This window comes from Natrix helvetica, assembly GCF_964273705.1.
Source record: "Natrix helvetica genome assembly, chromosome: 5".
NCBI classification, from domain to species: Eukaryota; Metazoa; Chordata; class Lepidosauria; order Squamata; family Natricidae; genus Natrix; species Natrix helvetica.
In genome coordinates this window covers 55,730,727-55,874,905 of record NC_138551.1, presented here as the reverse complement: position 1 = coordinate 55,874,905, position 144,179 = coordinate 55,730,727, and the positions used below count along the sequence as shown (strand labels likewise).

General features: G+C 39.1%; 1 protein-coding gene across 6 annotated transcripts; it reads right to left on the bottom strand.

Annotated features, from left to right (window-relative positions):
- Positions 1 to 36,507: 36,507 nt before the first annotated feature.
- On the bottom strand, positions 36,508 to 129,658 carry ADD3 (adducin 3). Of its 6 annotated transcripts, none has more exons than XM_081955810.1 (16): positions 129,524 to 129,658; positions 92,959 to 93,049; positions 58,408 to 58,616; positions 54,338 to 54,476; positions 52,206 to 52,357; positions 51,990 to 52,070; positions 51,611 to 51,760; positions 50,313 to 50,456; positions 50,128 to 50,226; positions 49,579 to 49,752; positions 47,503 to 47,760; positions 46,217 to 46,336; positions 44,249 to 44,335; positions 41,858 to 41,981; positions 39,804 to 39,899; positions 36,508 to 39,082 (listed from the first exon to the last, which is right to left on the bottom strand). In XM_081955810.1, the coding sequence occupies exons 3-16, from the start codon at positions 58,600 to 58,602 to the stop codon at positions 38,790 to 38,792; spliced, it is 2,112 nt and encodes a 703-aa protein (XP_081811936.1). In that variant the 5' UTR covers positions 58,603 to 58,616; positions 92,959 to 93,049; positions 129,524 to 129,658; the 3' UTR covers positions 36,508 to 38,789. The 6 variants fall into 6 exon arrangements, with proteins under 6 accessions (XP_081811936.1, XP_081811934.1, XP_081811937.1 ...); XM_081955808.1 differs by lacking the exon at positions 129,524 to 129,658 and adding an exon at positions 127,202 to 127,803; XM_081955811.1 differs by lacking the exon at positions 92,959 to 93,049 and having other exon boundaries at positions 129,524 to 129,648.
- Positions 129,659 to 144,179: the final 14,521 nt, after the last annotated feature.

Genomic DNA, 144,179 nt, shown 5'->3' with positions numbered 1-144,179 from the left:
AACTCACTTAACAAATGTCTCACTTACCAAGATACATTTTGGGCTCAGTTGTGGTCGGAGGTTGAGGACTTCCCGTACATTGGCACAGAAACAATTACCTAGAAAGAGGAAAATCTCAAGTTGAATGAAACATTTGCTATAACCCATTTTTCCCTACGTATTGGGTCGATTTCCTCCTAGCTCCAAGAATTCTTAGGCTCCCCAAATTCAGACTTAATAGCAAATCTCAGTCTTCCAATTTCACACAGGTTAACTCAATTGTTAGGCTTGAATGCATGTCATGATGTGGCTACACAAGAATCTTTATTGTGACTCAAAAGAAGCTGAATTGAACAATTGATTGCCCTCTGTTAGTATGCGGGTGTAATTCATCTCTTATCCATGGGAAGTGAATCTCATTGCTGCTGCTGCTTGTCTGTCCAGTGCTTCAGCAGAGTTTTTGATCTGTCTTGACAGCAAATGGCCATTGGTTATCGATACAGCTAATATTACTGCCTTAAGAACTGCTGGTTCTTAACTTATCTCTGACAAAGGCATCTGGAATTCACAGAAGTTTAGTCCCATGGAAGAACTGGTGAAATTGGCTTCCAGTTTCTAAATAAGATTTACTAAGAAACCTTTGACCTTATTGGTAATCTGATCTGTTATCCTTGTGTCTTGCTTTTAAGAAGCAAACTTGCCTTTAGAGCAGTGATGGCTAACCTTTGTCTCCTCGCATGCTGAAATTGCGTGCGTGCGCAACAACCATAATGCGATGAGATCCACCTTCATGCACAGGCAACCCCCCCATTCTCCCCCCACCCCACGCATGCATGCTTCCCCTGTGCATGAGCACGAACCACCCACATACCGTTTTCTGCCTAGCAGGCCTCCCTCAAGCCTCCTGAAACAAAAGGGGCACGGAGAGGGCGTGCTGTACCCCAAGTGCTCCCCCCACCCCCACACATGTGACCTGATCAACCCCCGTGCATACGCACGTGACCCCAGGGCCCCCTGCGCATGCGTGCACGTTTCCCAAAAACCAGCTGGCTGGCAGGAGGCATGCATGCATGCGTGGCGGAGCTGAGCTGGGCGACGGCTCACATGACCACAGAAAGTGCTCCATAGGCTTGCCATCACGGCTTTAGAGAGTCTGGCTGTCAGAGAGTGTATTGTATTTGGGAGAGTATGTATCCAGGAACCAGTATTGGGAAATGAGGAGGGGATGGCACAGAAAGCCCGCAGAAAACCTCAATATCTTCTCCACCTTTTGTTGGACTAACTGAATACTTTCAGTTTGATAACTCGGGAATAGAGACAGGATTCTTGGAATCAGAGTGCCGGTATCATGTGCATGGGATTCTTGTCTTTGTGGCTAATTAAACAATAGAATTTGCTTGGGCATAAGGGTATGCATAAGGGTCAAATAGAAATAATTCCTTCCTGGTGACCAGCAGGTTACCTTGAGCAAAACTTATGCATGATGACCAGTTAGACAGAAAAAAAGTGGTTTGTCTTTCATTTGAAATAGCAATATGACTTTCCACTTTACCCACAATTGCAACTGTTCCTGCAGTTGTTAAACTGTGGTTTATGGCATGTGACCTTACACTCTAACCAAAAGTGATAAAGTATGCCAAAGTATTCAGATTTTACTAGCATCACGTCTATTAGGTGATATATATGTCACTTCATGAAGTTTTAAACATGATGGAAAAAGTATAGCATTGTGATTCATTATCATGAGCCACAAACTGTATTTGTGTTTGGAGAAAAAATATCAATACAGAAATAACACAGAAGTTACAAATCCTACCCAGTTTCTGTTTCTGATCTAAGCAAGCCAGATGCCTCTCAGAAACTTACATAAAGGAGAGCTCCTTTATACAAACAAAAATCAAGAGGCGTAAAGAGGATAGTTTGATGTGTTTAAGGAATGGGCGACCTATATCTGTTGACATTTGATTGTAATATACTGTTTTGCTCAACAGACACTTTTTTCCAGCCTTAATATATCCATTTCTTGGAACACCTCCACGTCTGCTCAACAAAAAGAAGAAAGCACAAACATTTTGAACTTGCTAATGTGTTTTGTTATTTTCAATGGGGTTTTTTTAAGAGCGAGAGAAACCCCAATTCTAGATACCCTCTATTGTAAGTTTTGCGTGACACATACGCCAAAGCTAACTCAACTTTAATAATTGAAGTAAACCATGGGATTACTCGGCAGAATACTAGATGAATCACACTGGATTATTTTATTTTATTTATCAATCCATGTGACTTGGGTTGCATAAAATAAAACAAATAATTATTAAAAACAAATTAAATATTAAAACATAAACAAGATTGTGGAAAAATGTGTCACAGTCTCACACATAGTAAACTAATCCATGGGCTCTCTGTTACCAAGAGATCTCCAGGCCTGCTGTCCTCAAATATACTGTAGATCAGAGCTATGCAATATGAGTATTTTTAAAATTAGTAATTTCACTTATTTATTCTGTTTTCCATGGAATCTGATATTCTCTAGGCTGCCATATTTGGTGGAGAAAGGAACTGACATGAGACTGAATATAGACATCAAGAGATATAGTCACTGGATCTTCAAAGAAGTATAGAATATGAGTTTTTAACTTCAGGATCAGGTATGGAAAACTGTGATTATCTTCTTCTGGCTGTTAGAAGTAATTGCAGAATAGGGGAGGAAGAAGAAGAAATGCTTAAATTGTATCTCAATCTTTTGATATGAAATGGGTTGGACTCAAATTTCTTTGAACATTATTGAGGTTAGCTTGGTGGCCTTTTGATTGGACAAGATCAGACAGCTGTCTCAGTTGTGGACTCTGTGAAGGTAGCAATGAAGCATCAAGGAATCAAGCTGTGAGTGAATTTCCTTCCTGCTTTCAACCCCTAAAGTGCTTTGCTAGAGATTTAGTGATCACTCTGTAAGTGGAAAGCAGTGTTTGTAAATTTATTATTTCATGACATTCCAGATAAGCAGTCTTTTTTGAGCTGGGACTTTTTTTGGAATTTGTAGTCTTTGAAAGGTGTATTCCCAAGTTGGCTCCAGTGGAGTCAGTGAAGTAGTCGCCATGATGGACATGACCCAAAATATTAATTTATGGGAAAGCAAATTAGTTCCTCAGGGTTTTAATCAAGGGACTCAAAGGCAACACTGAAAATGACTATGATAACATAGACCAGCGATGGCGAACCTTTTTTGGCTCGCGTGCCACAAGTGGGGGAAGTGCAGGGGGGTCGTCTGTGGGCGTGCCGCATCCATAATACAATGCGCGACCCCCCAGTGCGCATGCGCGCACAACGGGCGACCCCCCCCATTTTTACATGCTTTTTTCGCCCTCCCCAGGCTCCAGAGGCTTTATAGGAGCCTGGGGATGGCGAAAAGAGCCTCCCCCGCCCCCCCCAGAGGCCCTCCAGCGCCTTGCGTCCCCTGACAAATGGCTCTGCATGCCACTTGTGGCACGCGTGCCATAGGTTCGCCATCACTGATATAGGCTAATACTTTGCTTTGTAACACGGTGTCTCCCTATTTTTCTTTAGTTACATTTTTTTTTACAAAAGTTCTTAAAAAGCCAAGTTTGGTACAAAGAACAATATGCAACAAGGAAGATGATAAAAATAAACCTTGTTTATGTTGTGCTAGCTAGTTTATAAAAAAATCAGCTTAGAGAGATTCAGAAGACTATTTATTTTTTTAAGCATTGGGGATTGTTTGCTAAGTGTTTCCCAAACCCTTACTTACCAGAGAATATTTATAAAAATGGAATATTTATACAGATCAAAGGCAGGGGTGAAATCTACTTAACTTTGCTACCGGTTCGCAAATGTGAGTACACGTGTACAGGACTTTCTGCGCATGCACAGAGTGTAAAAAACAGACGTGATGACGTCCGGGTGGGTGGGCGGAGCCTGCTATTGAACACCCCTGAAAAGTAAGTAGAACGGCAAGGGTGGGGGCAGAATCTGCTGTGCCACACTATTTATATTAAATATAATTCTTGTGTCACAGCTGATCGTCAGAAATACCGGTTCGCTCAAACCGGTAGCATTTTTTTTTACTATCGGTTAGGGCAAACCGGTAGCTTTTTTTTTTTTTTTTTTTTACTACCGGTAGCATTTCACTGATCAAAGGGAATATAGATCCTAGTCATTTCAAATACAGTTGCTTCTGCACTGGTTTTGTCCCTTCATCCATGCTTGATTATGATTATCCCAATTACATATAAAATATCTGAGCTTTTTAAGCAAGCTGGATCTTCTACTTAGATATTGAACTACAATTCTCAGCAGTGTCAGCCAATATTGCCAACCAGGAGAGGGATCGGGAGTTGCAATTCTGCAATATCTAGAAGGCCATTAGTTTATATAGTTTCCTGAGTTGCTTTACTTTTTCAGTTGATTACCTTGAACAGACATGAATGCTGCATGAGTTGTAGCTGGTAACAAAGTCTCAGTTAAAAGGAGGAGGAAAACCCATCAAATAAACTGTGGCAAAGGAGAGGTAGTACTTTTGCTGTCAGCATTTTAATCCAGTATTTCCTGTATTACAGAGGCTTACCAAGAAAGACAGATATAAAACCCAAAGCTCTCCTAAACTTTACTTTCAATTTTAGAGGATTTTCCCCAGGCAGCTGGTCAGTTTGTGCAAGTGACTTGCAGCTGCAGAAGAGAGAAACTAGATGGGGCATAGGTGTTGTGGAAACACCTTATCATCTACTTCTTCTGACTGTCAGTCCAAGGGGCAAAGGGTAAAAAATGCTGTCAGTGTACACGCCTCAGCTGGGCAGATCCTTGTCAGAAAGCCACAAGTTTCAGTCTCCAAGGAGGAAATGAAACCTTTGCTCAATTACAGTCTGTGGAATGTGGCACCAGTACGTTCAGCCAAAGGCTACTTTTAGCTGGAAAATGATTTCTAACCTGGTCAAAACAATGCTAAATATGACCTGTGACTGTGAGACATTAGATGACGAAGCCTAAAAGAAAAGGGAGTTGTGGAGTTCTGTTTTCTTTTATTTTTGATGCATGTGTGGAATAGACATGACAATTTTAGGCTTTAACTGATTATTTCAGGGTTGGGTATGTGTTAGAATAGCATGCTGGGGAAACAGTCATTCTACAGTAGTGTAAAAAATAGTTGGACAGAACAAAGCAATTGTGACTTAAGTTACATCTAATTAAAACTCAATTGACTAAATGTAGTTAATTTGATTACTCCCCATGTACTATATTTAATATTTTCCCTTTTGACAAAGTATAAGTTCCCATTCACTGTGGGTGGGGTTCTAGTACCCCATTTACTTGGAACTAAAGCCCCCTAAATTCGGTGGGCTTGGCTACTGTGGCTGAGCAGTAAAAACCACACAACAAAAACTGGTGGAATTAATTTGTTGGGGAATGCCCACTTTCCTCCATTCCTGAGGTGGCAGACCACGCTTTATTGTCTTTCAGGAAGAATGGGCCACAAAATGGATTGGGCTAGCTCTAGGGTTGTTTGGAACAGAATCTTGATTTTTAAAAAAACTTGTGATATGCCCTTCAGGGATCATATTATTGTATTTATTGTATTTTATTTTATTTTATTTTTATATCACTTTATTATTTTTAATTCAAGGTGACAAACATAAATGGCAGTACTTCTCCTTCTCTTTTCCCCCCCCAAAACAACAACAACACCGTAAGGTGGGTTTGGCTGAGGGAGTGTGGTTGGCCTAGTCACCCAACCAGCTTTTATGCCTAAAACAGAGCTAGAACTCACAGTCTCCTGGTGCATTTTCCATCTCAGAACTGCAGATAAATGTGCTATCAGTTTTTAGAACCCATAGTGTGCAGAAATAATCATAGGGCCACAAAAAGGATCTTTGGCAGTGCCAGGTCCAATTGCTAACTCCTGACTTATCTAGCTTGACTTTGTTCTAGAGCACTGTTTCTCAACCTTGGGAACTTTAAGACATGTGGACTTTGACTCTCAGAATTCCCCAGAAAACCGTTCTGGGGAACTTCCCCATGCTGATGGGGAATTCTGGGAGTTGAAGTCCACATGTCTTAAAGTTCCCAAGGTTGAGAAATACTGTTATAGAGAGTGATATCGGATCCTGCCCCATACATCCCTTCAGCCGATCCGCTCACACAGAGAGGGACTTCTCCGGGTGCCGTCCACTAGGCTGTGCCAGCGGGCGACGCCCAGGGGAAGGGCCTTCTCTGTGATGGGCCCAACCCTCTGGAATGACCTTCCCCCTGATATCAGAACAACTACAGACCTCCGCTCCTTCCGTAAGAAGCTTAAAACCCACCTGTTCAATTTAGGCGGCCTGGCCTAATCCCAGCTTACCCACCTCAAGTCTGTATTTTTAAAGTCTATGGGTTGGTTTTAGGCCGTGTTTTGATTTTTATCAATTTGTACAGGGTTTAAGGTTTAATTTGATTTTAAGGGTATTTATTATGTATATGGTTTTTTAATGTGGTACCTGTACACCGCCCCGAGTCCCTTCGGGGAGAGGGGGCGGTCTAGAAATCAAATAAAATTGAAATTTTTTTTGAAATTGATAGATGATGATGGGTATTACAGAAAGTACTTTAGACTATGCAGAAGCAGATATTTCCCACCTCTCTGCAATTCTTAAAGCAGCCACATTATTTGAGTGCTTTCAAGAATTGCATGCAGATGCTATGTTTACACCCTGTAGGCTCCAATGCATATTTCTGACACTGAATGTGAAACAAGGACTTCTAATAATTTTACAGGGAGTCCTTGACTTAGGACCACAATTGAGCCTAAATGTTATGCTGCTAAGTGAGAATGTTAACTGAGTTTTGTCCCATTTTATATTTCTTGCCACATTTGTTAAGTGAATCTTGTTAAGTTAGTAACATATGGCAGTTGTTAAGTGAATCTGGCTTTCCCACTGACTTTTCCTGTCCGAAGGTCGCAAAAAGGGATCACACGACCCTGGGACCCTGCAACTGTCATAAATATGAGTCAGTTATTAAGCATCCATATTTTGATCCTAGGACCATGGGGAAGTTTTGATGGTTGTAAATGTGAAAAACAGTTGTAAGACACTTTTTTCAATGCTGTTATAACTTTGAACAGTCACTAAATGAACTGTTGTAAGTCAAGACCTTACATCCAATGATCATCCAATACAAAATTGGAACATGTATACCTTTTTATACATATGTGTATTCATGTTAATCTTTTACTTCTCTTACTAGCCTTTACATCATTAAATAAAGAAAATTCATGGTTTATTGCACTTCATAGAAATATTTAAGACTTCTATCTGAAAGACATCCATATGGCAATGTGATAATAAGAGGAGACTTTAAAAAGTATAGACAAGAGACTTGTAGAGTGGATTCACAATTATGTAAGCATGCATATGAAAACCAGCCTAGTGAATGGTTGCAGTATCTGATTGGAACTGGACAACCCCAGGCTCAACCCCAGAATTCACTGGAGGATTCTAGACCAATCACTCTCAGAACACCTTGACTCATTGTTGTTATGGATGGAAACGGTGAGTTGTAATCTTACTTTAGGCACAAAAGCAGGTTGGGTGACTTTGGGCCAGTCATTCAGGGTCAGCCCAAATCACTTCACAGGGTTGCTGTAATGGGGAAAATAGGAGGAGAAAGGAGTATTAGATATATTTGATGCCTTGAGTTATTTACAAAAATAATTAAAGAGAGATAAAGAAAAATATAAATATAAACACCATCTTTAGCTTCCAGAGATATGACAACATATAGACAAAATGATAAATTAAAAATGGATGCATTCTAAAAATTAAGTTAGACTGTTGTGAGGCACACTTTAAAACAAAGAAAAGTGTAGTAAAGTAAGAGACCCTTAAGTGCTGGCTCACTTCCTTGCCACAGCCACTCCCTGTGTCATATTACAGATCATTAGTAAGAGCTGTGGTGGTGCAGTGGTTAGAATGCAGTATTACAGGGCTAACTCACTGCTCAGTCCAGGAGTTCGATTCTGAGTGGCCCAAGGTTGACTCCATCTTCTATCCTTCAGAGCGGGTAAAATGAGGACCCAGCAATAAGCTGATTCTGTAAATCGCTTTCCCGGGGATAGCCTTCTTGCCTATCAAGACGCTTCCTTAATGACGGATCTTGGGATCCCGAGGAGTGGCATGCGAAGAAGAGACTTCTTAGGGGTTTCTTACAGGAGGTTTTAAATCAAATTTTAAGGGGGGGGCAGGGGGGGTTGATTCAGATGTCTCAGACAGGCTTGGGGGGGAGTCTGCCAGGGCACAGGCCAGAGCTAACTAATGGGCACGGGTCGGGAGTGCTGGGAAGGGTTGGGATTCCGGGGGAGACATTAGCCATTCTATTGAGGGGTTCACGATCTCTACTGTTTGTGGGAGAGGCAGATATGGTGGGGGCTGAGGGGCCAAATTATGTTTGGGGGACGCGGGTTCACTGTTTAAGAGTGATCACGTGTTCCAACCCTCATCGCCCTTCTCGCACCCCCGGTTGCTCGGGATTATAAGACCCTGGTCTCCGGCTGGTGTCGCTTAACGCCAGGTCCGTGGTACATAAGGCTCCCCTCATTTATGACCTCATCAAGAGGGTAGAGCAGACCTGGCGTGCATTACGGAGATCTGGTTGGGCCATGAGGGGTTGTTCCCCTTAGTGAACTATGCCCACCAGGCTTCCAGGCGTTTCAGCAGCCGAGAGCCCAGGGCAGGGGCGAGGGGGTGGCGGTGGTTATTAGGGAAAGTCTCGGACTTCAGGAGGTCACTATGCCTCAGATAGATGGGTGTGAGTCCCTTTTTGTGAAATGGGGCTTTGGAGTTCAGGTGGGCCTTTTTGTTATGTACCTGTCTCCCTGCTACATTTCATCGGCCCTGCCGGAGCTGCTGGATATGTTAGCTGGATTGGTGGTTGATTTCCCCAGGCTTATGATCCTGGGAGATTTCAATCTGCCTTCCATTGCAAGACATCCGAGTCAGCTCAGGAGTTCATGGCTTCCATGACAGCTATGGACCTAACTCAGTAAATTCAAGACCCCACCCATAATAGGGGACACACGCTCGACCTGATTTTTGTCTCTGGGCAGTGGATGAATGATCTAGATTTAGGGGATATTTCTATCCAACCCTTGTCATGGTCTCATCAGGCTTGACTTCCATAGTGCTACCTCTCGCCGCAGGGAGGCGGAACCGACTAGATGGTTCCGCCCCAGGCGCCTGATGGACCATGAAAGGTTCCTGATGGAGCTTGGGACTTTTCCTGAATCCCTTGCTCACAACTCGACTGAAGCCCTAGTGGAAGCCTGGGATAGGGCGGCCACTGGGGCCTTGGATCGCATTGTGCCTTTGCAGCCTCTGACCTGGTGTCGATCTCAGGTAGCTCCCTGGTTTACCGAGGAGCTCCGGGAGATGAAACGCTGGAAAAGACGCCTAGAGAGTGGTTGGAGGGCCAGCCGATCCGAATCTGATCGAACACTAGTAAGAATTCATATTAAATCCTACTTAGTGGCAATAAAAGCGGCAAAATGGCAACATTTTTCTGCTCTTATCGTGTCTGCAGACAACTGCCCAGCCGCCCTGTTTAGGGTGACCCGCTCCTTACTTACCCAAGGAACTGGGAGGACCCCTTTCAGGGTAGGGCTGACGAATATGTTCAATATCTGCAGGATAAAATCACTCAGATCCGGACAGGCTTGGACTCTGACTGGGGAAATTCGGGCAAGTCGACGGGGATGAATCTTGTGGAGATAATCTGGGATGAGTTTGACTCTGTGACCCCAGAGGCATGGACAGGATTATGGGGAGACTCAGTGCTGCCACTTGTGTGCTGGACCCATGTCCCTCTTGTTTAGTTTTGGCTTCCTGGGAGATGACATGTGATTACCAATGATTCATTGAGAGAGGGGTTCTTTTCCACCACCTTGAAGGAGGCGGTGGTAAGGCCCCTCCTTAAGAAGCCCTTCCTGGACCCAGCGTCTTTAGCCAACTATCATTCGGTCTCCAACCTTTGTTTTGTAGCGGTTGTCGAGAGTGTGGTAGCACGTCAGCTTCCCCAGTATCTGGATGAAGCTGTTTACCTGGATCCGTTTCAGTCGGGTTTCTGGCCCAGGTACAGCACGGAGACGGCATTGGTCACGTTGGCTGATGATCTCTGGTGGCCCCCGCACAGGGGCTGCTCCTCTGTCCTGGTCCTATCAGACCTCTCGGCGGCTTTCGATACCATTGACCATGGTATCCTACTGCGACGACTTGGGGGGTTGGGAGTGGGGGACACTGTTTTACAGTGGTTCTCCTCATACCTGTTGGATCGGTCGCAGTTTGTGTTGACTGGAGGGCAGGGATCGACCCCGAGGCGCATCACTTGTGGGGTGCCCCAGGGGTCAGTTCTCTCACCCCTCCTGTTCAACATATATATGAAACCTCTGGGCAAGATCATCCATGGTTTTGGGGTATGGTATCATCAATATGCTGATGATACCCAACTTTTCATCTCTACCCCAAACCACCCAAACGATGCCCTCGGCGTGATGTCCCGATGCCTGGAGGCTGTGCGGATCTGGATGGGGAGGAACAGGCTCAAGCTCAATCCCTCCAAGACTGAGTGGCTGTGGTTTCTGGCACCCCGATTTGTGCATCTTGTTCCATCTTTGATGATGGGGGAGAAATTTTAGCCCCCTCAGAGAGGGCCCACAATCTGGGAGTCCTCCTGGATACGTGGCTTAGTTTAGAAGAACACCTGACGGCCGTGACCAGGGAGGCCTTTTACCAGGTTCATCTAGTATGTCAGTTGCGCCCCTTCCTGGATCGGGATGCTCTGTGCACAGTCACTCATGCCCTCGTCCTTTCTCGCCTGGACTACTGCAACACTCTCTACATGGAGCTGCCCTTGAAGAGCACCCGGAGGTTTCAGCTGGTCCAGAATGCGGCCGCGTGGGTTATCATGGGGGTACCTAGGTGCTCCCATGTTACACCCCTTTTAGGTGGCCTGCACTGGTTGCCGGTTGTTTTCCGGGTGCGATTCAAGGTACTAATTATGACCTTTAAAGTGCTCCATGGCTTAGGCCCAGGGTACCTGCGAGACCACCTACTGCCACCAGTAGCCTTCCACCGTCCAGTGAGATCCCACAGAGTTGGCCTTCTCAGGGTGCCGTCGGCCAGACAGTGTCGGCTAGCGACCCCCAAGGGGAGAGCCTTCTCTGTGGGAGCACCTTCCCTCTGGAATGAGCTGCTCCTGGAGCTTCGCATAATCCCCGACCTCTGGTCCTTCCGATGCGCCCTAAAAAGTTGGCTTTTCCAGCAAGCCAGCCTGGTCTGAACAAAATAAAATAAATGATTGATTTAATTGTTAATTTTAATCTAATTTTTAAAATGTTATTGTTAATATTAATTGGGTTTGTTTTTGGATACTCTAATTTCCTTTTTAACTTTTGTAATTTTTTTTTAATGTTGTACGCCTCCCTGAGTCCTTTGGGAGAAGGGCGGCATATAAATCCAATAAACAAACAAACAAACAAACAAACAAACAAACAATAAGGACTGTAAAGCACTGTGAAGTGGTATAGACGTCTAAGTGCTATTGCTATTAGAGAAAGTCTCCCAGTGTGTGCTGTGGTATGTATGTATGTATGTATGTATGTATGTATGTATGTATGTATGTATGTATGAAATTTGTTTGCTGTATTTATGGATTCTCCCCATAAATATTGATAGAAAAAATTGAAATTTTCTCTATGATCTTTTGAAGCAGCAACAGCATTCCAATTCAACCTTTCTTTCAGACAAGTTAGAAGAGATACAATTCCTTTCAACAACATACTTTTCCAGCCTACTGATCAGGAATGGTACACTTTGTAGTCCGATATTTCTGGATAGCACCAAATTGGGAAAATGATAGGATACTATAACCTAACTATACATCTCTAAGTAATTATAACTAAAATATTGCTGGTTTCTATTCTTATCTAACCATATTGTTCTTCAATTATCAAAATGGATGAACAAGGAAACAAACAAACAAAAAAGTAAACCAATGGAAGTTTGTCCTCTTCGTGAATACAGTGGAGGTTGCCATTTCCTCTTTTCCTACTGGTAACAGATTATTTGATAAAAAGTTCAGGAGAACTTAAAACCTTCATGCATTTTTATGCCAGGTAAATGTACAAATAATGCAATGGTCACAGAGAAACATTTAGGGAGTGCATGCTCTCAGTGGTGAAATTTTTTTTACTACCAGTTTTGTGAGCGTGGCTTGGTGGTCATGGCAGGGGAAGCATACTGCAAAATCTCTATTCTCACCCCACTCCATGGGAAGGTTACTGCAAAATCCCAATTCCCTCCCCACTCCTGGGGGAAGGATATTGCAAAATCTCCATTCCCACCCTACTCTGGGGCCAGCCAGAGATGGTATTTGCAGGTTCTCTGAACTCAAAATTTCTGCTACCGGTTCTCCAGAACTTGCTGAATTTCACCCCTGCATATTCTTTTGGCTCTGTTTCTACTCTGACATTCTCTTGAATAGAAAACTTGACATCTATCACACCATTACATTTCCTAGCAATATATTGTATAACCACTGTAAATTTTAGAAATTGAACCCACAAGAATTTTGATCTTTGTAAGTACTTATAAATTCCTTCTAGTATGTACACACCTCACATGAATGGTAAGATGCTATGCCATCAAAATCTCCAAGCATTTCAGTAACCCTGATCCATTGTGAACATAACCTATATAACAACTTGCTATATTATGAATCTGTTTTTTTAAAAGCAGACTTCTGGTGATTATGGTACTTTTTAACTTTTCTTTTAAAACTAGTATTGAAGCCAAAATCCAAGGGGAAGTAGATGTCAACTGAATATAATGAAAGGGTTAGCTGTATGATTATATACTTACCAATGAAAAGTAAGTGATATGCAGCTAAATAATTGGGAGAGAAGGCAACATTGAAACTGACAATTATTTTGTTGTGATGCATTGGAGCCCAAGAGGAGAGATCATAAGAGGTCTGGTCACATGGCAGCATCGGCAGTCTTTGAGGAACTGAGGTGAAGTCACACATACAGGGATGTTACAGAGATCTCACAATTTATAATTCAGAAAATTTCAGCCACTTCCATTAAAATTGTATTATTTTAAGACACTTTTAGTTGGCTGTATTTTCACACTTTATATGTAGTCTTCTAAAGCTTCTGTCATCAGGGGATGACAATTATTCTTTTACATAAGATTTGGAATTAGGAAAGAAGCAAGTAATCACTGATATTTTGAGTGAGAGAGAAAGAAGCCTATATTCCCAAAAATTTAGGAAATAAACTTTACACTAGTTAAAAGCCTAAAATGCGTAAAATTAAAACAAACAGCAATGTATTTTCTCATGTGAAAATATGCTCCAGTTTCAAATTACTCCTCTAAGGAATAATTTGCAGTTTATTTTCAGGGAAATTTAGAATATGCTAAGGAGGAGGAGGAGAAAGAGGAAAGAAGTAGTGCATAGCATTATTCCAATATCTCAGAGGTTGCCACAAAGAAGAGGGAGTCAAACTATTCTCCAAAGCACCTGAGGGTAGAACAAGAAGCAATGGGTGGAAACTAATCAAGGAGAGAAGCAACTTAGAACTGAGGAGAAATTTCCTGACAGTGAGAACAATTAATCAGTGGAACAGCTTGCCTCCAGAAGTTGTGAATGCCCCAACACTGGAAGTCTTTAAGAAGATGTTGGATAGCTATTTGTCTGAAACGGTATAGGGTTTCCTGCCTAGGCAGGGGGTTGGACTAGAAGACCTCCAAGGTCCCTTCCAACTCTACTATTGTATTGTATTGTATTGTATACTTCTTTGAACCCTCTACTTTATTTAACATTCTGGACACCATTCTACATGTTTAATGTAAGCATTTGAAGTGGGGTGACACATGAAAAGATCAAAAGGGAAAATAAGAGATGGAAAAAAACCTTATGCTATCATAATATTTCCTGACAAACTGTGATGATTATATATTGGAGCTGTCATTCAGAGAATAAGTTTAAATTCTGCAGGATAGTGATGAAGAAAAAGAGAGAGATGTTGGGCATATCGTTAAAGAATGGGTCTATTTGAAAGATATTTGAGTGCTAGCCCAAGGAAATAGTCAAATGGCAATGGCAGCAGTTATTTTCAGGGAAGGGAAGGCATGTCTACTGAGATTTTATGCAATGTCAGTTTTTAGGAGTTACCTTGCTATGTATCTTGCTATGATAGCTGGGAAAGTATTCTAAAGAAATCAACCTAAATGATAATTTTAAGGGATCCTGTTCACACCATTTTTAATACTGCTCAATATTAAACAAGTCCATAAAGTTTTCCTGGCAAGGTTTCTAACCATTACAGCAAATTGGCACTTTAAAGTTACATAAAACAAATTAATTTCATGTTTTATTTAAAAAAATATTGACTCTGTTATTGCATATCTTCCTCTCATTCCCCAACTCCCATTGTCATGTACTATATATTGGGCTGCCCCTTTTTAATTACATTACCTCATCCCATTAGGTACATCAAAAGAGGCATTCCTTGGGACTCATTTATTAGGGAATTATGAAGGAAGAGAACCTTTTCAGTTATGGCACCCACCCTTTGGAATATCATTCCCTTGGAAACTAGATTGATTCTGGCCGTAATGGCTTTTCTTAAATCCTTAAAAATGTGATTTTGTCTGTGAGTTTTTGAAATCCAGACGTGTGGAAGAGTCTGTTCAGTGGTTGTGTTAATTTGGCAGTCATGCTGGTTCTTTTTAATTAGTTAAAACATAAAATTGCATTGTATTGTATTGATTGTATTTGTCTGTTTTTATACTGCTCTGTGTTTTTGTACGGTTTTAATTATTGTTACCTGCCCACAGCTGTCCAGAATCATGAATTTGAGATAGGTGGCCATATACATGGAAATAATAAAACCAATAAATAAAAATAGATATGAATAACAAAACAATTGCCGCCTTAGGATATGATTTGTTGGGGCAGCAAAACGAATGGCCTCCTTAAATATCCTGTTGTCAAAATCAGCCCTTCAGAAATCGATTGGCAAGTGAGAAGGCTGCTCAGAAAAGCAAAGAATCTCTCTCAGTTTACCAGGCTGGTCCATTGATCAATTATTGGACAAATTGGCAGCTGATCACTGGTGCTGTGCAGTGGTACGTTTCCATTTTTTAAAACTACCGGTTTGCTCATGTCCGGTGCGTGTTTGTGTTCCCGTGCAAAGCTTCTGCGCATGCGCAGAAGTGTCCAGGAGGGTGTCAAGAGTCTCCCGTTGCCACCACTATCAGTTCGCCCGATCCAGGCCGAACTGGGAGCAACCCATCTGGTGCTGTTCTGTAAAGCAGGAGAGCCTGTCTTGAATTGGGCATTAAATGGTGGATGAGCAATTGCACTGTGTATTAGAAAACACTTCTGTCAAAAACCCAGGTAAATAAATTTGACAAAGCTGTACTATAGAGAGCATCTGATTGAATAAAAAGAATGCTGTGGCTAGTGTCTTATTTTTATTTATTTATTTAGTCAATTCATCTCACCAACTATCTGCAACAAGTGACTAAAAATACATTAAAATCAATTTTAAAAAACCCCAGTGACAGCACAAGCATAAAACAATCTACAGATCTACAATAGTTGCAGAGAACAAACCAACTAAAGACTCTGCATTAACAATAACATCTCACAGGCCATCTAACCTCTTCACTCATGTGCGATGTAGCACATTCAGATCTTCAGAGCTTTCCAAAGGACTGCACAGAAAGAGTCAAGCCAAACTAATCTCAGAAAGGGGCAGGTGGGTATTGTGTTCCAGACGGCAGACTCATTTCCTAATTCCTGTTACATGACATTTTTCAATTCAAGGCGCCCCATCTCCCTCTGTTAGAGATGGATGAAGTATGACTATTGTCATTTCAGTCCCCATACCCAAGTCTCTTTTCCAGCTGAAAAGAGTCCATATAATTTTTTCTCCAGGATTCTCTCTCAACCAGAAGTGGTTCAGACAGTTACTCCTCATAAAGAGACCTCAAGGCATTGGTCCCCAGTCTATTTAAAGCTCTGGAAGATGACAGAATAGCCGTCTCAATCAAACCACCATCAGAGCCTTTAAAAGGACACTTATGTTTGAATACTTCCTTTTCTAATCACTTTAGAAAATTTAAAGGGATATACAAACCACAAACCAAAAGAATGACCTGAAAAATCTTCTTATATTGGATTGACAAAAGAGATTCATTAAAGTTTCAAAGAATTTTGTGAGAAAAAAAGAAAAAATGAAAAGAAACCAAGATTTTAAGACATTATTTGAACGGGCTAAAGATAAAGATTGTTAAAAGTAAGATGAAGGAATATAAAGTTGGCTTATTTGATCAAGGATAAAATGGATATATTGTTGTATCTGCTAATCCTTAATGGACTTTTGCTGAAAGTAACGTGAGGATTTTTTTATAGATAAGACATGAGACATGGGAACAAGAGATCCTTTGTTGCATATTAAAAGAAGATGATAAATTACTAAAATTGCTTATACTTGTGATGAAGAGGGAAATAATTCATTTATATCATTTCTTTTTCTTTACTATTTTCTTATTTTTTCCTTTGCTTATTTTGTCTATTTTCTATTTCTTTTCTGCATCTTCTGTTTTTTGTTTTCATTATTTAATTTTTAAAGTGTGTATTATTGTAAAAAAAATTGCATTTTTTTATTCTTGTAATTATAATTTTTGATAAAATCACTATAAATAAATTTATTTTGACAAAAGATGATTTTGCAGTCAGATTAAGTTGTGCAAATGTGAATAGTCTCTTCACGAGCAAAATTTAAACATTGAGATTTTATTTTTGTACCGTTGGTTATCCTTTGTTTTAGAACCGAGTGTTACTACATGAAGCAATTCCACTGAATAAAGAAATGTTTTAAAAATCCAGCTGGAGTTGAGCAAAGCTCTTTGCTCATTAGAGTACAAATGTATTCATGTGCCAAAACATACACTGCCATAGGAATCCAAGATGTAGGTCAGAGATTCAGGCTTCAAAACACGTTTCCAAAATGAGAAGATATATGTGGAAAATTTGGCAAAACAAGGACAATATTGTAGGAGCCTCCACCACTCCATTTTCTTACAGCAATTAATTAAATGAAATGGAGGACCAGAATCATCTGATATCACCCCCTTCTGCCTGAAACTGCTTAAGCCATGGAAGATAGTAACTCATCCCCACCCATTTAAAAAAGTATAGGGGGGAGGGATAAAGATGAGGCATTCCCAAGAAATAGACATATATGCTACTCAGAGGAATTGCTAGCCAAGGAACAATTTGAGCACAAAGCTTTTGTGCACAACTTCTAACTGCCTTGATCATTTTTCCATTGTGGAGAGTTATATCTACATATTTTAAAGGGAAAGATCTCTCTCTCCCTCTCTCCCATCCCCTCTTTCTCTCATCTAAAAAAGAGGGAACACCACAATAAAAAATAATAGCACAGAAGATCTATTCTGGGAGAGAAGGCTTTTTGTTCAAGAAACTTTGCATAGGCATGCATATATTTGGCACATATTTTCAGTGCTTTAAATGAAAGCCATGTCTTCAGAACCGGCACATGATCCAGGAAGCAAAGAGTCATGTAAACATAGTTGTCTTGACGGGATGCTGCAGATCACTCAGGGGAGTTGTGTTGCTTTGAAATATTGTCTCTTGAGTATTCAGACTGAGTGGTCTTTGAAAGTAGTCTAGAATCACCCCAGGTTTTGTTGTTATTTTCTAAATATAGGTTACTTGGGAACAAAGTTTTATATCTGTGGGACCGTGAAGGGACAGCTACTCTGTTTGAATTTATATGACACCTGTAAAAAATGTCCTATTAAGACTTGATAACCTTAGGTCCCAAGCCCACAATAAATAACTGCATTTTCCATCAGGCATTGTCCAGATATAATAAGCATGCTATGCTCAAAATATTGTTTGGAAGGGAGATGACTTCCAGTTCCTGACGGCGACGGACGTGTTGTCTGCCGCTCATCTCCCCGGCTGGCTCCATAAGGAGCACAGGGGGCCCTGGAGGGGTTCTCTTCTGAAGGGCGGCTTGCTGAAGCCCCCCCGGAATTGGTGGCAGATGGCGGGGGTGCTTTTCAGCTTCGCTTAGGAGCCGGGGAGCAGAGAGGGTGCAAGGGACAGTGTTGCGCTGTCCGCCCTTTTGCCGAATGGATCCGGAGGAGAGAGTGTACCTGGAGAAGTGCGGTTGGATCCTGGTGGTAGGGGACCCATCCTGAACTCTCTGATCATTTAAAAGAAAAGCAGCAGACTTTTGTAAGTTCTGTGTTCAACCTATTTGAATGGAGATTAGAGGGGGGTGTTTCTTTCTTCTATCCACCCCTCGGATTAAGCAGCGTTTGAACGATCTCTCTTAGAAGAGAGAGAAAAAGGCTGACCCATCACTTGAGCTAGCCAATGGAGAAAGGTCTTTATCAAAACTGCTAGAAATGACTGTGGAGCTGTTTTTCCTTTAAAAGCTTTGATAAGAGATTTCCATTTTCTTTCTCCCTGTGGAAAGAGGAGCCAAGATGGCGCCCGCCCTTCTCTGTTTGTTTACTTATAAATGAAGTCTGCCCTTTGAAACTACCTTCAGCCTGATTACGCTCTCTGAGGGAAACTGAGACCGCTGCCTGAATGTGGCTCTTCTGAACTTTGACTATTTGATACGCTTCATTTGGTTTACCTCGGTGCCTTGGAACTGTGAACTGTCGCTTTCGGCTTTGTTTTGCATTTTGGGATCAGCACAGCTGTGCAATCCTCAGATGCCATCTTCCTGGGAAAAGACTTACATCTCTGAATTTTAAACAAATGGGGTCTAAGAAGCCACCGACGGGCAAGTCACTCTCGGCCCCCCTCATCTGCCTCCTCCAGTCTTAGTATGCAACAAACAAAAATCACCTCACTGTTGACTTCCGGTTCCGGCGGCTACGGCGACAGGCAAGCCTTTGCCTGCTCCCGCTCTCCCGGTGGGCTTCCCCCGCTTCTGGGGGGGCACAGGACGCCCCGGAGAGGTGTCCTGCCGAGGGAACGGCTCGCGGAGGGTCCTGGCGTCGGCGGCGGCTGGCGGGGGCTCCTCCGCTTCGTTCTAGGCACCGGGGAGCAGTATCGGAGGGCGCCCGTGTGCGCGCGCCTCGCCCCATGCCGATCGGAGAACGCGCTACTGAACGAAGCAGCGGCAATGTGGTGAGAGGCTGCCCTTCTCCATTCCCTCTATCTTAAATTTATGGACCCTTCAGCACCTTTTTAAGAAAAAAAAGTTAAACTTTCGGACTTTTGCCAGAGGTGCGGCTAGAGGGAGGGGGATTTCCCCCCCTCCCTTGGACAAGCGGCTTGAGAAAATTTTGCTTTCGCCCTCAGGGGAAGGAGGAGGGGGGAGAGCCAACTAATGATGCCTCACCCTTATAAAAGTGACTTTCATCGGACTTAGCTCCAGAATCTATGGGTGAACTGAGAACTTTTTGAATTTTTAAAACTTTATTATGCCTCTGAGCCCAAAGCTGGCAGGGCAAGATGGCACACTTCCGTTGTCTTCATGAACTATGAAACCTGACTCCACCTCTAAAATTCAGGCTTCCGGTCTTTGTCTCCGAGCCACCCAGAGGAATCTTTTGTGGATTGTTCTTCTTTGAACTCTTTGGGGAAAAAACTTTCATCTACTGCTAGATTGACTAAAGAAATCCCCATCTGTCTGGATCCTCTGCCTTCTGGATTCGCCTGCCTGCTCTACTTCTCCAGCTGCCCAGTCTCTATTTTGACAGACTTCCTTGCTTTAAAAACCATGCCTCCAAAAAGACCACCTCCTGGAAAGCCTGGATTTGCTACCTCTGCCCCAACGTCTGCAACGTCTAGCCCAGCTACACAGTCAAAGATAACAGAACTGATGCAACCCAAGACTACAGAGATAGACTTTCAACAAATGCTTCAACAAATTCTACAGGGCCAGGAGGAAATTAAGGAACAGTTAAGGGAAATGAAAGATGAAATTAGACAGAACCAAGCCCAAATCTTTAAGAACTCACAGAGACTGGACCTTGTGGAGGGTGGGGTGGCGGAGGCGAGGGGGGGGGTAGAGGCTTTACAGAAGGGGAACAAAGAACTTGACATCCAACAAATGAAAATAGAGTTTGAGAGAATGTCCTTTTATCTTAGATTTCAAAATGTAATAGAAGCAGATGGGGAAAACATAAGGGACATTATGACTAATATTCTAGCTGAATACATACACAAAGATAAACAACAGATGGATTGGGAGATAGACCTAGCTTATAGAGTGAATTCAGCATATGCCAGAACACATAATGTACCCAGAGAGGTTCACATTAAATTTCTTAGGAAAACCACAAGAGATGAAATACTGGGTGTGCAAAGGGGGCAAACATTGACATACTGTGATAGGGAGATAACCATTCTAAAGCAGATTCCCAAAAAAATTAGGGAAAAAAGGAAAAATTATTCGCAATTGGTGAATAAATTATACCAGAAGGGGGTGTGGTTTAGATGGTTGATGCCTGAAGGTATGCTAATATTCTGGGAGGAGACAAGAATCAGAATTAATACACCCATAGAGGCACAGGCCTTTATGGAAAAAAACAAAGCCAACCTAGAAAAAACAGAAGATACTACAACGGTCATACAGGACACGGGAGGGGCCGGAGCTCTGCCAGCGGGGGGTGAAGGGGCAACACCAAGAAAACTCAGATCACAAAAATAAATAAGGAAATCACAATGTTATAAACAGACCGAAAGTAAATATGAATTTATAACTAGACTATATATTATAATTATATAAATTGATTGAAAATTATTTTTTCTAGAATTAAGATGCTGACTTTTTATGATTATGTATTAAGATTTGATATTTTGATGTAACCTAGGAGTTTGGAGGGAGGGGGCGTCTGCCACATTTGCAACTGCCAAAATTTGTAATTCCACCTACCCCTTTTCCACATAAATGTTTTTAAAAAAACCAATAAAACTTTTTGAAAAAAAAAAAAATCACCTCACTGTTACAGCAAGAGGGGACTGAAGAGGGACCAAAAGAACTATCTATCTCTCAAATGTTTCAAGAACATATGAGGGGTCAAAATGATTTGAAAAAAGAAATGACAGAGCTTAAAGAAGAACTCAGAGATGTTAAACATCATATTGCAGAAAATAAACAAAGGATTGTGGTGTTGGAGGAGGGAGTGGCTGGGTTGGGGGAAGAAATTAAAACAATCCGTAAGGGAAATGTAGACTTGGAAAACTTTTTGGCAAAAATAGAATTTGAAAGAATGTCCTTTTTTCTTAGATTCCAGAACCTACCAGAGACAGAAAATGAAGACCTTAAGGATATCATGAGTACAATCTTAGCAGATTATATTAAGAGAGATAAAAATCAGCTGTGGTGGGATATGGACTTAGTTTATAGAATAAATTCAGCATATGCTAGAAGTCATAATGTTCCAAGGGAGGTACATGTTAAGTTTCTCAGGAGGACCACAAGGGATGAGGTGCTTGGGACCCAAAGGGAGAGACCATTGAAATATAAAGATGAAGAAGTCACCATTCTTAAGCAGATTCCAAAAAAGATAAGAGAGAGAAGGAGGAAGTATTCCTCCTTATCAAAGAGATTATACAAGAAAGGAATTTGGTTTAGATGGTTATTGCCAGAAGGAATGTTGATCTTTTGGGAGGGAAACAGGATTAGAATTAATACAGTGCAGGAGGCGGAAGCCTTCATTAAAAAGAATTCTCTCCTCCTAGAGGACGAACATAGCGAAGGTAGTGGAAGGGACAGTATGGTGCAAGATAAGAAGGGGGGGCTGAGGCCTCCTCTGGGGACAGGGAGGAAGGAGCAATATTGAAAAGGCTCAGATCACAAAAATAAAAGCATTTGAAATAAATAGCAATTGGTGATATTCTAGAAAGTGACAAAGGAAAATGAATGAACACATGGTTGACAATATAGAATAAGACCTTGTTTTCTGCTTATCTTTTATATTTTGTTTTTAAGATTGTAAAAATTGTGAGTGTTGGATGGGTTTCTATCACTAGTGTGGGAGCTGCCAAAAATTTTTGTATATCCCTTTATGTTTCCCCATATATGTGTAAAAACCAATACAATTTTTTGGAAAAAAAAAATTGTTTGGAATGATTTGTTATATAATGACAAAAAATAAAAAGCTAGTTTGTCAATTGTTTGGCACTATTTTGGTCACTATTGATTCATTACAAACAAATGTCAAATTATAAAATTGTACAGTTGGAAGGAACAAGAATCACCTCCTCCGACTTTCTACAAGTATAGGAAAACTAAACCATTCCTGAAAGATAGCTATCCTCTCTCTTCTTAAATTCTTCAGGGATAAGGATTTATAGCCTCCATGTGGTCTTAATAGTCTTACCATTTTGAAATTTTCTTTATATTTAAATTAATCTAAATAGCTGTTCATTATGCCTCTTAATTCTGGTTCCTTTTGTAGTAATTGAAAACAAATCTCAAACTTCTTCCCTATGGCATCTTTTTATATACTGAACACTGATAATATGCTGAAATTTTAAAGTTTCTTCCAGCTGTTCTCAAATTCTTGTAGCTTCTTTGTCATCCTTCTCTGTTCTTATCTATAAATATTCTTTTGGAAATATATATCCAGAATTGTGCATAATATTCCATTGTGATCTCACCAGTGCATATTGTATGTATATCCTAAATGTAATACTTTACGCTGATCTCGGTTGAAGGACATCAATTTTCAGTCTAATCTTCCATCTAGTCTAGATTAGATTGCAGTTATATTCTGCATGATTCCCAGTCATCAGACAGACTTTTCAATTTTTTGTCATTTTCAGGTTTGGCAAGCAGCCCATCAATCCCATTATCTCGGTTATTAATAGAAATGTGAAATAATATTTGCTCCAACAGACCCCAATGGCACCTCAATGGTTACTGCTGTCCTAGAGGCTAAGAGCTATTAATACTGATTAACTTAATGCAATTAGCAAGCTGACTGCAGGCCCACTTTATGGCAATATCCAAGCCAACAATTTGTCAATGAGAATTTATGTAAAACCTTGTCATTTATCATTAATTTTCACTAATGGAGGGGCCCACAAATGATTATCGTCTTTTAATGACAAAGTGACCTGTTTGGTAGATCATAGAAACGCTGTAGAAGTAGTGGAACATGGTCTTAGTGAATGTGTGACAAAATCTCTCAAAATGTTCTATGGACAAGAGAGATAAATATGGTGTGGATAAAACTGTGGCAGTGGCAGATTTTCAAATGGTTGAACAGCCAAGATAATTGTCATGAGGTTCTTTCAAGAGAGGTGCTCCAAGGTTTTATCTTTAGTTCAATCTCATTTAATATATCTACAAATTATAGCAAATTGATTGGGTTTACAGATGATACCTTAGATGGCAAATTAGGAAATTGATATCAACAAGCTTGAATGATGGGTCAAAATCAGTAGAATAATATTCATTTGTTATAAATGTAAAATCATTCCTGTGACGAGAAAAACAAATGAACAGAACAGACAAACAAGATGTATAAGACTAGCGAAAGTGCACGCAAGAAAGACCTAAGTGTGACAGTAGTTCAAGATGAGAATGCATTGTTTAATTTATGCTGGGTAAATTTGCTGAATTCCATATATATTTATGCTGGGTAAATTGGGCTGGCAAAACAGAAGAGTAAGAGAAAATACAGTAACAGTTTTCAAATACCTAAAAGACTGTAAACACTGTTAAGTAGTCCAATAATCTGCCAAGGACAGTGGTGGACTTCCATTATCTGGATATTTTCAAATGAGGTCTGAACAGCACTTATCAGAGATAGTTGGTATATTGACCAAAGAGTTGGACTTCATGACTATTATGCTCACTTCCACCTCATTTATTCTGTGAGTCTGTGACACTTTCGTCTGGCAAAGATCATGCTGAATAGAGTTGAGAGAAGGAATTATCAAACTATAATCCTACGTAAAGCTGAAATGAAGTATAGCCAGAGTTTTACCATTTGCAGACTAAAACCTGGAGTTTTAGAACAGTCAGAAGAGAACATGCAAGAAAGATCAGCTTGGTTGAGTTGAAATTCCTAAATAAAGCTTCAAGGTAAATATATTTTTTAATGTTATGTTACTGCTTCCGTTCACCCACAGCCATTTGACTTCCTTTTAAAATGTGCACTTGGCATGCTTAGCATTCCCCATGTGTTTAGTATATAACTTCCATTGCCTTTTAATTAATTTTCAGATTTGACGTTAAGTGGTCATGGAGGCAGGGTTTTTTCCCTGCATTTTATCACCCGAAGCATAGGTTTTTAGAAACGTCTTACAGGTCCAATTACTTTTTGTAATCTTCTTTAAGCCACAGCTTTATAAAACAGCCGTGGTTTCTGGGTTTTAGTATTTTGGAATAAGTTATTTATTTTGTTATTTATTTTTAAAATTAATTTTGAAATGTGTTATTTCTACTTTTTTTTTTGGTCTAGAAGTCAATTCAGGAAAGTTTTTTTAAAGTTAATCTTTGGTATTTAACAAAACGTTGTGGAATTTGTGCTGGACTTAAGATGGGAAACAATATCTGGTTTACTTCTGGCACTCCATAGAAAATATAAAATAAAGAATGCCTAAGGACCCTTTGGGATAAGAAAACATACTCTATACTGTGTAGAGATTTGGTAGCTTCAACAGTGGTCAGCTTTCTCTGATCTTTGTCTTCACACCACCAAGCCACAAATTTAGGAAAATTTGGAAAAAAAGAACCATTGCTTTGAGGATGGGATAGGCAGGATAGGCAGGATCTTGGCAATACGTGTGTGGATTTGTGGTAATGGTGGAGGAGAGACATGCATATTTGAAATGGCAACTAAATGGAATATATTTTTCTGTGGCATTGTCTTACCAAGGCAGACACATTGCAATTATGGTAAGTCAGATAGTTGAGTATCAAGGTAAACAAGCACCTTATCTGTTTGGTGCCTGTCTCTGCTGATTTCAGCAATCATTCACTAACCCTGAATAAGATGTATGTATGCCAGCTGTTATTGTGACCTCTTTTACCTAACCATATTACACTTGGAGAGTTCTAAGTTAAATGAAACTGGGGCTTCTGCCAACATCATGCACTAGAAGAGAAGAGTGTAAAGCCAAAGTTTGTGTTGGCCTCAAGAGGATTTAATTTAAAGCGTTTGCATATAACATAGAGGCAATCAACTTTTACATAGGTAAGCATAAAGTTCTAGGGAGAGAAAAACATGGACATACTGACTGATACATCTACTTACATTGCATTACTTTCTTACCCAGAACTTAGTTCCCTCATAGTAAAACTAAGTGGAAACAAGAGAAGTTGTTGCTTTCCATCTAGGGAGATTTTATGCCTCCTTGTATATAGAAATATATCTGAATAACCCATCCTGGAAGTAAAGGACTGGAGAAGCCATCTTGCAAGTAGAAGGCTAAATTATGTGGATTATGTTCTGATCTGGAAAAGTACTTACATTTCTATGTTAATAGACTTAATATTTTTGGAAAAGAGGTTCTGGATCTTTCAACAAATTAACAGCCAGCACAACTCTGGATTATATAAATCCAGATGATTAGCACTTGGCCTCAAAGAAATATTGAAAATACTGTTGTCTAGTAGTTCCAGATTTTAACAATCCATTTAGAATCTCTACTTGAGGGCTTACTGTACACTGCCAAAAGCTTCTCGATCTTCTTGGTGATCGTCTTGCCTTTATTCCAGCTGTTTCAGTGACAGAAAGCAATGAGGGTGAGAATAGCAGCTACTACTTCTTCATTTGGGGAATAATGTTGAGTTATGTGACAGATTCTCTGACAGTGACATGAGCATCCAGCCAATGCGATTTATGGCCTCACTAAAGTCTCCTGTCAGAGCTCTTTTGGGTTGGCATGGATGGCATTACTTTGGGCTTCATTCGCTTTTTAAAAACTCTCTGCTTCTTTCATGTAGCCAACATCAGCCTTGATTTCTTTCTTGTACTAATGGGAATTACAGATTGCTGATGGTCCTGTCATCACAATTGGAATCTTACGTCAGCAATCAGCATTCTTAATATGGGCTCAAGGCCAACATTACTTTTAAAGTCTACATGCTTGGGGCTAGGTTTAAATCTCTTAATAAAAAGAGAATGCATGCTAGTTTAAACATCTCAAAAGGGAATGAGAATTTCTCTGTGGCAGTATCTTTCTGTGTGCCATCGCATCTCCTTGTCTCATGTATTTCTGCTGCTTCTCTTAACTCAGGGATGTCAAACTCGATTTCATTGAGGGCTGCATCAGTGTTGACCTTGTGGAGCTGAGGTGGGCATGGCCGGCTCAATGTTACTCGTGTCAGGGGCACTTGTGGTGGCGGTCCTCGCAAGTTGCATTTTTTCTGACAGAGAGTTGCAGGAAGCAATGCCGCAGCCAAAAACGGAGCTTGGGAGCCTGTTGTCACTAGCAGAGGCACTGCAGACCAGTCCTTTACTGTTTCCAGGATAGCCTTGCGGGCCACATATAATTACCCCATCCAGCTCCCTGGCCTTGAGTTTGACACCCCTGTCTTAACTCATAATATTATCAGCAAGGCAAAACCCAGGAATATCTATCGGCGGAGGAGAAATGGCATAAAAAAAGGCAAGGAGGTGACTTGTGAGCACAGTCTTATATGTGCTCAATTTGTATGAGACGTATTAAATAGAGGTAGGACCACCTTGACTTTTTTGATTGCCTTTGGGGGCATCTTTGGCTTACTCTTTCATGGCTGATTTCCAAAATGGATTAAGCTTGCTACTTATCAAAGAAAGCAATTGCACAATCTTACAAGGCAAAATCAATGTGCGTTCTCCTAAGTACTGGCCAAAAGAGGCCAAACTTTGCTACCATATCCTATACAACCTACCATGGCGCCAAGGCCTATAATGAATGGCTCCTTCCTAAGAAGAAAGCTTGCTTAACTACCCTTACCAACCCACCAGGAAGCCATATGAACACAGGAAGCAAAACACAAACCAGCTATGCCACCTGAATTTTATTTTTTGATTATATTTGACAACTGTCCCAATCTATAAAGTCAAGAAGCAATAAAAACCAAGCTAATAAGAGATACAGAAGAAATACATCTAATAGAACCATGATGGCAAGCCTATGGCATGTGTGCCACAGGTAGCACCCGGAGCCATATTTGCTGGCACACCACATGTCAGTTCCAGTACACATGTGCGTGCCAGCCAGCTGATTTTCAGCCTTCCAGTTGTCTAGGGGAGGCTGTTTTCGCCCTCCCCAGGCTTCAGGAAAGCCTCTGGAGGCTGGGGAGGGCAAAAAAACAGGGCCAATGGGCCAACAAGAAGTTCATTCCTGATTTTTCTGGTTTGCTTGTTTGGGCTGTTGTTTACGCTCCCCAGGCTTCAGGAAAGCCTCCGGAGGGCAAAAACAGCCCCCCCCCCTCCGAGGCCCTTTGGAAGCTGGAAACAGATCATTCCTGAACCTCCAGTTGGCCCATTGTGGCCATTTTTCGCCCCCTCCAGGCTTCAGAAAACCTTCTGGTTGGCCGCACAATTTTACCCCCATAAAAAAAGGTTCACCCTCACTGTAATAGAATCATAGGAAATAACCATACTCAATCATTGATTAATTGTACTCACTATCAGAAAATTTCTTCTTATTTCTAGGTTGGATTTCTCTTGCTTCCACCCATAACTTCTTGTCTTGCTTTCTGGTACCTCAGAGAATAAGCCAATTGCCTCTTCTTTGCCACAGCCCCTTAATACTGGAAGACAATTATCATGTGTCTTCCCCACATCTTTTCTTCAATAGCCTAGGCAAGGGATGTCAAACTGGTAGCCCACCGGCCAGATGTGTCACGCTCAGGCCACGTCCAACCAAGCTCCACAAAGGGGAAAAAACCATTGAGAGCAAATTTTCTTTCCCTTAATTTCTATGGAAATATCCAGCGATTCTTTGAATACATTACAAAGAATGCTGACCATTCTGATGTTCTACAAAGCAGGGGACGTCTACATTTCACATTAACTGTTTTCTTTACTAAGCAGTTCAGAAATATAACTAATAAAAAAACCTATTCTCAGTACATAGCTATCCTTGACCTGTTTTAATATCCTTGACATTTCAGACAATAAGAGTTTTACTTCCTTTCTTTTTACTTTCTTAACGGGTCCCCCATGGGGCAGCTTTTCAGCAGAATATACTTATCGGGGAGCAGGAAGAAAATCCATAGCTGATTACTGGACAATATCATATGACCTCCTGAAGTTCTTACAGAAGATGGTGGTAGACTTGCGACTGGAAAGCGATCATAATACAATACTCCTTACTCTCACATTGCACCAGAAATCTCTAAGGGCAGGCACAGCCTACCTATCCAGGTTAGAGACTCAAAATACCCAGGTAAAAATTAAATGGAATGAGAAAAACGCTAAGGAAGTTACCAAATGGATGTTAGCCCCTGAAACCATAGAGCAACTTACATCTCTACTAAGAAACAAGTGTGGAGGATCTTACCTAAAGGGGGTTTGAATCCTTAATTTTAAATTTGAATTCGGTTCTCAGTAACAGATCACTAGCTCACTCCAAAAGGCCGGTTTCAAATAACAAAAAATGGTTCATTAGAGATTGCGTGCAACTAAAAAGGATATATAATATGGAGTACAAGAAAAGTAAAAGTGCCCCCTTTGAGGATCACACTTACTACTCAAAGCAGCTGAAAGCACAATATAAGAACCTTCTAAAAGAAAAGAAAAGTGCGGCTCTGAAGGAGTCTTGGCATAGACTAATTACTAAATACCTCCCTGTTTTGGTACATCACCAGGGGATTGGGGAAACCTCCCCTATCCCCAACAAATCAGGTTCCGATTCATGCCTGGGAAGAGTATTTTAGGGAGCTTTATACAGATCCTGACTATGTAACCAAGGAGAGCCAAGCTAGTTTGGACCAAACTCTTTACTGGCCCCCTGTTACACCAGAAGAGATATCCCGGATGATTGGAGCCCTAAAGGCTAATAAGGAACCCGGGGCTGATAATGTCCTGCCAGAAATAATCAAAAAGAACGCCTGTTGGTGGGCTCCACTTTTAGCATTACTATTTACATTTATAGATAAAACAGGCCATATGCCTAGAGATTGGGGAGTAGCAATTATCATACCAATTTATAAAAAAGGTAATAGAAATGACCCAGGCAATTATAGACCCATTAATCTTCTGAGTGTTATTAGTAAACTGTATGCTAAACACCTAAATTATAAACTTCAAGATTGGCTAATTTCAGGGGGGATAATCAAAGACGAACAAGCCAGTTTTAGAGAAGGAAGATCTACGGTGGATCATATCTTGGTACAAAAATACATATATATAATGCCAATTCCACCTTGAAAGTGAGGTGCAATCCCCAAGGGAGTTTAACCGGCTCAGTAAGGGTACAAAAAGGGGTACGGCAGGGTTGCATCCTGTCCCCCTCCCTCTTTAACTTCTATATTAATCCCCTGATTGATCTCTTACAGAACCCTGATTTCCATCCTCCTAACCTAGCAAAACGCAAAGTGCCAATTCTCTTATATGCTGCTGCTATTATTTCACAGACCCCTGTAGGACTGAAGAAAGCAATTAGGGCAACACTCGGCTATTGCAGGCAAAACGAGCTGGTTCTTAACTTTGATAAATCAAAAATTTTAGTTTTTGCTGAAAGACCAAGCCAATACTCCTGGAAAATAGAAGGACATAGTTTGGAACATTTAGATACATATTTAGATACCTTGGGGTGGTTTTCCACTATCAAGGGACATGGAAGGCACACCTGGATCACACATTGCAAGTAGCCAATAGGTCCTCAAATGCAATTAAACATTTCTTTTATACAGGTGGAGGTCAGTTAGTACCTGCTGCTTTAAAATGTTTTGAAGCCAAAACATTGGCACAAATTCTATAGGGGGCACAAACAGGAATCCTTGCAAAGAAAGACTTGCTAGAAACCATACAAACCAAATTCCTGCGAGCCATCTTAGCTGCACCCAGTGGAACTCCAAATGCCCAGTTAAGAATTGAGACAAGCATGCCTCAAATTCAGGTAAGAGCCTGAAAGATGATGATCATTCATTGGCTTAAAATGCATTTCTTTCCAGAGGGACTGTCCCCACTAGTGTTGACTGACAATTTCCCCTCCCCCTGGAAACAGGCAATTGATCACAAGCTGGCCTCTTATGGGCTCTCACCGGTATTCTTAATGTCCCTAGGCTTTGATCAAGCAAAGCAAGTAGTAATTAATAAAATGAAGGACATGGAGTTCCAAGAAGAACTAAATAGGTTGCCTCTCCACAGTAGGGACAGAATCAAACAGGGTGTGTGGGAATCGGCAAGATATCTAAATGACCTGATCTTCCCAAAACAAAGAATAGCTTTCTTCAGAGCCAGATTTAACATTCTTCCTTCAGCACTCCTCCAGCGCAGATATAAGAGAACACCTATAGCAGAACGGGTTTGTATATGTGGTAAAGGAGAAGTGGAGGATAATTCACATGTTCTATTACACTGCGAGCTATACAGAGCTTGTAGGTCTGCACATATTCTCCCCTTATTAGAGAGATTGCCAGGGAGGGCAGACAATTTTTATCTAGGCTTTCTCCTCCAGGACACTAACCCGGTTACCATATATGCAGTGGCAAAGTTCTGTGCTGCAGCAATGTCCATAAGAAAAAAATTGGCTACAGAAGTATAGTTGTCATCTTGTACCAATTATCTGGACATATCTCTAACAATCTTTGGACCATTGTGTTTACTCCTATACTTAACAGCGTTGCACCCAGGTAAACCAGGGAGTGACACGAACAATCTGAGAACATGTATGTTATTTTACACTTTTAATGTCAATACTTTTTAATTATATCTTAATGACAGTACTTTTTAACGTATTGTAAAAACTAATGTGTGTTGCTGGTCTTTGACCGTAATAAAGATTTACTTACTTACATAATAAAAAGCAAATCACATTGATTATCTTACGTGGAGAAGGTCTTTGACAATTTGAACTGGGGTTTCCTGTTCAAAGTTTTGAAAAATATGAACTTTGGAGTCAATTTTATTAAATGGGTAAGATTAATTTATACTTTACAGAAAGCACAAGTAATTGTCAATGGAGATCTAACAAAGTCTTATGAAATATGAAAAGAAACGACAAGAATTTCCACTGTTTCCTTCCTTGCTTATATTGATTCCTAAAGTACAAACAGAGATATGAGAGGAGTGTAGGGGTAAAGATTAAAAAGAAAATTAAAAGTTAAGGGTTTTGATTTGGTATTTGTTTTAGAAGATAATTTAAAGGAAATTTGAGCATTGATGGGAAAAGAACAGAGAATTAATAAATAAAACAAATTTTAAGATAAAGTAAAATTTGACACCAGGTCAAACAAAAATTGTAAGTTATCTCAAAATAATTATGTTGAGACATGAAATGAAGTTAAATAAACATATGTTAAGAAGCTACAATTGTCATTGGAAAAATTTGTGTAATAAGAATACCTTGCCTAGAATGAAGTTTTTGTTTCAGACAATACCTATTTTGATAACTGATGCATCACTTAAACAGTGGCAAAAGGATATATTTACATTTGTGTGGTCGAGGAAAAATCAAGAGTTAAAAATGTAGTCATCTACAACATACAGGGTAAGGACTGTAACAATCAGTGTAGGATAGACAGGCAGGAGACTAGCAGAGTGCATTCGTGAATACCAACCAGCAGTTAGAAGACATGATGATAATCTCATAATACTTGGACAGTCTTAACAGTTTTGGGAAACCGTGTGCATTCTAGATCAAACCTAACTCCAAATGCCAGGGAATTCCTAGAAGTTTGGCATTCAGACAAATCAATCATCAGTAAACACATAGAAATAAACCATATTTTACACCTTTCAAAAGAAACAATAAAAAGCTAAGAAAAGAAGAGAAAAAAAGACCAGAACACATCATTTTCAGCAACCAACAGCCCAATAAACAGAGATTAACAGCAATCAAGCAGTAAAAATATCCTAATCAAGAAACTATGAAGGTGAAAATCACACTGCCACTAACACTGGCAGGCCAATCTACTGTATATAAACAAACAGCAAACCTCATACTCACACACTGATAGTGTTATCTTGTTGGGTGATGAAATGTCTGCTTGTATGGTTATATTAGCTTTTTAAAATGTTTAATAAAATTTACAGAGCAGTTCCCTTTTAGGTTCTTGGTAAGGATAATGCTAAATAAGTTTTAGCTTAAATCCTATTTCAAGTATCATAATCTAAAAAGATCCTATGCTCTGCACATTATGGCAAAACAACAGACGTTTTGTAATGCTCCAAATATTCCTGAACTATAGCTCCTAGCCAACATGCTTAATGGTCAGGGATACCAGGAACTGCAATTCAACATGTTTAATATCCAGAGAAAGTCACAGACAACTAAATTAAGGCTTTTTCGAGAAAGAAATATACTCAATGCTATTTTTTGTTAATGACCTAAAATATGAATCATCCAAAAACTAAGGGAATTTTCAAATTATGTAATAATGTATGAAATGTACCACTTAAAAGGAGCAAAAGGCAGCCTGAACATTCCAATTATCTCCTCTAAATTGAAAAAAAAAGAATATTTGAATCAATGTTGACTCTTGGCAACAACTTAGATAAGTCCCTTGCAGTTTTCTTGGCAATATTTCAGTAGTGATTTGCCATTGCTCCTTCCTAGGGCTGAGAGGAATGACTGGTCAATGGTTACCCAGCTAGTTTTGTGGCAGAAGTAGAATTCACAGTCTTCCAGTTTGTAGCCTGATGCCTTAACCATTATACCAAATTCACTCTAAACTTGGCATTATAATAGTGTGGTTTGAATGGTCATCTATTTCTTTCTATTATTTGGATATCCATAAATGTTTTTTTTAAGCTCATCTTTTCTCTACAATCTGGGCTTTATCGAAGTACCAACATGATGAAGTCTTACTTCTTACAGATCTCTTTAGGGTTTTCTTTTCAGAAAGAAATGCTTGCTCAAAAAATATATTGTGTTTATTTTGGTATAAAATCTATATTAAATCTTAATCAGTGCTTGCCCCAATTTATCTATGAACTTGATTTCAAAGCTGTTTTTAATTGTATGTGTCAAACCACACATAAAAATGCGTTTACAAAATATGCATAGCGACTTCCGGTTCCGGCGGCTACGGCGACAGGCAAGCCTTTGCCTGCTCCCGCTCTCCCGGTGGGCTTCCCCCGCTTCTGGGGGGGCACAGGACGCCCCGGAGAGGTGTCCTGCCGAGGGAACGGCTCGCGGAGGGTCCTGGCGTCGGCGGCGGCTGGCGGGGGCTCCTCCGCTTCGTTCTAGGCACCGGGGAGCAGTATCGGAGGGCGCCCGTGTGCGCGCGCCTCGCCCCATGCCGATCGGAGAACGCGCTATTGAACGAAGCAGCGGCAATGTGGTGAGAGGCTGCCCTTCTCCATTCCCTCTATCTTAAATTTATGGACCCTTCAGCATCTTTTTAAGAAAAAAAAGTTAAACTTTCGGACTTTTGCCAGAGGTGCGGCTAGAGGGAGGGGGATTTCCCCCCCTCCCTTGGACAAGCGGCTTGAGAAAATTTTGCTTTCGCCCTCAGGGGAAGGAGGAGGGGGGAGAGCCAACTAATGATGCCTCACCCTTATAAAAGTGACTTTCATCGGACTTAGCTCCAGAATCTATGGGTGAACTGAGAACTTTTTGAATTTTTAAAACTTTATTATGCCTCTGAGCCCAAAGCTGGCAGGGCAAGATGGCACACTTCCGTTGTCTTCATGAACTGTGAAACCTGACTCCACCTCTAAAATTCAGGCTTCCGGTCTTTGTCTCCGAGCCACCCAGAGGAATCTTTTGTGGATTGTTCTTCTTTGAACTCTTTGGGGAAAAAAACTTTCATCTACTGCTAGACTGACTAAAGAAATCCCCATCTGTTTGGATCCTCTGCCTTCTGGATTCGCCTGCCTGCTCTACTTCTCCAGCTGCCCAGTCTCTATTTTGACAGACTTCCTTGCTTTAAAAACCATGTCTCCAAAAAGACCACCTCCTGGAAAGCCTGGATTTGCTACCTCTGCCCCAACGTCTGCAACGTCTAGCCCAGCTACACAGTCAAAGATAACAGAACTGATCCAACCCAAGACTACAGAGATAGACTTTCAACAAATGCTTCAACAAATTCTACAGGGCCAGGAGGAAATTAAGAAACAGTTAAGGGAAATGAAAGATGAAATTAGACAGAACCAAGCCCAAATCTTTAAGAACTCACAGAGACTGGATCTTGTGGAGGGTGGGGTGGCGGAGGCGAGGGGGGGGGTAGAGGCTTTACAGAAGGGGAACAAAGAACTTGACATCCAACAAATGAAAATAGAGTTTGAGAGAATGTCCTTTTATCTTAGATTTCAAAATGTAATAGAAGCAGATGGGGAAAACATAAGGGACATTATGACTAATATTTTAGCTGAATACATACACAAAGATAAACAACAGATGGATTGGGAGATAGACCTAGCTTATAGAGTGAATTCAGCATATGCCAGAACACATAATGTACCCAGAGAGGTTCACATTAAATTTCTTAGGAAAACCACAAGAGATGAAATACTGGGTGTGCAAAGGGGGCAAACATTGACATACTGTGATAGGGAGATAACCATTCTAAAGCAGATTCCCAAAAAAATTAGGGAAAAAAGGAAAAATTATTCGCAATTGGCGAATAAATTATACCAGAAGGGGGTGTGGTTTAGATGGTTGATGCCTGAAGGTATGCTAATATTCTGGGAGGAGACAAGAATCAGAATTAATACACCCATAGAGGCACAGGCCTTTATGGAAAAAAACAAAGCCAACCTAGAAAAAACAGAAGATACTACAACGGTCATACAGGACACGGGAGGGGCCGGAGCTCTGCCAGCGGGGGGTGAAGGGGCAACACCAAGAAAACTCAGATCACAAAAATAAATAAGGAAATCACAATGTTATAAACAGACCGAAAGTAAATATGAATTTATAACTAGACTATATATTATAATTATATAAATTGATTGAAAATTATTTTTTCTAGAATTAAGATGCTGACTTTTTATGATTATGTATTAAGATTTGATATTTTGATGTAACCTAGGAGTTTGGAGGGAGGGGGCGTCTGCCACATTTGCAACTGCCAAAATTTGTAATTCCACCTACCCCTTTTCCACATAAATGTTTTTAAAAAAACCAATAAAACTTTTTGAAAAAAAAAAAACAAAAACAAAATATGCATAGCAATTTTAACTAATACTTTTGCAGCAGATGTATTTCACAAGTATGTACATGCATTCTGCATTAGAACTGCAATGCATTTTTCAGTTTTAGTATGTTCCATGACAGTATTTTGAATAGACCTAAAATGGAGGCTTGTTTAGCATGTTAACTATAACAGTTCTATCATTTTATATAAGAGGCTAATATTCTATTCAGGTATCTAGTTAGTAAAGTTAGTAAAACCAGCTTAATAATATTTTTTTAAAAAAATCAAGAAAAATATCTCTATGGATGTAGAAAGAGAGAGAACTCCTCTGAGAAGAACATTCCATTTCTGGGTTCCTAACTGAGCCGAAAAACAGAGACATCCAAAAAAAGCCAGCTGTTCTCTTTCATCTATTTGCAGTGCAGCTGGAATGATGCCCACAGAACTTCCCACAACATACTTTCTTTGAAAGCAGCTTGCTAATTGTCTTTCAAGGGATTAATTCCATATAAATCAAAATTACAAACAGGAACCACTGCCACCCTATGGTCATGGTCTGCATAGCTCTGAATTGTACAACTGCATCTGTGTGATAATAACATCACTACAATTACTACACTGATAGGGTACTCTGTAGTTTGTTAACGCCTGCTAGAAATTTACATGAAAGCAGATATGGCAGGGATTGCATTAAAAGCACACCAAGTATTTTTCCTTTATTTTGGCTTTAACAAACACAAAAATCCTGTTATAATTAAAATTCAAAATGTGTAATCTGATAGGTTTGTTTATTATATGATTTTATTCTAAAGAAGTTATAATTTATTAATAAATATTTCTATGCATAGTAGGGTTGTGAAAGTTTTGCAAATTATTTGGAATGTTTCTAACTACCTGTAAGTGTAGCATTTACCTATTATTCATTAAAGAAGCCAAATCTTCGTGGGTTTCCATATAAAAACTTTAAAGAATGCACTCATTAACATTAATGCAATTCTTAAAATAGCAGGTTTTTTTCAGGCTCACATAGAAACCTGAAAAAATAGGCTGCTTTAATGAAATTCAGAAAAGTATTGCACTTGGGCAAGATCTGAAGCAATTCTTCTGAATAATTTTCTAAATTTCCATTTGAAAAATAAGCTAGCTGGTTACAATTATATATTTTAAGTTATATATTCCTCTGTTGAAGAATGCCATGAAAAAGATATAATTCACACATCTACTTAAAATACTGTTTATTTGTGATTTAACATTAATTAGCATTACATCTATAAGCAATTTCCAACAACATTTATATATCTTTTTCCACAGGACACAGTTGGCTGGCTCATTCATATGCCAAAGCAAGTAAATAGAGGCATTAGCGAAAAAAGGTGCAAATAGTTCACGGTTGCATTTTTAAAAAATATTTATGCACATTGCATTCATTTAGATATAGATTTTAAAGTTATGAAAAGCATAGTTCACAGGTTACTGTTTCTACATATGTTGTAACACAACACAAAAAATGTAGAACATAAAAAATTAAGCAACTTAGATAGTCCCACTATTTTTAAGAGAACACACCGATTCCAGTATTTTGAGATATTTAAAATATCATTTCCAGATTCACTTCTGCGCTGCATTGCCACACTTACACAGTCAAATTTCACCAGCCCTGTAACATGCTATACTCATTTTTGCATGCCAAATCACATCCCAGCCATATTCAACCATCTATATATGGTAATATATTTCAACCGGCAATCTGGAAGTAACACTCACATTTAAGATGTACTTCCCCTTGTGCCTATGGATGTAAAAAGGCCATAGTTCGTTTTCATGTTTAGTGTGTATTTACAGATTTGTTTTCTTTTTCTGTTTAACTCAAAACAAAATAAAACTACCAGCAAGAAGAACAAATGGCAGGATCAGCACTTACAAATCAGCACTAATTTGCTCTAAGATTCATTGAGAAGGCAAAATGTAGATTGAAATGATCCTATTAACTTCTATTGTAATTTTAAAATATAAAACAGATGTTCCATCAATTTAATAAAAATACCCCCAATTCCATGACATATATTTTATGAAAAATAATCCACAAACTACCCCTCATTTTTTCTCCACGCCCTTATTCTTTCCATCTCACTTTCCCTTTTCTAGTTTTGTCTCTTTTATTTGGTTATGGTCTTTTCCAGATGATCAGTTTCTAGTGCAACATAAATGCAACTGCATCCAAGTCATTTCATGGGATCCACATATCCTTGAACTCAAATGGCAATACAGCCTCATTCCAGCAACATAAACTCCTCCCAGGTATTGGGGTTTACTGCTTTTCAGAAGGCTATCCTAAAAGGGGCTACAAGAGTATCACAAGTACTACAGTATACTAATAGTGACATTTTGCTGGCTAGTGAGATAACTTTTCATCTCCTGGTTTTGTCATTCTGAAGCCTTCCCACTTGTACTCTTATCTCATACCTTGAGATTTCAACAGAAATTTCTGCAGAAATAATTCAGAGGCTAAATGAAAGTAGGACACACGTTGAACTGATCTTCTGGAAGATCATAGGTTATCAAGATTATTTTTCTTCATTCAATAATATTATGAGAAAAAAATATAATAAGATTTAGAATTGAATCCAGTAAATTTTTATGCTCTTTATATTTGATGTCAGAAGTTCTGGATTCATGAATTATATTTAAGTATACTCTACACCAAGCACCCTTGAATACATTCTACTGTTAAATGCTTGGTTTACATGCCTATAATACTTTATATTGAATGGTATACAAAATTTTCAACATATAAAATTCTTTTTCTGTTTTGCCATCGTTAAACGAAGTTATCAATGTTAAGTGTATAAAATCCCCTTTATTGAAAAATAAGGGCTTTCTCCCTGCCCCCAACTGATAGAATAAAAAAAGTTTTCAAAAATTCTATCTTACTAAAATGAATATTTGGCAAAAGTTATTATTGATGAATGCAACCTTCACAGAGTCTGTAAAATTCCAAATGCAATTCCTTTTACAGTTTCCCTTTCTAAAATTATGTGCCACTGTATAATTAAATGACCAAGGATGTGATTAGAGACACACCACCCTTTGAGGCAGGGACAAAATCAAGATTATCCAAAAAACATCACCCAATTACATAATGTGGCAGTAAGGTTAAAAACAAACACTATCTGATCATTCAATTGTGAAATTGCTGAAGAAATTTTAATCAACAAAAATCTTCACATGTAACTTGCTAGATAAGGATATCTGAAATTACTGCGGTATTATAGTGGACCAACTGCCAGTGTTAGTTTGTGGTGGAACTACTAAATACTTAAAATTCTCATAATAATTTTATTTGTACTAATTAAGAGATGAATTCTTCATTTAATTAATTAAAACCCAGTTTCTATGTAATAGTTTCCAGTTCTGTACTTAGGTTAAGGCCCAGTTTCTTGCATAACCCTACTTGACCATTTTAACAACTGATTAGATGTATGACTAAAGTGTCAGTGAAACCTCAGGCCTCCACTTTTTCCTTCTTTTTGTTTTTTTTCAGGAAGGATGGAGTACGAAATTTCTTCTTCTTCTTTGATGGTGATTTGGAAGGAGAGCCTTCAGGAGAAAGGGTCTCTTCAATCTTCTCAGAAGTCTTAATTGAAATCTCTATATTCTCTACAGTACTAGTGGTTAACTGGCTGACTCTCTGGGCAAGGTCTTCTTCCACATCATGTACATCATCTTTGCCATTCATGACAACTGGCAGGTCCAAAGAGGTGAGATTAGAATCCTGTAGGTAATTGTCATTATTTTCTGGAAGGGGGGGAAAAAGTGATATTTTATTCTTTCTTGTATCGATGAGTAAATAGAACAGATGGTTGTGTAATGTTCTAAACAGAGCTAAATACAATCTGGATTGAGAATTTGAGAAAATTGGGACTTTGCAAAATTTGGTAATCTGGGCTTCAGTTCCTTTTTTATCCCATGTTACTTTTTGTGTTGTGTTGTGTTACTCCCCTCCCCTCAAGCTTCACTTTAAAGAGAAATTAAGTAATATTAATATTCCTTGGGTGTCTGGAATAAGGTTTTTAACCAGGTTCCAGACACAATTGGACATACAGAATATACTTCTAACTAGAAGGTACACTCTGCTAAGCATCATCATTACCTGTTTGTTATGTTAGACTGGCTTTAGTAAAGCAAGTTGTACTACATAATGCAGGGAACAAAGCATTTTTTAAAACAAACAAACAAACACAGAAACTATAATTAAGGGTAGGGCATAAATGGCTGAATGGCTGAAATCTGTCTTTTTAGGTGGCCTATTCTGAAAGATGAATGAGATTAGGCCAAAATGACATAATAATTTATATGGATTTGGTATCACGCTTCATGTATTAAGAGTTTGACTATATTTTCTACGATCCATCTTTGGGATTAAAAAATAGAATGTAAGGAAGGATTTACAGGCTCACAATACTGTGCAATGGCAAATAGCATTTACACCTTCTGGAGTTGTAATTACATTATATACCTTCTAATTTGTCAGGGACATTTTGTGGGGACTGAGTTTGAGAATTAATTTGGGAAACAGGAGACCCATCATCTGAGAATAATTCTTGATCAGCATCTGTAGGACAAGAGCCTGAGTTAGTAAAAGCCATGCCAAAATAAGCACAACATAGAAAAAAGTCAGTACATATTAGTACGTACAAAAAGGCAAACAGTTTAGCCATATTGACCTGATCATGCAAATGTTATAACACTAAATTAGATTATAAACTCATATTATTACCAAGCTATGATTATTAAATGTAGAGCATATCAAAGATGAAGCCGAATAGTTAGAAGAAAGTATTCTATGAGAACATAGTTTCTTAAGTAACAATACTGTGATTAAAGTAGTAAAACAATATATGCAGTGTTAGTGTTGAAAATGCTAGTGAGAGACAACAGTAAATTAGTAATGCCCATATTATTAAAGAGCCTTATCAGATGCTTTGAATGAAAATGGGTGAACAAAATGCTAAAATACAGGGGTTTTTACCTTTGAATCTTTACGCTTTCAAAAATAAGAAATTGGTAGGTTAGAAGATTGCTTGCTATAACTGCAGGCAACAGAACATACAGCTATCAGACCATTTCGCTCAGGAATGATGTCTTTTAAAGACTAACATACTGGTTCAAGAATATCTAATTGTTATTCTGCTTTTTTGTACTTAATTTTACTTATGTGCTTTTATATTAGCAATATACAAAAGCAAAGAAGTGTATGAATACTTTCATTTATCCTGTCTTATACATACTTATACATGTATTATCTTATGTAAATTGATATATTATCTATGTTTATTCCAAGTTTTCAGAAAGAGAAAATAGTTTTAAATTTATCCTAAGATTACTAGAAAGGTATTCCAAAAATGTGGGAATTAAAAATAGACAATTAAAAAGGGAAGGCTTGGTTAAAGTCAATGTTAAGTCAAGCTAAATAGACGAAATAGTAGTAGGCTTCCTTATATCCGAAAAACAGCTAAGTGCAAGCATCATCATAATTTAATGAATGTAGAAATGAAATGAAAGGGAAGTTAGCTGCCAAGTGTTGAGAGAAAATAAACTGGAGGGTAGCCATCTCACAGAGAAATATTTTACAGCAGGACTAAGGTAAAAAAGTAAAAAAAATGGAATCAGTTATTTTAATATATAACTGATATAAGCAATGATCTGTTTGTAAGTATGATAGATTTATAGGATTGCTAATATATTGGACTTCATTATCTATATAAAAGAGTTTGTAAGTTACTGAGGTTTTAGTTAAAGTTATTATTATGATAGTTATTTATTATTTTTAACTGAATTTAAATATCCATAAACAAGACTGCATTGATGACAACATAAAAGGGATAACACCTTCTTCCAAATCCTAAAAGCAAAGCCTCCTAAAAAAAAGTCAATTTGATACTTGCCTGGAGGAACAAATGAGCAAAGTACTCCCACATAGGAGGAACAACCCAGTCCCAATAAAGAGGGACATTTATCTTTTATATACATACAGAAATCAAATGAATATTTGTTAAGAAATATGATAGCAGGAAGAGCTAAATATACAAATTCTTATATCCATTCAAACATGTCCAGTCCTATTTAATGCCCTATGTTAGGAAATAACCTCTTGCCAAAAAACATTTTGTGACTTATAGGTTTGGTTACAAATGTATCTTCTATCAATTCACTGTCAAGAGAATATGGTAATTTAACACACATTAGATTATCCTGAAAACTAGGAATTTCCAACTTCTTGATTTATACTATAAATCATGTAGATATTAGTCTTCTAATCTAACTCATTCACCACTTCTATCCCAAGATAACATTATGCCTATATGCCCATTTCACATAAGACTCCTCCAAAAATGAGAATTCATTTTAAACACAAATAAAAATATGTAGGAAAGGTAAAATTGAAATTGTTAATGTATATTTAATTTAAAGTCTTTAAATTAAATTAATAATTCTGAATATTGATTTTTGAATTTAAACTAATCCCTTTAAAGCTTAACCTGGAGATAGAAACTTTGAGCAAACACCCACCCTCAGTGCCCTGCTGTTTGCGTTCGATTGTCTGCTTATACTCTTCCAGTTCCTTTTCGGTGAGATGACTGAATGGGTTAGGAGGTGCTGGTGGGGTATGCTCATCTTCTTCAAACTGCATGGGCTGGAAAAATAAAATTTATTTACATAATTATTTATTTATTGCATTTATATGCTACTGTAATACCTGATGCAATATTTAGATATAAACCACACACACATACACACACACACACACACACACACACACACACCACACCTATTCTCAACTATTCATGCTGTGGGGATTACATCCCACAAAATAAGAATAAAGAATGAGACAGAATGACGATAAAGAATTTTATCAGTTAGCAGGCAGGTTAGAACATAAGGAAAATATTTTAATCAACATAGCATGCCAAGTTTAAGGCAAAATCTACGTATTTATAACACCAAACTGAATGCTTGCCCAACTTTTTCTAAAGAAGCCTACACCTTTCTTATAATACCATAAGGGGCACATAAATGAATTAAATTTATTAACTACACTGACTATATTAATCAACTGACTGTAAGAAATAGTCAGATATAACTGTTAGATAACTCCCACACCATGATAATTTATGATTGCCAATTCGAGCTGACACCACTGCTTGAGATTTACCATTCCATGTAAATACCCATGAATCACAGTGATCTGTGGGTATAAACTAAGCCACATTTTTTTAAAAAATGGTCAGAGAAAATTAATGAATAATAACTACAAATTGAAGTAATTGTTGTCAAACAAGCTACCCAAATTACAAATGTTGGGACACTCCCACTCCCCCGATTTGATTATATTGGTGATTAACTCACAAAGAACCATACAATGCAAAGAGACTTTCCCTCCTTCCAGCAAAAAAGAAGAAGAAAAGGAAAAGCAGGATTGGAAATTGAGAAGAGAAGTTGTTGGCATCGGATATAACAAAATTGGGTAGGAAGGAAGGAACCCTAACCCTATTGGAATAAAGGTAAACATTCTCTAGCCATATTGCCTTTACAGAAATATACTTTTTCAATCCACAGGTTTTGAGAGAGAAAAAAAGTGTGTTCCTAGGCAAATGAAATAAATATAATAGTTCTTATGTCTCTTTTTATATATTATATATTTTAATCTATATTTTATCTATTTTTATATATTATAGCATAAAATTATATGTCATGGATTTATCAAAGACTGGTAGATAGCTTTATAAATTCACTTTCTGTACCACAGAAAACATAGCATTAAATCTTATTAAACTTTATTCTATCATTGTCATAGTCCAGAAAAGAGCCCTTCTCTGAAATTAGAAAAAAATCTAAATAAGAACCAGTGGTGACTAAAAATGCAGTAGAGTGATCCAAAGACTGAGTTTTGTGAAGTAAAGCCTTTTCTATGAAAAGGTAAATGAATAAGTTATTTAAATATGTAAGTGGACTTCAAGGTTTGTTTTGGTTTGAGCCAGAACCATATAGTGTGATACCAAGACAAACTAGTCAAAAGTTAAATCCAGATTTTAAGCACTTCTTCTTCCACACTTTGAGGAGAATCCAAAATAGAGTGGAAAAGGGTACTTCTGGCTATTTTAAGAATTTATCAATGGGAATTAATATTTAGGATTCTATCACGTAAAATGCAATTTTCCTTATGGGCAATTTTTATTGAATATTCTTTTATTTGTCTAAAAACTAGGATTACATTTATCCGATATAAATCCAACAGGAAGTATGAATAGGTATATCTCTACATGATATCACCTATCAAAAAATGATAGTATGCATTGTAACAATTTGTTTTTAAAATGAGTGTGAAATTTACTTTTAACAACTGGTAAAAACAAAAGTGCACAATCCTATTTTTGATTAAAACACATTGGCCTAAATTAGACGTATGTGCCCTTGAGATCCTAATTTGTGCCCATAAAACCGCCTGGGTATTAATTGATCCACTTTATGTTTTGTTTTGTTTTTAATTTTTCCCAAGATATCAAAGAAATAAGATATCTTGATATACTTACACATATTAAAGAGAATAAATAAATAAAATATAGAATGCTCTTCAAATAAAATGTATAAAACGTCAATATCCATGTCAATATCATTCTGCTGTCTGCTATAAAAATAAAAGAAAACGAAGGCTGAAAAACGATTACCCCCACCCTGGGACAAATGACTGGTTGTCCAAACAACTTTAAATGTTTGCATATACAGAATTACTTATTCGGCAGAGGAATTGCATGACTGGTATATATGTTTACTTAAAGTATTTGCATTCTGGCTCTGTTTTTTAATTGCAAAATAAAAGAGAGACTTATATAGATGTTTGGTATTCAACCACTGGACACAATTAAACAATGTATTTTAAGTCCCAACAACGGACACACTTACAGTTGGCTTTTTATCCACTACAATTCCAGCAAGCAATTGAGATTGTGGACCTGCAGTCTTTAAATCATATCGATTTTGTTCTCGAATCTGGAGTTTAAAAAAAAGATTTTAAAGTACCCAGTCCTAATACAAGGCTTTCTGTATTCCTAAGAAATTACTTTATTAATTTGATATCATGAGGCAGTTTTCTTTCCATCTATTTAATTTCCCAATACTTCTGGGGTAATGTTTAGGGCTTCCATCTAAACATGCTGATGAATGATCATTCCTGCATTTCTTCTACTCCAAAGTTTCTGCCATCATCAAGCAGATATTTTCAGTTTGACCAATTTTAGCCACAAGTGCTTGCACAGCTGCAAGTTGTCATTAACTGTTTTCCTTTGAGAACTGCAGAACTGTCTTCTGTTGGTAAGAGAGCATTTGTGAATCTGGACAAAATATTTTAGACGTAAAAGTACTCTGTTATAACTCCTCTGACCACAAAAAAATCATTCAAACACAGCTTATTTGCCAGAGAAATCTGCATATCTAAACTTGATAAAATTCTAAGTTAATATCTGCGTGATATCCTTTCCAAGTATGACAGCAACCTCTTTTGAACCCAGTCAACAATTTTGGAATAGTGGTATAATTCTTTTATTACTACCAGATGTTGAATAAAACACTCTCTGACCCTCTGCGTGAAACATTATGTTTCTGGCAGAACAATCAAGGGTGGATCTTGAATTTGATGAACATCAAATAAAGCACTAGAAAAAGCAGCCAGCAATTTGTGCTTATAAAGATTTCTGTAAAGTTATTTCTCACTACTACTCTAAACTATATTAACTATATTGAAGCAAAGAAACAGAAATGTCTACCATAATAGACTTTCTCTTGTGCAAACTACTTGACTTGTTCTTTGAAACCCAAAGGAAGCTTCAAAACAGCATACTGTTAAATCAGAGCAAAAGGGAGTAACATTAGAAGACTTCTATATTTTCTTGAAACAGAAATTCAAAGCAAAAGGGATTTGCAGAACAGTAATATGGAATATTCTGCTGCCCTCCAAGCTACCTTTGAAGCACTAATAAAACTTAATACCCAGGTTGCCTTGAAAATAAGAATGGGTCTTATTTTCTTTTGGGCACCAAAATAAACACTAGGGCTTAATTTTGGGGGGCATCTTATTTCCCCCCCCATATATGGGAGACCCACTTCTTTTGCATGCTCGTGGGGAGGCAGGAGGTTAGTGGCGAGCCATAGCACCACAAGGCAGGGGGGTGGAGCTTCCCCCCATACCCAACACTGGTTTATCTCAGGGCCTCCGCAGCCAGGCCACCCATGCCCTGACACCTGCCTCGCCTCGCAGTGCAACTCCAGCATACCCATTCAGCAGGATCTTGTATGGCTGCTGGCCTACTTCTTCTGCTTGCTTGCAGATGCAACAGAGCAGAAGGCCAAATGAAGGGCCAGTGCGATGGCCAAGAGGCGATGTGAGGTGGAGCTATGTAGTCAGGCTATCGATGCCCAACACCTGCCTCGTGGCAAGGGCACCATCATGCCACTCAGCTTCTTGCTCTGTTGTGGTTGCGAGCAAGAAGTGGGCCAATGGCCAGGTGGGCTCCTGCTGCACATGGTTGCTGCTGCCGCCACTGCGAGGCATGTGACAATGTGTGGATGGCCAGGCTGTGGGGACCACGAGGTAAGCCAATGCGGGGCTTGTGGGGCAGCCTCACCCCGCCACCTTGCCTCGTGGCTGCGACACCGCGAGCAACCAGATGGAATGGGTGGGCCGCCAGCTAGACAGGCTCTTAAGTAGGGCTTATTTGGGGGGGGTAGGGTTTATATTAGGCACACATATAAAACATGCTAGATCTTATTTTTGGGATAGGTCTCATTTTCAGAGAAACAGGGTACTAGGCAAAGGGGATAATTTATTTGTAGCAACATATTAAGAAGTAAATATGGTCATGAAACAAAACACACCTTATTCCTCTTTTGCAACACATCACTTGGATTTGTATTCAGAGGAACAAACTGATTTGGATCCTCAATTTTTATTGGAGTTCCTCCACTAATCTTAGAGGAATCTTCAGCTTTTATCCACTGGGAAAAGGGGAAAAAAGAGAAGATTTTAAGAAAATAGGAAAAGGAAATGAGTGCAGTTTAATATCTGGAGAAGGCATGACGTTTTTGAGCAATGAACTTATTATTTAAATATGCAAAAAAGTAGTAGTAAAATACACCCAAACCCCAACACTGGTGATGGCACATATAGTATTATTATCAATAAGCATTTTCTTAAGTTTCTTAAGGGTTATAGCCCTTAATTTTGTGTAGTTCTAATCATCTGTAAAGTATTTAATTTAGGATATTAAAATAATATGGTTGTTTTGTGTAATAGGTAAGCAGAAACAGTTCTTTATGAAAGACTAAAATGTACACTTATTAATTCATTACTTAGATAGCCGTCTTTTTAATTTTGTTGTTTCCTTAAAACAGTACTTTATTAAGATACTTAATTAAAAATACAAAAATGAAAATGGGTGAATTGTTCAACCACCAGGTGGAGCTAATCATGTACTTCCATTGTATTACAACTGATCTGCATAAAGCATATTTGTATTTATATTCTCTGTACAATATTGAGAAAGTACAGAACCAGGACAGTGGTGATAAAAATATCATTTGTATTACAATACTTTGAATAAAAAATTATGCAGAAAGTATTGAATATTTGTTTATTCCTGACCAAAGGGATAGTAGTATTTAGAGGTACAGTGGTTTGCACAAAATTCTTTCTTTCTTGCCCATAAACCCCAGTTGTTTGTATAGCTCAGTCCTGAGTTGATTTATAATTGCATTACATGCCAATAATTCTCTAAAAAGACAAGATAACAAATACAAGAAACTGCCTTATACCAAGACAGATCCCTGGTTCCTCAAAACTGTCCAGCTAGCTGGCCACACCCAGCTGATGTTGGATGAACTCACAATATTAAGCAGGGCCAGATGTAGTTAATATTCAGACGGAAGACCTTCAGGACATAAAAGGGCTGTTACCTAGAAGGCAATGGCTTACCTCTTTATGCTGTTTTGGGGGACATGATAGGAAAATGTCCATTAAGTCACCAGGAATCAAGACTTGCCCTATGTATTTCAGCTTAAAATAATCTTTATTGCCCAGAAGTACTTTGGTCTTCAGTTAGGAATCTACCTAGACACATCTAGGTAGGAAAACTATTTCAATTCTCTGGATAAGCGCTACCTACTGTTGTTTTGGTCCTGGGGCTTGTTTCTCCATTCCGAGATTCTTCAGGAACATCCACTTTCAAATATGTATTTGGTGAGTTTAGCCACCTTGTCTTCTCCCGCTGCTGTTTTTGTGCTAGGAATTTCAGGGGGGAAATTGGAATTGAATCATCATCAAATGAAAACGCTGTCACCGTGGCTGGGATTTCAACATCACTCTTGTGCCGGGGTTTCTCCCTCACTAAGGGCTGACGATAAGCATAGCCTGTTCTGTAACCCTATGAGAAGAAAGCACTCTTGTAAAATTGTAGGAAATACACTCGTCAGCCCCTTTGAGGTATGTTACCTTTACTATAGTAACAGAATCTTGCAAGACTGAAAGCATTTCTCCTGTCTGTTACTTTCCCTCTCCCAACTAGAGAGAATCCCCACTCATCCCTTTAGGACAGAGTTTGTTTATCAGACTCATTGTTTAGGCTATAGTTCCTCTTTCTATTTCCCAAGGTCATTCCCCACATGTCATTACACATTCTGAAGCTGTACATAAAAAAATAAAGTGAATAAACTAAACACAAACATTTAAATATTGCTTATCTCATGTTTACATACAGAAATGATACTGCTTCAAATCACTCAATCTTTGTTTTTTTTCCCTCCAGGAATGCCACTGGAGTTCATGTAAGCCCTCAACATTATCCAAAAATAAATGGAAAAGGCAAAGAGTAGTTTGAGCTCCATTTTTTCCCAGCCAACCAATTTTATCTCTCATATTGGGATGGTGGGGATAATGAAAAAAAAAATCAAAGCCATTCTTAAGTAGACTGTAAGAACTTAGAAGCAAGAGGATTGATGAAATGACCTGAAATAGGAGTTGAGCAGGGAAAAGTAATAGCAAGGAGCTGGAAAAGCTAGCTAGGACAAGTGGGAAGTAAATTAGGAAGAAAAATAATTGGAAGATAAATTTTAGAAACAGTACTTTTTATGTGGACCAGCTCTTGAAAGGATGAAATTTAAAAGCCTAACATGGAATATAAATGGAGCATTTGCTCCTGAAAAAAGAAAATTATTTCATTATTTGAAAAATAAAAACAATTTGTTTATAATTTGTTTACAAGAAATACATATTAGAAGAAAAGTTAAAAATATTTGATTTGTATCAATGTAGACAAGTTTTTCTTTCATTGAGAATAAAAGACAAATGGAGCTGTTTCGTATATAATTTATAGAAGCCTAAATTACAAACAGAACTGATATTGACTAATGACTATGGTAGATATGTTGTGATATAAGTTCATTTATACGAGGCTAGGAATTTATGCCTGAAATGAAGATAAAACAGAATTTTATAAAGGAGTCTTGGATAAATTAATGGATATACTATATAAAAATTGGTGACTAACAGGAGATTAGACTGGAATGATTTGCCCACAAAAATATAAGAATCACCGAAACAGATATTAACAAAACACAATGTAAAATCCATTTACACTTTAAAATGTAAAATTTAAAAATATAATGGACAATTTACCGGTTGCATATTCATGGAGATAGAAAAATAATTGGAAAGAAATTACCTACTTTTATAAAAACAAAATATTTTTTCAAGAATTGTTAAGTTATTGGTTTCTAAGAATTTAGCCACCAGTGTTTAAATGGTGGAGATATTGTAAAAGAGCTTTTTAGATAATAATCCAGTGTCTTTAGCACTTAAAAGTAAGGCATGGTTATCATCTATAAATTCCTTCGCAGTGTTGGGGCCAAATTATTTGAGAAATCATCTATCTTCCATGGTTTCCATCCATTTAGAAACATGGGGCAGAATTGTTGTGCTTCGAGTTCCCCGAAGCAGATATTTTTTGATACACCACCTGCACTCTGGAATGATAGCTGCCAACTATCCACCCCACCTCAGCATATATGTATATGCAAAATGTATCACCATTCTGATGAATGGTGTTCCCGAAGGGTTGATTTTTTTAAAAAATGAAAACTTGGCTATTCTCCTAGGCCTTGGGATTGAATGTCTGATGTGTGGTTTAGCTGTATGCACTTATTTCAAGTTCTGAGAACCCAGAAATCAGTCTTTTCACACATACCAGGTTATCTAACATCCTCATCAGTGCTTCAAACTCTAGCTCGCCAACTTTCCACTTGAACTGAGAGCCCATACTTAATCCGGCTGTTGCAGCTACTTGATGTGTGAAAGGTTTATATTTCTGTAAGTCTAGGATAAGAAGATTGTCTACGCCACCAGCAGCTAAGGCATGTACCTGTGATATGATATAGTAAATATAGACTTCATGAATTTTCCATAATCAAAACATATATTAGCATTCTTCTAGGTATATTAGCATGGAAAGGATATGCTAGCCAATTTATACAGAAGGTATCAACTAAATACTTGATTAAGGCCTATGTTATACCTGTCTTTTAGTAATAATATTATTATATTCCATTATTTAATATACTGTTTATATTTATAAATTACAAATATAATGATAGTACAAATAGGCTTTTCCTTCACTACCACAAATTTCCTAGAAATAATTGGTCCTAATATCAAGGAATCCATTAAAAACACACATTATCTGCTTATACTTTTTAAATATAATATTTTAAACTATTTAAAATGGGTCGCTTCTTACCTGTATTTCACAGGCTAATTGTACATTGTAGATGTAGTGAAAGGCCTCTTCTAATGTCTCTCCCAGCGCTACTACTCCATGATTTCTCAAGACCAATACCTATGAAACAGAGATACTGGTAACTGGTAAAAACTGCATAAGTAGTAGAAATTTTCAAAAACAAACACACCATTAGAATGAAATACCTTACAGCTTGGTCCAAGAACTTTCTGAAGATCAATTCTTTCTTCCTGGTCATCCAGAGATCCATGATAATCATAGTATGCAACATCCCCTAAAATCAGAGCCTCCTGAGAAATGGGAAGTATTCCACACTTCATGGAAGAAACCTGTTTGAAACATTTGAGATTTCTATGGTGGGGAAAATTTGAAAATACGGACATACGAATATTCATATTTGCTAATATGAGGTGCACAATGATATCTTTAAAGTATTCTACAACTCCTTTAAATCCCAACAAGCACCCAATGAATTAGATTATGGTACTTGTAGTACAGAGCATCTACAGATGATTTTCTATCTATGACTACCATACAGGGATAACTCCAATCTTCAATTTCTAAAATATATTAAGGATCTAGGGTTATGTTTCATTGTAATTTTTGTCTCTACAGTGTTATATAAATTCTTCGACATATGAATCAAATTGAGGCATATGAAAAACTAAAAACAAATAGCATAATTAAAGTTTAAAACCATATAATTCAATTCCAATGGTGTTAAATAATGTATGATATATAGTAAAAAGAGAATTTCAATGGACACATCATCATCAGTGACTAGCCCTGATGATGTCACTAATTTGGGTAATGAAATGTCTGCAAGAAAACAAGCAAGCTCAGAGAGCACCAAAGACCCCTCATGTCAACTCTGAGCTACAAATATTCTCCTTTATTAGATAATTTCAAGACTATAGATGAGTAACAATATATAGCAGATGGTCTAGTAAAGATTTTGAATAACTATCCAGTGATGCCTGCTTGTCTATATGCCCAGTCGTGTCCATCCCATCATAACTCAACCCATATATCATACTATCCACCTATTCAATCAATTTAAATTCAATTTATATTCCACAACAATGCATTATTTTGAGTTTTCAAAGTCTCACCTTTATTTTATAAATAATTCAAAGCAGCAAGCATATCTAATCATCTTTCCTAGGCCCATTTCCCTACAACAACAACCCTGTGAGTTGAGTTGGGCTGAGTAAGCGTGACGGGTTCAAGTCTCCCATACTAGTAATAACAATAACAACGAAAGCGTACAAAAATACACAATAAAAACTGCAAATACTAAAAATAGTTAGCAATTAAAAGTTCAGTTAAAGCGTTAACTAATCTTTTAAAAGCAAAAGTATTAAGACTTGAATCCAACTTTTACACAACTTCACAAAGGAAGACAAGGTCTGAACATAATAAAGGAGACTTTTGATGAATAGTGAGTCATCATCATGTTCCTACTAAGTGGCAAGAGACTTACTGCTGCTGTTGCTGGAGTGTGTATATGGATCACACATCGGACATCCGGCCGCATTGAATAAATGGCTGCATGAGGACTGAATCCTGCAGTGTCAATTCGCAGATTGGTACTTCCTTGGTCAACCACGTCTCCTATGATATTTACTTTTACCTGAACAGAAGTTGAGGTACACAATAGAGTAAAACTCTTTCTAATACATTTCAATTGTCATTGAGGCGTAGGCTCTAGAGTTTATCAGGCAGGAAAGTGGGAAAGAACAATTTGGAAGATTTCCATCAAGGATTTACATGAATATAGATGGTAGAAGATTTTTAAAAATGAGAAAAACCTAAATAGAATTAAAATCATTACAAAAATATCCATTTGGTCAAGCACATACCAAATTGGAAGCAGACGCTTCAGAAAATGAAAGGCCGTCTGGAATGATAAGAATATGATCTTGTTCTTTGCTTACTCTTACCTAGAAATGAAGAGAAAGAAAATTATAGTGATGTTTGTATATTTAATATAAAAATATGATTCATAAAGGTGAGAAGTTTGAAACACATTTCAATGTAGCAGAAATGATTGAATATGTTAACTTCAGGCTACTCACTGTGATATATGAATTGGCCAAGTGTGCCCATCCAAATAAGTCTGTAAGCCTGTACAAACTGGCTAATTTACAACGAATATGTTTTTCTCCTTTACCAAATGTGGTGGTATCTATCCCAGGTAGATCATTAATAGGTGTTATCAGTCCAGAGCCTAAAATGATATTGACAAAAATGACTGAGAAAACTTTCTTCCTAAAAACATATAGCTTCATATGATATCACAAAAACTACAATGGTGCAACTTTCAATTTCTTTCCGACTGAAGTTTTGACTGCTCAATATTATGTCTCAATAACGCTAGTTTTCTAACTTTGGTGGAAAAAAGGAACTCTGAAGTCAGAAAGTGCTTTCAAACATCATTTGAATCTGAAGTCCCTAGCTATATATGCCCTACGATTAAAAAAACCAAAAACTAATAGTGATTCATTACAATTAAAAAGTTATCAACATGGAACAAAAAGTTACCGTGTTTCCCCGAAAATAAGGCAGGGTCTTATTTTCTTTTTACCCAGAAAATATGGCTTGGGCCTTATTATGAGGGGAGGGTTTATTGTTTTGGGCTTGCCGGGCAGCTGCACTCTTGCGAGCGGGCCCCCAAAGAGCTGGGCACAGCCTCATGAGCGAATGCAGTGCAATGCAACGGCCATGAAGCGACCACGCTCACGAGCAGCCACCCGGCAAACCCCCTTTCCAGCCGGGCACAGCGCCATTCACTGACCTAGGGGTATCACCAAGCCGCGTGAGTGCCTGTTCGCCGCCGCTTGGCTCCTGTGGCTTGGAGCCTTTGAAATGCCAGTGAATGGCGCTCTGCACAGCTGGAGAGGGGGGTTGCGCGAGCGGCTGTTCCAGTCTGCCGGTAGCTGGCCCACAACCATAGAGCGTACGCCCAGAGTGGCCACTGCTGGAAGACTCGGTTTGGAAGCCGCCGAAAAAGCCATGCTGGGATGGCAGTGGCAGCGGAGGTGCCCTGGCTCTGCAGGAAGAGCTGGGCCAGGGCATCGTGAAGCTGGGAGGCGTGTGAGAGCGGAACAGCCGCTCATGCAACCCCCCTCTCCAATCATGCAGAACGCCATTCACTGACATTTCGAAGGCGCCAAGCCATGGGAGCCAGGCGGTGGCAAACAGGCACTCACACGGCTTGGCGATACCCCTAGGTCAGTGAATGGCGCTGTGCCCGGCTGGAAAGGGGGTTTGCCAGGTCTTACACATACAGCCTAACAAAACCCTGTCCCTTTGCAAAACTGGACATGCAGAGGGTTTGGGAGGCTTGCAAAGTGCTCCTGGTGCTGGGGAAGACAAAAATGAGCAAAAAAATGGGCTGGGTTTGCTCATTTTTGCCCCACCCCCAGGAGCACTCTGTAAGCCTCCCTAAGCCTCTGTACGCCCCCCCCCCCGTTTTTTTTACGAAAAACAGGCATTTTTGCTTGTTTCCACACTGCCCCCAGGAGCACTCTATAAGCCTCCCAAAGCTCTGCATGCCCTTTTTTTTTTTTCCCCAAAAAACAAGACGTGCAGAGGGTTTGGGAGGCATGCAGAGTGCTCCTGGTGCTGGGGAAGACAAAAATGAGCAAAAAAATGGGCTGGGTTTGCTCATTTTTGCCCCACCCCCAGGAGCACTCTATAAGCCTCTGTACGCCCCCCGTTTTTTTTACGAAAAACAGGCAGTTTTTTGCTTGTTTCCACACTGCCCCCAGGAGCACTCTATAAGCCTCCCAAAGCTCTGCATGCCCCTCCCCCCCCTTTTTTTTTTTTGCAAAAAACAAGACGTGCAGAGGGTTTGGGAGGCATGCAGAGTGCAAAATCTTTTTTTTTAAATTACCACTTCAAAATCATGGTGAGTCTTATAGTCCAAAAAATAGGTAATACCATTAAGTAATAAAACAGCAGTGTTAAAGATATTTGTTATATATAGAACATCAACTCTTTTCATATCATTTATCTTTCTTTGCTCAATATTTATAAAGAACAAAATTGCAAAGGGCCAAAGGAAATTTGTAGTGACCTTAACAATCATATGGGCTGTATAGTACTCATAAATTACTTCAGGGACAAGGAATAACTTGACAGAAGACTTCTAAAATAAGAAAGCCAATCTTTTAGCCATTTATTTTACTGTAACACTTTTACTTACTTAAAGGTGATGAAGAAAATCCTGCAAAAGAACTTGCCATTATGTAATCGGCAATCTGCTGTAGGGCAAGCAGACCAGTTGGGTTATTTCCTTTCTTCATCTGCTCTTGAATAAGAGATTCCAGATCCTCCCGAAAAGCCTGTATGATATTTAAAATATTATATATTATAACACACAATGGCTACATATAATATATAAGACCAAGAGTTTTTGATGAAAAAGACCGGTTTTAAACTTATGTACATAGGGATTACACTAATATGAATTGTATGTTGTTTCAGAACACCTATGCTAAAGTGTGGAATTATATTAAGAAAGACTGAGAATATATTTGTTGAACAGGTCTATAACAATTCGCTATGGCCAACTCACCATGGCCAACTTGCCACGGGACAAGAGTTACATTAATATCAAAGAAATACTGGAATAGAATCATTAAAGGATGAAAAAGGAAGGACAAAATGGAATGTGAATGACAAAAATTAAAATAATTTATTTACTTTAAATAATTAAATTGAATTGTTAAATTGTTCCGCAATGAGTTGGCTGCAGTGAGCTGTCCCATTTTGAGTGCAAAGGTATCTATGAACTACTGGGCTTCTACATCTATGTTGTTAATTGCACTTACGTATGCATATGATACTGTTACTCTGAAAGACAACAGTTTCTATAACTTTACTATGTATAGGAGTTCTGTGTGCACTGGTTTCCTTTTGTTATAATTGACCAATGAAATGTTTTTAAGATATCCTAAATCTCAACAAGAGATGACAATAGCATGGCAGGATGCACAGGTGAATACAGCTCCAAAGCTTGACTAAGTAATATAACATTTATATTTTCTACCCTGTGTGTTTATTATCCCAATCCAGAGAACTGTAATGGCATACAAAAGTACCTAATCCTAGCACCAAACTGTAAATTAAAAAAACAGCCCCCACATGCGCACACATGCACCTGCAATAACTAAATATAGAAAACTCAATGAAATATAAATCCTTCACTTGCTTAGGGAATATCATTTATTTTAGCACTGGTTCTTGTATCACGTTAATATTAAACTTTCAGAATGTATTTCAAATGCAAATACTGTTTCCTGGGTTGATTGGTTGAGTTTTATGTGTAGCCTATGTGTTGATATTGAGCTTTAGAGTACATTTAGATCAGGGTGTCAAACTCATGTTGTCACGGTGGTGTCGCATGACATATTGGGACTTTCCCCCTTTCACTAAACCAGGCGTAGGTGTGGCCAGCACATGACGCATCCAGCCTGAGGGCCGCGAGTTTGACAGCCCTGATTTAGATGGAATTTTTCAATTCCCCTTATAACACAATATGAATATAGTGTAGTAAGATATATTTTTTTGCTGTTGCAATGTTTTATTAATTTAAATGCAGGCTTTGTTTATGGCTTTTATTTAGCCTACCAATGACAGTAAATGCAAATTTGTAAATTGGGATAAAGGAGGACAGGAGTATTTTTGCTCTTTGTGTATCTCCAAGTGCAGACTGCAGTGAACAAGTGTGTGTTCAATGACAGGAATTCACACAGAAGTTGTTTCTTCTTCCCGTAAAAATCACCAGAACACATTAAACAAGGATCTCAATGTGAGCACTGTCAAACTTTATTTCTTGCATAGTTTCCTATGCTAAAAGCATAGTTGCTTTGAGTTTTCATGCACTGAAATGTGCTCAGTTCAAAATCTACTGCTAGAGTATTTTGGTGGGCTTGTATTCTGATTTTGAAACAAAACATATTTTGTATTTCATATAGCTGTCCATTCTTTACTTCTTATCTAAAAATTGATAATAAAGAAGACAACTGGTCACCCATCACGATCCGGTTTCAGTGATACATGTATTCATGTGGCATGAATAAAACTGAATTGTTTAAAATCATGGCTAATTATCCTTAGAATGAGATAATGCAATATGTATGGCTACATGAGCCACATATCTGCTGACATATATGTGTTGAGCCTAAGCATACTATAACAGCATTACTTCTCAAGTCCTGAGATTGGTGTCTTTGATTATTCTGATGTTTTTTTCTCCTTGCCATCTGCTGTCTTTCCGCTGCACATGCTATCAGGAATTCTGAGAATGTTAGGTCTGACAGGGCACATTTTTTTCACTTGATCAAACTAAGTGATTTAATCTAACTGGACACACACATTTAAGTTTTTCCCAACACAGGCCTGGGAGAAAAAACATATCTCACTATCCAGAATACTGCTTGTTTTGCTCTTCTGTTTAATGTTAGCAATTTGTACTTTGTCTGGACAGACAGACAGACAGACAGACAGACAGACGGAGGGAGGGAGGGAAAGAGACAGACAGACAGAGAGATATATGCCTAAATTTATAGTGAAGCAGATTATTTTTTGAAGACAATTATAATTTTTTTCCCCTTCATGGTAAGGTAGCTACTACTTATGCTGGGTTTTTCTGGATTTTCAGGTCAATTCAATTCAATTCAATTTATTAGCGCTTATAGACCGCCCCCTCTCCCGAAAGGGACTCGTAAAACGCACCTTTACATGAATGACACTATGTTCAGTTGGTCATATTTTTCTATCTAAAGAATATTTCAGAAAATGTATTCCACTGGCATTAATTAGAATTAAAAAGCACCTCATATTATAATCTTTCTATATTCCAAACAGACAGGTTATAAATATTGCATTGTTAACTATATTTACCGAAAAGACTCAAATAATGGAGTAACGGATGGAAATGCTGAATAAAACAGTTAAGATAATAGTTATCAGTACAGTTTACTAAAATGTTACTTTATTCAAAATTTGGAAAAAGGAGCGGATAAGATCTTTTGGAGAAACTTTCAGTAAATATTCACTATTATATGTCCCAAAGGTGCTTTTTCAAGAGGCAACTGGACTTTCTGGTTTTTCTTTGGAGACGTTTTGCTTCTCATCCAAGCTTCTTAGCTGAGAAGCGAAACGTCTCCAAAGAAAAACCAGAAAGTCCAGTTGCCTCTTGAAAAAGCACCTTTAGGGCAACCATGACCTGGATGACTGAGAATCTCCATATACTATTATATGGTAGCAGAATTATACCTGAAACCCTTAATTATTTAAATTATTATCAGTTCCTAAATGTGATCTCACTAGCAATATACAAATCAGCTAACTATTAAAAACTGCTTTATGCAAAATCTAGATGAAAAATATTTATATACCGTATTCTTTTGACCCTCGAAATAAGCACTTAACCTCATTTTCGGGGAAGTCTTATTATTTTTGAGGTGCAGGAAGTGGCGAGCATGGTCACCCCATGGCTGCTGCTGTGTTGCAGTATTTTTTGGGAGGTCTTATTTTCAGGGGAGGGTTTATTATAGTGCATGCGCTCAAAAGCCCGATTGGGCTTATTACTGGGGGAGGTCTTATTTTTGGCGAAACAGGGTATTATAATAAGGGTGCTAAGCTGCTAACAACTCTAAACCATTTACAGTTCACTAACTTAGAATTTTTGTTAAAATTCAGGGTACCAACATTAAGAATAATCAGTAAAATTAATTTATTTGCTAATTATATTCCCTTATAAAATTTGTGTAATCTAGACTTCACATTAAGATGGATTATTTATCTCATTGTTATTTACTTTTTTCCAACCAGTAAAAGTATGTAAAAGCATTTCAGGCAGTTTTTGAATACAGAAGTCAAATGAGTAGAATGCCATTCTGCAAGAAAATGTCCCAACAGTTTGCATTTGTCTAAAGATTTCCTTCTCTTCCTTGTGACTAAGCAGCAATCAATTGAAATGTAGCTGGAAAGCTACTTTTGTGCAGTGTTAATGAAGCATTGCTTAAGAGGAAGGAGGGAGCAAACCCTGGATAAAGGACTGTTTGTTTGCAGATGAAAACTATGCAAATACTGAACAAACAATCCGCTTGTGAAAAGTTACAATCATGACATAGATTCTCCTATAGTCAATGAGGTCTTCCCTCCTTTGTTCAGTCCACTTTTGCTTTTTATTTATTTTTTCATGAACACTCAAACATGCAGGTTTGGAGGGGGGGGGGACTTTCCTCTACCCTGAATCCTACTCACAGGACTTTGCAGTATCTGGGTGACTCTCTTTCTTTGTTCCATCATGTTGAAGTCTTGCCTGAGGTCAGGAGACATATTTCTTTCACGGATATAGTCAGGGTCATTTTCATTGATGCGGTCAAAATATCTCTCTTTGTGAGGCATGCTGGAGGGCGGAGGGGTTGTGATTACTCCCTGGCTGATCTCAGTACTCATGCTTTAATCTTCACCTAGAATATTAAAAAGCCATGAGAAATTTAATAGCACATAAGAACAAGTAATCTAATTGACTTTACATGCATGAATAAATAAATATCCCTAGAGCAGAATGTAACATTAGAATATCCTTAAAAAAAAAGAATTGCTAATATTTTACTTACACTTTTATGGTAACATTGCCTAAATTTAGCAATAGCAATATAGGTTTGAAATTACTCACAACAGGTAGAAACAATTCAAACTCCCAAAGAAAGGCACTAGATATTAGTAATAGCAATGACATTATCAATCATATGTATGGAGAAAAGGTGGGTCAGACGAGCTCCAACACACCAATCGAAGCCAGAAACCCTATCCTATTATAAAACCAGATATGGTCATTATCAGCTGATACTCAAAAGCTACTCCCCCAAGACACTAGAAAGAAGAGGGCCTATAAAATGATGCTATAAATTATAATTCAGTCCTGCCTAATTTATCTCTGTTTCTTTCTCTTGTTTTCTGCTATTTCAACAAACATGTATCACTGTTTTCATTGTCTATAATCTTTAAGGTGTGTCAAACATTATAGTTACTCTTAGGGTGACACCCTGGCTGGGGATTTATGGAAATTATAGTAGAGCACTTAAGAAGGGAGCAATCCCAAAATTAAAAGGCCTTTTTTGTCTGGTTAGGCCCATTGAAGGTTTGATGAGATCACGTACAATATTGGTCTCAAAATTCCACTACATGTTTTTGGAAATCCGTAAACTTAGCATCAGTGAAACATTATATGAGTGCTATAACTTCCATGAAAGCCAGTTTTAAGTAAGAGTAACCACAGCCATTTCTGTATATACACTCTAGGCCAGTGATGGCAAACCTATGGCATACGTGCCACAGGTGGCATGCGGAGCCATTTGTCAGGGCACATGAGGCACTGCCCTGTTAGCTGGCCAGCGTGCATGCACGCACTGGCCAGCTGAGTTCACCCTTTTTTAAAGCCATTTTTCGCCCTCCCCAGGTTCCAGAGGCTTTATAGGAGCCTGGGGAGGCCAAAAAGAGCTCCCCCCGACCCCCCCGGAGGTCTTCAGGAGGCTTCATGAGCTTCCCTGAAGCCACCGGAGCACAAAAAACCAGCCCTATGGGCAAACCGGAAGTTCAGGAATGGACTTCCGGATTGCTCGGAGGTTTGTTTTGACTGCTCCGGAGGCTTCAGGGAAGCTTCCTGAAGGTCCCTGTAGCCTTCAGAGCACTCAAAATGACCTTTTGAGCAAACCGGAAGTCACTTCCGGTTTGCTCGGAGGGTCATTTTGACTGCTCCGGAGGCTTCAGGAAAGCCTCCTGAAGGTTCCTGAAGCCTCCGGAGGGCTTCCGGGGAGGGCGGGAGAGGCTGTTTTCGCCCTCCCCAGGCTCCTATAAAGCCTCTGGAGCCTGGGGAGGGAGAAAAAAGCATGCAAAAAATGGGGGGTCGTTCCTGTAGTGTGTGTATGTGCACTGAGGGGTGTCGCACATTGCATTATGGGTGTGGCACGCCTGCACACGACCCCCCTGCAACCCACACTTATGGCACACGAGCCAAAAAAAGTTCACCATTGCTGCTCTAGGCATTTTACAGATCTGTTCAGTTTAGATCCTCTTTCACCAAATGTCTAGAAAATTAAATTTCTGTGAAAATCATTTGCCTTTCTTTGTTGAGGGCAAAATTTGATGCTCAGGAGCATCAAATCTTTCTTCTGCCTCCTTTCTCTCCATGACTGCATCCTGCAGGTAACAGGCCTTTTTAGCGCAAGGCTCTACATTTTTCTTAATCATGGGAGCAGGAAGGTGAGGCAATGCAGATTATTAGGCTTACCTTAACCCATTCCCTCATTCCTTATCACATATTATATATAATATATTATTCCTAAAAGTTCACATATGCATTCATGAAATAATTACTGCAACTTGTCTGGATTTTTCTAATTCCCTTGAAATTATTATTTGAGACACAAATATGAGACTGGATATTATATTTATGTATTGAGCTTTAATAACAGAATAATGTTCACATATCTTGATCCCTGTGGCCTGAAAAATTATTTTTACGGGCACACACACAAATATTTTAAAAAGAAGCTATTTTTCTATGAAATAACCTACATATCAGATGAGTCTCGAACATGGAACAAATGTCAGAAAATCAGTATTTTTATTTGTTTAATCATGTTTAACTGATGGCAAACTAGCTTTGTATGTGTACGGCTCAGCAGTATAAGAATTCAGTCCCACTCTGTCTGGATATGCTAGCAGCAGGACCATGATCTGACTTTGAGGATCTGATTTGATGCTAAACTGTTACCTGGCACACTCAAAATTATTGAGGAGGAGCTTACTAGTTTTAGGGGGCAGGGCTGCCACAAATAATTCATCATTTTAAGAAATCAAGGCACCACAAAGTTTAAAACCTCTGTTCCAAGTTGTAAGAATATTTCCATAGTCACCTAATCAACTACTTTTGGAAAATAACTGCCATGCTACTGTCTGATAAGAGTAGTCAACAACGGGGAGATACCACATTCGACTAGGTTAGTTTAATCCCACTTTAAATTCTACCACTCCCCCATTGTTTTGGTGAAGAATACAAAAAGAATTATAAACATATATTTTATGAATAAATTGCCTTTAACAACAACAACAAAAAAAGACAGCATGTAATTATAGGTTCCTTGGGACCCTCCTAAGTCAGTGATGGCGAACCTTTTTTGCCTCAAGTGCCAAAAGCACACATGCGCCTGGAAACAGCCTGAAAAATGCCCTGTTTTTTGGGCTGTTAAGTGATAGAACCAATACAGACCGCTTGCAAATTACTGCTATGTTTTATTTTAAGATTATATCAGCAATAATTAAATTTAAGGCAATGGGCCTTGCAATTGGAATGAAAGGCTGATATCTAATTATAAATTAGTGTAAATGAATTTTTTTCTTGGTTAAGTCAAAGGAACCACATGTGCTCTACATGAAGAACTTACTGATTTTCTGCCTGAAGCCCTGGAAAACTGTTGCCAGGTAGTAGTGTTGAAATTGCTGAACAAATTGACTAACAGTTTTACTCATTTAAAAAAACAACATTTTAATGTCATTTAAAAACTGGAAAATCAAAACATACTAATTTTGTTTTTTGTTTTCAATTATTTATAATCCATGCCAGGAACTTGTTTATATTTTTACTGGTAGAATCTGAGTTTGGATAAATTTCCCATTACTGAGAATATACATTATCTATTAAAATACCTTTAATATCTACTTTGTATAATTTCTTTCATCCAATAATACAATTTCCATTCCTTTTCTAAAACGATCTGTATGCCAAATCAAAACATATTCACATGTTTTAGTAGTTCTATGTTGTATCTCAGAAGTACTAATATCCTATAAATGCAAATTGCTCAAATGCTTTCAAAATCTATCACATTTAAGTAGGAAACATTTTATATTTTCCTAATTTGCTGACCCTTTAGACAATCACCCAGTGCCACCATTTTTGGGTCCTTGAGTTTATGCAGGTTATTTAACAGTAAATCAGAACAGTTCTGAGCATCTGCATAATATGAAACATATTATATGATCACAAAATCATGTAATCCATTTCATACTTTCTTCACTCAGGATCAATGAGGAAAAAAAGAACTTTACCCAATATTATTATACTGGTTCAAATGTTTGAAGTAATATTGAGGGGAACAAAGGGATCTTGTTCTTCTTCAGCAACTCCAATTCACTCCTTCCATCTGGAACTGAGAAGCCTGAGAATCAATGTGAAGCTTCCCTCCTACTAAATCTTTGCTGGTTGGTTTTTTTTTTTAGTGATTTTCAGCTGGGTCAATAGGCAAGGAAGCTCGCCCCTACCTGTGATTCCAAATTCTGCCCAAAGGAAGAAATAATTACTTTCATTGTTTTTTAAAATAAAATAAAATATGGGCCCAATATTCTTAATTGAGAACTTGTAATTACTGTACAAAATAAATATAAAGTAAAAGTAGACCATAACTAATAAGAGCACTTGAGTAAAAACATTTACATTGAAATGTAAAAGTCATCTCTGTACGTCTCCCTACTCCTGTACAGATTTCTTACTTTTATCAAGTTTGCTTCAAAATCACTTTCCTTGGTTTTAGTGTATGCTTAGCAAACAAAGGCAAGCACACAAATCTTAGAATTGTGACTATAACACATAATGTTACAAAAATTCATTAATCAGCCAACACGTCTTTCAAAAAGTCTGTTTCAACATCAATCATAGAAATATTTTCTGTTCCCAACTACATACACTGAAACCACGCACTTAAAAAAGTTAAGCAAAAAAGTATTTGCCAGCAGACTGTTGCATTAATTGGTAACATCTATTTCCCCTACCTACACTTGGCACAACAGTAAAAGATTCTTGATTTTCTACATAATAGAACTGAACTTGCTAATCTCAGCTAAACCAATAGACTTAACAATAGTCTTTGACTTAAGATCACAATTGGAACCTGAATTTCAGTTAAACAAGGCAGTTGTTAAATGAACTTTGCCTGACTTCGCCTTTTTTGCCGTAGTTGTTAAGCGAAGCACTTCAATTTTAAGTACCATATTTTTCAGACCATAAGATGCATCCTCCCCGCCCCCCAGAGGGTGGAAATGTCTGTGCGCCTTATAGAGAAAATACGGACCTATTTTTGGCCTCCCGGACTATGTGCGTCCCGTTTTTGCCCTCCCCATCATCCAGAAACACTCTGCAAGCCAAATATTGGGTCCGCATTTGGTCTTCAGAGGCCTCTGTGAGTCCTGTTTTTGCCTTCCCTGGCATCCAGAAGAGGGCCTGCTTTTGGCCTCTGGGGAGGACAAAAACGGGACCTGCAGAGGCTTTGGGAGGCCAGTCATCACACTTGCAGAGTGCTTCTGGATGCTAGAGAAAGCAAAAATGGGACGCTTGGAGGCAAAAAACCCTATTTTTTCCTTGTTTTCCTCCTCTAAACCTAGGTGCATCTTATAGTCCTAAAAATATGGTAAATAACATGGTTGTTAAGTGAATCTGGATTCACCCATAGACTGGGCTTGTCAGAAGGTGGTTGGTAAGGTAGCAAATGACAATCACATAACTCCAGGACACTGCAACTGTCATAAATATATGCCGGTGGCAAAGTGTCTGAATTTTGAACAGGTAACCATGGCTATACCACAAAGGTCTTTAGTGTGAGGACTGGTCATTTGTTTCAGTGCCATTGTAACATCAATGGTTATTAAATGAATGGTTGTTAAATCAGGAATACTTGTATAACTTTAGCATCATAAAAGGAATTCCATGTTAATTCCACAAATACATATAGAAATGCTTCATAAATTCTAGTAGCACTTGTTTCTAATAAAAACTGAAGTGGCTATTCAGTTTTTCTTGAGTATTCTCTTCATATAAAGAAGTCCTTGAACCCACTTACACAAAACAACTCCTATACTTAAAGCAAAAATGCTTTAAGGCTTGCTTTCAAATATACCTTATAATATTAAATAATATCTTAAACATAAAATAGATATCAAGCTTACATTAGCAACATAAATACCAAATGATACAAATTAAGACAAAACATTAAACATTAAACAAATAGAAGTTCAGCATAGCAATATAGCGTATTTTTCAGAGTATAAGATGCATTCCCCGCCAAAAAAGTGGGAGGAAATGTCTTATACAGCGAATATTGCACTGGGAGGGAGTGGGATTGGTATGGTGCTGATCAGCTGTTCTAGAATAGGTGGCGGTGGCAAACAGGCTGTGGTGAACGGGCCGCCGTGGCAGCAAATGGGCCATGGCAGCGGCAAATGGGCCACAGCGGTGGCGAATGGACTGTGGCGAATGGGCCAGATGAATACCAGATGGATGCTGGGAGGCAGAGGCAGATTTGTTTTTGTTTTCTTCCCCAAAAGCTAGGTGCATCTTATAGTTCGGAGCATCTTATGATCCAAATATACTGTAGTTATTCTACACTTAGGAGGGTTTTTTTTTAATTACAGGAGAGATACTCAAACATCTGGTACTTATGGAATATGTCCTGTATATTTACAAGAAATTTCAGGAAGAGAATACCTGCGATTGGATAATAGCCATTAAATCTGGACTTTATATTATTTAAATTGGATTGGAGAGTGCAGCAGGAAAACTGAATTATTTGAGTTCCATTGAAAGTTGCATGAAATTTAATAAAGTTTCATTCTAGTAAAGCAGCTTCCTTATTTCAGAAACTAATGTTATTTGAGAGATCACAGTCAGAATTTAAGATTCAATGCTAAAGTTACATTCTACAATAATTCTTCTTCAGCTATTACTTGAAGAATAATAAATGGGGCACATCAATTTAGCTTTATTTTAGGCAACGAAGTGCCTTGTATTGCGATAATTTTTGTGTACATCTTTACATGAAACATGTTCTCCTAATTATCTACTATTGTAGATATTTTATATGGATACTTAAATGTATGCATACAACATAGCTATCAATTATATGATGTGGCAGATATATAAGATGTGTCGTCATATAATTCAGATTGTACCTTAAAATACTTATAAATCAAAGAATTGAAAAACAGCTTTCAGAGATGGCATTTTCCTCTCCTTGGATAGGAAGATTCTGCTGCAGTGCTGGCAACATAAGATGCCCTGTTCTGCTGCATTGAAACTGCTGGTTGCAGTTTTTTGGTTTTCATGACCAAGCTTATGCTCAGTTTTTAACTTGGCTTGGATATAAGTAAATATCAGCAGATGGAGATATATATATATCCTATTGCATTATATGGTGCACTCCTTTACTGAGCATTTAAAAATATTTATGTTTTGTTTCAACTTGGTAGTATTCTGAAGTATCTGATTAGTGAAAGCTAGATAAATATGCAGTTATTCTCTACGTTTGCTTTTAGCTGGCTATTGTAATTGTTTGTGTTCATTTTTATATAAATTTGTACTCATGGAACTCTTTAAAAATCTTTTCTTGTGAGCAATAGTCCGTTTCTATGGTTCCACTGAGATAACTATGACACAATATTTTAAAAAATGCACAATACATTTGGTCTTAGTTAGACAGTTTTGGAGGCCAAGAGTTTGGCAATGTATAAATATTTCCCCTTAGTTCCTAGCCTTTTTTACACAATCAAGATCAGATTGCTTCATTCTCTACAAAGCTTCCCTTTGGAGCAAATGGAAAAGTTTTCATTTGGACTTAAGAAACACAGACGATGCATTAGGTATAAATTTACTTTTTGGGTATATGAGATTCATAAAGAATTATATATTTTTTCATACCACCTTATATAATATGTAAAAAAAATCTCAAACTTTTCTCATTATTTCCAAAAATATAGAATTACATACTGAATTAATATAGTTTTTGAAAACTTCTTTGATTTTATGGTAAGTTTATTCTTCCTCAAAAATGTAAGAGCATAAGCAACTATTCCAAGCCTAAGTTTAATATTTAAGTAACTAAAGTGACAGACACAACAACTGGCAGATTTTACAAATGTTTACGCAAACAACTCATCTCAAATGACATTGCTATACTAGTTACACAATTCTTTTCAAAGGGCAAACCCTTGGAGTTCTTTGTCTTTATCCGCATCACATAATGTTTAACTCAGGTCATCTATGTTAACAATATTATCAAAAAAAAAAAAAGTTCCACCAAAATACTGCCACCTAGAGTTCATTTGACAGCATCTCATCTTGAAGATCAGTAGAACCAACTGTCAACACAGCTCGAATTACTAGCAGCAGAAAAAAAATGTCCAAAGTTTTAGACAGCACTGCTGTGATCACAAGGTAAATTTTCAATTCTTCCATAGTCAAGGTCAAAATGTTGTAAGGACACTGGGAATATTATTTCTTTGTGCCAGTATAGGTCCTCCCCCCTTTCTTGGCTCCTTTTTTTCCTCTTACATTAAAAGTGTTCAAACAACTATACCAAATATTTTCAGTATAAATAATTTCACTGAATAAATATAGTTCTATTAATGTGATTCATTCAGTCTGGTGCCTCATAAATATGTTCAAGGTCAGTTAAGACTGTACCCAAATTTACAGCAGAATTTTGCCAATTATATTAATTTTACAATGCACTGTAAAAAGAAATGAGGCCATTCTCTATTACGGTAGTACACTGCAATAAGATTGGAACACTAGTAGTATGGCATAAGTACATAATCTAACAGAGCACAAGTACTCATTCCTTGAAACCTGTTAAAATTCCTCAACATGTAAATAGGCCCACCAGCACCTTTTTGGACAGGTTATATATGCTAAATAAATCAATGACTTTGGTTTGATATGTAACTAATTATAGATGTATTTATTATCAAACAAACCAAAGAATACCACAAATATATTTTATGTACAAGGCTGTCAAAAGTTATTGAAATCTGTTTTCTATAACTTTGAAATCATAAGTTTCATTCATAGTCATATACCATATGTGATTGTATCACATGGAGTGAGACCGAATGCACCAAACAACTAAATAATAAAAATGTGGTTTCTAACTAGAACGACTCTATTTAATTTATGATGCAATACATCTGGGAAAATGGGCATGCCTGAGAATCAACTGCCCATTTGTCATACCTCCAGTTCCTAGAAACAGCTGACCTAATTCATTTCCCCTGAAAGTAAACCCAAAGAAAAGATTATCCATCTCACACACAGTGTAAGATGACAAGAATAAAACACAAACTTCCTGAAAAGCCACTGAATGATGTTCTTTCCTACTTTTCCCTTGTTTGCCTATAACCAGATGGGTTTTATGAATTATTAAGATCAAAACACTCTGATGAAACAATAGGACTGACAGAATTTGAAAAAAAATAGCATAAAATTTAGAAGTATTTATTACTACTGAATATGCATTACCACTGAACATGAATCAGAAATTGAACAAGTCAAAGGTTTTATCATTTAATAGATTCATTAGATGGATTGAGCCTTAAAACAGGCCACTGTCATCCGACAGATGCCCTAATTAAATCAAGAGCCTTGAGCCAAGCTTCAAAAGAAATCCAGTTATTTATTAGGAGCAACATGTTGGCACGTACCCAAGTGAACCCAGCTCTGACCCAAAGTAATTTATGTCCCAAGTATGGCCCTGTTTTCCCCACCCTCTTGGCTATGGCAACTTAAGAGCAGGCCAGGAATACTTTGTGAGTTGATATTTGGCTCCCCTCACTTTCTGAAGGTGACCAGTTTAAATGCAACAATGGGAATGTAAGTGGAAATATTACAGCTACTGTTAATATTATACTCACAGGTAACTGGTACAAGATTTTTAAATTGTTATATCAGTGTTTAAAGAGATAATTCGTAATTTAAAATGTTGGAAATAAAATAAGGGAGCCTACTACAAAATTAGTATTATTTTTGCTGCAACTAGAATTTATCCAGAATCAGGCTTGCTACTCATATACAAATTTTCAATTCAAATTATTTTAGCATCTTTGCTATGAAACTATTTTGGAAAGTATTAAATTTATTTTTGTCTCTTATATTACAGGAAACGGGACAGGAAAAATGCAAATAGATTTTAGATATTTAAACTTCCTAAATAAAAATTCAAGACATTGAACACTTTAGGACAGTACTCTAACTAAATGTTGACTTCGTTAGATTGCTTATTTAAATATCTTATTGTTCACCGACAGTTGCCTCGACAAGATAAAACACTGAAAAAAGCATTTCCTGATAGGAAGTAAATTCCACTGTTTATCACAGGCTTTCTTTAAAAAGCATTTTTCCAGAGAAGGAATGGCACCCAAAAATAAGGTTAAAGTTATTGCTATAAATATCTCCTATCTAGAAGTTTTTTTTCTTCTTCTTTATTATGATATGAGCTAGTTTCATCAGGATTTCTTTGTACAGAATAACAGAAATTGAAAAATACATTATAAAATATTTCTCACCATGGAATTACACCCAAGAATACTTTCTGCGCTCTCTCTCTCTCTCTCTCTCTCTCTCTCTCCACACACACACACACACTCACTCACTCAATATATTTTGGATAAAAAGAAATTCAGGCACAGGCTTATCTATATTTGAGACCACATATTAATAAACTTTATTTTTATTTCAGCATAAATTATATGTATTTATTGATCTATCAATCAAATTTATATGGCTGCCCATCTCACACAAAGTGACGGTGTGGAGTACAATAAAATCAACAATTAAAACAGAATATAAAAAAGCAGTAAAAGCAAATAATTAACATGAGTAAAAACAAAATTTCAAGAAGGGTTAAGTAAGATGTTATATGTATACAACCAATGTGTGGGTCTCTTCTGCCTGGTTATCCCAAGGCCTGATGAATATGAAAATATGATGAACAGCCAGACCTGGACCTGATTAGATGGGTAATGTCTCAGATAATTTGGCCTCTGACATGTAGGCCTTAAAAAGGTCAAAAACAACACCTTGAATTGTGCCCAGACACAAACTAATTGACCAGTGCAGCTCACAGAGGAAAAGTATGTATGTCTTTCTAGTATTACATATATCAGCTCATGTGGCTGCATTTTTCACCAACTGAAGATTCTAGATACTCCTCAGTGGCAGTCCCATGTGCATTCTAGTAGTTTGTTTGGAGAATGACTAGGGTGTGAATAACCATAAACAGAGCCTAATAACCCAGTAATGGGAATAAGTGGCACACTACATGAAGTTGTGCAAAGGCTCTCCTAGCTATAATTGTCATCTGCTCTTTGAGCAGGAGTCATGAACCCAGAAGGACACTCAGATTGTGAACTGAATCTGTTTGGGGCAGGGCATCAAACATTATACAATTCCAGATTTAAAAGGTAGTAAAACCCAAAGTCTCCCAGTCTCTCCAGGGTTTATGTGTAGCCTGTTGTTCTATATTCAGATCCCTACAGCCTCTAGGCATTGGAAAAACAACAACATAGCTTAGTTTACCAAGGGGCAGAGAAGTATCAGAGTATCATCAGCATAGTTGATGATGAAAGTTGATTCCCCCCAGCCGTTGCATGCAAAAGTTAAACAGGACACAACACCAACACGTATAGGTGTCAAGGAGCAGACCTCTCACTTCCAATCAATACCAACTTGTATCAGCCTCATAGGAACAAAGTTATCTAGTACAGAACCGTGCCAACCTTTCCTAATTACTGAAGCCAATCTAGAATAATACCCTTATCAATGATATCAGAAGCTGTCAAGAGATCAAGCACCACCAGGATAAATGAACTACCCCAATTCTGTTCCTGCCAGAGATCATGCAAAAATGTAACATCCATTATCCAGACCTGAAACCTAATTAAAGGGGATCCCTGTATTTCACTTCATCAAGAGTCTACTGAAGCTGCTAGGTGACTGTCTCTCCACAACCTTCCTTAACAAAGGAGATTGGACACTGCAGAAAAGTCGTCAAGTATGGTGGGATCCAATGATGTATTTTTGAAGGGGGAGGAGTGAACTAATGCCTTCTTAAGAGAAAAAGGATTAACCTCAAGGATGAATTTACTACCTCTATAATCACTACATGTCACTCTGGGCAGCCTTGGATAATCAGGAAAAGCATGAGTCTAAAAAGCAAGGAGGCAAACTCATAGTTATAAGGACCGTGTTCAAAGTTCAAACATTCCCAGAAAAAGACTGTGCCCCATGCATCTCCACAAGACTTACATTTATTTGGGAACAAATTCAATCAGGTTTTTTCCCCAATAGATGCTGCGGCACTATATTACCAAAAGAACATTTACATTTAATTAAATTTATTAAGCAAAATATGATCAATGCTAGCACAAGAGAGTCACTTCATTTTTTAAAAAAATCAAATTATCCTTTTTTTCTTAACTACAAGGACCTGGCAGACAGTCTGATTATTTAATTGCCAGACTATATTTAGTCTGTAATCAGTAATTTATTCTGTTCTGTTGTTAAACAGAAATAATTCTATTCAATGATTTATTAAATACTACCTAAACTTAATCAAGCAATGAAATATGTACTATCACTATGCTGTGATCATGAATTAGTTCCCCCTCAAAATGTATATTTTAGAAAGGAAATATGATGTGAGTTAGTGAATAAATGAATGAATGAATGATGTATAACTACAATTATTACTATCCTTACAGTTCATGGTTCTGGTGACACTGAACAATTGGTAGAGTTATGCCCAGAATCCCCAAAATTATGGCTGCTGTTTTGTCCCCATAGTCACATAATCAAAATTTGGTTGCTGGGAGTCTGCCTGCAATCATGACCAAAGATACTTCAACTTGCTCCACCTGAGGCTCTCTTCCTTCATCTCTGTCCTTTTGGCTGTCCTGAACTCTACTGCCTTTGCCAGCCATGTGACCCAGCACTGTCTGCCCTGCATTCCACCACCTTGAACTGACCTTTGCCATTTTCTTGCTCCTACCACTGCCAATAACATCATTTCACTGTAATTAGGATTGGTCAAGGAACAAATATACTAATTATCTATATAGCTTAAAGCCATAAATTTTTCATCAAGGAAAACAATGAGTTTTCTTGTTTCTGAAATCTGAGTTTTATTTTATAGACAGTCACCCGTTTCTTGTCTGATATTTGCTTTTTATAAACTTTAGCAATAAGTAAGAGCTAATAGAAAGAACATGTATGTAGCACAGACTTTAACTGTAGAGTTCTTGGTTGTTTGCTTGGGGATCTTTTATTCCACAACTAGGTTACATCAATAGTGTGAGTGAATGTGAGTTATATATACAATAGCTTGTCCTGCCAATGCTGGTGGGACTGTGGTTTTCTCTTTAGTAGCTCCTTGATTAGGATATTGTTTTCTGTTTATTTGCCTGGTGTTAATTCCTGCTTATCCGATTTCTTCTTAGCTTTCTTAATAACTCTTTTGAGTGGTGTGTAACTATGGCTTACTTCTACGTGTCTATTGATGGGTGATTTGTCCGAATGCCAAGATTCCAGGAATTCTCTAGCATTTTTGGATTTGGCTTGGTTTAGGACACTCACAATTTCTCAGTTGAAACTATGGTTCTGTTTTATCTATGTGTTGTGAGATTAAAGAATTTTCATTGTGCCTTCCGATTACTGACTGGTGTACATGGATGTTCCTTGAAAGTATTCTGCCTGTTTGTCCTACATAACGGCTGTTGCAGACCTTATACTGTATGTTGTAGATTACTCATAAGTCATTTTACATTTAAATATAAGTGAATCAATATTTGAATTACTACAGCTGAATATATTCATCCTGCTTTGAGTTTTAAATCTTGCCTTCCACAGCTGCAAAGGAAATGGCAAGAGAACAACATAGGCAAGCACAGATTAGCAATTAATTCCATTTATAATGGACCAAATGATTGCACACAGAAGAATTAGCTTAATTCCTTTAGTTGCAACTGAAAACCGATCTTGTGTTTTCAGAGGCACAAGCTGCTTGTAACATGTTAGGAATGTGCACTGATCACATGCAGATGAAGAAATCAAATCCAGATCTGTCTTTGCAATTTTTGGGCTACACATCTTAATTAAGAGATCAAGTTTATTCCCTGATCACCATTCCCTTGATAAAAATGAATAACTCCCAGGTCAATCAGACCGTGAATCTAGAGAGCAGAAAGGTGTTTCACTAGCAAATGAAAATAATGTTGGTCCTTACCTGAATGTTTCTTTTCAGTAGACGAGAGGGAGGGCTACACGTGGGATATTCCGAAAGCCTGATTGGTCCAAAGACTGAGGGCAAATTCTTTTAGCCTCCTCCTTTCCCTGTTGGCTCCCAGTTCCTTAAAGACGAAGGACCAGAGCCAAGCTGCATAAAAACAGACAAAGAGATAGAAGGAAAACCACCCGACCGCCCCGCACCCGCTAACTAGCAACTAACTAATTGGGTTGGGAAGTAGTCCCTCCCGCTCGTCTACTGAAAAGAAACGTTCAGGTAAGGACCAACGTTCTTTTTCCAGTAGACTCGAAGGAGGGGCTACACGTGGGACATGCCCAAGCTCAGTCCTAGGGAGGGAACCTAAGACTCAGGGGAAGGAGCATTCACTACCTGCTGGAGAATCCTGCACCTCAGCAGATGCAAAAGCATCCAACAGATAGTGGCGGATAAAGGGAGTCGGGGAAGCCCAGGTGGCCACCCGACATATATCCTCTAATGGAGCCTTGTGGTCCATGCCGCTGTAGCAGAGTGGGCAGTGATCCCCGAGGGGGCCAGCCGGCCCAATGACTCATAAGCAATGGAAATGGCCTGACGTAGCCATCTGCCAATTGTGGCAGATGAAACCCTGGCCCCCAAGGAGCCAGGCTGGAATGAAATGAAAAGGGCTTCAGATCAGCAGAGAGCTGACGTGCGTCAGAGATATATGTGTAGGGCGCGGCGCACGTCTAAACGGTGCCATAGATGCTCCCTCTCATGGGAGGTATGAGGACAAAAGTTAGGAAGAATGACCTCCTGTGCTTGGTGGAATGGTTAATTGACCTTTGGGAGGAAGGTAGGGTCCAAGCGAAGCACCACCCTGGTGAAATTGACAAAGGTCATCCTTGGATGACAAAGCCCCCAAATCGGAAATGTGCCTGGCAGATGTAACGGCGACTAGAAAGGCCACCTTTATGGATAGAAACTTAAGGTGAACCATGCGCAACAGTTCAAAGGGAGTCCCTGTCAAGGCCCTAAGAACTAGTGGTAGGTCCCAAGTGGGGAACCTATGTATGGGGAGAGGCCGCAAGTTAGCAGCTCCCCGTAGAAACCTCTTGACTAGAGGAAGGTGAGCCAGAGATAAGTGTCTCTCACCAGGAATGACCAAGGACAAGGCCGCTACCTGATGCCGAAGGGTGTTATGGGAAAGACCCTGTCTAATCCCTTTAGAAGGAAGTCGAGGATATGAGCGATTGAAGCCTCGGATGGACAGATCTGAAGAGGGGAACACCATCTATGGTCGTTATGACCCGGGAAGACAGATTGGCTTTCCTCAGGAAGCTCCGCTCAAGTGCCAGGCGATCAGGTGGAGCCACTGGAGTTCCAGGTGGATTAGGACCCCCTGGCACAGGGAAATCTCCTCCTGAGGAATCCTCCACGGGGGAGAGATGGAAAGCTGGATGAGATCCATAAACCAAGGCCGCCTGGGCTATGCGGTGCTATCAGAATTATGTCTGCCATCTCTATCACTACCTTCCTCGAGGTCCCTGGAATTAGTGGGAGAGGGGGGAAGGCATATAGAAGGCCCGGAGGCAATTAGGTTCAAAGGGCGTCCACTCCTTCTGCTGCCCGGGTTGGAAAATGGGAGAAGAACCTCGTGAGCTGAGCATTTTTCGGGGTTGCGAACAGATCCACTAGTGGAAATCCGAAGCGGTGACAAATTGGGGTAAATCTGCCACTCCCTGTGGTCTATAGTCACGCGGCTGAGCCAATCAGCCTGGTGATTGGCGGTGCCCGAGATGTGTTCCAACACCAGGGATGCCAAATGTCTCTCTGCCCAAGAACCGAGCTTCAGTGCTTCCAGCCAGAGGGCTCTGGAGTGAGCCCCACCCTGACGATTTATGTGGGCCTTTGTGGCCACATTGTCTGTCAAAAGAAGAACATGATGGTCTGTGATCAAGTCCTTGAACTGTTGAAAGGCCAGGAGGCCCGCCTTCAGTTCCGGCCAATTTATATTGTGGCGCAGGTCCAAGACAGTCCAACGCCCCTGCGCCAACCTGGAGTTCATCAGGGCCCCCCCAACCGAATAAGCTCACGTCCGTGGTGATGTTTATGTGATCCGGCTCCCAAATTTGGGACCCGTGTCCTAGAGTCGGAGACAGCCACCACTTCATTGACAGGTGTACATCTGCTGGCAGGTGGATGAGCCACAGAGAGTTGCTCATGTGCTTCTATTGGAACGGGATGAGGGCCCACTGCAAGGTTCAGGAGTGGAGGCGAGCCCAGGGCATGATCCCTATGCACGACACCATCTTGTCCAATAATCTGGCCAAGGTCAGGATGGAAGCTGATCTTCTTGGGCACACCTGACGTGCCAACAACTGTAGACTGGCAAGACATTCTAGAGAAAGTCGAATTAGGCCTGCGACTGAGTCTATCACTGCACCCAGATGAAGAATTTTTGTCGAGGGCGAGAGATGACTTTTGGGGAAGTTGATGGAAAACCCCAGGGACTGCAAGGTCTGGATGGTCAGGCGGAGGTCGAGAACCGCCTGTGCATGCGAGTTAGCCTGCACGAGCACGTCGTCCAGGTAGCATTGGAGTATCACCAGGACAGATCAGAGGTGAGCCGCCAATGCGGCCAAGACCTTCGTGAACATGAACGGTGCTGAGGCTAGGCCGAAGGGGAGCGCCCTGTATTGGAAGTGGAATCCGTCGTGGGAGAACCGGATGTATCTCCGGTGGATGGGTAGCATTGGGACGTGGAGGTAAGCCTCCATTAGATCCCCAATGCTAGGTAATCTCCTGCTGATTCCCTGAAGAATAGATCTGAGGGAGGACATTTTGAAGCACCTGTATACTAGAAATTGGTTCAGGCATTTGAGATCCAGAATGGCTCACAATCCCGAGTTCTTTGGTACAATGAACAGGTTGGAATAGTGGCCCAACCCGTGTTCCGTTTCCGGGACCGGTTCCACCGCCTGAATGTCTAGCAGGTGTTGTATGGCTTGGGACATCAGACGGGAACGATCCAGATCCTGGGATGGAGAGAACACCTGGAAGAAATTCAGAGGCATGGAAAGAAAATCTAGACAAAGCCTGTGTCTGACCGTGATTCGTACCCAGGCATCTGTTGTAATCTGATCCCACTGATCCGCAAACAGTGCCAGGCAGCCGCCGATGAGAATGCTCGGATTGGAGTCATTTCCCTTTACAGAAAGGACAGCCCCCCCCCCCCCCCCCACGAAAGGGCTGCCTGGACTGGCCCTGGTACCTACCCCTATCCTGATAGTATTGCCTCTGGGGCTGTCTATCTGATCTATAAGAGAAGTACCTGGGTTGCTGATACTCTGGTTCAGGGATGCCTGCAGTATGGAGCCGGTTGATTGTCTGGCTTCTTGGAATTGGTCGGAAGGACTTTCTTTTTATCTTTGTTCTTTATGAGAATTGGATCTAATGATTCACCCAAGAGATTAGTCCCTGCGTATGAGGTAGATGACAAGTTCCATCACCCAAGCGGAAGCGTTGAAGTTCTTACACAAGGTAAGCTCCGCGCGCTTGTCCTCCAGTTTCAACTTATCAGCTATGACACGACAGATGACGCATTGGCCAAGGTGGCCACTGGGGCATCCACTGTGGGCAGCTGAAGCACCTTTTAAAAAACCTGCTCCATGTTGTAGAAGTGGTGGTCGTTGCTCCCAGGGTTGGGAAAGGTAGAAGGGCGAGCCCACTGATTCTTTACCACTTCCAGAAACAAGGGGGGGCAGGAACCTCCTTCTTATTGGTGGCTGTATTGGAAAACATGACCAGGTTAGGGTTTCTAGGTGGAGGGACAACAGGGTCCCCAGTCCCTACCTTAGTGGTCTTTCTGGTTTTGTGAAGCAAAGTTTTAAACTTTGGAGGAGAAAAGAGACTGGGAAAGGCTGGAGGGTCAGGAAGCACCGACTCTTTATCCTCTGAGAACTCCATGTCCTGATGAGGGCCTTTGCCTAACACTGATCCCTCACTAACAACCGAGGGGGAAGGAGGCCTCGTAGGAATATGTCTCTGAACAGAAGAGTCCCTTGGCTGTTGAGAACAGTAAGCTGCCCTATCCCCTGGAGGGAGATATTCTCTTTGGGTGAGGGCAGAGGTAACTCCCTTTGATTTGGCTGAGGAAATCAGCCTCTTAATGCTCTCAGGCAATAATCTAAATTCTCAAAATTATCCTCCTCTTGGTCAGCAAGGGGCCCCTGGGGAGCTAGGGTGTGATGAGGAAGAAATCCTCTAGAAGAATCCTCCAATGGGTCCCCATCATCCTCCCAGATCTCCTGGGTAGGCATGGGAGGAGAAGATCTCTCCATGCCAGTTGTCTGGAAGACCTAGCAGGGGAGACAGTTGGGGAAGAAGGGCTGAAGTCCCTGGGAGGAGAGCCCGATTGGTGAGATCCTGGCCTTAATAGGGACCTGGATCTGCTGGCCAGAGCCTGTTGTTCTGCCCTGGCAATCCTCTATTTTAAAGGGCACGTTGGTGCCTCAATTCATCCCTTTAGACTGCCCTGGATGGTCATTGAGTGGCGAAAGGTTTAGCTGCCGCTGTCTGGTTCTAGGGCCTTCCATTCCCCCTGTTCCGGCCTCATTAAGGGCTTCCCCTAGGGCTCAGCCATTGGGCCACTCACGTGTTCTGGTCGCTGTGGAATTGCCTTGGAGACACCAGCCGGTGTAGAGGCCTTGGGGTGAGAGGCAGACTGCCGGAGAACAATTTTGCTGGCCAGACACTGGCCGTGATTCAATCAGGAGCAATTAATGTCCAAAATGGCTGCCTCTACATGCGCTCTCCAAAATGGCCGCCGGAGGGTCCTCGCGCTGTTTAAAGGCTTCTCTCTTCGTTGCAGCTTGTTTGAACAGCTGCAGCTCAATTGATGGGCGTGTGGCTGAGATAAGGCAGAAAAGCCGCTGCTAGGCCAACCGGCACTTTTCACTTTGCTGCCTCACCCACGGAGCTGCTGGAAGGAGCCCAACACCCCCGTAGTCCCAGGGATCGGTCGGGGCTCCTAGTGCCATGAGGAGAAAGCAAAAGTGCCAATTAGCTCTCCCTCGACGTGCTGCGAGACGGAGGACCCTGTCCCTGCGAGGCAGCAGCTTTATTTTGGAATTTAGAATGTCCAATGGATCGAATAGAAGAATTAATAACTTTACCTATTTCTCTCAATAACTCACTGGGAACCAAAAGCAGTTGTTTGGACCAAAGACTGAGAGGAACTAGGAGCCAACGGGGAAAGGAGGAGATTAAAATAATTTCTCCTCAGTCTTTGGACCAATCAGGCTTTCGGAATATACCACGTGTAGCCCCTCCTTCGAGTCTACTGGAAAAGATATGACATTCTAAAATAAAGTTTTAATGTAGTACAAAATCCTAGTCAAACAAATAAATGACTAAGATAGGTTTAATGAAGGAACTTTGAGCATTATGGCATTCATAAATGACATAAAACAAAACCTAGTAAATTTTAATTGAGTTGAACAAGCTTGCAGAAGTGCTTTCCATAGTTTCTAGTCCATATCATTAAAACAAACAAAGATATTAAATGGTATCAAACTTTTGGTAAGCAGCACCTGTTTTTTAACAATACAATATTTTGCTAGGAATATTTTCAATCTAACATGGCCGATAATACTGAATTGACATGCCAAACACTTTCCACAGACCTTTCCCTGTTACAATTCGGTGGCTCAGTGGTTAAGACCCTGGATTTGTTGGTTGGAAAGCCAGCAGCTCAGGTTCAAGAACCAAGAGCCACATGATGGGATGAGCTCCCATCCTTGTCCCAGCTCCTGCCAACCTAGCAATTCAAAAGCATGCAAATGCAAGCAGATAAATAGGTATAACTTTGGTGGGAAGATAACAGTGCTCTATGATGTCATGCTGGCCACATGGTTGCGGAAATGTCTTCGGACAGCACTAGCTCAATGGCTTTGAAACAGAGATGAGCACTGCCCCTAGAGTCGGCTACAACTAGTGGAGTAAAATCCGCAGGGGCTGCTTTACTTTTTAATCTCCCTATTACAGAACTGTTAATTTTCTTACCTTCTACAACTTTATGAATAAAATGGTCTATTATATTGAATTAGATACCTGAAAGATTTTCCTAACAGTATGAGAGCCAGACATATTTAATGCATTACAAAAAAAATAACATCAATATATTTGAGAAGCGTCAATATTTCTTTTGAGTGGAACTGTTATATAATTAAAATTGTTAGCAATTTTTCTTAAATACATCACATGGTAGTATTGACATAAATAATTTGTTAAGAGTCAATTTTAGGATCTATTTAGAGAAATAGATCCTAAATCTAATCAAATTATATTACAATTTATTGATGTAAATGTAGTTTGCATAGTATAAAAGTAGTTCACAACATAAAATGCCTTTTTAAAAATCTTAAATATTTATTACCTACATCTATTCTTGTCCTCTGGACTATTGGTCACATATTTAAGTATTCACATGAAATTTTAACAGAATCAGCAGGCATAAACAGTTCACAGAAATGTGTATGGCAGAAGTAAAATACATGGCAGCAGTTGCTACTTATAAAGGTTGAGTGGCCTCTCAGTCCTTATTTGAACAGTCCTTATCTAAATAAAAAATGACACTAATCCAGACCTGTATTTTTTAAAGGTAAAAGTATAGGCCCAGTGTACAGCTTGCACATGAACATGTCCATGATATATTTATACTGTCTTCTTCTGGGGTACTTTCCTTATTTCCTGTCTAGTGTATAGCCTGGGAACTTCTGATGTGCTTGATATTCAAGATCTAACTTGGCCCTGCTCAATTCTTTCAAGATCAGCTTAGATTAGCATAAATTGCCAAGTAATAATATTAATAAAATCTACATAACTTAAAGAAATACTTTTAGTACATGTAGTTCCCATGTATAGTTTATGTCAGTTTGTGATAAAAATCATTTTCAGAATCATGAACTATTCAGGGTTATTATTTTATCAGTGAGTAACTGAGCTAAGATACATATTGGGTACATTTAAAATTTGAAAAACTACTATCAATGTTTTAGTATAATTATACAATATTTAAGAATATATCTAATACTTAACTGACAGGTTTAGTAGAACATTGGTATTCTGATGATATAGTATGGTACTGCCACTTCAAAATCACGGAATTAACAAGATTTAATTATTTTTCAGTAGCAAATATGGGCACATATATTCCTAGCTGTATAAACATTTACTTAGGAATAAATGGGTACTACATGTACAACAGTAACAATTTGATCACATAAAAAACCAGAACTGTCCAATGAAGAATGAGATGTAGAATAATGCTGGCTATTAAAAAATAATAATTTCAATTACCTCACTGAGATCACTATATATGATAATCATAATATATTTATATATTGCTAACTTGTTTCTGGAAACAGTAGATGTAAAGGGAACTAACATTGGAGGATAGCACTGCACTTAACTGTTAATGATGATTCGTAATAGAGTTGGGCCAGAACACTTCCTTGAGTTTATATTTCAAACTGTCAAAGTTCACAGAAATTGCCTCAGCTAAGATTCCTGAGTTTATGTTACATTACTCTATACTAGTATGTGTGATATTTAACATATTAAGCAATCTTTTAACATCAAGCAATGTGACAAAATTTTTAAAAAATGGTTCAAAGGCAAAACATCTAGGCTGAGAAATAATAAATTGTATAACAAGTTGTTATTGTATTTACAACTTCTAAAATATTTGTGTTTTTTTGACAAGTTTATAGATGCAGAATCTAAACTATTATATAATCTGGAAACATATAGTATATACTAAAGACATATATACAATTATTTCCTTTGATTTATGCTTTCTAAAGAGCAAGCATATCTTGTTAAATTTAATTATTTATATTACTAAATATTTAATTCAAACACAAATATGATGTGACTTGGCTTGTGACTTGTGCAAGAGAATGTATACTAAGAAATTTAAGCTGAACATTTGTTTGAAATAGGACAGCCCCTTAGAGATTACATAATTTGGTGCAGATGAAGCAAAGCTTTCCTCTAGTTTAAAGTTGGCAACTTAGAGTAGTTAAGACAAGCATCGTGGGAAAGCAGCACATTATGCCAATAATGCTGTTATTAATACAATTCATGAGATATACAGTTATCTACAACCAGTTTTTTGTAGTTATGTCATAAGAGTTTATATTTTTTGATTGTCTAAATTATTTTCCAGTGTGTTTTCTATTTGGGCAACATATACTCCTTAAAAAAGATGCTATCAGTAACAAGTCTGTAATATCTATAGCTGCAATATAAAGAAAAACCTTTACTTTTAGATATTAAAACTTGAGATGGTCATGTATTATGGACAATAAATTGTCTATATGCTTTTGTTATATATAATTTGAACAAAAGTGTATAGACCAGCGCTCTTCAATCTTTGCAGCCTGGTGGCCTGGTTCTGGGGGAGGAGAGGGGAACCCAGCTGCAAAGTTGTGTGTGCACCAGCCCACCACTTACGCAAGTGAAGCTGTATGCGCATGCATGCTGGCCCGCCTCTCGCATGGCCCGATTCTCAATAGGCCATTGCCTGGTAGTAGACTGTGGCTTGGTATTGGGGATCCTGACATAGATGATTTCAAAGAAAAGCTAAATTATTTCATTCAGCTGATTTCCCTGTTCTATTTTCTTATATTGGTAAATCAATTTTCAATCATCCCACCACTACAATATAATGGGATAGGAACAAATTTGTCAGGCAATGCTAACTTAATCACATAGTCAAGCTATGGGTGGAATTGATTGTCAAGATCCCCATCCTACTCTGAAAAATATTCCTGAACTTTTAATTTTTTTACTCATATTCTATGTTTTGCTTGTTTTAATTTCCCCCTAATTTAATTATTTTAGAGTCATGATTATTTTAACCAGTTATTATAGTTGATCTGAAACTTTATAATCTAAAATGAAGTTATTTCAAATAAAGATGCAAATAAAATAAACAATCCCTCCATCCCAGTTACCCAATCAAAACAGTCAGTTCTCTTATAAATTATTAGAAGGTTGACATTTAATAAAAGTTATGGAATGCAGCCTCTTATTTTGATGCATTCATAAAAGTGATTAGCAGCTGAAGTATTAAAAAACAAATCTATTTTAGAATACAAAACAATTGCTAATTGGAATTAAAAACTAGCTATTTTAAAGAATTAGATTTCCGTTAAAATTCTGAATACTTTTTTATTCTACAGATAAATTGTGGTTGTTCATCTATATACTTGCCAATTCGAGCTTACCTTTTAAGCACTTGGATTTTCAAAGCAGCCAAAACATGCACACCTAAAAAAATATCTGCCTCATAAAGTATGAAGGAACCTTAGGACACAATGTAATTCCTAATTTGAGATGTCTAAATTACAATTACTGAAGATTTGCCAGAATTTCAACTATTAGCTACTCCTAAAAGTATGGACTTATAAAGCAACAGAATATCATCATGTTGTTCACTTCTATTATCTGTGGATCTAATGTACTGAGAGGTATGCTTTCAAGTATAGGTGGCTGATATTCTCCAAAGTTGGGAAGTTATGTCCATGACCTCTTTCTGTGGTCTGTTTCTTTTCTTTTTTTCAAATCTTGATTCTGGTAACACAACTGAACCGAGTAAAAACAAAAACAAAACAAAACAACCCCTACAGCTGAATATCTATGGAGTTTCTCAGTGATCCAAGAGATGGTTGTCCCAAAGGTGCTTTTTCAAAAGGTGGTCGGGCTTTGTTTTTGCTTGAGGACCAAGCTTCTCATCCAAGAAGCTTCTTAGGTTCTGAAGAATTGAAGAAATTTCTTGGATGAGAAGCAAAACATCTTCAAGAAAAACAAAGAGTCCAGTTGTCTTTTGAAAAAGCCCCTACAGTTGAGTAAAAGAAAACACTGGCTCTCCCATTACTACTTGATGAAACTTCAATGCACTTTGTTATTTATTTACTAGATTTGTGTGTACCCATGTCATCTCATTATGAGACTGCCTATTCAAAAATTAGAGTTGGCACAAAATACAGTACTTCAGATGCTGTTGAGATTGCTTTACCTACAGAACACCAATATTCTGTGTACTGAATAGGTTGTTAATAAATTTCTTCAAGGTAGAACTATCCTGCCTTCTGTTGTCCCAGATAAGGATATTTTCTGGCTTTCATATACAGAATGTGAGTGGAGAAGCTCTCGGATTTTTTTCCATAATAATGGTCGCAAGTTGGTTCTGCAAGACTGCCAAAGCAGAATTTTTTCATGGAGCCTCTGGCTGTTATTGTTACTGGGTTAGATGGGGTTGGCATCAATAATGTCTTACTGGTTTTGATTTAAGGTTTTTAATTGGGATTGTTTTTACTTGTGATTTTGTACTTTATGAGTATTACATTGCAAACTGTTGTGAGTCATTTAGAATTGGCACTACATAAACATACCAAATAAACATAATTGTGCTATAAAAATTAGATTCAATCCCAACCTCCTGTTTTATATATAAATGGGACAGATAAATGAACATACTCTGCTGCACTAATCTGGCTCTGAATTAAGACAAAAAATGAACAGATAACTTTTTGATAAGCATTTTCCATGGAAAATACACCTCTGAAATGAATGTTGTTCAAATTCTAAGGTTAATTTTAATAATGTAAAAATTATGACTTAGATATGTAAAAAGAGTTTTTTTAATAAAAAATGTGCATGTAAGATATGCATCACATTCTGTTGATTCAATAATCCCATGCAAACTAACAATGAACCAAGAGTGGACTAAAGAGAACTTGGACTCATAAGCAGATGGCTTAATAAAATAATAAATTAGTATGTTTCAAGGGATAAAAAATATGAAATAACATTCATCCAAATATTTGGTGTAACTCCCAGTTAGGAAACACAACAACATGGTAAGACTGTTAAACTTATTTTATTCCTTTATTTAACAAATTTGTATCTCAACCTAGTCTTAACAAATCTAGATGGAGAAAAAGCTAAAAAAAAATCTCAAAATGAATTATAAGCAATATTATCAATTGTAACTCATTTCCTTTAATTTCTAATGATGACACCCATAAATCAGTTCAACCCAATGATGAAACAGGACTACTTTAATCTGCCTTCAAAACACATGCCAATTGTGATAGGAAATTCCATCAAGTGGGGATTACACAGTGGAGATCTTAAAATGAAAGACAGTTCTGGAGTGAATTATTTTGGATTGATAGATTAAGCAGCTACATCATGTAAAGTCAATCATGCTGATGTGGAATTTAAAAAAAATATGACTAATCTTAGTTTAATATTGCAACATCATGAAAACCAAAACACAACACCCAAGTATTATATTTATATATGGAGAATAGACAACCTGTGGCTCATAAACTTGTAATTCATAAGTTATGTGCATCTTTTTAACTCCTTGAACCTTTTATCCACCTGCCAACATCATACCACTGAATCACAAGAGTATATTTTTTGTGCATCAACATGATAATAAAATAGGAGTGGTAACCTTTGTAGGTTTAACAGCCTCTTTTATTAATCCTCACCGTCTATAGATTCACAAAAAGGAAGCCAAACTTTCCAGTCTATCATCTCATATAATAACCTTATTTAACATCCATCCATTCTTAGTGGCAGTCTATAGCTTGGGATAGGGCTTTTTCAGTTACACCGCACAAATGTGAAACTCATTTTCCAGAAGTATAAGAGGGACTGCCATTTACACCGGCCTCTAAAAAGGCTTACGTTTTCAAGTAATCTACATATACAGAAGGATTTTTTAAAATTAATATCTTAAATAATTCATTTTATTTTTATTATTGGATTTGTCTTCAGGATGCATGATTTTGTTATGAACGCAACGTTTCTACAAAAAATGTTTTTTTAATGGGTAATTTAAAAATAATAAATGTTTAAATAAATTTGCCAAATAATAAACATTTAAATAAAGTGGCCAATTTAAAAAAATATTTAAAAAATTAAAGTGTGGGCTGCAATTACAAAAAAACTACCTGCACTCTTCTACTGCATGTAAAATTTTCTCTTCAATCAGTGAAAATATCAGGTTGCCTATAAGTCTACCATAAACATAAGAGGACTTTTTATTCTCTTAGTACAAATAAATCCTAAAATACTAATCAGCAAAGGATTTCTGCTCAGTGAATCATACTTATCTACAACTGTGAGGCAAATTAACTAATTTTTCCCATCTGTGAGTTACTGATCTGATTTCCATAAATTTTATTTTTAAGTTAAATTGATGACATACCTTTCTTATCATTTCAATATGTTTTTCCCTAACAATATAATGTTTAATAGTGTTCTGTGTCTGTTTTTCATGTTGTTTATAGGATTTATGTCATTTTCTGATTTTTCTTTATGTAGGCCACCCAGATTTTTGACAGTGAAATAAGTTATAAAATTTGACAAATAAAATAAAGAATGTAGAAAGTGTATTATAATAAAAACAGGTATACAGGAATGGTAATTTCCAGGAGGAGGGGGACTTAGGAACTGTGAGATATAGCCAGAAGTAAGTTAATCTATTAAACAAATAATTACAAAAATTACAAAGTTCTGCTGACATGATATTCTGAGTAATGCAAATTAATGGTAAGAAATGTGTTAAAAATTATTTTAGTTTTATTGTTTTTAAAATGCTTTTGAACCTAAAATATCTTAATGTTAACAAAAAGGTGCAATGAGATTGCTAAATCAATGACAAATGTTGACAGCACTTACACAGTGTAATGGGGCAAAGAATAAGGAACCATATTTGTCTCGGTTTACTGCTTGTTTGCCACAGTTATCTACTTCTATAATAATTCATCAAGTTTTTATTAAACTCTTCCCTGACGAACACTATGTTATTTTTAAAGGCAGTTAAAAAGAGGACTACTTTTACGACAATTGAGCCCAAAATTTATGTTGCTAAATGAGAAATTTGTTAAGTGAGTTTTGTTCCATTTTATAACTTTTCTTGCTGTGTTTATTAAGTGAATCACTGCAGTTGTTAAATTAGTTATATCCATGATGGCGAACCTATGGTATTAGTGCCACAGGTGGCACATGGAGCCATTTGTAGGGCACACGAGGCATTGACTTCATTTTCAGCTGTTTTTCGCCCTCCAGGAAAACGGGAACAGACTTCCGGGTTCCCCGTAGGATTATTTTTCGCCCTCTGGAGACTTCAGAGGCTGCTATATGGTTGTTAAGTGAATCTGGCTTCCATATTGAATTTGCTTGTCAGAAGGTTGCAAAAGGGGACCATATTATTCTGAAACATAATTTATTTTCCCCAAGCTAGCTTTTGCCTTGCAAATATCACTGTCCATTGAAGAGGTTCAGAAAACTTACATCTCAAAACCTCAATGTAGTTATCAGGAATTACTTTTAATATTTCTTTAAAACACAGCATTTTTGTAAATAAATAAGCAAAGAAAACACAATCTGAGTTTGTTATCTTGAAGAAAAATGAAAAAGAATTCAACTGAAAATGTGTTTCAGAAACCAATAACCTTTTCACCCCTTTCATGTTTAAATTACACCAGTACTCACTTCTACATATTTTTTTTAAGTAACAGCTATGTTTTTCTTACCCAAGAGTATAATCTGAAAGTTTACATTAACCGTATCCATCTCTTTTTTGTACTGTATTAAATTGCTTTAAGCTCATGGCCCAGGAATCTGACAAAAAATGCTATAAAAAATTATCTACTGTCAGAAAATTGTCTCTATGCAAGTACTGGGAGAAAAAAGATAGTTTGCAAGATAAGTGCATTATCATAATGCACTTAATGTATTATTATACTATACAAACAAATGATTGTAAAAAGAACAGCTATTTTGACAGGTTTTAAATGTTTAAGATTTATCTTAAAAGATTATTTTATAAAACACATAAGAAATACTCTCTATTCAGATATAATAAAAATTAATGCATGCAATAGCGTTAAGATCAGAAATAAAGAAAACTTTTTAAATAGGTGTCCACACAATAAAAATTTGACTAAAATAGTTTTATTATTCTAACGTTCTTCTTAAGGAAACATTTATTAAGAAAACTCTTTTCAAAATACATGTGAATGAGAAGGCAAAACATTCAAAGAAACATCTGCAATCAAACAAGGAAATCTTGTGCCACTGAAGACCACACACACAATAATTTAGTATAGGCTATACCCCCAAAAAAGTGTAGCTGAACAAAAGGCCCAATTGACAGCTTAGCTACAGCTAAGACTGGATGAAGTTCAGGGCTGAATATGTGTGTCTCAAAGATTCTTTAGAGAGAAAAAAATCTCATGATACTAAATATTTGTGTTTTAAGAATTAGCTACACTCTTGGCCACAAAGATATACAATTTTGATGGATAACACAGCTTTTAGATTAGAGACAGAAATGACATCAGTTAATATTCGGTTGACCAAACCTTTCTTTTAAACCTTTTATATCCAATGGTTAAAATGAAACATCAAGTAAGCAGAAAGAATAGCATAGAAAAGGTAACTGCAGTGCTAATACACATTTTGTAAATAACACAGCTAGTGGGGAATGGATAAATCCTGTCAGAGCTGAAGAAGCTTCTTGGATGAGAAAGGACGTTGATCTTACTGATATGTCTGTTCTCATAGTAGGGGGGGTGTCTCCAGAATGGGATGTAACTCTGCTTCTCTGCCTGGAGACAGAGTCATCTTTTTTGGGGACACACCTCCTCTGACTGGTTACTTCCCAGTTCAACTAAGGTGTAGTGATGATGAGACTGTTGTCCTGTGAAAACATTAGTCCCTCCCGGACTATGGACCAGACGATCTACAGGGTGGGGCTGGATAATCTCCCCCTACTATGAGAACGGACTTATCAGGTAAGACCAACATCCTTTTTCCATAGTAGAGGGAGAGATTCTCCAGGAATGAGACTTACCAAAGCCTGTCAGTCTAGCGGGTGAGAAGCAGTCTGGTCCTGAGTCCCCTGTTCCATGTGGACCCACTGAAGGACTTGCCTGCCAAAGGTATCCAGCTTGTAGTGGCAGATGAACGAGGCTAGAGAGGACCAGTTCGCTGCTCAACAGACCTCCTCTATAGAGGCCTGCATTGCCCATGCTGCTGTCAAGGCCGCGCTTCTGGAATAGTGGGCCGTGATATGCCTAGGCACCGGAAGGGCCTGCAGTTCATAGGCCTTGGCAATGCAAGCCCTTACCCATCATCCCACCCAGAGAGGAAGGCTGGAAAGAAAGAAATAAGGACTTCATCTTCTGGAAGGAGGAGTCCTCTTGATGTAGATATGGAGAGCCCTCCTGACATCCAAGGTGTGCCACTTCTTCTCCAGGGCATGGTTAGGGCCAGGACAGAAGTTCAGAAGTATCACTTCCTGGGCCTGATGGAACCAGGAATTCACCTTGGGAATGAAAGAGGAGTCCAGTCTTAACACCGCCGGGTGGAAGACACGTAAGTCCTCCCTCACTGAGAGGGCCACCAAATCCGATATCCTTCTAACTGATGAGATGACTACCAGAAAGGCCACCTTTTAGGATAGAAAACTCAAGATCGCAGTCCTCAATGGCTTGAATGGACCTCCTGTGAGGGCACGCAACATCTTTGAAAGATCCCAATTAGGGTACCTATGTCCCACTGGTAGTTTTAAGTTTGTTGCACCCCTGAGAAATCAACGAATCGTGGGTTCATGAGGTGACAGGAGAGGGAATCTCTCACCCCATATCATAGAACTGAAGACAGGGCAGCCACCTGTCTACGGATGGTGTTTGGTGTTAAACCAAAACCTGGGCTACTGACACCAAATAAGGTTTAATGTTCTTGCCAGAGCACCAACTGCAAAAAGCTGTCCAGGTTGAATTGTATATCCTGTCGGTGGAAGGCGTCCTAGAAGGCTGTATTGTTCTGATTACCCTGGAGGAGAAACTGTCCTAACTCAGGACTCTCTGCTCAAATACCAGGCAGTCAACTGGAGCCACTGTGGGGGTTGACGGCGTAAGATGTTATGTGCGAAACCCCCGTCTAGGCCCTTCTGCAGGAACTTGAGGATCTGAGCAACCGAAGCCTTGGTTGGAGAGATGGAGACACCATTTGACAAACGCCTACCAAGTGGAATTGTAAATCCAGGTGGTCAACGGTCATCTGGATGTCTCTATGGTCGCTATGACCTGGGAGGACAAGTTTGCGTTCCTCAGGAGGAGGCGCTCAAGTGCCAGGCAGTCAAGTGGAACCACTGGGGCTCCAGATGGACTAGGATCCCCTGGCATAAGGAGACCTCCTCTGAGGGATCCTCCACGGGGTTGGGGGAATACGGAAAGCTGGACAAACCAAAGGCCCTCTGGGCCAATACGGAGCCAGAATAATGATGTGTGCCCTCTCTGCTACTACCTTCCTCAGGTTTCCCGGTAGGAGCAGGAGAGGGGGAAAAGCGTAAAGGAGGCAATCTGCTCCTGAGAGCGTCCATGTCTACGGTTCGAGTCCAGAAGCGAGAGAAGAATCTCAGCAGCTGGGCATTTGTTGGCGTGGCAAACAGGGCCACCAGCGGGGTGCCGAACCAGAGACAGAGCTTCTGGAACAATTCAGGTTGGAGTTGCTATTTGTTGTTGTCGACTGTCATCTGACTCAACCAGACGACTTGATGTTAGGCAGTGCCTGAGATGTGTTCCAATATCACAGATGGTAAGTGTCTCTCAGCCCAATGTCCGAGCCTCTAGCCAGAGGCTCCGTGAGTGGATCCCCCCCATACAATTTATGTGGACTTTCGTGGCTACATTGTCTGTCAGAAGGAGCATGTGACGCCCTACAATCAAGTCCTTGAAGTGTTGGAGGGCCAGGCGGGCCACCTTCAGCTCCAGCCATTTGATACCTGGAGTCCATCAAGACCCCCCAACCGAACAAGCTCACGTCCATAGTTATCATAGTTATCTTTCCGGCTCCCAGAACGCACAACTCTGTCTCAGGGCCAGAGAGAGCCACCACCGGAGAGACATTTGCACGTCCACTGGCAGGAGGATGGATCATAGGGAGTTGTTCAGTCTCTTCCGCTGGAATGGGATGAGAGCCCACTGGAGAGTCCAGGAGTGAAGGCGGGCCCAGGGCACTATCCTTATACCTGACACCATCTTGCCGAGCAGCTGGGACAAGGTCAGGATGGAAACTGACCGACTTTTGTGTACTCAGCTTCATAATTTTTGCAGGCTGGCCAGACTATCTGGGGAAAGACGGACCACCCCCGCCATATTACCGCCACCAAGTGGAGAATTAGCATGGAAGGGGAGAGATGACCTTTGGGGAAATTGACAGAGAATCCCAGGGATTGGAGGGTTTGGATGGTGAGGTGGAGATCGAGGACCACCTGAGTACGTGACTGTGCCTGAACCAACATGTCATCCAGGTAGCATTGGAGTCTCACGGGAATGGAGCGCAGGTGAGCTGCCAATGCTGCCAAGACCTTCGTTGAGGCTAGGCCAAATGGAAGAGCCTGGTATTGGAAATGAAAATCCCCGTGAGAGAACCGTAGGTACTTGCAGTGAGCGGGCAGGATTGGGATATGAAGGTAGGCCTCTGTGAGGTCTACAGAGGCCAGGTAATCCCCCTGACGGATCCCTTGGAGGATAGACCTGAGTGACATTTTGAAGTGTCTGTAGACTAGGTAATGGTTCAGGCGTTTGAGATCCAGAATCACTCTCCAGCCCCCCCCCCCCCGAGCTCTTCGGAACCATGAACAGGTTGGAGTAATGACCCAGCCTGCGTTCCACCCTGGGAACCGGTTCCACCACCCGAATGTCCAGCAGATGGCTTATGGCGAGATCCATCAGGCGGCATCACTCCAGATGCTGGGAAGGGGGAAAGGTCCTGAACAACGTCTAGTCTCAGACCATTCCTGACTGTGGATCTGACCCAGGCATCTGATGTAACCTGGTCCCACTGATCCGCGAATTGTGCCAGACAGCCGCCTATGGGGAGATTCGAGTTGGAGACATTTCCCCTTGCAGAAGGGACGGCTGCCTCTGCCCCCATAAAAGGGCCACGGTGACTGGTCCTGGTACCTGCCCCCATCCTGGTAAAAAGGCTGATGAGAGTGCCTGTCGGATCTAAAAGGAGCGTACCTGTGCTGTTGTTCTGGCTCAGGTGCCCTGTAGGGGGGCCTACGGTATGGCGCTGGCCACAAATCAGACTTCTTAGCATTAGAAGGAAGGACCTTCTTCTTATCCTTGTTCTCTAGGCAGGGATTTTATTCCATCCTGTTCATGGTCCCAAAGAACTTGGGAGGCTGGAGACCTATCTTGGCTATCTAGAGGGTTAGCCAATACTTTACGTACAAGCATTTTAAAATACACTCCCTCCAGTCTATTCTTTTCAAATTATTTTCAATATAAGGCCATGCCATTTGGCCTCTCATCTGCACCCTGGACTTTCACAAAATTATTGGACCATGAACAGGATGGAATAAAATCAAGGACCAGTTGAATGGCCTGAATAGCCAGCAGATTTTGAATAGCTGAGTCCATCAAGTCTCTCTTAATTGTGTCATTTGACACTGGGCATCTTATAAAGAAACTCAGGGAAGTGGAGAGGAAGTCAAGAGACAGACAAAAACCTCATTGTGTCGATAACCCAAGCATCTGATGCTGTGGCCTCCCATTGGGCAAAAAGTCCTAGGCAGCCTCCAATGGGAGTGTCAGTCTTAGCTCAACGGGAGCAACAAAAGGGATGACTCCCTGAGCCATGAAAGGGTCGCTTACCTTGCTACGTTGTCTGTATCTAAAGCCAGACCTGTACAGTTGCTTTGTCTGCCCAAAAATGATATCTGGGGTTCGTTGAACTCAAACCCTGGTTCTGACGCCCGAAAGAACTGCCTTCGAGGGTAAGGTAAATAGCGACAATTGCCTTGTCTGCACAAGGGAGACATGGTTTTACCCCTGTCCTTTTTGTCAATCAAGACAGGATCTAGAGTTTCTCCAAAAAGATTAGAGCCTCTAAACGGAGAGGAAGCCAATTTCCATTTGCTCTTGATGTCAGCCTGCCAATGGCGAAGCCATAGGAGACGACAAGCCGTCACAGAAGAGCCAATAAACCTAGATACATACTTTGCTGCATTTAGTGTGGCATCTGATGCAAATTCGGTGACAGCTACTAGTTTGCTGATATCCTGATGGGATAGAACATCACCAGGAAGCATCCTTGCTTGCATCTGGCATAGCCAGAGCAAGGAGGTCTGAGTGAAAAATGATGCAGCGGTTGAGGCCTTAACAGCCCAGGAAGCAGCCTGGTGTGCTCTGCATAGTGCCATCTCCGCTCTTTTGTCCTCAGGCCAAAGACTGTCCATAGCATCTATGGTCAAAGGAAAGGCAGAAGTCAATGCTATTGGGGGATCAACTGCCGAAGTTTGTAGCAAATCAGTGAGGTCTGAGGCAACATTATACAGATATCGCTTGGTACCCGTGGTGAGGAGGACCCGCTCCAGGGTTGGCCCACTGCCTCTGAACAACATCCAGAAAAAGCTTGAGTGATGGCACAACCTCGCTCTAAATGGTGGGTTCGGCAAATAACATCTGGTTAGAATCAGTGTTGGTGAAATAATTGGATAGTGAAATATCTATCACAGAGTCCACCATTACTATGAAGAAGAATTTTATTCCTTTGTCTCTGTAGAACCAAGTCAAGAACGTGATGCTTTATTATTGAAGTGTCTCTCAACAAAGCCCAGCATCATCAAGAATTGGAATAAACAAGCTGCAGTAACTTAAATTGAATTCCCCAAGAAAAACATACTTTTCAACAAGGGCAACCTGTATGAAGACACCTTCCATAACACTTAATTTCAGTTAATACTTTAAGACTTTAGTGAGGCAAGATCATATTCCAAATAGAAATGAGGTTCTGACACACGTTTAAGGATGTCTTAGTCTGCTCTCAAGAATTTGAACTAGGTCATGTTTAAGGCTCTTATATTGCTGTAAATACAACACTATGCTCCAGAGAACACAAGGCTTAGACCTTTAGCCCTGGATAATTGTATTGCAGCAGGCACAGTACTGCTACAAAATTGCATTATGGCTATTAAAAAGATATCACTGTTCTGTGTAGATTCCATTTATTTTCCAATTGTAAAAGCAGTTCATATTTAGTGAATAAAATAACTTTAGATTTGGAATAACTGACTATTCATTTTTCTTCAGTACATAATTATAAGATTCGTAAGCTTTACTTTATCTGTCCAAGTAAAGTGATTCAACAAAGAGGATGGATGTGAATTTATTTGTTGGAACATACATTTCATACAAGCCCCCAAAACACAGAATTAGATGTTAACAAAAGATATACACTTCTAAAACTGTTTTTAAAGCAGCAGAAAGTCTTACAAATATACATCTTACACCATATAAATGCTTTCATGAAGCATCATAATTTATCCACAACAGTATATTTACATCTGAAAGTTCCTCACCATAACTTCTCCAGGTATTGAGTTGAAGGCCATTTTAAATCAATGAAGATACCGTCCATCTAGTCGATTAGAACACTTTTTAGCATAATGCATTGATCAAGGTTAATTTGAAAGCCACGGATTAGCTAATCAACACACTTCCCACGCTATAGGAACGTGATGGTGAACCTATGGCATGCGTGCCACATGGGGCACGCAGAGCCCTCTCTGCGGGCATGCCAGCTATCAGCCCAGCCCAGGCCACCGGACATGTGTGCATACCTTCTGCCGGCCAGCTGGTCTTCGGGTCCCTGCTGCACATGCGCCGGGCCTTCCCCAATCCCTGCAGGTTCCACCCTCAGCAGGTGCCTCTCTGTGGCAGGAATGGAGGAGAAAGTTAGGGCATACTGGGGAGAGAAACTGCAAAAATAAGAAGAAAAACTGCAAAGGCACAGGAGGCAGGAATGGAAGAGAAAGTTATGGTGTGCTGGGGGAGAAAATGTGGAGATCACAAGACCCCCGTGCTACATTTTGGGCCTGAAAAGCCTCCTGCACCAACCTGGAAGCCAAGGGGCAGGGTTGGGTCCATACATGGGGCGGGGCACATGCGCAGGGACTGTGTGCGTAGGGCTCATGCCCAGGGGGTACTCGCATTGCATTTTGGGGATTGGGGACATGCGCACATGCATACACATACAAAGCTTGTGCTTTGGGCGCTTGGCACCAAAAAGGTTAACCATCACTGCTATAGGACATCACTGTTTTTTTCTTTGTTTTCTTTTTTCAACTTTTTTTTTTCTTACACATTTTGTTTCTACTTTGATTTCTTTTTCTTATTTTTGTTAATTTGTGTTTGTTTTTACATTGTTTAAAAATGTAATAAAATTATACATATTAAAAAAAAGAAAAACAATGGCCTTAATACCATCATACAATATGCTTCTTTAATAAAATCAGGTCTGTACACTAGTCTATTTTTTCTTGTTTCTCAGAATAATTTTCCTATCAACATAAAGGTTTGTGTGCTTCAAATAATTTTTTAAAAAATACAAATTCCAAATATACCCTTTCGCACATTAAAAAACTACATTATCTGTAATTGACCTTGAAAGAAAAAATATTAATGCAAAGAAATATGAAGTGGTTTTAAAAAGAAAATCATGTACATAATTATTTCTTCTTTATATTACTTACATTTTAATCCCAATTCTAAATTCTAAAACTATAGACCATGGTGGTCTCAATGCTATTTGTTCAGCCCAGAGTCGTTGAGAGTTTGACATCAAACAATTAATGGTTACATACTATAATGTCATATCCAAACGTTTATTATTATTGTTTTCAGACATTCATGGTGTTCAAGAAATAGCAAAAGCTCTTATGTCACATTCAAAATTAATAGTTTAGCTTCATAGTTTTTTATACCTACAAACTAGTACTGCTTCACTTTGGAAGTAGCTTAATGAATATTTATAATAATCCTTACAGCAAGACTAGTAAGCATAACGATTCTACAATACAACAATAAAATTAAGGAAGAATCGGAGCTGAGAAAATGGCTTGTTGAAGGGCATGTGGTGGATTTATCATAAAGCTTTTAATAAAAACTGGGATGTTCTCAGTTCACAGTTCAACCATATTTAAATTTATTAATAATATACTCTTTGTTAAATTCTGCCTCTACTGCATAATTTTACAGTGAAGCAGGAATAGCTGAGACAATAAAAACAGCTATGCAGAACTGATTATGATCCAGGACTATGGACTTTTGGCATTGTGAATATGACTATACAGTAATTCTTTCACTCTCTTTAAAATATCTGAAAGAAAATTGAAAACATGCTCTCAATGCCCCCTGTATCATTCTAGAAACTGGCAGAGCTTGGCACAATTCATAAAGGGTAAGTTTGAAATAACATTCAAGATACTATCAATATAGGCAGATCTATACCAGGGTTGAAATTCAACAGGTTCTGGAGAACCAGTAGCAGAAATTTTGAGTAGTTTGGAGAACCAGCAAATACTACCTCTGGCTGACTCCAGAGTGAGGTGGGAATGGGGTTTTTGCAGTATCCTTCCCTTGCCAAGCCCACAGAACTGGTAGTAAAAAAACATTGAATTTCACCACTGGTCCATACCCTATTTTTTTCATGCCATTTTATATTTTGGAAGCTTAAAAAGGAAGATCTTGTTATCTGAATGTTACACTTCAATCGGATGATATGGAATTCCAACTTTCCTACTGTGTCTGTATACATTACAAGCTGCCTCAGTAGCATCTATAAGCATTTTCACAGAAATAAAACTTAAAAACTTTAAAAGCATTATTTAGGAATGCACAAAAATATAAATTGAATGTATCCATTAACTACCTAATTAAAGGACAGATCAAACCAGTGTTAAAGTCACAATTGATACATTGCAGCACACATCTTATTGTCTGGATTACACTTTCTCTTTCATATGTTATTGCTAATAATAGAACACCTCTTACAAACTAGACCATTTGATGTTAAGTGGGAGACTGAACACTCTCCTAAAACATTAAAAAAATCTTTATTTTATAGTCTCTCTAGAAATAAAGAAGAGCAAGAACATTAAAGCAAGTAAAAAGTAAGATCTGAGCATCTTTATTTGGTCATGATTACTCTTAAGCTGAAGGGTTGATGGACATTGTTTTTGTAGATTTATGAAAAAGGAAATATATATTTATAGGTTAAATAAAATACAAGATCTCTTAAGAATTCTATTGTTATTGTGTGTTCTCTTTTCATATGTATTGATAAACTTGAATGTATACAGATCTACAAGCATATGTAGGACCAAAAGGATTAAAAAGATGTGAGTCGAAGCACAGTACAGGTAGTCCTTGACCTACAACTCATTTAATGACAGTTCGAAGTTGTAATGGCACTGAAAAAATTGATTTATGACCATTTTTCATATTTACAACTGTTACAGCATTTCCATGGTCACATGATTAAAATTATGATACTTGGCATCAGACGGTTGCATGCCTTGGGGGGTCCTTTGATGATCTTTTGAGAAAGTCAATGGGAAAGCTTAACAACCATGTTATAAACTTAACAACTGCAATGATTTTCTTAACAAATGTGGCAAGAAAGGTCATAAAAATAGAGCAAAACTCATGTAACAACTGTCTCACTTAGCAATAGAAATTTTGGGCTCAGTTGTGGTCATAGGTCAAGGACTATCTGCACAAAGTGAGAAAATAGAAAATAATTACCTAAAGCACATATTTAGGCTGTGTACTGAATCCAGTAACATCACCAAAAGAATTATACTCAGAATAAGGACTCAGAATAAGGACAATTTGTCTTCAAGTCTATGGAGTATTTTTGACAGCCCAGAATAATCAATAAAAAATCCCTCCCCACAACCTCTCTCCCCGAATCCGTAGGAATTATTTTCTTATAGACATTGCATTACCAAAATAGGCAACATCATTCACAGTGTGAATTCTAATGCAAAACATTTGTACCTCTGATATGTTTGTCATTGGATCAGATTAGTTATTAATGTTGTATTTGTGAATATAGAGGCATAAAAGAAATAGTTTATCTGGGTATGGATGTTATAAGGAATGCCTTATATAGTTGATCTATCAATTAGGAAATAGCCTGTTTAGAACATCAGTGTGTGTGTTGTTTTAGATAACCATTGAGATAACATCACTTACTACTGAAAACATGTTTTGACTTCTTGGTCAAAATGTTCAGGGTGATTTTGAGAAACCAAATGAAATAAAGCAAAATAAGATATTAATAGAGGAATTAGCAAACAGTATCAAGGAAACTTATTAGGGCTGTGGGAAAGGAAAGAGTCCATATAATACAAGTTTCCACAAACTTTTGTAGATTATCACTGAATGTATTAAAATAATAGTAACCAGTGTACATAGGCAGTTTTGAGCATTTGCAGATTCTTTTTAAGCTGTCTGAATTTGGATTGGAGACTCTTTGCCTTTCCTTGAATTGAGGAAGTGTGTCATTTTTATCCTGACCATTATCAGTTGAGCCTTTCTTATCCTGGAACAAACACTCCTACTTATCAGAGAAAGCAGATGAAACATGGCATAGCAACACTGAAAGCAACAGTTACTGCTCTGCTGTTTAGCAGACTGGTTTATGTGCATGTTGATGATGGCATTGGGAAGGAACCACTGGACTAGGGGATACATGATAGCAGCGCTCCAATATCCCAGAGGTTGCCACAAAGAAGAGGGAGTCAAACTATTCTCCAGGGCACCTGAGGGTAGAACAAGAAGCAATGGGTGGAAACTAATCAAGGAGAGAAGCAATTTAGTACTGAGGAGACATTTTCTGACAGTTAGAAAAACAGTGGAACAGTTTGCCTCCAGAAGTTGTGAATGCCCCAACAGTGGAAGTCTTTAAGAAGATGTTAGATAGCCATTTGTCTGAAATGGTATAGGGTTTTCTGCCTAGGCAGGGGGTTGGACTAGAAGACCTCCAAGGTCCCTTCCAACTCTGCTATGGTATGGTATGGTATGGTGTGGTATGGTATTGAACTTTGAGGTTTCTCAAAACTATTGCCTCTTGCAGAAATGAAGGGTATTCACTAATGGCTATTAAGTTGTCCCTTAAAAGAAACTAAATCAGGGGGGATTTTATTTAAATCATGGTTTAAATCATGATTTAAATCACTAGTAAAAAGGTTTGATTTAAATCAACTTGATTTAAATGCCAACTTGATTTAAATCATAATTTTTAAAGAACTGTCATCTCTGTCCCAGACCAGCTCCTCCGCTAACCCACTGTTGACTCACCGACAATCCCAATATTGCAGAATATACAGCCTCATGTTACATAACTAAGCTCCATTTCATGCTGAATAAATTAAATTATTAATGTATCTTAAATACAAAACGATCTTTAGGCACATTTTTACTCCAAAGCATTTTATTAAAATAAATTTGATAAAAATTAAAAAAAAATCCAATTTAAATTTTAAATTAAATAAATCCATTTTTAAAAATTTTTTAAAAAAAATAATCGATTTTTATCCACTCTGAACTAAATGTACATTGTGCTTAGGTGACTTAATCCAAGCTAGAGAGACCAGATTCAATCTCATTCTTGGTACATAAACTCATTCGGTGACAGTAGGATTTTAGTTCAACTGTTTTCAGAATTCTGTTTCTAAATTGTTTGGGCATGCTGTGATTTGGTGCATGTTTGGTCTTAGTGCATGCTGGGGTTTGGGCATAGTTTTGCTTGGCACCTGTCCCAGTCCAGAAAAGGCAGCACAGCAAAGTTTTGATAACAAAGGGAATTAAAATTACACAGAAATAATATTGCAGAGAAGTATGAAGCTTGTTTTTATGTTTCCTCCATTTATTAGAAAGTTACATAGTATTTTCATTTGTTAGGTTAAAGCAGTGCTTCTCAAATAGTGGGGCGCGCCCCCCAGGGGGGGCGCGAGGCTCCATAAAGGGGGGCTCGTTCGACCTCGTTTGACTGTCAGGAGCGAAGCTGCCATGAGGTGACCACGCTCACGAGCATAACTTCTTCTCCGCCTTCCAAACTTCAAAACTCGGCTGCCGAGTCTTCCAGCAGTGGCTGCTCTAGGAGTGCGCTCTATGGTTGTGGGCTGGCTGCTGGACAGAGAGTCTTTTGGATATAGAATCTTCCAGACAGAGAGTCTTCCAGCAGCCAGCCCACAACCATAAAGCACCCGCCTAGAGCCACCGCTGCTGGAAGACTCAGCAGCCGAGTTTTGGAGTTTGGAAGCCAGAGAACTTTGTCCTTGAAAGTGGTGATGTCTTTCTATCAGAGCATATGTAACTATTTGAACAAAACTGAAAGTTCATTCTTTTCCCTTTGTTTTATATCTACAATCCTAAGCGTATTCAAGTTCCACTTTTTAGGCCTTATCAAAACAGTGCTAAACTAACTACGCTTGGACACAAAGCTATAGTAATTCTGCAAAGAGCAATCATCTATAGTGGATAGATTCTTCTGAATATTTATTCAGAGAGATATAATCTATCTCTCTATCTCTCTCTCTCTTTTCTGCTACAGTTAATAAAGCTATTCTTTGTTGTAAATTGATCCACATTTCTTTCTTTTTTTATTCTCTTATACGTTAATAAGGATACAGAGTTATGCAGAGGTGTACTTATAACAATTTTATAGACAAATGATACTATTTACAGTTGCGCGGGGTGCGCGAAATGTTTTCTTCTTCCTAGGGGGGGCATGACAGAAAACAATTGAGAAGCACTGGGTTAAAGGAAGCTATTAAATGAAGCTACACTAACATTTCCTGTCTTTGGGATGGATTAAATGAGTAGCACACTATCAGTTGTTAGTTTTATGTCAATCAAAAATGTAGAAACTGACTTTTATGTTAATAATTTTTTGTGATACTCTATTCTGAGCACTGTCTTAATAATGAAAATAATACTGTATTCTTGAGTTGGTTTTCTTTATCTTTTGGAGCCTAGAATGGTCATATTCTGTTTATCAACTCTAAAACTAGCCAATTTTTTAGCTTTTAAGATGTCGTTTCTTGTCATTTTTTCTTCTTATCTGATTCACATTTCTAAGGCCAGAGTGTGCTGGTTTTGTTTTAAATCACCTTGTTGCTTTATTTATACAAAGTGACACATTTTTCCTTAGAACACTCAAAAGGAAATACGGCATTTTCTTAGCAAAATGTCTCACGTCTAAAGCTTGATTCAGAATTCAAAATGATTCTGGAGCCCCTACCGTCATTCAAGAGAATGTACTCTACACATTAATGAATTTTAGGCTTCCTGTAATTTTTCTAAGTACTTATGAAAATTGCTTCAACGTTATGAAGCTAAAAGCAATTGCTGAAACTTTTTTTGTACCATTTTTTTAGTCGTTAGTTTAAAAACTTCAGTTTCTCTATTGTTGTCAAGTTATTGTTGCATTAAAAATACTATCTCAAAAGGCATAATACTCAAAATTGCATAAACACATTTTGGTCCCTTTTTGAATTAATAAGAACAAGTGACTAGTGCAGCCTTTCTAAACCTCATACCATTAATTAGACTATTTATCTCATTATTCTCAACCAATGGCCATTGTATTTAAATAAGATACTATTTATAACTTAACGCATCTGAAAAACACCGACTTAAGAAGGCTAAAGGGTAGTTTGTGCCTATAATTACTTTTAACATTGTGTGACAGAAGCAGATGCATCATCCAAGCTGCATTTGTATTTTGCAGCATTTATCACTGAATAATAGAATGATAGCATTGAAAGGGCCAATAGTAATCCATCTTACTGTAGTGCTAGCCAAACCAAACTGTAGTAGTTTGTTAATGAGAATGTCATGTGAAACCTTATCCAATTTTGCTGAAATCAAATTATATTATTTATACAGAATACATTTATATTAAAAAATAAAATACACCGTAGTTTCAGCGAGATGTATTATTTTGTGAGTAGAATGTCTCCAGTGAAGTATTGATCTCAGAGAACATCAGGGACCCCATAATTCACATTGCTTGCTCACAGTTGTGAGCTCTGCTTCACGAATCCCCCAGAAGAGCAGAATCAACCTAAGCCAGAGATGTTGTATACATCCTTCTAAGAAAACACTTTCTATAATTGGCAAAATAAAAAAACTGCTTATAAAGATACAATAATATATTGTTATACAAACTGTGCAGCTAAAGACAGGGCAGCGATATAGTACATTTTCTATAAAATCTACAGCTATATTTCTTAACAATTTGTCAAATCACAACAATAAATTGGTTTTGGTGACTGGTGTTGAACAGAATATACAATAAGACAGTTATTTTGTAAGTCACATTTTAAATGGCCCTGATTCACCAAAGGAGCCAAATCAGAATCAAGTTGTGCTTTCATAACATTAGAACACTGTGATTCTCAGTATAGTTGTATGACATGTGGCATAACAAACTAAATTACTCAGTGCTGATAATAAATATCAAAATGACATTTCATATTTATATTTGTTCAAAATCATGCAATATGTTAAAACTACTTTGACATGCACAGACTGATCCAAAGTACTTCCCCTGCCCCACCCAATTTACTGAAAAGTCAATATAAACAGCTCTTGCACAATGCAAGGATTGACATACATAAGCCGGACTTTTAACCCAAGGGATGAAAAAATGTTGGTCACCATTTGTAAACACACTGATTTAAGATTTTTTTCTTGATATTGGAAACCTTCATATCCTGGCAAAGGTTAAAAATCAAACACGATGTTAAAAGATATTCCAAAAGCAGTCAAAGGTAACAGTAACAATTAAAGCATCTCTTGTGTATTGCAAAAAGTCTCAGTATGCAGCAAATATTTAAACTATTTTATCAACTATAAACTCATATGTTATGCATGAAAACGTTAGTAATACTATTAAAAAAAAGTTCTCCCAAGGTTAGCCATACTTCTGTTCTGTAGTACAGATTTTCCAGCTGGATCAAGTTGCAATTATCTTTAAAAGTTTTGACTCCCAGACTAAAGCACTTAATTGGCCAAATAGCTTATGATGAATTATAATGTATATTAAACAGATCAGAGGAAAAAGGATAAACTATTGGCTTAATATCAATTTACTGAAAAATATGCAAAAGTACTCTGAAATTCTCCTGTACGTTGATGCGCCCAGGTAATTGAATGGCCTGTAGTTCATAGGCTTTGGTGATGTACGCCCTCAGCCACCAACCTATCGTTGAAGAAGTTACTTTCCTGCCCAAAGATGAAGGCTGGTAGGACAAGAATAGAGACTCCGACTTCCTAAAAGAAGATGTCCTCTTTATATATATCCTGAGAGCCCTCCTGATGTCCAAGGTGTGCCACTTCTTCTCCAGGGCGTGAGAAGGGACTGTCAAAAGTTGAGCAGGATCAGATCCTGGGCCCTGTGGAACCAGGTGTATACCTTGGGGACAAAGGAAGGGTCCAGGCTACCCTGTTGGGGTGGAAAATACAGAGTTCCTCCCTCACAGAGAGGGCCTGTAATTCTGAAATCCTCCTGGTTGACGTAATTGCCATGAGGAATGCCACTTAAGGGTAAGGAAACGCAGGGTGGCCGACTGCAATGGCTCAAAGGGGGATCCAGTGAGCAAATTTAAAACCTTGGTCAGGTACCAGGTAGGGTAGCTGTGCACCACCGGGGGACTCAGGTTGGCTGCTCCCTTTAGGAAACAGCACATTGTGGGATGCTGCATCAGGGACTGCAGTTTCCCACATGCCAGCACCAAAGCCAGTGCTGCTACCTGACTCTTGATCATGTTTGGTGATAGCCCCTTGTCCAGTCCATCTTGGAGAAACTTCAGGATTTGGGCCACTGTCACCTCTGTGAGAGTAAGACCATTCCTATCACACCAGATGCAAAAGGTCCGCCAGGTAGAGTTATATATGGGATCCTTGGAGGGCCTCCTAGAGGCCTGTATAGTCTTAATGATCCTGGAGGAAAATTGTCCCTCCTCAAGCAACACTCCACTCAAGAGCCAGGGGGTCAGCTGGAGCCACTGTGGTTCCGAGTCAACCAAAGCCCCCTGGCTGAGTAAGATCCTGTCCCAAGCAATCCTCCAAGGTGGAGCCACTGACAGGTTCACAGGTTGGCAAACCATGATCGCCTGAGCCAGTGGGGTTCGAAGAGGACCTCTTCTCTATCTGCCAGGACCTTCTGTATTACCCTTGGGATAAGGGGAAGAGGAGGGAAGGAGTACAGAAGTCCTAGAAGCCAAGGGCATCTGAGAGCAATGACCCCCTGGCCAGAGTGGCAAAGAGATCTACTGCCGGGAGGACAAAACAGTCCGTGAGTTCCCGAAATATTGACGGGTGCAGGCTCCACTCTCCGTGGACAGGAATGCGGCACTTTTAATGCCCGCTACAGCCTTTTCTCCTAATTCTCTCCAGAACCTGAAGTTCCCCTCACTGCAACCAGCGTTAGATGAATAAATGGTGCTCACAGAGTTTAACAGTCAGGTGTGAGCCCCTTATCTCCCTAGCAGCCGTCGGCCATTAATTAAGGCACATAGTCACTGTGGGGATTGTTGCTGAGGAGAAACCTTCAGCAGATCTGAGCCGAAGCTCCTGCCACCGCAGGAGACCCAGCGACTCAACCACTGAGCTGTGAGTCAGCCGGGTGTAAAACTCACAATTTAATGTCCAAAAGTCCAAAGTTCCTTGTTTTATAAAGATATTTTGACAATAATAGGAATGAAGAATTTTTTATGCGTCTGTCCTCGCTGAGGGACTGAGTCAAAAGCTGGGGAGCCCTAACAGCTCTGACAGACTCAGTCCAATCAGCAAGCAGCCGAGGTCAACCCATTCCTGGATGCTATCTGCACCAAGATGGAGAAGATAACACACCTTGATATATACTAATTCAAAAATTGCTAGTTTAAAATTGAAATCTGTATCAATGTAATTCTTCTACAGCAAAATAGTTTTAGCCTTTGGTTTTTAAAACAAACTTTATAACAGGACAGCCTCCCCCTCCCCAGTATATCGGAAAGCATTGTCTTGCAAACATTAGAAGTAAAAAAATTGGCTTTTGAATAAAGTGATTGCTATTATTTTTAATTCTAGAACTAATAAACCTTTATAAATATAAGCATATAGTTGAAAGATGGTTTAAACAATCATATATTCATAAAAAACATTTAAAACTCTTAAGAAAAAGAATAAAATAGTAAATAATTGCTGAGAAGAATTCTTTATTATCTGAATAAATGAAATCATTCACACTATAAATACTTATTGTATAATTACTTTTGCTTGTTGCTAAGCAAACAAAATAGGAGAAGCAACAGAATGCAACAAATCTGTTTCCAGCACCGGGAAAATAAAGATATCAATTTCAGATCAATTTGTCTTACACCCTGCACTAGAATTCAGGTAAAGGTTTCAGTTACCATTATTTTATGGAAATTCAGGATAAAATTTTGCACCAATACAAAGAGTAAAAAATTCAAAACATGCCAGTTTTAATGTTTAAATATTTTAGCTTTTTATATCCATGGGAATATCAATTTGAAATCGGCCACAACTGAACCAAAGTACAAATTACAACTGGAGAAAGGTTTTGAACAACTTGGAGCCTTGTAAAGAATGCTGTTTAACATTATGAAGAGATATTTTATTCAAGGCCATGAGTATGGCAAACACTTCTTTTATATTCTTTCCACAGCCTAAAATTTATATAGATATAATGAGGCTTCCATTGCTGTTCTAAAGGTCCCTAGAAATAAACCAGTGTGATTCTGGTACCTTGAACGTAGGAATGAACATGATGTACTTTCCAGCTGGTCTCTAGATTAGAGATCCTGTCTTGCTTAAAATACTATAACTAGGTTTGAGCTTTCATTACAGTCCTATAAAATCTATTAATATAAGTGTAACTATGCCACTATATTGTGAAAATGAGAGTCTGATTTAGTGTATAAAATAAAAAGAATTACTATTTTTCAACTATTATAAATATAATAGAGGCATCTAGTCAAACTTTGTTTTTTTTTAAAATGTATTTTTTTTTGTAGCAAAACTGCAAAAGCACTTTCTAGAATAGTGCCAAGCTAACAATGAAAAATCATAAGAAACTTTATAATATACTGAACCACAGCACTTAAAACTATTGTCAATACTATGGGATTTACAATGACATATATCATTGTCCCACCTGTTATGGAGAAGAGCAAACAAGGTTTGATGCTTTTTATATCGGGGGTGGGGGGAATCCCACTGTATACAAGACACATTTTCCCCCAATGGAAGGAAAAGCCAATACTGATAACTGTTGAAACCTAAATTTGGAAAGGCTGGAATTTCCCAGAAAAAGAAGAAATTATTTCAATTATTCTCTTGAAGTTGCATTCTAATTTTACTGCTTGATAACTTAGGGTAATTTCTAACTTTCTTTCTTTTCCCATTACTGACCTGTAAGCTCCTACCCCTTATATCTGATCATTCCCTAGTGTGACAGTTGGTGCCCATGGAGGGTGAGGGGGTAAATTTCTCAAAAGTGGATCCAGGGCCAGGGAAGCTTCAAGACTGGAGATACTTGGCCCTTGGCTTTGGTTTCAGTTTCCAAGGAAAAGGGAAGTAGTTTTTTCTAATCCTATAGTTGTGTTATAAGATGAGCTGCCCGACGTAGAGGAGTTGTCAAATATGGAGGAGAGCAGCGCAGGTACAGTTTCATCTTTATTCCTTATTGCCCAGTTCTCTGAGAATCTGGAGGAAGAGAGTGACTTTAAAGAAGTAATGTAAGAGACAGTGTCCATGGAGGGAGGTGGTATGGAAGACAGTGAAGCAGCAGTTTCCCAGGAAGGAGGAACCATATTATTTTTTGCTTTGGGGATTGCATCTTTATATAGGGTACAGAAACAAATGATACATACATTTGGTATAGATGATGCATCAGAGAGCAAGAAATTAAACAATAAGATGCATTAACCAAACATAAAAAATAAATAATTGATTCTAGGTAAAATTTATGAGTTACATCACCCCCTATGAAATATAATTTGTATATTTCTTAATTCTTGCAAGTTTATTCAAGCACTTCCAGAATATGCTCTCTATTTTTCAGTTTCTGAGAGGCTAGTTTTGAATGATGAAATTACATGATTTCCTGAACTTTAAAAGGAAATATGGATGTCATACTAAATACTAGTGCCACCTTTAATAAAAAGCTAATAATGCATACAAATTTAGGTATAGATTTACAATCTATGACTTACAATCATTTGTTTAGGGACCATTAAAAGTTGCAATGCAGTATCCCCATGATCACATGATCAAAATTCAGATGCTTGACAACTGGGTCATACTTAAGACATTTTCAATGTCCTGGGGTCATGTGATCTCCATTAGCAACTTTCGAATAAGCAAAGTTAATGGAGAAACCAGATTCATTTAACAACTGAGCTACTAATTTTACTAATTTACAACTGCAGTGATTTATTTAACAATTGTGGCAAGAAAGGTTGTAAACTGGGGCAAAATTCACTGAACAACTGTTTCACTCAGCAAGAGAAATGTTTAGCCCACTTGTGCTTGTAAGTCGAGTCCTATCTATATCAGAAAGAGCCAATCTATTTCTTGGCTCCTTGTTCTAGCCACAATTGTTAGTTCCATGTCTTCAGTATGCCATTTGTTTTCAAATAGTTCAAGAGAACAGTTATTTTAAAAAGTATTCTAACAACCACCTCTTACTTATTTTCTGTAGAAAATTAAAAAAATAACATTTTTTCAAAATTCTGAAATTGGAAAAAATTAAACTAGAAAAAAAAGTTTGGTCTAGTGATTAAGATCACCAGGAGCCTAGAGTTCTAGTCCCAATTTAGGCATAAAGATTTGGGTCCCAAAAATGGCTTTCTGCCTGGATGGTTCCTAGGGTGAGCGGAAAGACAGAAAAAGGGAATCAGTATGCTCCCTCCCATATTTGGCCATACCAGGGGTTGTGACACAATACATACCAATTTCCCTGGCTTAGCTGATAAAGGAGGAGAGCCTATGGCTTAGCGGCTAATACAACTGCCTGATATGTAATACAGCCCGGGTTCGATTCCCAGTAAGGGTATGGCTAGCTGATGAGAGCTAAATAGCTTGAAATAGATCTATACTAGTCTCCCTTTATTTATCAGCACAAATGCAACACAAATGTAACAAAGGCAACATAAAAAAGTGTCTTTCTGCCTGGATGGCTCCTAGGGTGAGCCGATACACACACACACACACACACACTATATACATACATACATTCACACACACACACACACACTATACACACAGACACATATATACACATATACATAAATGGACACTAAATGCTTGACTTCTTTTTAAGTCCCAATGGCTATATCTACTTAGGAAAACTCAAATAGATATCTTCCTTCTATCTCCTAGTCTAAACACGTCTGTTTTCCTTTTTTAAAAATTATCATGGGTTATACAAAGCTTCTTTGTATGACTGTTTCCAGCCAGACTCCCTACCCAACTGTCACTGTTAACTGTCAAGTGCAACTCCTATTTGCCACCCTGCTCTTCCCCACAACATTTCCTTCTCCAGACCTACTTATCAACACTTCAAGACAGAGCTGGAAGAAAATGCAAAAGCTCCCTTGGCCCTCATGACATTTCATCACAAGGCCCATACAAATAAATTGTTGAAAGAATCCTATATTGCCAAATGTGCCACTGTTTACTTCAGTTATGCACAATCCAGTTAGTAAATGCCTCTTCAATTTTGCCACTGTTTCCAAAGAACCAGACATTCAAGACATGTCCCTTAAATAGGTACAATGATTTTGTGAGCCTAGGAAGGAAATTTCAGCTGAACGAAGGTTAGTAAGCATTCAATCTGTAAAGAAAGGTAAGAAAAGAAGATAATAAAGGTAAAAAAGGTAATAGAGGAAAGGCAATGAAGGAAAGTTTACAAACTCTATTAATCTAAAAACAAGAAAAGAAAAATATGGAGTGGAAACATACATATACAAGGAACTGAACCTTCAGTGATATAAAGCTTAACACCTGGCCCAGAATGTTTTCTTTTGCCACACTGCAAAAAAACTTTCCAACTCCACATAATGTTACACTTCTAAGTTCTATGAATCACAGTGTGACATAGAAAATCTTAGTCCTCCACGTAAGCTTGGTACAAGCAACAATGTTCTTAAGTAATTAACTCATCACATAAATGCAAAACAACTAGAATGAAAAACTAAAACAATATTAAATTGTATATTAGCACAGGTAATATCCCAGTTACAAATAATTTACAAGAAAACTTCATACCTAAGAATTTAATTATAGACCTTTACAATTTTTACAGCTAAAATGCATATAATAATTTTGCCATCATTTTGTATGGATAATGAAGCAGAACTTTGAATAAATGTCCATTACTTTGCTTGATCTTATCAATTGCCAATTTTAACAGCTTCTAGCTTAAGACACTTTATTACAAATATCTATTATTCCTTGACTGTTCATAAATATTCTGTCAAGACAGTTTAGTATTATTTAAAGATATGCCAACTTCACATTCCCATCAATAAAGTTTTTTTTTATTAGTTTCCAGAACAAATACAACATCCGCCCTAGAACTTGGCTTACTCAACATTCCCATGGCTGGTTTCAATCGAGTAACCATAGCAAAGGCTTGATATCTTAATAAAGTATCCAGACTTTTAAAAAAAAGTCTCCAGTTTTAAGTAAAAAACACAATGGGACTAAGAGCTAAAGTTCTTTTTAAAACACTAGCATAAAAACCACTCTATTTTGTAACTGCATATAATTTAAGGAAGCTTTGCAAAATTTGTAATAGAGGGGAAAATATATACAGAATATATATTTACTTAACTTTTTTAATTGATAGAAGGAAGTAGTGTATCATATTTCTCAACTTCCAGATTCCCTAGTTGTGATTATAATTCCCATCAGTATCAGGTTAGAAACAAATGGTTTGCTGGATGCAGCTGTATAGATTTGCATATATTTCTAGGGCACAGGCTGGGCAAGTCAGCATCAGATCCTCAATTGGTAGACACTTGATTAATGTCTATTAGTAACGCGTTTAGAAGCACCTCCTTCATAAAAATCAATGAAGTATCACAGGAGATAACTATATTATTTTAAAACAAGCATTTTATTAACAATACAAAATAGAAGATCTCTCTCTCGCGCGATGTGTTTGTGTATTATATTAACTTTGATTTATGGTCCTTTGGTTATTTGCTAGGAGGACTCCAATCATGATTAGTGTAGTAACAGATTTCTTTTTCCATAAGTTTTCAACTTTGTTCTGCAAGTCTTGATATTTCATGTTTTTCCAACTGTTTTTCTTCAATCCTAGCATCACCCTGAATAGCAACATCAATGAACATTCTTCTTTTCAATAATTGTTATTATATCGGACATGCTCTGAACAAGGTGCCTATCTGTTTAGAACAAAACCTCTGGCAAAGTTTCCAATAAATAATTCTGACAACTCAGTTATGATACTGTTTATAATCAGTCTGTGAAATTTTGCTACAACCATTGATCAATGCTCAATTGCTGATTAATTATTATTTTCATTTAATTACATATCACTACACAGGTACCATCTCAAGGATAAAACACCCAGACACAAACATACCAACATGGTATGTGCCAGCGGTCCAACTACCAGGCTGTGGCCTATTGGCTACCGGGTTGTGTGAATGGCTGTCCAGTGTGCGTGCATGCACACCTCCCCACTTGCACTAGCATCATGGCATCATGCGTTGCTAGCAATGCCACAAGTGTCATGTAGAAGTTAGTGTTGCCATGAGCGCACCCACTCGAGCTAGCATCACAAGGGCACTAGCATTGCTGTGAATGTCATTCAGTCGCTAGCGTCACTGCGAGCACACATCAATGAAGTGAGCTATGTACAGATTTGTACATTGAGAAAACAAAACATAAACACATGGCACAACATAGGAGAATGAACCGCTCAGGACTGGATTCAGTAGTCCATTTGCATTTAAAAGACAAAGCCCTCTCTTTTGAAGACAGCAAAGTCTACATATTGGACAGAGATGACCACTGGTTTGAAACAGAGGTCAAAGAGACCATCTATGTCAAAATTGAACAGCCCTCTCTCAACAGAGGGGGAGAAATACATCATCATCTATCTCCAGTCTACAACACAGTATTTTCAACAGCTCCAAGAAAGCTTTTCACACCCATTTGAACTACTCAGGTGACCTGACAACACAAATAAACCTTCAGGTGGCCTTAACGACTCACTAAAAGAATGCAAATGGTCAGCTGCTTGCAAGGAGTATATTTCCTTCCATTCCCCACCATCCAGTTAAAGCTGAAGAAGCTTCTTGGATGAGAAGTGAAACATCTTCAAAGAAAAGTCCAGGTGCCTCTTGAAAAGCACCTTTGGGTTTTACTCTTAAATTAATCTAATTGTTAGAAAGCCTTGCTTTACTCAGTTTGATGAGGAACTATTGATGAGGATTCTTTTAGTACAGATAGTCCATTGCTAAGCAACAGTTGTTAAGTGAGTTTTGCTCTATTTTCTAACCTTCCATGCCACAGTTGTCAAGTGAACTGCTACAGCTGTTAAGTTAGTAACACAGCTGTTAAATGAATTTAGCTTCCCCATTGACTTTGCTTGTCAAAGATGATCACATGACCCTGGAAAACTGCAACTGTCCATCAGAATGCTGCAACAATAGTGAGAAAAATGGTCATAACTTCCTATTTTCAGTGCTGTTGCAACTTCAAATAGTTACTAAACAAATTGTAAGTTTGTTGTAAGTCAAAGACTACCTGTGTTTGATTTTATATATAAGACAGATAGTGATGATCACAGATTTTTCTATAGGTTTTTTCTCCTAAATAGGAGGAAATTTCTCCTGAATTTGAATAGTACAAGGTATCTCAATAAACAAGTCTTTAATGGAAAATCCTTCAACCTCTAGGTCACAAACTACTGATGTACAAGATCAGATATTATAGAACAATAGCTCCACTTCACTGAAATCAAATTGTCCTTGAAAAGGTAAAAGGTCTCTTAGGAACTGAAATGAAGTTGCTCTTTTATTTGTACAGAGAAGCAGTCTTCTTGCCCCTTTTCTTTCTTTTATATATGGAAGTTTTTTTTAAAAAAGTCTGCTATTTAGTCTTGAGAAAGGAGTGGGGATGGATGGAAAAAATTACATGGACCAAAATAACCAAAGTCAAGCAACACCATAATCAATGCCATGATTTTGCCCTCCTTTGTCTCTCCTTCTAATCTTTTTTTTAACTTTTATTTATTGTGTTTTGATAAAGCTTTACAAGAGGAAGGAGTCCTTTCAATTATTTTGAATTAGGCAAAATCAGATGCTAAATTTTAAGTAACATTTAAAACATAAAGCGATACCAGTTTTCTATTTATCACATTTCCCTATTTATTTTCCTACAATTGCTATTAATTGTCCATGTTTTCATTTATGCATTTCACATTTTGCCAGATTGAATTTGAAATTATACCTGTTATTAACTATATTAATATAAAATTTCAATTACATCAAATTCTTTACATTTACAATGAGTTACAGCAGTATAATCCATACATGCACGAAGCAACTCATACAATGGCCATAAAATAACATACAAAAGAATAGTTGGTCTTACCTGAACTGTTGTTCTCAAGAGTCTTGCAGGAGGGTGCAGGACTGGGTATTATCACGTCCAATTGGCCCAGAGACTGAGTTAGAATTGAAGCCGTGCCTCTCTGCTCTCTTTGCCTGGCTCCAGTTTCAATGAGGTTGTAGCTTCCAAGAGGACCTGAAAACAGGTCAGAGGGGAAAGGATCTCTCCTCCTTCCCCTTCCAGGTTCCTACCCTAAACTAAGACTGACTACGGACCTACATATTAGGGTGGGACCTGGACTTCGAGAACAACAGTTCAGGTAAGACCAACTGTTCTTCTCTGAAGTAACTGGCAGAAGGGTCCAGGATTGGGACATACTATAGCTGTAGTCCCTTAGGGAGGGTCTTATTGGTCCGGAGTCCCTTCAGTAGTCAGAACCTGTTGCAGCAGGTTCTCCGAAGATGCTTCAGGGACACAAATGCGTCCAATCGATAATGTGTTATGAAGGCAATGGAGAGACCCACGTAGCTGCCCTACTGATGTCTTCTATCGGTGCTTGGGTAGCCTAGGCTGCCGAGATGGCTGCACTTCTAGTTGAGTGTGCAGTAATACCAGCCAGTACTGGGAGACGCTCAGTTTCATAAGCCTTTGCTATTGCTGATCTGATCCACCTACCAATAGTAGAAGGGATGATCCTCGCCCCCAAGGTTGATGGCTGGAAGGAGATGAACAATGCCTCCATCTTCCCATAGGAGGATGTGCATTTTAAATAAATATGAAAGGCACATCAGACATCCAAGCAGTGCCACAGTAGTTCCCGATCCCTGGAGGGATCTGGACAGAAATTATGGCGAAGGACCACCCTATTGTTATGGAAGACGCAGAAGTCCGCCTTGGAAGTCGAGGCTCCCAGTTCAGAAATACGTCTTGTTGAGGTGACAGCCACTAAGACGACAACCTTCAGGGTGAGGAATTTCAAACTGACCGACCTTAAGGGCTCAAAGGGTTCTAGAGTGAGAGCCTGAAGGACAGTTAAAAGATCCCATGTAGAGAATCTGTGTATTACCGGCGGCCATAAGTTAGCGGCCCCTTTTAGAAATCTCCTGACAACCGGATGCTGAGCCAGCGATTGAAGACTCTCTCCCTCGAGTAGTAGACAGGGCTGCCACCTGTCTGCAGACTGTGCTGTGGGAAAGGCCCTTGTCCAGGCTGTCCTGAAGGAGCTCAAGTACCTGAGGGACAGAAGCAGAAACAGGATCAGTATGGGAAGACTAGCACCAGGTGACAAATGTGGACCATGTGGCATTGTAAATCCGTGTGGTGGATAACCTCCTAGAGGCTTCTATGGTCTTAATAACCCTGGAGGAAATGTTAGCATCCCTCAGGCGCCTCTGCTCAATCGCCAACTGGAGCCACTGGGGTTCCAGATGTAGCAGGACCCCCTGACACAGCAATATTTTCTCCTTCGGAATCCGCCACAGGGTGGGGTGGGAAGACAGGTGCACTAGATTTGCAAACCACATCCATTTGGGCCAGTGTAGGGCTATCATGATGACTTCCGCTCCCTCTGAGATTATCTTCAGTAAGACCCTGGGAATGAGGTGAAGGGGAGGAAAGGCATAGAGAAGGCTGGATGGCCACTTTGTGCGCAGAGCGTCAACACCTTCTGTTCCCCGAGCCAGGAACCGAGAGAAGTGGAGCATTTGAGTGTTCGAGGGAGTCGCAAACAGATCCACGAATGGTCATCCAAAACTCAGGCAAATCTGCTGGAATATCTCGGGATGAAGCTGCCACTCACCGTGATCTACGGTGGCTTGGCTGAGCCAGTCGGCTTGATGATTGTCCAGTCTGGTGATATGCTCCACTCGAATTGACAGTAGGTGTCTTTCCGCCCAGGAGCCAAATTTCATTGCCTCGCCCCACAAGGCTCTCAAGTGGGTGCCATCCTGTCTGTTGATATGAGCCTTTGTTGCGATGAGGTATTGGCCTCTGACTCGGTATCTAAAGTGCTGCAGTGGCAGATGGACCGCCTGGAGCTCTAGCCAGTTGATGTTGTGCCTCAAATCCGCTGGGGACCTGTGATTCCAGCAGCACTCCCCAGTCGAAGAGACTTGCGCCCATGCTCAGGGTCAATCAGGCGGGGTCCTTGAACTTGCAGCCCCTGTGCAAGGCCGGAGACAGACATCATCGAAGGGATAGTAGGCCCTGAGGTGGTACCATTATCTTGGAATCGGAGTCGCTGGTACCATTTCTTTGGTACGGAAGCAGTAGCCACCATAGTGTCCTAGCATGGAGCCAGGCCCATGAAACTACGTTGATGCAGATCATTTTCCCCAGTAATCTGGAGAGAAGTGCTATGGGGATATAAAACATTCCCTATGGATCTGTTTCATCAACTGCGCTAATCTATCTTACGATCCAGGGATAGGAACACCTTTCCCTCCCTAGCATCAATTACCGCTCCTAGACGAAGGAGCCTAGTGGTGGGAGATAGGCTGCTCTTCTCAAAATTAACTGAAAACCCATGAGCCTGAAAAGTGGAAATAATGAGGTATGTGTCTGATTTTGTCTACCTTGGGGAGAATTCCTGAACCAGAATGTCATCAGGGTAACACTGGATCCTAACAGGAACAGTTCAAAGGTGAGCAGCTACCACCACCAGAACTTTAGTAAAGGTCCTGGGCGACAATGCGAGGGCAAAAGGCAATGCTCTATACGGATAATGAATCCCTAAGTAAGAGAATCTCAGAAACCTGTGATCTGGGAAAATCATTATGTGGAAATAGGTTTCTGTCAAATCGATGGACACCATGTGATCTTCCTTGACTCCCCCCTCCAGAATAGACTTAAGGAAGGACATCTTAAATTTCCTGTATATGAGGTAAGAATTTAAGAGCTTGAGGTCCAAAATGGCTCTCCACCCCCACCCCCGAACTCTTCAGAGCCACAAACAAAATTGAATAAAAACTAGAACCCTTCTGGTCCTCCAGAACAAAATCAATGGCCCTGATGTCTAACAGATGTTTAATGGCCTGTCTCATGAGCTTGCATTGAAATTAGATTCCTTGACGGTGGAAAACACCTGAAATGATTCGAGGGGAGGGAAAGAAATTCCAACCTAAGGCCAAACCTCACCATGCTGAGGACCCACGCATCTGAGATGATGGAATCCCAACTATCCGCAAATAGTGAGAGGTGCCCACTAAGGGGGGGGGAGGAGTTGAGCCCGATTTACTTGCCCTGGCGGAAGACACAGCCACCCCCTCCTCGAAAGGACCCTTTGTTCGGATACTGAAACCTACACCTATCCCTTGGGTATTGTCTCTCTACCTATCTGTCTGACTGGGAGGGAAAATACCTGTTTTGTTGAGTATCCTGTTCAGGTGGACGATAAGATGACCTGTGGAAGTATGGCACGCCTGAACTTATAGTAACCATATCAGTATGGTGTGATTAAAGAAGGACGCTGAAGCAACCGGCCACCTTAATGATCCAGGCTGCCAACTGAAAGGTTTTTGGGAGGGTTAGCTCCGCCTTCTTGCCCTCTGCCTTCAGGTTATCTCAGATGTCCCCAGTCACTAAGGAAGTAGAGGAAGCTAAAGCCGTCACTGGTGGATCTATGAAAGGGACTTAAAGAGGTTAGGAGGAAAAAGGCCCGTAAAGGCGGGGGGGTCCTGAACTGGGGGTGGGTGGGTGGTCCTCATCATCTGAGAGGTCAAGATCTCTTTGAGCCTCCTCCCCCATGATGGATCCCTCATACACCAGCGAGGGAGACAATGGTCTACTCCTATGTGTTGCAGCAGGAGCAGGTTGGTATAGACAGCCTCTAGGAGCGCCAGAGGGTTCTCCCGAGACTGAAGGTGAATTTCGTTGTTGCAGGCCGGTGGCTATGCCATGGAATATGGCTTGGATAATCAGCAGCTTGAAACTCTCTGGGATATTAACCATATTTGCAGAAAATTGGCTACGCCTAGGAGTAGGTTCAGCAACTGTTGCCTGTGGAGCTAATTGAGGCCTAGTTTGGCTTGCCACCAAAACTGGTGCTAGGCATGCAAAGGGATCCTCCTGGAAGTCTTCTGGGTCCCCAGAACACATGGGGGGGGGGACAGAAATATATCCTGATGTTGATTAGGGATTTGTGGGGAGACTCAACTATCAGGGATCCCATATAAGAGAAACGTGACCTAGCAGGGGAAGGGCTATGTCTACGTTCTGTTTCTCCCTTTTTCTCTCAGCCCTGGTTATCCTCTTATCAATCACTTTGTCTCTCCGGAGCGCATCCCTTTTTAAGGCCTCGAAGGGCGATCAGAGGCCAAAGCTTTCTTCCTCTCCAAGGTAGTAGGCCTTGAAGAGTGCCCCCTGAAACTCCTCCCAGTGATAAGGGGCGACTAGTTGCAACTCCGCAACTCCAAAGATCGCAATCAGCAAGCAACTCGAGGAGCCTCTCCACGATCTCTGCACCCCCCCCCCAATCGTCACAATTGCCATGTGTGCAGGGAAGCAGCTCCGGTGATCCTCCTTTCTGTGCCGAGCTCACCACATGCTCAGAGAATCTGCTGCAGCTGAAGAAGAGGCTGTCTCTGATTTCCGGGAGATCGTGCCTCACATTTACTGGCTGTTAAGGCTCTCTGCACTCTGGAGAGACCTCACTGGCCGCCGATACCCAGTGATGCTGCTCAGCTCCACATGGCCTGCAGAGCTCAATTGGTTGCCGGAACAGCGGCTCAGGCTCTCCCTGAAGATCGCTGCAACTTAGAGGTCTGTGGACAGTGGCAAAATTGAACTGCCACAGCTAAGTGAGGTTTTCTAGTGGTTCTCAATCTTTTCTTTATTATATGGTCCCTTTAAATACTTTTTGTGGCAACGGACAATGACAATAGATCCCCAAGACGTTAACTCAAGATTTATATCATTAATATTTATTCAAGGCTACGTGGACCCCGTGACATTGTCCCCTGGGATCTACGGACTACAGGTTGAGAACCACTGCACTATGCTATTGCCTCTGATTCAAATGTAGCAATTACTAAACAATTCTCCCTTCATTCTCAATCAAAAATACTTGTTATCAGAAAATCACTTTACTAATATCACAATATATACCAGGTGATCTGGACATGATTAATTTTAATTTAGTTCCAAACAAATTACAGGGAGAAAGGAAACCTGATGTTTAAAATGGATTCCTGGCTGCAAGTAAATGTAGCCTAGGAAGGGCACATGTGTTGTTCATCATACTACTTGTTCATTATGCCAAGAACTTATGAGCAATTTCTTTCATACTTGTCTATTGAATAAAAAACCAAATGTTATTAATTCAAAGATTCTTCAAGCAGCCACAGCTTGTTTACAAATATGTAAGGCTGACAGAGGGTGGGTAATCAAATGTCATTTCATTCATCATGAAAATAATGCTTCTAAAAATTTCAATTTCTTTCAATTCCAATGTAATTTGAAAAAACAGAAGATTATTTCATCATCAATTATAAAAGATAATCTGCTAACATACAGGAAATAATACAATTTCCACCTGGTGGATTTTACATTTTACCAGCTTTCTATCTATTAATGTTGTAACAAATTAAATGTTTCTGATCTGAAATACATTGTTCTCAGTAGCAATAAAAACTAAAAAAGGAGAGGGGGAAGCCAAAATCCCAACAAAGGAACAGACAAGTAGAAAAATTCACTTTGTAGTTTTTAAGTTAAAAGCAAATCATTCCTTCACAATTGCGCCCCTCCCCCCCCAAAAAAAGCATTGATGTATCATCACAAGTCATGGTTGACATTATTTTACTTTTATAACAAGCAATACAGTGTCATGTTACCATATAACAGTGCTTCTCAATTATTTTCTGTCATGCCCCCCCAGGAAGAAGAAAACATTTCGCGCCCCCCGCGCGACTGTAAATAGTATCATTTGTCTATAAAATTGTTATAAGTACACCTCTGCATAACACTGTATCCTTAACGTATAAGAGAATAAAAAAAGAAAGAAATGTGGATCAATTTACAACAAAGAATAGCTTTATTAACTGTAGCAGAAGAGAGAGAGAGAGAGAGAGAGAGAGAGAGAGAGAGAGATAGAGAGAGATTATATCTCTCTGAATAAATATTCAGAAGAATCTATCCACTATAGATTATTGCTCTTTGCAGAATTACTATAGCTTTGTGTCCAAGCGTAGTTAGTTTAGCACTGTTTTGATAAGGCCTAAAAAGTGGAACATGAATACGCTTAGGATTGTAGATATAAAACAAAGGGAAAAGAATGAACTTTCAGTTTTGTTCAAATAGTTACATATGCTCTGATAGAAAGACATTACCACTTTCAAGGACAAAGTTCTCTGGCTTCCAAACTCCAAAACTCGGCTGCTGAGTCTTCCAGCAGCGGTGGCTCTAGGAGGGTGCTTTATGGTTGTGGGCTGGCTGCTGGAAGACTCTCTGTCTGGAAGACTCTATATCCAAAAGACTCTCTGTCCAGCAGCCAGCCCACAACCATAGAGCGCACTCCTAGAGCAGCCACTGCTGGAAGACTCGGCAGCCGAGTTTTGAAGTTTGGAAGGTGGAGAAGAAGTTATGCTCGTGAGCGTGGTCACCTCATGGCAGCTTCGCTCCTGACAGTCAAACGAGATCGAACGAGCCCCCCTTTACGGAGCCTCGCACCCCCCCTGGGGGGCGCGCCCCACTATTTGAGAAGCACTGCCATATAGTAAGTTACAATATGTCAAAGGACATTCATTCCAATTTATCTATCTGCAAGTTTGACTATCACATTTTCACTTTTCATGTTTCAGTAATGCAATGAACAAACTTTTTTTTAAAAAAAAACTATCTTCTGAGCAAGCACAGAATGTAGCACTTTTTAAATCACTGATCCCCAAGGTTGCGCAACCCATGCTGTTTATAAACTCTTCAAGGAATTCTAAATAAAAGGAATTACCAATGCTATTCACTCAGATCTATTTACATGTATCAGTACAATACTTTTGTACTAGTTCAATCTCTGTGTTCTCTAAAAGAAAATAATACTTACACGACGAATGTTTTCAAGCACAATACTGCAATGGTTAAATGCTTCTGATTAAGAGCTGTTAACCTACTCGGATGATACATTTTTAACATTATACCTCAATATTGTTAAGGAGGTTGTGGCTGTAATAACACATTTTAATTTCAATATTTCTTTATATAATGTATTCAAGACGTTAACTGCAATCCCCTGGTTGAGCACATGCCGAGCAATCAGAGCAAGGATGATTTAAATTCTTATTTTGCATAGAACGAAGGATCTACATATGTCATTGCTGCTAGATAATATGAAGAGAGAGAGAATACGAATTGTCTGTATTTTGAAATATGCAAGATCCCAGACTGAAACATGAACAGTTCAAACAAACTCACCTGTTTTTTGACACTGATTTACACTACACTTGAATTAAGTATATAAAACAATAATATGCAATTTCTCTCCAGAGGCAGCAGTGAACAGGTTCAGTAACTACTATAATAAAAAGATTACCAAGTTAAAGAAGGTATCAGTTCCTAGTCAATTCCTAGTGACCACATTGTTCAGTTTTCCTAGATCTGCTATACAAGTGATTTGTTGCTGCTTGCTTCCAGGATGTTTATTTACAATTCCCAGCCTAACCCACTGTTCTGCAATTGTTAGGTGGTTCCCTATACAATTACCAATCAAGTCCGACCCTGCTTATCTTCCAACAGCACCAATCAAAAAGGTGCTGCCACCTGTTGAGGCTATATCTATAAAAAAGTAGTATTTTAAGCACAAGGAAGTTAATGTTAAAAATAAACATTATGACATGTAAAAGTATTACGATTAGTAATTCAAAATGTATGTCAATGATTAACAGCTATGACAATTCTAAACTATTAGCAAGCCAATTTAAATTGAGTAATAAAACATTAACAAAATTATGAGAAATATATTACAATATCCCAATGTTATAGGTTAACTGATAATAGTAAAATTTGGAAGAAATTCATGAAAAGTTATACATCTTGAATTTGATAATTTATTTCATAACTGTCAACTTTTTCTTTTTGACTAACATACCTTTGTAAACTTACCTTCTCTCCTTCCACCTGGTCATGTCTCAGCATGACATACTATTAAATTACCTGACTTCCTATACCTGGTCTTCTTTCTCTTTTTTCAGCCGTTCCTATCAATATTCCAGCAAGGCATATCCTACTGCTTCACATCTCCACTGTTCCCAGTATCATCCCTCCATTCCCTCTTGCATTAATGGTGGCCATTTTCTTGAATGCATTTTCCAAACTCAGCAGACTCAACCATATCCCACATAAATTGAAAGTTTGATGTATTTTCTGCACAAAAGTTCCAGTTAGTAAAGACAATAATGGACAGTAGTACTGTCCATTAGTACAAGTGCCATAAATTCTGGCATCAAAAAAACTTTTTTTGTTACCCCAAACATAAAAATGCAAAATTTCTTAATGTGACTATGTGCACAAATTCAGAGGAAAAAAAATATTGTTTTCTTCCTAAAAGTTTTATTTTTTTGCAGTTGATATTCCTATTCCCTACAAGACAAATAACTACCTCAAAACCTAATTAAGATTGGAATAATTAACATCCAAGTCATTGCAGTCAAATGCCTAAATGACTCTAATTGTGTGATTCTAACATAACAATGAAAATACAAACCTATAGTAATACAAAAAAAACCCAATATTTAATTTGTTCAAGAAATGCATATACACGATAAATACTATAAGTACATTTTATTTGGAAATAGCGATGTTTGTGGAATAATTTCCATCTAGTGAAATAAACTGAGTTGAGAAAATAGCCATTATTCACATAATTTACAATTGTTGAGAGAGAGAGAGAGAGAGAGAGAGAGAGAGAGAGAGAGATTCCTAGAGAAAAATTCGTTATACTGAGAGTTGATTTTGAAAAAAATAAACTTTTAATACTATTAATTTTGCAAAAATTAAACACAAATGAACATAAGTTTTATAAAGGCAGCATAGTTTACAAATTATTTCTTCTTCAATATTGGTTGGGCTGATTATTAAATTAACATACTGTTATCAAGGGCTTGTTAACTCTCTTTTTAATATTAAGATCAAAATTAAAGTACAAAAAGTGACTCTTTCCTCTCTTCTTATATAGGGAGTGAGTTGGCTCAGGAGAATAAGTCAGTTTGACATACATTAAACACCACCCGTTTCCATTTCTCATTTTAGCTTATGATATGATGGAAGTTACAAATATCCCAAAAACAGAAGACTGCCTGTTTTAAGCCTACACTTTTATCAACTGAAACATGAAAACACTGGAACTCAGTGTTTTGAAAACTATTTTTATATTAGAAATGTTTTAAGATAATTCAACATTTAATTATTTGCAGGCATGTATATTTATATGAATACATATATCTTAGAAATTTGTCTATACTAACAAGTGTCATGATTTCCAAATATTCCCTCAAGATCACGGCTAACCATGAAATTGTCAGTTATCAAGGAACTCACAGGTTCCCTAGAATTTATTTGGAAAGTTGACTAGACTCTAGAGGGCTTCAATTTAGTTTTTCTCTACCACCATCAACAATTATTTTCATTTTAGAAATATCAGCAAGGTATACATTCCTTCAAATTAAACAATAAGAAAATTATATCTGGTTTATTTTTACTGTGAATTTACAGTACCACCCTTGATGTGTATTAGGAAAAGGTATATATCAGGTACCTACACTATGAATGAATAGAATGCACAAGTATAAAACATTGAAAGGATAGATTATTTCTATATACAACTTTAATATCTAAAGCAAGCATATTTGATTTTGTACTTCAAACAGACTCTTACAATTAAGCACTATTTTATTAAAGGCAGGTGATATTGTTAACCAATATTTTGTACAACAGGTTCTTGTGAAACCTGAAGCTAAAATATATTCAAAGGTCGCCTTGTATAAGAGAGGGATTTATTTTCTCTTGTAAAATCTCAGTTTAAGTAGCTTAGATTCAATATATAATTTTATTCAGTACTGGTATATTTCAGTATACTAGTCACTGGAAGCAGTATATAATTTATATTACAAGAGTGGAAAATAAGATTATGTGTTTTGTATGTTTAATGCCAGAATTCTACATGATGGGAAAGCTTCACTTCAATTTACTATTTTGTCTTTATCTTTAAAAAAGGCAATGCAAACAAATTCTACCCAAAAAATTTCAAGTCCTAAATGCTGAATTATGTGGGCTTTAAAAAGCATTTAGCACTTTAACTTTACAGAAGTCAATCATTCTTTATTCTAATATTGATGCAAACATGTTAATAATCTAAATGTTTATTCAAGGCAGCTAAAAATTGTTGAGTGAGTGTGAGTGTATGTGTGTGTGTTGGAGAGAGGGGGGGGAGGGAGATAAATTTGTTATACCGGGCAGATTGCAACAACAAAAAGTTTTATTATTATTTTTCTTCACAAATAATATTTAAAATTTCAAAGATGACTATCACTTAGGGCAGCGATGGCGAACCTTTTTTGGCTTACGTGCCACAAGTGGGGGGAGCGCAGGGGGGTCGTGTGCGGCTGTGCCACACCCATAATGCAACATGCGACCCCCCTAGTGCGCATGCGTGCACAACGCGCAACCCCCCCCCCAATTTTACATGCTTTTTTCGCCCTCCCCAGGCTCCAGAGGCTTTATAGGAGCCTGGGGAGGGCGAAAAGAGCCTCCCCTGCCCCTCCCCGGAGGCTTCAGGGACCATCCGGAGGCTTCCCTGAAGCCTTCGGAACGCTTAAAACCACCCTCCGAGCAAACCGGAAGTGACTTCCGGGTTGCTCGGAGGGTCGTTTTAAGTGTTCCGAAGGCTTCAGGGAAGCCTCCGGACGGTCCCTGAAGCCTTTGGAACGCTTAAAACCACCCTCCGAGCAAACCGTCTGGACAATCCCTGAAGCCTTCGGAATGCTTAAAACGACCCTCCGAGCAACCCGGAAGTCACTTCCGGTTTGCTCGGGGGCTGGTTTTAAGCGTTCCAAAGGCTTCAGGGAAGCCTCCGGACGGTTCCTGAAGCCTCCGGGGGGGGGGAGGCTCTTTTTGCCCTCCCCAGGCTCCTATAAAGCCTCTGGAGCCTGGGGAAGGTGAAAAATAGCTTTTAAAAAGGTGAACTCAGCTGACAGGGCAGCGCCTCGCGTGCCCTGACAAATGGCTCCGTGTGCCACTTGTGGCACGCGTGCCATAGGTTCGCCATCACTGACTTAGGGTATTACTGTGCACTTATAGTTGATGTATAATCGAGTATCACAATCTTAATCTGAAACTCCCTTTTAGCATATCATATTGCTGAAAATATGAATGAGTGCTACAATCTTTTATGACCATAACTTTCCTGAAAGATCTAGAATGGATTAATAAGTCACCTTAAGATTTTTTTTGTTTGGTAAGAAATGCAAACTCAGACACTGTGGTTCATTAACCATGATTTATAGTTTAGCTTTGTGTGAAATAAACCATTATGTCTTATTCAAAAATGTTAAACTACATTAAGTACAATGTCTAAGTTTAGCCCTGTTTTCTTGTTCTGGCACCCAGAGAATATGAATATATGATACATCTCCCATTCATTATGTCTGCAAATATGTAAATAGGATACTTAATGTGATTCCTTTACAAATATGCACTGTTCTCACAGAATTATACTTTCTGTCTCCAATCAAACAAATATGGAGGTTCTGATAAAAATATAATTTCAATTTATTGTATGTCTTAAATGGCATAAATAACTTTTAAAACAAATTAAAAATGTAAACATGTATCAAATCTTAAATCTGCGCATTATATAAAAATAGTACTTTTCACGTATCTTCTTCCTCTTTTGTAACAATAAAAGAAACTATTTAAGATAGCTATGAGTGAGTTATTAGTGGAAGAAGCAGTGAAAGTTTTTCTCGCTCTCTTTGAGATCTTATTTTGAAGTCCTTTATCACTATGCTTTACATTATTTAAGGACTTTTGATAAAGACTGGCTGTCCACATCAAAACCAATTGCATACCATCTAGTGAGACTGAGACATTGTGGCTGCCCAGTTTAGAAGTCTGAGAAGCAGATACATAACCTGTTCTGCATATGGCCACAACTGCATCAAAGCAAGTGTACAGCTTTACAGTGCTGTCAACACTTCTTTAACTGATGAACGTATTTTCCAGGGACCATGGAGCTACTGGGATAGCACAGGAAAAATGCAGTTTCTCTAAGAGCCACTGATTAGCAATTCACTCACCCACGGCACCCACGGCCAAGGCACTTTTCTCCCTTCAGATTAAAAAAGTGCACATCCTTCTCATGACCTGGCTGAGTTTGAAGTGTTGCTCATCATTTTCCATCTTTCTTGGATAAATATAGCCTGAGTGAAGTAATCTAGGTCCTGATAAACTTCATGTTACATCACTATAATGTAATTCTTTTGTCCTATTTCTCTTCACGAATGAACTCTGAAAAAAATATGCACTATCAGAAAAACCACTGCTTTTTTTGCTGGTTTTATTAACTGTTGATTGGTGTTATGGGATATGTTTAGGAAAAGATGGGAGACTATGGAATAAGGTTTGGCCTGTGGCAGGAGAAGAAACAGTGAGAAAGTGTATGCCAATGTATTACTTCTCCATTACACATTTTTAATAAAAAATATAAGAAGTCATGTGCAACAGCATAGCCGAAGCTAGGGGAACTATCTACTTGCAAACAACAATAACAGGTAAAACTGGCAAAGTATTGTTTCTGAAGATTTTTTTAAAAAATCAAGACCTTGATATTTGAATTTGGTACCATGCTAACACGTAAGATGTTTCAAGTTTTACATTTTATATTTGAAAATATAGAATTTTCTAAAGACTACCCAACCCATAAAGCTGAAAGATTTCAGACATTACATTACAAATAAGATTCTCAGCATTATGAACAATATATAATTCATGAAATATAACTTTTAGCTATCTTTAAAAGTTCAAAAATATACATTACAGAACCTGCCATTTATGCCTGCTCAGCTGCTTAACTGTTATTTTTTCTTATGCTAGTGAAGTAATAAATACTAGTGAGAAACCTGTCAGGAACAGAACAATCACAGAACGATTCATCCTTTGCCATTCCCTCCCAGTTTCCATCAAACAATAGTGGACACCTGCAGAGAAAAGATGAATGCCATATTTTGGCCAGCAGCCAATGTCATGGGTTTGAACATCTGCAGGATTGCATCTGCAATGTAAATAAAAGAATCTGGATTCACCACAGTACAAAAATTGGCAGCTTGAAACTATGACAATCACAGATTCTTTTTAAAAGCAGCAGTTTAAACTGTAAAAAATACATATTTGAAGATGTGCTATTGCTGGCAAGATTCCATGTCATGATGGAAAACCCAAATGCATGTTTTCTGTAGAAACAAGTTCTTCATATTATGATAATAAATGTATTATAACCCAGTATACACAGAGTATTTTTAAGATACTCTCACTTTTATTCCAAGGGTTCCCAAAGCTATCCTTATTTGATGGAGTTCTCTTAATATTTCCAACCGGTAAAACATAGGGAAGACACTGTTATGAAGGAATCCAAAAAGTGGCCCATGCAATGGAACTAAATGTAAACTAAACATCTCATATTAAACATCTTAAATTTCTATTTGGATGTTTTCAGCTAGGTAGTGTTCATTTTTAAAATTAAAAGCATGTTATCATAATGTAGAACATAAAGATAATAAAGGAATGTGATTTATAGGCCTTGGCTTCTGAAAAAGTTGTATGTGTGTTTTTAGCAAAGTTCAGGCTGTAAAACTATGTGTCTCAAACTTAATTTATATCTCTACAATAGAGAAAACAAAAAATGTAGTTCACACAGCCTCTCTCTCTCTCTCTCTCTCACACACACACACAGACACACACACGCACACAGAGAGAGAGAGATATCTTTCTTTTAACCTACAGACATATTTGACCTAGCCTAGGATCATTGTAATTTTTGAATTACTGTTTAAATATATCCTGCTTGTTAAAATACAATAGAAATAATGTATATCATGGTCCAAAATACACTCTTTGCAAACAGAAAATTGTTTATCAGAATAAATCACAGTTAAGATGTATATTGTAAGTACAGCACATGAGTCTACTGCAGACTGATAACTTATAAACTAAAATAATAGAGGCCTAAAACAACAATTAGCTAAATACAGGATGAACACTCTGTTTTATATTTTCATGTTAATTGATAAACTAAGCTATTTGACAATATTTTTATAACACTGAAATATATGGCCATTTGATACTTTCTCATTCTCATTATCAATTTAACAATGATTAAACTTTTTTTGTTTTTACCTAAGATTGCAGAAAAATAATATTTCAAATACTTCACAAGATGAAATATATGAAAAATATTGCGTAAGTCTGTAGCTTTAACTTGGATAACTCTTTATTAAATAACATAAAGAAAAGAAACTAATGAGTTTTGGTTCTTTGAAAGTGATTTTTCATTACCATCTTCAACAAAACATAGAAATCAGCATTTGGTGTTAGTTTTGCAGAATAAAATGTTATTTTATTATGTAAACTAAGTCCCTATAGTTATTTTCAACTCTGTATGAAATATTACACTGTATTCCAGAAGTTTCTTTTGAGAGCAGGCAACAGAATTTCAGTTTTAATATGTGCCAGTGTGCTTACAGTAAAAAAAAAAAAGGACAACAAAGGTTATTTTATCTATCTTACCTTATCTCTTATTTCCCCAATACTGAGAAATACCTTTTCAGGGGGCAAGAAGGAAAATAAATGAAAACCAGGCACCCTTTTTTGCAAAAAACAAACATTTCATTAAATACAATCATTACAAGCTCTGGCATATATAAAAAGCTGATTTTTTTTTGAAAAGTCACAAAAGACAGCCTCTTATGAAATTTCACCCTTTGTAAGAAGCTAGCAAATGTATAGTACTGTACAACATGTTAAAAAGGAAATATATATTATTCAAACACTGAGATCTAGAAAAAGTAATTGGGAAAATATTTATATAGCATTTTCACACTATTGTGTTCCAATATAGAACATTTAACTTACATTACTTACAAAAATCAGACGTACTGTAAAATCTATCAAGTTGCACTGACAGATCTGAGGTACAATATGCTATGTTTATATGAATGTTCCATTAGATATAGCAGGGCCTACTTTCAAGGAAAAAGGGTGGAGACACTACAAATGATTGGTACATAAATGTGCTAGCTTTCACTTGGCAATTAGTGCATCTATCTTTGCTTTTCTAAAAAGGGCTTCAGCACCAAAGTCATATATGTGCAGAGGTATGTTGGCCAATTACATATTCCATAGGAATTAAGCATGAACATTACCTAGCATCCTCTCTTCCATTATTTAACAGTATATTCCAGAAACAAAAGTGCAGGAGAAGCTAAAAGGATGTAAACAGTGCATTATGTATAAATAAGAAGTAAAGCATCAATTGCCACTGTATTCCAGTTTCCTGCAGCAGGACAAGGGAATATCAACAGGAAAGGTAGCAAAAAAAAATCCACCTCACAGGTAAACATAAAGGCACTGGGTTTTTAGTACATATGGACCACAGTGAAACATTGTAGCCCAGTTACAAAATAAAAACTTTATGAAGGTGACTCCAAGTGTAATCACCACCTAAAACCTAAATTACAGTGATCAAGGCAGCCATTGCAATATCCCCAAATCTAAATAGCAACCCCAGTCTTAAAAGGCCTGCATGCTCTTTCACATAATTACTAAAAAGAAACGACCTAAAATTGAACTCTCCCAAGCTCTGCAAAACGGTATTAAGAATAATCATGAATCAGAAGAGTCTCTACTAGTCTCACCATCTAAACTTCGTAGCAAAACCTAAGCGAAGGTGACTACATAGTTAGTTAAGCAAATGGCTCTTACTCTGCCGATGGTTTATGAACTCCCCCCCCCTTCGTCTTCCATCCTTTAAAAACACGAACTTCTCTCAGGAAGGAATACTCAGCCAGTCCCGCATATATTCAGCTCCTTCTATTTGCAAATAAGCCTCCCAGCAGCTCCTACTCTTTGCCATGGAAACTCCTGCATTCGCTTTTATAAACCCACATTCCCGACTCTCTTTGCCTTTGCATTATCTGCTATCCTTCCCCGTCTCTTATTTTTTGGGGGAAAAGCCCTTCCGAGAATCTGTCCTACCCTTAAGATACCTTTCCCTCCAAAAACCACAAACAAAACGCAGTGCAAAAATAAAAACAACCAGCAACAGTACCGTCATGTTCAAACCCCCATTCGGGGTTACTGGCGAGAACCACGGCAGCAGAACCCGAACCAAACCCAGACCCACCGACCCACCCTCCCCTGCTCCGAAGGCCTCACCTATCTCTTCCCTCGGCTGAAAGGGGTGCAGAGGCTGCTTCGTGTTTCCCTCTTGCTGCCTCTGCCGCTCTGGCTGGTTCGCCGGGGAGCAGCACCTCCTACGGAGGGAGGGGAGGGCCGGGCCTGGTCAAATCCACGAGGGGGCGGAGTGGGCCGCTCAGTGGCTGGCAGGAAGGGGCTCGCGGGTTGGACTGAATGGCAGCGCCCCTTCCGCCCACACCGGTTCCCGGCCTGGGGTCCTCGTTGCAAACTCGGCTCTATTCTCCAAGGGGAGGGATGGAGGGAGAGAAGGCGGGGCGGAGTGAGGAGGGAGGCGGCCCTCCACGGAGATGAAAGGTTTGGGGCTTCAAGACCTTCTCCCGCTTCGCAGCCGGAGGAGGGAATCGGCTCAAAGCGGCGGCTTCTTATCTCCCCGCAGCCACGGACGACGCCTCAAGGCGGAGACTCCGAGACCAGCGAAACTGAGAGTGCTCCTCTTGGGGCGCGCCGGCCAGCAGAGCGTCTTGCTTTTCCCCGCCGCGTCCCTCATTCGCTCATTTCGCCAGGATGTGGAGCCCAGTTCCACGCCCTTTTTTGCCAGATACTCTCTGGGCTTCAGCTACATCGACCAGGGGCGGGGGAAATATGTTCGCACATTTTTAAGGCGGGGTGGCTGTCGCAGGTCGGGCATCTCTGCGCCGAACGTTAACCCTCCAGAAGTGGAACGCGCGTTAAAAAAAAACGGCCGTTATACCTTGGATCGTTCAAACTCACATGGCCCTCGCGGTCCTTGTTCTTGGTCCGCTGCTCCGATATCGACTGTAACAAAATGGCTAGGATAATGGCGGGTTCACACATGCAGTTTGGGCTCTCTCGCGCTCTCTTTTGCATTGCACTGCCTAGCGTGCACTCCGAAATTTGCCAGCGTGCATCTTGCCCCAGTCTAGCAGGCGAGCACCGAGCCTACAAACAATCCCATTCCAAAGCAAAGAAACCCATAAAATGGGGATTTTTCTGTTTACTCCCGGTAAGTATCTCAAAAACTCTTCATATGCACCAAGCAGCTCTCCGCATCTGTTCGATTCCTTTTTTCTTTCCGCAGCCATGCCTCGGTGCCGTTTAGTTCAATAACTACTAATGTTTTTGCGTTCCATTGATAATAAAAATGTGGATTAGAATCATTTTTCTAATAAGTACTATGCATAATCTTAGCCATCTCAATATTCGTTAAGTAATTTAAATAGGCTTCAAAAAGACAACTTCAGTATGTGGCTTGAAAAATCATTCAGGTTGAGTTCATATTAACTTTTTTCCCTACTTTAAAAAGCAAGCTTCCTTCTCATATTATCCAATTCTCATATCTGCAATCACCTGCTTCATCTATTCAAGCTAGGCCAAAAGTGTTTACTCAAAAGTAAATCCTACTATGATAAGGGTTACTCCCATGCATTCAGGGCAAAGAACTGCACCCTTAAAAAAAACTACATCTATGCTGAAGAACCTAATTATAATGCTATTCAGTAATTTCCACTTATTTCAATACAACTTTGGCGACCAGTATATACAATATCTAATAGTAATTTATGCTTACTTGAATGGGAATTACTTACAAGTAAACATAGTTTTGTGATATAATTGTAAATTTGTGTTTAAAGTTTCACATTTCTCAATATATCATAAGAACTTTTTTTCTTATTTTTTTTAAAGAAACAGTTTCTATTTCCCAGATTTTTCAGCATGTACATATACACTTAAGATGCTTTCCATTTCTTTCAAGCTGCCACTCAACTAATCAGGCACACCCACATCACGTTCAGTACAGTCTATTTATACATGTATTTTCCTTCTCCAATATGTAAATATTTTTTATACTTCTAAGGTTGTTTCCCAGATGACAAAGGTGAACCTTTAGAAAAATATTTCCACAGTTGCAGTCTCATTCCCTCAACTCTTGTCACATTAATTTATCATCTTCATAAGCTTTTGCATTCAGAACTAGTGTTACTGTTTTAGAATGTGGGGATTTTGCCAACTTCATTATGGCAATAAGTCATCTGTTATTTGCCGTGATTGAATCTCCCTGGAAAGGAAGAGGTTGCATACTTCTCTATCATTAAAAGGGAATACACAGTTATAATTACTTCCTTCTTGCATGAAAGTTTGCATTAATTAACTGTACAAAAGCACTCTTGAGGGCAGGGAAAGGGGAGGTGTCTCTTACCATCAGATAATTATCCAAGTCTGCAACCTTTACATAAAAGCTTGCAGCAGATAATGATTCCTGTCGAAGTAATCCTGCTTTTTTTCCCATTCCCATTTTAGAAACTGATAGAAATTCCTTACCAGCTTTCCCAGATTTCCTGTACGGTGTTTTTCCCTTTTTGTAGGAGTGCTAAATCTCACAATGCTGCATAGAGTGGAGAGAGAGAAGGAAGGAGGGAGAGACTGCAGCAGTTCTAAAGCCAAAGGACAGGAAAGTATGTTGCTTCCTAGAGAGGCTCTATATTGCCCCTATGTGCTGGAAGAAGCAAAAGGCATTTTTGCTAAAACTGATTGAGTCATTCCCACTGTTTCCTTCCACCTAGAGTTCAAGAAGCCTTATGAGAAGTACTATATGGACAGAATGGTATAATAAAATTAAAATTAAAAAGATAAAAATTAACTGGATTGTGAATCAAGGCTATTATATTTGATGCATGACTACTCAGACTTGAAGTTTCACTTCATTGAGGGAAAATTATTTTCTAATTTTTAGAACACTACCAGAACTGTACGTCAAAAAATGTTCAAGTCTGCATGAGTCATTGTTATCCTGATTAAATGTGCATTAATCTAAACAAATGTGGCAGTACATAGGGAATACTGTAATATCAAATGCATATTTATTTGTATTTTACATTATTTTAGAAGTTATTCAAGACAACATATCTAATACATATAAGTAGTTTTCACACATTTTATATAATAAGAATACAAATTCATAATTCGTGAATAGGACATAGTGCAAGTCTAGTGGTATCTAAATCAGCTATCCGATATAGAAAGAAAGGAGAATAATAATAAAGAAAAATTATTTCATCCCACTCATTGCAAGAGTTCCATTACTTAATAATCAACTGCAATCTATCACTGAACTCCTAATCTTGTAGAAACAGGGACTTAACAACAGGTTTCTCCTGGGATATGGTGAGATGAGTAAATTTTACTTAATTGAGGACCTTCAAGTACCTATGTGGGGCCCTAAAGGTTACAAGCAGCATTTTAAATTGAACCTAGAAGCTAATAGGAAGCCAACAGGTGCCATTTGCCCATGTTGACAAACTCCAGATGAATGTCCAGGCTTCTGTGTTCTTGATTATCTGAAATTTCAAAGTCAGAATTTCCCAAACAGTAAAATGTACCGGTACTTCTCTTGTAGAGAGGCAGGGTCCAGGAGATGTATAAAGAGCCTTTTAGTTGTGCATTGTTACAATAAATCCATCTTCCCAAAATATAGTTCAAAGTGATGTGTTTATTTTAATGTTTGAATTTTTAGTGAAGGTATTTACATTAGAATTACCCTAAGTGGAATTACTATGGCAAAAAGTTTAGAAACCCGTGTTCTAAGTTGTCCAAGTAAGTATGCTTGGGGCAAGAGTTACTATTGCAAGAACCTCTCATTTTATTAGGATGATAACTAGTGACCAATTAGAATTTGGCAAAGGCCACTCATCGATCTATCTCAGAAATAGCTATGAGTCCAGGATGTCCAGGATGCTGCCCCGTCAAAGATGAAACCAGATCACTTAAACAACCCAAGTTGTTTAAGAAACTGTATTGCAGGGATTCAACCTCAACTTGGATCATATCCAGATCCTGACAGCTTCCAGATACTGACATTAGATATTGACAGCATCTCCCATCTGATTGAAGCTGGCAGTGTGCAACTGAGTATCATCAGCAACCAACAGCAAGTCCAAGTATAGGTTAAATAGCAGCAGAAATGCATAGCTCTGTGGCATAGCTTAATGGAATCACCACCTTACTGATCTCTCCGTCTGTGCCTTCATTGCTTGGAATCATCCACAAAACTGTGTCCTTAATTGTCAAAGCCAGTTTGAAAGAATACCAGTTGCATCATTTCAAAGGCCACTGAAAGATCTAATAGGATGAGGGTCATACTATCTCCAAGTTCATTCACAAGAACAACTAATGCTGCCTACTCCCTGTGTAGAATACATAGGAAAAAAATTCTATACAAGTCTGCAAATTAATTTTAATACTAAAACAAAAGGTATGTTCCTAAACGTTATGCTATTTAAAATATTTATATTCCGACTTGAATAAACTTCAGCACTACAGAGATTGCTAAATTTGTAGAGTTTGTCTGATGCTGCTAAACTGCTTTTTATAATACTATATACAAATTAGCTTTATATTATTGAAGTTATGCTTTCAATTAATAAATGATTAATTTTCCCAGGCACGGTAAAATAGTATGTTTGGTAGCTTTATTGTTTGTTTATTTGTTTATTTATTACTAAACCACTAATCTACCCAGCTCACTGAGCGGATTCTCGGCGGCTTTCATATATTTAAAATATGACATAAAACCTTAAAACAATAAATAAAAACCATACATTTGGACTTCCGGTTCCGGCGGCTACGGCGACAGGCAAGCCTTTGCCTGCTCCCGCTCTCCCGGTGGGCTTCCCCCGCTTCTGGGGGGGCACAGGACGCCCCGGAGAGGTGTCCTGCCGAGGGAACGGCTCGCGGAGGGTCCTGGCGTCGGCGGCGGCTGGCGGGGGCTCCTCCGCTTCGTTCTAGGCACTGGGGAGCAGTATCGGAGGGCGCCCGTGTGCGCGCGCCTCGCCCCATGCCGATCGGAGAACGCGCTATTGAACGAAGCAGCGGCAATGTGGTGAGAGGCTGCCCTTCTCCATTCCCTCTATCTTAAATTTATGGACCCTTCAGCATCTTTTTAAGAAAAAAAAAGTTAAACTTTCGGACTTTTGCCAGAGGTGCGGCTAGAGGGAGGGGGATTTCCCCCCCTCCCTTGGACAAGCGGCTTGAGAAGATTTTGCTTTCACCCTCAGGGGAAGGAGGAGGGGGGAGAGCCAACTAATGATGCCTCACCCTTATAAAAGTGACTTTCATCGGACTTAGCTCCAGAATCTATGGGTGAACTGAGAACTTTTTGAACTTTTAAAACTTTATTATGCCTCTGAGCCCAAAGCTGGCAGGGCAAGATGGCACACTTCCGTTGTCTTCATGAACTGTGAAACCTGACTCCACCTCTAAAATTCAGGCTTCCGGTCTTTGTCTCCGAGCCACCCAGAGGAATCTTTTGTGGATTGTTCTTCTTTGAACTCTTTGGGGTAAAAACTTTCATCTACTGCTAGACTGACTAAAGAAATCCCCATCTGTTTGGATCCTCTGCCTTCTGGATTCGCCTGCCTGCTCTACTTCTCCAGCTGCCCAGTCTCTACTTTGACAGACTTCCTTGCTTTAAAAACCATGCCTCCAAAAAGACCACCTCCTGGAAAGCCTGGATTTGCTACTTCTGCCCCAACGTCTGCAACGTCTAGCCCAGCTACACAGTCAAAGATAACAGAACTGATGCAACCCAAGACTACAGAGATAGACTTTCAACAAATGCTTCAACAAATTCTACAGGGCCAGGAGGAAATTAAGAAACAGTTAAGGGAAATGAAAGATGAAATTAAACAGAACCAAGCCCAAATCTTTAAGAACTCACAGAGACTGGACCTTGTGGAGGGTGGGGTGGCGGAGGCGAGGGGGGGGGTAGAGGCTTTACAGAAGGGGAACAAAGAACTTGATATCCAACAAATGAAAATAGAGTTTGAGAGAATGTCCTTTTATCTTAGATTTCAAAATGTAATAGAAGCAGATGGGGAAAACATAAGGGACATTATGACTAATATTTTAGCTGAATACATACACAAAGATAAACAGCAGATGGATTGGGAGATAGACCTAGCTTATAGAGTGAATTCAGCATATGCCAGAACACATAATGTACCCAGAGAGGTTCACATTAAATTTCTTAGGAAAACCACAAGAGATGAAATACTGGGTGTGCAAAGGGGGCAAACATTGACATACTGTGATAGGGAGATAACCATTCTAAAGCAGATTCCCAAAAAAAATTAGGGAAAAAAGGAAAAATTATTCGCAATTGGCGAATAAACTATACCAGAAGGGGGTGTGGTTTAGATGGTTGATGCCTGAAGGTATGCTAATATTCTGGGAGGAGACAAGAATCAGAATTAATACACCCATAGAGGCACAGGCCTTTATGGAAAAAAACAAAGTCAACCTAGAAAAAACAGAAGATACTACAACGGTCATACAGGACACGGGAGGGGCCGGAGCTCTGCCAGCGGGGGGTGAAGGGGCAACACCAAGAAAACTCAGATCACAAAAATAAATAAGGAAATCACAATGTTATAAACAGACCGAAAGTAAATATGAATTTATAACTAGACTATATATTATAATTATATAAATTGATTGAAAATTATTTTTTCTAGAATTAAGATGCTGACTTTTTATGATTATGTATTAAGATTTGATATTTTGATGTAACCTAGGAGTTTGGAGGGAGGGGGCGTCTGCCACATTTGCAACTGCCAAAATTTGTAATTCCACCTACCCCTTTTCCACATAAATGTTTTTAAAAAAACCAATAAAACTTTTTGAAAAAAAAAAAAAACCATACATTTAAAATTCAGTTAAAATTTAATTAACCAAGATAGAAGAAAGGAAGCAAAGGGGACCAGCTTTTGTCTAATCCATTAACCAAGATTAGGACCTGTTGGTGGAGCCAGGCCTTCAAGCCCTGTTAGAAGGCCAGAAAGGTAGATGTGGATCTCACCTCAGGGTGGGGGAGGATGTTTCAGGGGTTGGGTACCATGGCAGGGAAGGCTCTTCTGGTCTTCAGCAGCCAAAATTCCTTGACAGACAGGGTCTGCACCATGCCTCTTCTGCTGACATGGTTGGAAAGGGCTAATCCTATGGGGATGAGTTGGTTTCTCTTGTATCCTGGGCTCATAAAGCTTTAAAGGTGATAACAGCTTGAATTGGACTTGGAAGCATCTGGAAACCAGTGTGCGGTTCAGAACAGCAACGTAATATGGGGTATTCTAGAAGCCCCAAGAATTTCTCTTGCAATTCTGCACCAGCTGAAAGAATATGTTGAACTAGTGAGAGGGCTTGAGTTCCTGAGTGTAGGAACTGCTGATCCAGGAATGGGCACAACTGGTGCGCAAGATGAAGTTGTACAAAGGCACTGCTAGCCACAACTGCCACGCTTACTGAGCAGCAGTTGTGAATCTAAGAGAACATCCAGATTACACACCAGGTCCATTTGGGATAGTGCAATCCCATCTAGAACTAAGTATGTTAAAAGTCCCAGAACCCAGAGATTCATGCACCCAAAGCCTAGCATAATCTATTGAATTTATCTATTGGCATGGTAAACTATAATGTGATTTGGTTGATTTTAACATACCATATTTTTCAGAGTAAAGACACACTTTTTCTCCCTCCTAAAAGAGGCTGAAAATTTGGGTGCGTCTTATACTCCAAATGTAGCCCCGCCCACCTGCTGACCCCCTACCCTTCAGCCTGCACATGTCCTCTTCCTGGCTGCAGAGATTGCCACTGACAATGGCTTGTGTTTTTGGGCTCCACATGTTGCGTTTTCAGCCTCCAAATGCTCGATGTGTGGTGCCCAAAAATGGCTACCTGGAACAGCTGCTGCCTTCTCTTACCCCTTTCCCGCTTTCCATGCTTTAGTGACTGGAGCTCCCTCCGAGGATCAGCTGTGATTTTGAAGCTGTTTTTCAGCCCAATCATGAACTGTGCTTTGACTGCTTTTCTAATTGCCGCTCCCTCCAACAAACAGATGTGCTTTAGAAGCACAGCCCCCACCATGCCCAACCTCAAACCCAGCAAGTGAACTAATGTGCTGAAGCTGACATGACTAAGGACTAACCAGATGAATACCTGGTAGGCAGAATTCCCTACCCCCTATTTTCCTCCCCAAAAATTAAGGTGTGTCTTATATTCCAATGCATCTTATACTCTGAAAAATATGGTAGCTTGTTGTATGTCCCAACTATTGTGATTTGTAAAGCGTGGCTTGTATACATATTATGGAACCAGCTCTGATTAATTCCATCAACAATACTGTATTTAAACAAATGATAGATTAGTGCAACATACAACCCAACTATCCTAAGTTAACTCAAGGTGATTCTAGAAAATGTTTTCTCTAGTCTTCCCCATACCCTGTGTTACGTATGTTCCTTAGGAAGGTCTTCTAGTGGAATGACTTTAGAGACAGCTTTGGGTATCTGCGGTACAGTATTTGCAAGAAGGAAAGCGAAATCTTTTTTTATATTAACTTCCTTAAATCATGTTAAGATCCAAATTAGATTATTCAATTACTGGATTAAATCTGATATCCTTTCATTTGAATCTAAAGAAATTTGTGAGAATTTAGACTTTGATTATTATACAAATTCAATATATTGACATATATTAGAACAATTGTTCCTATGATATTGATTTAAATATTTCAAACTTTAACTTTGCTATGCATATAAATAAGTAATGAAAACTTTTGTAATTTGTATTTGGTTAGGAATTAATCATCTTCAGTTTAAAAAAATGCTGATGAATATTTTATAGCTGACTGAAATTCAGTAGTTTCTGAATGGAGGCCACCAGATATCGCTAGTTTGTTACACTTCAGAGATGGTATTCAGCCAGTTCTAACAGGTTCTGGAGAACCGGTAGCAGACATTTTGAGTAGTTTGGAGAACGGGCAAATAGGCTGGCCCTGCCCCCGCAGCCTCCCAGCTGATCTTCTTTTCTTGCCCTGAAAGCAGGTTAGTGGGGTGGAGAGGGAATAGGGATTTTGCAGTAGCCTTCCCTCAGGAGTGGGGAGGGAATTGGGATATTGCAGTACCCTTCCCCTGCCATGCCCACAAAGCCAAGCCACAGCCACAGAACCAGTAGTAAAATTTTTTGAATCCCACCACTATTATACTTGTCAGCTTAAATTTAAAATATTGAATGCCTTTTTTCAGATAAGCATTTCTGTAAAAATACAACATATAGCAGATTAAAGGCCTTTTAAACACCAAATCTATTACATGAATTATCTATGGCGATAATTTTTACAACGGGCAACTGGACTTTCTTGGTGTTTTTTCTTGGAATGTTTCACTTCTCATCCAAGCTCATCCAATCACCACATGATTTGCATACCTAGATTAATTTGACCAATATCCTACAATAACTACACCAATTCTTAGGATAAAATCTAGGCTATGTGTTATATTTGGAATAAATGTTATTGCACTCCTAAGCTTTTCAGAATGGATAGTTTCTAGCTAGTAGTAGGCTTAGGTCTGATTGCCTGGAAAGCTTAGCATGCCCCTTCTCTTCCACTGGATGAGAAGAGCATCCAGTTCCTGCATAGCTGTTTCAACACGGTCTGCAGAGCTGCTATGTTTGCCCCATTTAAATAACCTTGTAGTTGATTCAATGATAACGTCTTAAATCCAACATTTACACTATCAAATAGATATTCTTTCTGTTTCTGGCTGAAGCATGTTTCCCCTTATTTTTTATTCTTTGGTCATAATACTTGAAATCTTTCCTTCCTTTCCCTTTATATGTTCAGTAACTTTAAAGTTGCAATATAGGAACGTTGTTAGTTTGTCCCTATGAAGTTGAACTACCAGTTCTTCTTTTTTATAAAGTTTTTTTTATAAAGTTTCCATGGACCAAAAGAGGAAGGTTAGAACTAAAAGAAAAGCTTGTTCCATTGTTGAATTGATTCTAGGTAGCAACCTAGTAATAATGCTACAGTAAAGAGAGAAGGGAAGACAAGAGGTACAGTGTCAAAGGAGAATATGTGAGAAGGGAATTTGAAGGGACATATACTGTATGTTGAAATATCGGAGAAAGCCAAGAAATACCATGGAGAAAACAAGGAGTAAACAATTCCTAAATGAAAAAGAGAGACCATTCCACATAGCAGCCAACCAGTAGACTTGCTTTGCCTGCAAATGGGACAAGTCGGAAGCAGGGAAATGACCAAACAAGTCTAGCTGAGAACCAGCCTTGTCCAGTTGCCAACCCACTGCCACGTGGATTAAAATTTCCAAAGTTGGCTTAAGAAGCAGAATTCAGTGTTCATTGGCCCTGTTTCTGCAGTAGAGGCCTTTTAAAATATATCCTTAGATAATGCAATCAATCTTCTTGACCTTGCGTATAATGAAGTCTTATTCCTTTCTTCTTTATTGACTGTGTTCCCTTGGCAAGTTTTGTATGCAAACCGTTTGCCAGACCATTATTGGAATATTATGTTTATTTATGCTAGTGCCTTGTCTATAAGACAATACTGAATTTGTAGAGCATTTCAATACTATTGGCTGTTAATCTCTAACATTAGTGTTTTGCAACATCTTGACCCTCTCATCAAATGTCCAAAATTTTAGCAACAATTATGAAAAAAATCCATTGTATTTCTCCATATTATTAATGTGTACACAAAGGGCAAAATGAAATAAAAACAACAAGGAGGAGGAGGACAACAAGAATACTGCAGAGTGATTTTTGGTAGAGTTAGGATCCCTCTGTTCAGGAACAGTTAGGTTGATGTGGAATAAAACCTGATGAAAATTTTCCTCCTTCCCTTACATGTCTGGGAGAAATGCTGTGTTTTGGATCAGCTAGTAATAGGAGTGAAGCAGCATTTTTCTGCTTATGAGAGGTATGGTGTATTGTTGGAAAAGGGAGGAAAATAGAGCAACATAGCTGAGACAAAAGACAGACAAAATTAAAATAGAATCCAAACATTGCTGTAATTAAGCCATGCTTTGTGTTTATATACTGTGTAAAAGAAAGCCGGTTTGATGTAATGGTTAAGCCGCTGGAGAACCAGGGGTTCTAATTCTGCCTTGGCACAAACACAGCTGGGTGACCTTGATCCAGTCTCTCTTAGCCTTAGGAAGCCTTAGGAATGGCAAACTACTTCTAAAATGCTTTGTCAAGAAAACTGCAGGAATTTGTCCAGTTTCCAAGAATAGGACATAATTGAACAGAAGAGAAAATGTGTAAAAACAATCATTATGGTTTGCAAATTTTAGTTCAATACTGTATATAGAGATGGACAACAAATGGTCCCAGAGTCATACACAATCATATGCTCTTGAAATCTTTTTTTCCTGCTGTTCCTTTAGCTATTACCAAAACTTGGTAATACAATATTAGTGTGTTGCCTCACAATACATATGTGAGGTAAGAAATCTTTACAAGCTAGTCCCGTGATAGCAAACCTATGGCACGCATGCCCGAAGTGGCACACAGAGCCATGTTGCCTGGCATGCGTGGTGTCGCCTATTCTTCTTCCAGGTTTCTGGTGTGCATGCATGCGCAATGATCAGCTGGCATTTGTGTGTTGTGTGTTCCAGTGCTGGAAATTGGCACAGCTGGTCTTCCGTTTTCCTGCATGAGAACGTGCTGGCCAGCACGGAAACTGGAAGTTCATTTTTGGGCATGCACATGTGCCGTGGGGAGCTGCTCTTCCGGGCTGCGCCTCAGACGCATGTGTGTGCTCCCCTTTTGGCACATGGTGCCAAAAAGGTTTGCCATCCCTGAGATAGACTATAAGACCTAAAACATAACCTTAATTTTAAAACAGAATGACTAAAAATTGAACATTCATTTTATATAATCAATGTAACCCAACCTATAATTCAAAAATATTATTTACTAAATTTATATATACACCCATATCATGAATGTTATTCTGGGCAACATACAATAAAAACAAAACATCAAAAGACACATCTTAACAATTAAGAACATAACATATACGTGTAATAAATTATGGGAGGATCTTAATAAAAAAGCATATTCAATAAATTCATTGCAGGCTCCCTGTTTGGCTTTAAAAAATTACATCTTGAAGTGTTTCTGGAAGGCTAGTAGGGTGGGCCAGCTTCACCTGGGAGGGATGATGTAACGGTGGGTAGTAAAGCAATGTATAAATTCAATCAAATTCATTACATGTAGTTTGACATGTAATACTGTGTTTCCCTGAAAATAAGACAAGGTCTTCTTGTTTTTTGACCCCCAAAATAAGCGCTTGGACTTATTTTCGGGGAGTTCTTATTATTTTTGAGGTGCAGGAGGTGGCAAGCGTGGTCACCTCATGGCTGCTGCTCTGTTGCAATATTTTCAACACAGGGAGGGTTTATTTTTAGGGGAGGGCTTATTTTAGCGCAGACGCTCAAAAGCTCAATTGGGCTTGTTATCCGTGGAGGTCTTATTTTTGGAGAAACAGGATAGTTAAAGCTGTCATGGTTTAGTATGATGATTAACTCCATCCACAGTTGAATGAAGAAGGCTTGGAGATAATAGAAATCTTTATATATTAGCTTGTCATGTTTTAAGACAGCTATTGAATGAACATTTATATTGGAAGGCAAATTGTTAACATTTTAAAGGATTTAGGATTCTCTGAAGTATTGAGAAGAGATGCAATTTTCAAATTATATACATTCATAAACTTGGGGAAAAGCTGTCTTTGTTTTGGAAAGAGCGAAATACTGCAGTTTGTGGGTATTCTCTTGCCCCATTGGAGGAAACTCTTGCCTCATTGTAAAGTGCCCTTCAGTTTCTGATTGCTTCATGTCCATGGCCTTGCAGTTTCATTGGCAACAATACACTAATTGCCTTCTTCCGTGTTTTATAAACTCCCCAGTTTAGCCTTCATTCCCAGGTAGTTTCTGTGCTCTTGTGCTCAAGTCCTAACCAGATCAGACCTACGCCTTTAAAAAAAATAGCCATTGGAAGTTTCTTTAAAGGAAATGTTGGATTGAATTAATGAATTGTGAACTTGAGAACAATTCTGTATTTTTTCTTTTCACAGAGGAAGAACTTATATGTAAAATTCTATCTCATAGTTATTTATTTTCTTTCTTTTTTCCCCTTTTGCATGGACTGAAGAGTGAATTAATTGGATTATTCCAGTAGAGTGAAAATGATAGGTATATGGAAGTGCCTTCACAGTATATTCCAGGTGCTGCAATCTAAAAATATGTATTTTAATCACTTTAAGTAGTAGCTAAAGTAATGGAGAAGGACAATACTTGTAAGTAAAAACTTATTGCTCCTCTTCATTACCTTAACTACTGCTGCAGCTTATAATCATAATTAGAGCCATTCAAAAAGATGTTTGGTTGAAAATTAATAGGATATCATGTCACCTTCACAGTTCTCAATAGACTTTTTACTACGTTATGAATGATTGTGTAGTAATCAAGTACTCTCATTCTATTGCAACCATTCAGATAATATGGTGTTTGACTAGACAAAACACTATTTCTGAACGTATTGCATGCATGTATGTTAGCAATTATTTCATTTTCTTTCTGTATAGAGTTGAGGTAAAATAATTTTTCAGGCTTAAGGAATAGGAATAGCTTGGGCAGGGTGTTGACTGATGTATGTTATGCTCTGGGAGGAGTTTGATTCTGTTGCCCCCGAGGATTTGGATAGGTTGCGTGGACGGCTGCGACCGACCACATGTTTAATGGACCCGTGTCCCTCCTGGTTGGTACTGGCATCCTGGGAAGTGACACGAGGCTGGCTACTGGGCTTGGTACGCCTCTTTGAGTAAAATGCCTCTTTGAGCGAGGGGTCCTTGCCTGCCGCCTTGAAAGAGGAGGTGGTGAGGCCCTTACTCAAGAGGCCTTCCCTTGACCTGATGGAGCTAGCTAATTATCGTCCAGTCTCCAACCTTCCCTTTTTGGCGAAGGTTGTAGAGAATGTGGTGGCACAGCAGTTTCCACAACACCTTGAGGAATCCGAATATCTAGACCCACGCCAGTCCGGCTTCCGGCCCGGACACAGCACGGAGACGGCCTTGGTCGCATTGGTCGATGATCTCTGGAGGGCCAGAGATAGGGGTTGTTCCTCTATCCTGGTCCTATTAGATCTCTCGGCGGCTTTTGATACCATCGACCATGGTATCCTATTGCGCCGGCTGGGGGGATGGGAGTTGGAGGCACCGTTCTGCGGTGGTTCGGCTCCTACCTCTCTGACCGGACGCAATGTGTGTTGGCAGGGGGGCAGAGGTCGACCCTGAGGTCACTCACTTGTGGGGTGCCTCAGGGGTCGGTCCTCTCGCCCCTTCTGTTCAATGCATATGTGAAGCCGCTGGGGGAGATCATCCGTGGTTTTGGGGTGGAGTATCATCTGTACGCTGATGATACGCAGCTGTACATTTCCACCCCAGACCACCCCAACGAGGCTGTCGAGGTGATGACCCGGTGCTTGGAAGCCGTCGGGGTCTGGATGGGGGACAACAGACTCAAGCTCAACCCCTCCAAGACTGAGTGGCTGTGGCTACCAGCACCCCGGTTCAGTCAGTTGATTCCATCACTGACCATAGGGGGCGAGCAATTGCCCCCTGTGGAACGGGCACGCAATTTGGGCGTCCTCCTAGATGCCCGGCTGTCAATGGATGACCATGTGGCAGCTGTGGCAAGGAGGGCGTTCCACCAGGTTCGCCTGGTGCGCCAATTGCGCCCCCTACTGGACCGGGATGCCCTACGCACGGTCACTCATGCACTGGTGACGTCTCGGCTGGACTACTGCAATGCCCTCTACATGGGGCTTCCCTTGGGACGCGCTCGAAGACTGCAGCTAGTCCAGAACGCAGCCGCGCGGGCTATTATGGGGAGTACTAGGTACTTCCACGTAACACCGCTCCTGCGCGAGCTGCACTGGCTGCCTGTGGTCTTTCGAGTGCGTTTCAAGGTGTTAATTACTATCTTTAAAGCGCTCCATGGCTCAGGACCTAGGTACTTGCAGGATCGCATCCTACCACACACTTCCCTGCGACCGATTCGCTCTCACAGGGAAGGACTCCTCCGGGTGCCGTCCACTAAGCAATGCCAACGGGCGGCGCCTAGGAGTAGAGCCTTCTCTGTGATGGGCCCAACCCTCTGGAATGACCTCCCCCCCGATATCAGAACCACCACCGACTTCCGCTCCTTTCGACAAAAACTGAAGACTCACCTGTTCCGTTTAGCCGGCCTGGCCCATTTATAGTTTTATTCTACCTCCTGGCAGATATTTTAATTGGGTATTTTTAGGGTATTTAAATATTGCTTTTAACTACTTTACTTCAGATATGTACAGTTTCTTATTGCCTCCTCTTTGTGTTTATATTTTCTATTTATTGATGTGTTTTTATTTGACTGTACACCGCCCCGAGTCCCTTTGGGGAGAGGGGGCGGTATAAAAATCTAAATAAAAGTAAAGTAAAGTAAAGATTACTATTAATTAAACTGAAGAGGACACTGACTGGCTCATTGTATTCTCCACATAGTATTTCAAGGTCAGAAGAACCAAGGATGATTGGTAACTCTGCTTCAGATAGCTTTGAAGAAATTGAAGAAGAAGAATAGATCTATGACTTTGTGTAAGTTAAGGGTCTTGTAAGTTTGACCCTTAAATATGACTTTTGGACACCAAGTATTTGGAGCAAGTTCCTTGATTGATAGCTTTCCTTAATAGAATTTTCCTGGGTGAGATATATGTGTGTATACAGCTGAAGAAGAGAAACAGTTTCCAACTTACATCTAAATATAATTCTCATGTATGTTAATTGTTCTACTTATTCTTCCCTTACCATAATTTTAGATAGGCAGTGATTCAGGACAATGCCAACAAGAGACAGGATCTCCTCTCCTCATCCAAAGAAATGGGTTTTGCCTGTTGAACATTTGAGGTATAAGCAGCTGATTATTAAGCTTATTCTGAAAAAGAAAATGCCTTGCATATTCTCTGAGAATAATCTTCTGATTGTCTCTCTTCTTGATCTGGGAAAAGCAATGGTAAGAAGAACATTTAGCTTGTTTGCAGGCTTGTGAATGGAGCATAGTTGCTTGGTATTTCCTTTGAGTTGTACTTGTTATGTTCCTTTCCTTTAACATATCTTGTATATGCAGGACCTCTGCAGGGTACTCCATAGGAGAATACAGCAATCCCTGAAGAGGAATTACTTTAGAAGGCCTTGAGGATTGTTCTCCTCGTACCCTTTGCCACCCCTTGTTCGCCCCCAGGGTTGTGCCCCCCAGGCATTGACTCCTACCATTTCGCCTCCGCTGAAAGGAACCTAGCTGTTCACCATGAGCAATGGGACCCAGCCTCTTTAGTCTCAGAACCTTCGTCACCGGCCATTCGTAGAAATACTGCTAACCCCGACCTTTCGGGCTCAAGAGACAGTTGGCCACCAGCCAATCAGAGGAAGGGAAGGGAGAAAGAGAGAGAGAGGGGGAAGGAGGGAGAAAGTGTTCCATGTCGAGTTTCCTCTCTGGGTTTTGTTTCTCTGCCCAGTCGCCTTGGTCCAAGCTAGAAAACTGTTTGCATCCCCCCCCCCCCCGAAATGTGACAGGACAACACAAGGGCCACAGGAAAGTTAAACACAACTGGGTTGGGATGTGGAGGTCGCATTCCCCCCCTCCCCCCGCTGGAAACACTTGCTTGAAAAGCCTTCGGATTCCACCACCACCACCCCACTTGCTGGAAAAGCTTTTGGATCCCCCCAATTGTGACAGTACAACACTAGACCCCCTTGTGTCTCTCAATCATAGATTAGTTCATTTGTTTGGTTAAGTGAATCCCAATCAAATATTAGGGTTTGGTTGAACATATAAATCTAGCATTTGAGCTCTACTGCTGTTTAATAAAACAGGGTTATGAATAATTATTCAGAAATAAATCCCAAGATTTAGCATTAGGAGAATAGAAGACTGCTGTTTAAGATTCCATCAGGGCTAAGTGAAGCTTCTTTTTTTTTTAAATGGAACATACAAAAGGCGTAGGAGGAAACTGAATCGGGAGATGCTCTGTGTGAAATGTAAGATTAACCTAGTGCTTGGGGAAATCTTTACAAGCCTTTCCT

Bases quoted from the DNA above. Each gene is read 5' to 3' on its own strand.
- ADD3 (XM_081955810.1), bottom strand. From the start codon at position 58,602: ATGAGTACTGAGATCAGCCAGGGAGTAATCACAACCCCTCCGCCCTCC. The intron at 50,227-50,312 runs GTATTTCATTCT...TCTGTTTCATAG, and splicing joins TTCTTGGACCAAGCTGTAAG to GTATTGGTCTTGAGAAATCA. The intron at 49,753-50,127 runs GTAAGAAGCGAC...ATCATATCACAG, and splicing joins AATTAGCCTGTGAAATACAG to GTACATGCCTTAGCTGCTGG.